Source organism: Lingula anatina, unplaced genomic scaffold (assembly GCF_051362555.1).
Source record: "Lingula anatina isolate TDL-2025a unplaced genomic scaffold, LinAna3.0 unanchor8, whole genome shotgun sequence".
NCBI lineage: Eukaryota > Metazoa > Brachiopoda > Lingulata > Lingulida > Lingulidae > Lingula > Lingula anatina.
Window position 1 is genome coordinate 81,712 of NW_028257600.1, and position 144,179 is coordinate 225,890.

The 144,179-nt window shown below is 41.9% G+C and overlaps 1 pseudogene; it reads left to right on the plus strand.

The window, feature by feature from the left end:
* The first annotated feature begins 19,880 nt into the window (after nt 1–19,880).
* On the plus strand, nt 19,881–21,693 carry LOC147759318 (uncharacterized; annotated as a pseudogene).
* The last annotated feature ends 122,486 nt before the right edge of the window (nt 21,694–144,179 follow it).

A 144,179-nucleotide genomic window follows, 5' to 3' on the forward strand; every position in this document is an offset into this window, starting at 1 on the left:
TCCAGATATTTAACAACTGAAGAAGTGGGCCTAACACCAACAGAGGCCATCTTACACAAAGTGGATTGCTTAAGTCCATTATTCCTCAAGTGAACTGCACTGTGAATCCTGCCTTCGAAGTTCCGTGAAAAGGTGACAACTTTATTATTAGTTTTCTGAAATGTCCGGTTTAAAGACTCCACTTTTTGTGTGTTGGTATTAAGTTTTGTTGATTCAATTGCCCTTGGGCCCAGTCTATAATTTAGGCACTGTCTTAAGATGTGCACATCTTCAGAGTTGCTAAAGTCTAGTTTGCCTTTCTCAGGGAAAATAGTTTCCGTGCCACCTTTGCATACATAAGAATACTTTAAGCAGTTTTCACAATCACCGTTGTAACAACTAATTATAGAGTCAGTGACATAACTCAGTGCTCTTTTAATCAATTCTATGTCCCCTTTATTTGCTTTATAGCAGGCATCGAATTCAGCATAACAGCGCATTGCTATGCACTGAGCAAAGCGTTTCTGCATCTTGTCTCTGGAGTACTTTGTTTTCCCTGGGAAAACTTGACCGGAAAATGGTGCTTTTTCAATTTGCTTTTTCAGAGCTTTACTGAAGTGGCGCGTGTCCCGAAGACTTTCGACATCATCACATGCAGAGTGGGCTCGGCTATCACCATCAGTGGTCAAGGCACCAACTGTGACCTCTCCAGAAATTTCCTCGAGGATCTGCTGCATGGCACGTTTCTCGTCTCCAATACTGTCGTCTTCCCGTAGATTCGCCGTGCAGATACCACTGTGCTCTGGACAGGATACATCTTCCCCTCTACTTTTAAGCAGGTGAGCTGTGTGGCATAACTTGTTTCCGGTGTAAACACCAATGATGTCTTTTTTGCTGGTTACATTTTCTGCAACGGTGTATACAGTCTGAGTGGCTGGCTGGTATGGTGTTTTGTTCCCTCCACTAAACAGACTATTATTATATCTGCCATCTCCTTCCACTGCTATGGGCTGTCCTTCACACCCTCTCAGATCTTGAATGCGGCGTAGATTCTCACGGCGCTGTTGCATGTCAGCTTTGTTAAGCTTGGTTATAGCAGCACCGACTTTATTTGCTTGCTTTTGCATGGATGATGCACTGGGCGGGGTCACATTGGTCGCCATTAGAATCTGCCTCATGGCCGTGTTGGAGATCATGTTTTGTGACAGGCCTACTTGCAAGCCTGCATTCACCGTTGCTGCTCTCCTGCCACGCTGCTTGCTCTCGACTTCATTGTACAATTTCTGTTTCCCTGTCCTGTACTGACACGTGTCACATTTTAGTCCCATTGACCAAGCCACTCCCCACTTGCTTTCTGCCTCTCTGTCCCAAACCATTGAGCCAGTGCACTCAGCTGTATGCTCTGACAAGACTTTGTTGACCAGATTGACAATTTTTTCTGGTGAAACCAACTTGTATTCATCATCTGGGGGTTGGGGCTGGCTGCTGGACAAACTCTCTGACTGGGCCCTCCTAGGTCTGAGGATGACGGGTGCATCAGGGTTGCTGCTGAGGGTTGCTGGCGGCCCGACAGGGGGTGGAGAGGAGGCTGCCTGGTACAACTCTTGGCTGGGTCTGATGTATCTTCTCACAATAGGCTCTGGAGGCTGGTCAGACTTCTGTCTTGCATGGTATAGCTTGTGTCCCTTCACAAATACACTTTTTCTTCGTTTTTTCCAGCTACCTTTACCGTACGGCATGGTGGATAGAAAGTGACTTCTGAGTCCAGAGGCAGAGACAGGGCATTTTATAGCATCAGCTGCCCATTGTCTCTCCCAGGTGTGCAGGAAAGCAGGATACATTACAACAAAAGGTATGAACAGTGATTGGTAGTGGGGTTTCCTGTAAACAGCAAACTGCATGGCCCCAGTGCAGGAGGGGGGTATACAGCTTAGCAGTGAGTATTGTTCTGCAGGGAGGGACAAGAAGCTCATTTCCTGTATCCTCACAACAAACACAAACAAACATAAACAACAGTTGTGACAATTAACCTTGCACTTGAGTTTAAGTAATTTTTAGATATTTTAAAATATTTTTATTAGTAATTTTCCACTTTTCACATTTTATTTCTCAACAAAGTGCACTTAAACTAGGCCCAACCAGTTAAGATGCTTATCTCAGATTTTCACACCTGTCCAGCATAAGGTGTCCAAATTTCAAAACAATTGAAACAAATTCAGGCACAGAAATGTACATTTAACTTTTTATCACTCATGAAATTATGCTTTCTCACCAGGTGCAATGTTGGCTAGAGTGGCCGATACAGCAACCACATTTTCAACTTGACAGGGCTCAGTCATCAAGAGACCGTTCTCAGTCATATTGGGCGGAGCAGTTGGCAGTGTATTAAGGTTTTAATTTTTGGTGTCAGAAGGTAAGAACAGGGGGGGTGGTTTGTGTGAAGGGCAGAAACCTCCAAATCAACCAATCAGCACCTGTTATAGACGAATATAGTTCAGTGAGAAAAAATGAGTGCTTTTTTCCATTTTTTTCCTGGCATTTCTTGTGTGTTGCTAGGGTTAATTTTGGTATCAACTAGCAGAGTAGGGTGTTAACTACTGCCAGTTTTTTTTTCAGGACCAGGCACAGGTGCAGTGCAGTCGTGAGACCTCTGGCGGAAGGGTCTACTGACTGTGAGTGGTGCAGTGGTTTGTTTACAAACAGAGGGGTGCACATGTTCAAGTGATGCCGGTAAGACAGCGGAGTTGATGACAGTATATTTTTTTGCCATTTGGAGTTATGTCAGTGTGTCTGCTGTCCATGGAGATGGGAAATGTTTCCCAGAGTTATTTTCTTTATGCAGTTTTGCAGGCATTTCTTAGTATGGTCGTCAATGGGAAATATTTTGGTGGTTTCTCCCCTGAACAGGAAAAGTGACAACTGTTCACTTTTGGCTTAGTTTCTAAATTTAGAGCAGCACAGGCCATAAAAGGGTGCTCTTGCATCATTTCACACAAAAAATGGCTAATGACCAGTTCTAGGATGTATATCTTGCGAAATTACATGCAAAATTGCATAACACACAGGAGGGATACTGTTGGCTGTGGACTGGGGGCACCAGTTGTTCCAGTGGGGCCCGTTATGGGTTATGGAGGGTTACATTTCCTGGGGCTAGACACTCTGTTACTGTTGGAGTGCACAGGGTGGCATTTATGCTTAGGAGAGGGTTTTACACATTCCACCCGTGTGGAGTCGGTCTGTGCTGTAACCCCGATCATCTCACAGCAGAGCCTCAATGAATCAACAATAACAGATTACATTGTCGTAATGTGGGCAGGTGCCTCAGACACAGACGGGGGCCAAATTGTGTACATGATAATTATTAATATTATTGTTATTATTATTAAATTTACATTTACTTAATTTATAGATTTCTCAATTATATTTATAAGTTTTAAGACTAGAAGAAAGACCAACAAACTTTTTTTCATATTTCACAACCAGTTTATTACAGAGTAGTATCTTAAAATCATACATTTTTATTTTAATTACATGCTCTCTTTGAATAGCTATGATCAGGAATTACAAGTTTTGGCATAGATATGCATCTTCTGTAGTCATTATTACTTTTCAATGCTTTAGATCTGTCATATCTTCTGTAACGGCTAAGGATTCTCTGTCTAGCTCTTAACTTAAATGCAACTGTCTTTTTGTGATTTACTCTCATTTTCATCTGTTTTTCATCTTTCTCCAGATATTTAACAACTGAAGAAGTGGGCCTAACACCAACAGAGGCCATCTTACACAAAGTGGATTGCTTAAGTCCATTATTCCTCAAGTGAACTGCACTGTGAATCCTGCCTTCGAAGTTCCGTGAAAAGGTGACAACTTTATTATTAGTTTTCTGAAATGTCCGGTTTAAAGACTCCACTTTTTGTGTGTTGGTATTAAGTTTTGTTGATTCAATTGCCCTTGGGCCCAGTCTATAATTTAGGCACTGTCTTAAGATGTGCACATCTTCAGAGTTGCTAAAGTCTAGTTTGCCTTTCTCAGGGAAAATAGTTTCCGTGCCACCTTTGCATACATAAGAATACTTTAAGCAGTTTTCACAATCACCGTTGTAACAACTAATTATAGAGTCAGTGACATAACTCAGTGCTCTTTTAATCAATTCTATGTCCCCTTTATTTGCTTTATAGCAGGCATCGAATTCAGCATAACAGCGCATTGCTATGCACTGAGCAAAGCGTTTCTGCATCTTGTCTCTGGAGTACTTTGTTTTCCCTGGGAAAACTTGACCGGAAAATGGTGCTTTTTCAATTTGCTTTTTCAGAGCTTTACTGAAGTGGCGCGTGTCCCGAAGACTTTCGACATCATCACATGCAGAGTGGGCTCGGCTATCACCATCAGTGGTCAAGGCACCAACTGTGACCTCTCCAGAAATTTCCTCGAGGATCTGCTGCATGGCACGTTTCTCGTCTCCAATACTGTCGTCTTCCCGTAGATTCGCCGTGCAGATACCACTGTGCTCTGGACAGGATACATCTTCCCCTCTACTTTTAAGCAGGTGAGCTGTGTGGCATAACTTGTTTCCGGTGTAAACACCAATGATGTCTTTTTTGCTGGTTACATTTTCTGCAACGGTGTATACAGTCTGAGTGGCTGGCTGGTATGGTGTTTTGTTCCCTCCACTAAACAGACTATTATTATATCTGCCATCTCCTTCCACTGCTATGGGCTGTCCTTCACACCCTCTCAGATCTTGAATGCGGCGTAGATTCTCACGGCGCTGTTGCATGTCAGCTTTGTTAAGCTTGGTTATAGCAGCACCGACTTTATTTGCTTGCTTTTGCATGGATGATGCACTGGGCGGGGTCACATTGGTCGCCATTAGAATCTGCCTCATGGCCGTGTTGGAGATCATGTTTTGTGACAGGCCTACTTGCAAGCCTGCATTCACCGTTGCTGCTCTCCTGCCACGCTGCTTGCTCTCGACTTCATTGTACAAATTTCTGTTTCCCTGTCCTGTACTGACACGTGTCACATTTTAGTCCCATTGACCAAGCCACTCCCCACTTGCTTTTCTGCCTCTCTGTCCCCAAACCATTGAGCCAGTGCACTCAGCTGTATGCTCTGACAAGACTTTGTTGACCAGATTGACAATTTTTTCTGGTGAAACCAACTTGTATTCATCATCTGGGGGTTGGGGCTGGCTGCTGGACAAACTCTCTGACTGGGCCCCTCCTAGGTCTGAGGATGACGGGTGCATCAGGGTTGCTGCTGAGGGTTGCTGGCGGCCCGACAGGGGGTGGAGAGGAGGCTGCCTGGTACAACTCTTGGCTGGGTCTGATGTTATCTTCTCACAATAGGCTCTGGAGGCTGGTCAGACTTCTGTCTTGCATGGTATAGCTTGTGTCCCTTCACAAATACACTTTTTCTTCGTTTTTTCCAGCTACCTTTACCGTACGGCATGGTGGATAGAAAGTGACTTCTGAGTCCAGAGGCAGAGACAGGGCATTTTTATAGCATCAGCTGCCCATTTGTCTCTCCCAGGTGTGCAGAAAGCAGGATACATTACAACAAAAGGTTATGAACAGTGATTGGTAGTGGGGTTTCCTGTAAACAGCAAACTGCATGGCCCCAGTGCAGGAGGGGGGTATACAGCTTAGCAGTGAGTATTGTTCTGCAGGGAGGGACAAGAAGCTCATTTCCTGTATCCTCACAACAAACACAAACAAACATAAACAACAGTTGTGACAATTAACCTTGCACTTGAGTTTAAGTAATTTTTAGATATTTTAAAATATTTTTATTAGTAATTTTCCACTTTTCACATTTTATTTCTCAACAAAGTGCACTTAAACTAGGCCCAACCAGTTAAGATGCTTATCTCAGATTTTCACACCTGTCCCAGCATAAGGTGTCCAAATTTCAAAACAATTGAAACAAATTCAGGCACAGAAATGTACATTTAACTTTTTATCACTCATGAAATTATGCTTTCTCACCAGGTGCAATGTTGGCTAGAGTGGCCGATACAGCAACCACATTTTCAACTTGACAGGGCTCAGTCATCAAGAGACCGTTCTCAGTCCATATTGGGCGGAGCAGTTGGCAGTGTATTAAGGTTTTAATTTTTGGTGTCAGAAGGTAAGAACAGGGGGGGGTGGTTTGTGTGAAGGGCAGAAACCTCCAAATCAACCAATCAGCACCTGTTATAGACGAATATAGTTCAGTGAGAAAAAATGAGTGCTTTTTTCCATTTTTTTTCCTGGCATTTCTTGTGTGTTTGCTAGGGTTAATTTTGGTATCAACTAGCAGAGTAGGGTGTTAACTACTGCCAGTTTTTTTTTCAGGACCAGGCACAGGTGCAGTGCAGTCGTGAGACCTCTGGCGGAAGGGTCTACTGACTGTGAGTGGTGCAGTGGTTTGTTTACAAAACAGAGGGGTGCACATGTTCAAGTGATGCCGGTAAGACAGCGGAGTTGATGACAGTATATTTTTTTGCCATTTGGAGTTATGTCAGTGTGTCTGCTGTCCATGGAGATGGGAAATGTTTCCCAGAGTTATTTTCTTTATGCAGTTTTGCAGCATTTCTTAGTATGGTCGTCAATAGTAAATCACAAAAAGACAGTTGCATTTAAGTTAAGAGCTAGACAGAGAATCCTTAGCCGTTACAGAAGATATGACAGATCTAAAGCATTGAAAAGTAATAATGACTACAGAAGATGCATATCTATGCCAAAACTTGTAATTCCTGATCATAGCTATTCAAAGAGAGCATGTAATTAAAATAAAAATGTATGATTTTAAGATACTACTCTGTAATAAACTGGTTGTGAAATATGAAAAAAAGTTTGTTGGTCTTTCTTCTAGTCTTAAAACTTATAAATATAATTGAGAAATCTATAAATTAAGTAAATGTAAATTTAATAATAATAACAATAATATTAATAATTATCATGTACACAATTTGGCCCCCGTCTGTGTCTGAGGCACCTGCCCACATTACGACAATGTAATCTGTTATTGTTGATTCATTGAGGCTCTGCTGTGAGATGATCGGGGTTACAGCACAGACCGACTCCACACGGGTGGAATGTGTAAAACCCTCTCCTAAGCATAAATGCCACCCTGTGCACTCCAACAGTAACAGAGTGTCTAGCCCCAGGAAATGTAACCCTCCATAACCCATAACGGGCCCCACTGGAACAACTGGTGCCCCCAGTCCACAGCCAACAGTATCCCTCCTGTGTGTTATGCAATTTTGCATGTAATTTCGCAAGATATACATCCTAGAACTGGTCATTAGCCATTTTTTGTGTGAAATGATGCAAGAGCACCCTTTTATGGCCTGTGCTGCTCTAAATTTAGAAACTAAGCCAAAAGTGAACAGTTGTCACTTTTCCTGTTCAGGGGAGAAACCACCAAAATATTTCCCATTGACGACCATACTAAGAAATGCCTGCAAAACTGCATAAAGAAAATAACTCTGGGAAACATTTCCCATCTCCATGGACAGCAGACACACTGACATAACTCCAAATGGCAAAAAAATATACTGTCATCAACTCCGCTGTCTTACCGGCATCACTTGAACATGTGCACCCCTCTGTTTGTAAACAAACCACTGCACCACTCACAGTCAGTAGACCCTTCCGCCAGAGGTCTCACGACTGCACTGCACCTGTGCCTGGTCCTGAAAAAAAAACTGGCAGTAGTTAACACCCTACTCTGCTAGTTGATACCAAAATTAACCCTAGCAACACACAAGAAATGCCAGGAAAAAAATGGAAAAAAGCACTCATTTTTTCTCACTGAACTATATTCGTCTATAACAGGTGCTGATTGGTTGATTTGGAGGTTTCTGCCCTGAGATTCACACAAACCACCCCCCCTGTTCTTACCTTCTGACACCAAAAATTAAAACCTTAATACACTGCCAACTGCTCCGCCCAATATGACTGAGAACGGTCTCTTGATGACTGAGCCCTGTCAAGTTGAAAATGTGGTTGCTGTATCGGCCACTCTAGCCAACATTGCACCTGGTGAGAAAGCATAATTTCATGAGTGATAAAAAGTTAAATGTACATTTCTGTGCCTGAATTTGTTTCAATTGTTTTGAAATTTGGACACCTTATGCTGGACAGGTGTGAAAATCTGAGATAAGCATCTTAACTGGTTGGGCCTAGTTTAAGTGCACTTTGTTGAGAAATAAAATGTGAAAAGTGGAAAATTACTAATAAAAATATTTTAAAATATCTAAAAATTACTTAAACTCAAGTGCAAGGTTAATTGTCACAACTGTTGTTTATGTTTGTTTGTGTTTGTTGTGAGGATACAGGAAATGAGCTTCTTGTCCCTCCCTGCAGAACAATACTCACTGCTAAGCTGTATACCCCCCTCCTGCACTGGGGCCATGCAGTTTGCTGTTTACAGGAAACCCCACTACCAATCACTGTTCATACCTTTTGTTGTAATGTATCCTGCTTTCCTGCACACCTGGGAGAGACAATGGGCAGCTGATGCTATAAAATGCCCTGTCTCTGCCTCTGGACTCAGAAGTCACTTTCTATCCACCATGCCGTACGGTAAAGGTAGCTGGAAAAAACGAAGAAAAAGTGTATTTGTGAAGGGACACAAGCTATACCATGCAAGACAGAAGTCTGACCAGCCTCCAGAGCCTATTGTGAGAAGATACATCAGACCCAGCCAAGAGTTGTACCAGGCAGCCTCCTCTCCACCCCCTGTCGGGCCGCCAGCAACCCTCAGCAGCAACCCTGATGCACCCGTCATCCTCAGACCTAGGAGGGCCCAGTCAGAGAGTTTGTCCAGCAGCCAGCCCCAACCCCCAGATGATGAATACAAGTTGGTTTCACCAGAAAAAATTGTCAATCTGGTCAACAAAGTCTTGTCAGAGCATACAGCTGAGTGCACTGGCTCAATGGTTTGGGACAGAGAGGCAAAGCAAGTGGGGAGTGGCTTGGTCAATGGGACTAAAATGTGACACGTGTCAGTACAGGACAGGGAAACAGAAATTGTACAATGAAGTCGAGAGCAAGCAGCGTGGCAGGAGAGCAGCAACGGTGAATGCAGGCTTGCAAGTAGGCCTGTCACAAAACATGATCTCCAACACGGCCATGAGGCAGATTCTAATGGCGACCAATGTGACCCCGCCCAGTGCATCATCCATGCAAAAGCAAGCAAATAAAGTCGGTGCTGCTATAACCAAGCTTAACAAAGCTGACATGCAACAGCGCCGTGAGAATCTACGCCGCATTCAAGATCTGAGAGGGTGTGAAGGACAGCCCATAGCAGTGGAAGGAGATGGCAGATATAATAATAGTCTGTTTAGTGGAGGGAACAAAACACCATACCAGCCAGCCACTCAGACTGTATACACCGTTGCAGAAAATGTAACCAGCAAAAAAGACATCATTGGTGTTTACACCGGAAACAAGTTATGCCACACAGCTCACCTGCTTAAAAGTAGAGGGGAAGATGTATCCTGTCCAGAGCACAGTGGTATCTGCACGGCGAATCTACGGGAAGACGACAGTATTGGAGACGAGAAACGTGCCATGCAGCAGATCCTCGAGGAAATTTCTGGAGAGGTCACAGTTGGTGCCTTGACCACTGATGGTGATAGCCGAGCCCACTCTGCATGTGATGATGTCGAAAGTCTTCGGGACACGCGCCACTTCAGTAAAGCTCTGAAAAAGCAAATTGAAAAAGCACCATTTTCCGGTCAAGTTTTCCCAGGGAAAACAAAGTACTCCAGAGACAAGATGCAGAAACGCTTTGCTCAGTGCATAGCAATGCGCTGTTATGCTGAATTCGATGCCTGCTATAAAGCAAATAAAGGGGACATAGAATTGATTAAAAGAGCACTGAGTTATGTCACTGACTCTATAATTAGTTGTTACAACGGTGATTGTGAAAACTGCTTAAAGTATTCTTATGTATGCAAAGGTGGCACGGAAACTATTTTCCCTGAGAAAGGCAAACTAGACTTTAGCAACTCTGAAGATGTGCACATCTTAAGACAGTGCCTAAATTATAGACTGGGCCCAAGGGCAATTGAATCAACAAAACTTAATACCAACACACAAAAAGTGGAGTCTTTAAACCGGACATTTCAGAAAACTAATAATAAAGTTGTCACCTTTTCACGGAACTTCGAAGGCAGGATTCACAGTGCAGTTCACTTGAGGAATAATGGACTTAAGCAATCCACTTTGTGTAAGATGGCCTCTGTTGGTGTTAGGCCCACTTCTTCAGTTGTTAAATATCTGGAGAAAGATGAAAAACAGATGAAAATGAGAGTAAATCACAAAAAGACAGTTGCATTTAAGTTAAGAGCTAGACAGAGAATCCTTAGCCGTTACAGAAGATATGACAGATCTAAAGCATTGAAAAGTAATAATGACTACAGAAGATGCATATCTATGCCAAAACTTGTAATTCCTGATCATAGCTATTCAAAGAGAGCATGTAATTAAAATAAAAATGTATGATTTTAAGATACTACTCTGTAATAAACTGGTTGTGAAATATGAAAAAAAGTTTGTTGGTCTTTCTTCTAGTCTTAAAACTTATAAATATAATTGAGAAATCTATAAATTAAGTAAATGTAAATTTAATAATAATAACAATAATATTAATAATTATCATGTACACAATTTGGCCCCCGTCTGTGTCTGAGGCACCTGCCCACATTACGACAATGTAATCTGTTATTGTTGATTCATTGAGGCTCTGCTGTGAGATGATCGGGGTTACAGCACAGACCGACTCCACACGGGTGGAATGTGTAAAACCCTCTCCTAAGCATAAATGCCACCCTGTGCACTCCAACAGTAACAGAGTGTCTAGCCCCAGGAAATGTAACCCTCCATAACCCATAACGGGCCCCACTGGAACAACTGGTGCCCCCAGTCCACAGCCAACAGTATCCCTCCTGTGTGTTATGCAATTTTGCATGTAATTTCGCAAGATATACATCCTAGAACTGGTCATTAGCCATTTTTTGTGTGAAATGATGCAAGAGCACCCTTTTATGGCCTGTGCTGCTCTAAATTTAGAAACTAAGCCAAAAGTGAACAGTTGTCACTTTTCCTGTTCAGGGGAGAAACCACCAAAATATTTCCCATTGACGACCATACTAAGAAATGCCTGCAAAACTGCATAAAGAAAATAACTCTGGGAAACATTTCCCATCTCCATGGACAGCAGACACACTGACATAACTCCAAATGGCAAAAAAATATACTGTCATCAACTCCGCTGTCTTACCGGCATCACTTGAACATGTGCACCCCTCTGTTTGTAAACAAACCACTGCACCACTCACAGTCAGTAGACCCTTCCGCCAGAGGTCTCACGACTGCACTGCACCTGTGCCTGGTCCTGAAAAAAAAACTGGCAGTAGTTAACACCCTACTCTGCTAGTTGATACCAAAATTAACCCTAGCAACACACAAGAAATGCCAGGAAAAAAATGGAAAAAAGCACTCATTTTTTCTCACTGAACTATATTCGTCTATAACAGGTGCTGATTGGTTGATTTGGAGGTTTCTGCCCTGAGATTCACACAAACCACCCCCCCTGTTCTTACCTTCTGACACCAAAAATTAAAACCTTAATACACTGCCAACTGCTCCGCCCAATATGACTGAGAACGGTCTCTTGATGACTGAGCCCTGTCAAGTTGAAAATGTGGTTGCTGTATCGGCCACTCTAGCCAACATTGCACCTGGTGAGAAAGCATAATTTCATGAGTGATAAAAAGTTAAATGTACATTTCTGTGCCTGAATTTGTTTCAATTGTTTTGAAATTTGGACACCTTATGCTGGACAGGTGTGAAAATCTGAGATAAGCATCTTAACTGGTTGGGCCTAGTTTAAGTGCACTTTGTTGAGAAATAAAATGTGAAAAGTGGAAAATTACTAATAAAAATATTTTAAAATATCTAAAAATTACTTAAACTCAAGTGCAAGGTTAATTGTCACAACTGTTGTTTATGTTTGTTTGTGTTTGTTGTGAGGATACAGGAAATGAGCTTCTTGTCCCTCCCTGCAGAACAATACTCACTGCTAAGCTGTATACCCCCCTCCTGCACTGGGGCCATGCAGTTTGCTGTTTACAGGAAACCCCACTACCAATCACTGTTCATACCTTTTGTTGTAATGTATCCTGCTTTCCTGCACACCTGGGAGAGACAATGGGCAGCTGATGCTATAAAATGCCCTGTCTCTGCCTCTGGACTCAGAAGTCACTTTCTATCCACCATGCCGTACGGTAAAGGTAGCTGGAAAAAACGAAGAAAAAGTGTATTTGTGAAGGGACACAAGCTATACCATGCAAGACAGAAGTCTGACCAGCCTCCAGAGCCTATTGTGAGAAGATACATCAGACCCAGCCAAGAGTTGTACCAGGCAGCCTCCTCTCCACCCCCTGTCGGGCCGCCAGCAACCCTCAGCAGCAACCCTGATGCACCCGTCATCCTCAGACCTAGGAGGGCCCAGTCAGAGAGTTTGTCCAGCAGCCAGCCCCAACCCCCAGATGATGAATACAAGTTGGTTTCACCAGAAAAAATTGTCAATCTGGTCAACAAAGTCTTGTCAGAGCATACAGCTGAGTGCACTGGCTCAATGGTTTGGGACAGAGAGGCAGAAAGCAAGTGGGGAGTGGCTTGGTCAATGGGACTAAAATGTGACACGTGTCAGTACAGGACAGGGAAACAGAAATTGTACAATGAAGTCGAGAGCAAGCAGCGTGGCAGGAGAGCAGCAACGGTGAATGCAGGCTTGCAAGTAGGCCTGTCACAAAACATGATCTCCAACACGGCCATGAGGCAGATTCTAATGGCGACCAATGTGACCCCGCCCAGTGCATCATCCATGCAAAAGCAAGCAAATAAAGTCGGTGCTGCTATAACCAAGCTTAACAAAGCTGACATGCAACAGCGCCGTGAGAATCTACGCCGCATTCAAGATCTGAGAGGGTGTGAAGGACAGCCCATAGCAGTGGAAGGAGATGGCAGATATAATAATAGTCTGTTTAGTGGAGGGAACAAAACACCATACCAGCCAGCCACTCAGACTGTATACACCGTTGCAGAAAATGTAACCAGCAAAAAAGACATCATTGGTGTTTACACCGGAAACAAGTTATGCCACACAGCTCACCTGCTTAAAAGTAGAGGGGAAGATGTATCCTGTCCAGAGCACAGTGGTATCTGCACGGCGAATCTACGGGAAGACGACAGTATTGGAGACGAGAAACGTGCCATGCAGCAGATCCTCGAGGAAATTTCTGGAGAGGTCACAGTTGGTGCCTTGACCACTGATGGTGATAGCCGAGCCCACTCTGCATGTGATGATGTCGAAAGTCTTCGGGACACGCGCCACTTCAGTAAAGCTCTGAAAAAGCAAATTGAAAAAGCACCATTTTCCGGTCAAGTTTTCCCAGGGAAAACAAAGTACTCCAGAGACAAGATGCAGAAACGCTTTGCTCAGTGCATAGCAATGCGCTGTTATGCTGAATTCGATGCCTGCTATAAAGCAAATAAAGGGGACATAGAATTGATTAAAAGAGCACTGAGTTATGTCACTGACTCTATAATTAGTTGTTACAACGGTGATTGTGAAAACTGCTTAAAGTATTCTTATGTATGCAAAGGTGGCACGGAAACTATTTTCCCTGAGAAAGGCAAACTAGACTTTAGCAACTCTGAAGATGTGCACATCTTAAGACAGTGCCTAAATTATAGACTGGGCCCAAGGGCAATTGAATCAACAAAACTTAATACCAACACACAAAAAGTGGAGTCTTTAAACCGGACATTTCAGAAAACTAATAATAAAGTTGTCACCTTTTCACGGAACTTCGAAGGCAGGATTCACAGTGCAGTTCACTTGAGGAATAATGGACTTAAGCAATCCACTTTGTGTAAGATGGCCTCTGTTGGTGTTAGGCCCACTTCTTCAGTTGTTAAATATCTGGAGAAAGATGAAAAACAGATGAAAATGAGAGTAAATCACAAAAAGACAGTTGCATTTAAGTTAAGAGCTAGACAGAGAATCCTTAGCCGTTACAGAAGATATGACAGATCTAAAGCATTGAAAAGTAATAATGACTACAGAAGATGCATATCTATGCCAAAACTTGTAATTCCTGATCATAGCTATTCAAAGAGAGCATGTAATTAAAATAAAAATGTATGATTTTAAGATACTACTCTGTAATAAACTGGTTGTGAAATATGAAAAAAAGTTTGTTGGTCTTTCTTCTAGTCTTAAAACTTATAAATATAATTGAGAAATCTATAAATTAAGTAAATGTAAATTTAATAATAATAACAATAATATTAATAATTATCATGTACACAATTTGGCCCCCGTCTGTGTCTGAGGCACCTGCCCACATTACGACAATGTAATCTGTTATTGTTGATTCATTGAGGCTCTGCTGTGAGATGATCGGGGTTACAGCACAGACCGACTCCACACGGGTGGAATGTGTAAAACCCTCTCCTAAGCATAAATGCCACCCTGTGCACTCCAACAGTAACAGAGTGTCTAGCCCCAGGAAATGTAACCCTCCATAACCCATAACGGGCCCCACTGGAACAACTGGTGCCCCCAGTCCACAGCCAACAGTATCCCTCCTGTGTGTTATGCAATTTTGCATGTAATTTCGCAAGATATACATCCTAGAACTGGTCATTAGCCATTTTTTGTGTGAAATGATGCAAGAGCACCCTTTTATGGCCTGTGCTGCTCTAAATTTAGAAACTAAGCCAAAAGTGAACAGTTGTCACTTTTCCTGTTCAGGGGAGAAACCACCAAAATATTTCCCATTGACGACCATACTAAGAAATGCCTGCAAAACTGCATAAAGAAAATAACTCTGGGAAACATTTCCCATCTCCATGGACAGCAGACACACTGACATAACTCCAAATGGCAAAAAAATATACTGTCATCAACTCCGCTGTCTTACCGGCATCACTTGAACATGTGCACCCCTCTGTTTGTAAACAAACCACTGCACCACTCACAGTCAGTAGACCCTTCCGCCAGAGGTCTCACGACTGCACTGCACCTGTGCCTGGTCCTGAAAAAAAAACTGGCAGTAGTTAACACCCTACTCTGCTAGTTGATACCAAAATTAACCCTAGCAACACACAAGAAATGCCAGGAAAAAAATGGAAAAAAGCACTCATTTTTTCTCACTGAACTATATTCGTCTATAACAGGTGCTGATTGGTTGATTTGGAGGTTTCTGCCCTGAGATTCACACAAACCACCCCCCCTGTTCTTACCTTCTGACACCAAAAATTAAAACCTTAATACACTGCCAACTGCTCCGCCCAATATGACTGAGAACGGTCTCTTGATGACTGAGCCCTGTCAAGTTGAAAATGTGGTTGCTGTATCGGCCACTCTAGCCAACATTGCACCTGGTGAGAAAGCATAATTTCATGAGTGATAAAAAGTTAAATGTACATTTCTGTGCCTGAATTTGTTTCAATTGTTTTGAAATTTGGACACCTTATGCTGGACAGGTGTGAAAATCTGAGATAAGCATCTTAACTGGTTGGGCCTAGTTTAAGTGCACTTTGTTGAGAAATAAAATGTGAAAAGTGGAAAATTACTAATAAAAATATTTTAAAATATCTAAAAATTACTTAAACTCAAGTGCAAGGTTAATTGTCACAACTGTTGTTTATGTTTGTTTGTGTTTGTTGTGAGGATACAGGAAATGAGCTTCTTGTCCCTCCCTGCAGAACAATACTCACTGCTAAGCTGTATACCCCCCTCCTGCACTGGGGCCATGCAGTTTGCTGTTTACAGGAAACCCCACTACCAATCACTGTTCATACCTTTTGTTGTAATGTATCCTGCTTTCCTGCACACCTGGGAGAGACAATGGGCAGCTGATGCTATAAAATGCCCTGTCTCTGCCTCTGGACTCAGAAGTCACTTTCTATCCACCATGCCGTACGGTAAAGGTAGCTGGAAAAAACGAAGAGAAAAAGTGTATTTGTGAAGGGACACAAGCTATACCATGCAAGACAGAAGTCTGACCAGCCTCCAGAGCCTATTGTGAGAAGATACATCAGACCCAGCCAAGAGTTGTACCAGGCAGCCTCCTCTCCACCCCCTGTCGGGCCGCCAGCAACCCTCAGCAGCAACCCTGATGCACCCGTCATCCTCAGACCTAGGAGGGCCCAGTCAGAGAGTTTGTCCAGCAGCCAGCCCCAACCCCCAGATGATGAATACAAGTTGGTTTCACCAGAAAAAATTGTCAATCTGGTCAACAAAGTCTTGTCAGAGCATACAGCTGAGTGCACTGGCTCAATGGTTTGGGACAGAGAGGCAGAAAGCAAGTGGGGAGTGGCTTGGTCAATGGGACTAAAATGTGACACGTGTCAGTACAGGACAGGGAAACAGAAATTGTACAATGAAGTCGAGAGCAAGCAGCGTGGCAGGAGAGCAGCAACGGTGAATGCAGGCTTGCAAGTAGGCCTGTCACAAAACATGATCTCCAACACGGCCATGAGGCAGATTCTAATGGCGACCAATGTGACCCCGCCCAGTGCATCATCCATGCAAAAGCAAGCAAATAAAGTCGGTGCTGCTATAACCAAGCTTAACAAAGCTGACATGCAACAGCGCCGTGAGAATCTACGCCGCATTCAAGATCTGAGAGGGTGTGAAGGACAGCCCATAGCAGTGGAAGGAGATGGCAGATATAATAATAGTCTGTTTAGTGGAGGGAACAAAACACCATACCAGCCAGCCACTCAGACTGTATACACCGTTGCAGAAAATGTAACCAGCAAAAAAGACATCATTGGTGTTTACACCGGAAACAAGTTATGCCACACAGCTCACCTGCTTAAAAGTAGAGGGGAAGATGTATCCTGTCCAGAGCACAGTGGTATCTGCACGGCGAATCTACGGGAAGACGACAGTATTGGAGACGAGAAACGTGCCATGCAGCAGATCCTCGAGGAAATTTCTGGAGAGGTCACAGTTGGTGCCTTGACCACTGATGGTGATAGCCGAGCCCACTCTGCATGTGATGATGTCGAAAGTCTTCGGGACACGCGCCACTTCAGTAAAGCTCTGAAAAAGCAAATTGAAAAAGCACCATTTTCCGGTCAAGTTTTCCCAGGGAAAACAAAGTACTCCAGAGACAAGATGCAGAAACGCTTTGCTCAGTGCATAGCAATGCGCTGTTATGCTGAATTCGATGCCTGCTATAAAGCAAATAAAGGGGACATAGAATTGATTAAAAGAGCACTGAGTTATGTCACTGACTCTATAATTAGTTGTTACAACGGTGATTGTGAAAACTGCTTAAAGTATTCTTATGTATGCAAAGGTGGCACGGAAACTATTTTCCCTGAGAAAGGCAAACTAGACTTTAGCAACTCTGAAGATGTGCACATCTTAAGACAGTGCCTAAATTATAGACTGGGCCCAAGGGCAATTGAATCAACAAAACTTAATACCAACACACAAAAAGTGGAGTCTTTAAACCGGACATTTCAGAAAACTAATAATAAAGTTGTCACCTTTTCACGGAACTTCGAAGGCAGGATTCACAGTGCAGTTCACTTGAGGAATAATGGACTTAAGCAATCCACTTTGTGTAAGATGGCCTCTGTTGGTGTTAGGCCCACTTCTTCAGTTGTTAAATATCTGGAGAAAGATGAAAAACAGATGAAAATGAGAGTAAATCACAAAAAGACAGTTGCATTTAAGTTAAGAGCTAGACAGAGAATCCTTAGCCGTTACAGAAGATATGACAGATCTAAAGCATTGAAAAGTAATAATGACTACAGAAGATGCATATCTATGCCAAAACTTGTAATTCCTGATCATAGCTATTCAAAGAGAGCATGTAATTAAAATAAAAATGTATGATTTTAAGATACTACTCTGTAATAAACTGGTTGTGAAATATGAAAAAAAGTTTGTTGGTCTTTCTTCTAGTCTTAAAACTTATAAATATAATTGAGAAATCTATAAATTAAGTAAATGTAAATTTAATAATAATAACAATAATATTAATAATTATCATGTACACAATTTGGCCCCCGTCTGTGTCTGAGGCACCTGCCCACATTACGACAATGTAATCTGTTATTGTTGATTCATTGAGGCTCTGCTGTGAGATGATCGGGGTTACAGCACAGACCGACTCCACACGGGTGGAATGTGTAAAACCCTCTCCTAAGCATAAATGCCACCCTGTGCACTCCAACAGTAACAGAGTGTCTAGCCCCAGGAAATGTAACCCTCCATAACCCATAACGGGCCCCACTGGAACAACTGGTGCCCCCAGTCCACAGCCAACAGTATCCCTCCTGTGTGTTATGCAATTTTGCATGTAATTTCGCAAGATATACATCCTAGAACTGGTCATTAGCCATTTTTTGTGTGAAATGATGCAAGAGCACCCTTTTATGGCCTGTGCTGCTCTAAATTTAGAAACTAAGCCAAAAGTGAACAGTTGTCACTTTTCCTGTTCAGGGGAGAAACCACCAAAATATTTCCCATTGACGACCATACTAAGAAATGCCTGCAAAACTGCATAAAGAAAATAACTCTGGGAAACATTTCCCATCTCCATGGACAGCAGACACACTGACATAACTCCAAATGGCAAAAAAATATACTGTCATCAACTCCGCTGTCTTACCGGCATCACTTGAACATGTGCACCCCTCTGTTTGTAAACAAACCACTGCACCACTCACAGTCAGTAGACCCTTCCGCCAGAGGTCTCACGACTGCACTGCACCTGTGCCTGGTCCTGAAAAAAAAAACTGGCAGTAGTTAACACCCTACTCTGCTAGTTGATACCAAAATTAACCCTAGCAACACACAAGAAATGCCAGGAAAAAAATGGAAAAAAGCACTCATTTTTTCTCACTGAACTATATTCGTCTATAACAGGTGCTGATTGGTTGATTTGGAGGTTTCTGCCCTGAGATTCACACAAACCACCCCCCCTGTTCTTACCTTCTGACACCAAAAATTAAAACCTTAATACACTGCCAACTGCTCCGCCCAATATGACTGAGAACGGTCTCTTGATGACTGAGCCCTGTCAAGTTGAAAATGTGGTTGCTGTATCGGCCACTCTAGCCAACATTGCACCTGGTGAGAAAGCATAATTTCATGAGTGATAAAAAGTTAAATGTACATTTCTGTGCCTGAATTTGTTTCAATTGTTTTGAAATTTGGACACCTTATGCTGGACAGGTGTGAAAATCTGAGATAAGCATCTTAACTGGTTGGGCCTAGTTTAAGTGCACTTTGTTGAGAAATAAAATGTGAAAAGTGGAAAATTACTAATAAAAATATTTTAAAATATCTAAAAATTACTTAAACTCAAGTGCAAGGTTAATTGTCACAACTGTTGTTTATGTTTGTTTGTGTTTGTTGTGAGGATACAGGAAATGAGCTTCTTGTCCCTCCCTGCAGAACAATACTCACTGCTAAGCTGTATACCCCCCTCCTGCACTGGGGCCATGCAGTTTGCTGTTTACAGGAAACCCCAGCTACCAATCACTGTTCATACCTTTTGTTGTAATGTATCCTGCTTTCCTGCACACCTGGGAGAGACAATGGGCAGCTGATGCTATAAAATGCCCTGTCTCTGCCTCTGGACTCAGAAGTCACTTTCTATCCACCATGCCGTACGGTAAAGGTAGCTGGAAAAAACGAAGAAAAAGTGTATTTGTGAAGGGACACAAGCTATACCATGCAAGACAGAAGTCTGACCAGCCTCCAGAGCCTATTGTGAGAAGATACATCAGACCCAGCCAAGAGTTGTACCAGGCAGCCTCCTCTCCACCCCCTGTCGGGGCCGCCAGCAACCCTCAGCAGCAACCCTGATGCACCCGTCATCCTCAGACCTAGGAGGGCCCAGTCAGAGAGTTTGTCCAGCAGCCAGCCCCAACCCCCCAGATGATGAATACAAGTTGGTTTCACCAGAAAAAATTGTCAATCTGGTCAACAAAGTCTTGTCAGAGCATACAGCTGAGTGCACTGGCTCAATGGTTTGGGACAGAGAGGCAGAAAGCAAGTGGGGAGTGGCTTGGTCAATGGGACTAAAATGTGACACGTGTCAGTACAGGACAGGGAAACAGAAATTGTACAATGAAGTCGAGAGCAAGCAGCGTGGCAGGAGAGCAGCAACGGTGAATGCAGGCTTGCAAGTAGGCCTGTCACAAAACATGATCTCCAACACGGCCATGAGGCAGATTCTAATGGCGACCAATGTGACCCCGCCCAGTGCATCATCCATGCAAAAGCAAGCAAATAAAGTCGGTGCTGCTATAACCAAGCTTAACAAAGCTGACATGCAACAGCGCCGTGAGAATCTACGCCGCATTCAAGATCTGAGAGGGTGTGAAGGACAGCCCATAGCAGTGGAAGGAGATGGCAGATATAATAATAGTCTGTTTAGTGGAGGGAACAAAACACCATACCAGCCAGCCACTCAGACTGTATACACCGTTGCAGAAAATGTAACCAGCAAAAAAGACATCATTGGTGTTTACACCGGAAACAAGTTATGCCACACAGCTCACCTGCTTAAAAGTAGAGGGGAAGATGTATCCTGTCCAGAGCACAGTGGTATCTGCACGGCGAATCTACGGGAAGACGACAGTATTGGAGACGAGAAACGTGCCATGCAGCAGATCCTCGAGGAAATTTCTGGAGAGGTCACAGTTGGTGCCTTGACCACTGATGGTGATAGCCGAGCCCACTCTGCATGTGATGATGTCGAAAGTCTTCGGGACACGCGCCACTTCAGTAAAGCTCTGAAAAAGCAAATTGAAAAAGCACCATTTTCCGGTCAAGTTTTCCCAGGGAAAACAAAGTACTCCAGAGACAAGATGCAGAAACGCTTTGCTCAGTGCATAGCAATGCGCTGTTATGCTGAATTCGATGCCTGCTATAAAGCAAATAAAGGGGACATAGAATTGATTAAAAGAGCACTGAGTTATGTCACTGACTCTATAATTAGTTGTTACAGACGGTGATTGTGAAAACTGCTTAAAGTATTCTTATGTATGCAAAGGTGGCACGGAAACTATTTTCCCTGAGAAAGGCAAACTAGACTTTAGCAACTCTGAAGATGTGCACATCTTAAGACAGTGCCTAAATTATAGACTGGGCCCAAGGGCAATTGAATCAACAAAACTTAATACCAACACACAAAAAGTGGAGTCTTTAAACCGGACATTTCAGAAAACTAATAATAAAGTTGTCACCTTTTCACGGAACTTCGAAGGCAGGATTCACAGTGCAGTTCACTTGAGGAATAATGGACTTAAGCAATCCACTTTGTGTAAGATGGCCTCTGTTGGTGTTAGGCCCACTTCTTCAGTTGTTAAATATCTGGAGAAAGATGAAAAACAGATGAAAATGAGAGTAAATCACAAAAAGACAGTTGCATTTAAGTTAAGAGCTAGACAGAGAATCCTTAGCCGTTACAGAAGATATGACAGATCTAAAGCATTGAAAAGTAATAATGACTACAGAAGATGCATATCTATGCCAAAACTTGTAATTCCTGATCATAGCTATTCAAAGAGAGCATGTAATTAAAATAAAAATGTATGATTTTAAGATACTACTCTGTAATAAACTGGTTGTGAAATATGAAAAAAAGTTTGTTGGTCTTTCTTCTAGTCTTAAAACTTATAAATATAATTGAGAAATCTATAAATTAAGTAAATGTAAATTTAATAATAATAACAATAATATTAATAATTATCATGTACACAATTTGGCCCCCGTCTGTGTCTGAGGCACCTGCCCACATTACGACAATGTAATCTGTTATTGTTGATTCATTGAGGCTCTGCTGTGAGATGATCGGGGTTACAGCACAGACCGACTCCACACGGGTGGAATGTGTAAAACCCTCTCCTAAGCATAAATGCCACCCTGTGCACTCCAACAGTAACAGAGTGTCTAGCCCCAGGAAATGTAACCCTCCATAACCCATAACGGGCCCCACTGGAACAACTGGTGCCCCCAGTCCACAGCCAACAGTATCCCTCCTGTGTGTTATGCAATTTTGCATGTAATTTCGCAAGATATACATCCTAGAACTGGTCATTAGCCATTTTTTGTGTGAAATGATGCAAGAGCACCCTTTTATGGCCTGTGCTGCTCTAAATTTAGAAACTAAGCCAAAAGTGAACAGTTGTCACTTTTCCTGTTCAGGGGAGAAACCACCAAAATATTTCCCATTGACGACCATACTAAGAAATGCCTGCAAAACTGCATAAAGAAAATAACTCTGGGAAACATTTCCCATCTCCATGGACAGCAGACACACTGACATAACTCCAAATGGCAAAAAAATATACTGTCATCAACTCCGCTGTCTTACCGGCATCACTTGAACATGTGCACCCCTCTGTTTGTAAACAAACCACTGCACCACTCACAGTCAGTAGACCCTTCCGCCAGAGGTCTCACGACTGCACTGCACCTGTGCCTGGTCCTGAAAAAAAAACTGGCAGTAGTTAACACCCTACTCTGCTAGTTGATACCAAAATTAACCCTAGCAACACACAAGAAATGCCAGGAAAAAAATGGAAAAAAGCACTCATTTTTTCTCACTGAACTATATTCGTCTATAACAGGTGCTGATTGGTTGATTTGGAGGTTTCTGCCCTTCACACAAACCACCCCCCCTGTTCTTACCTTCTGACACCAAAAATTAAAACCTTAATACACTGCCAACTGCTCCGCCCAATATGACTGAGAACGGTCTCTTGATGACTGAGCCCTGTCAAGTTGAAAATGTGGTTGCTGTATCGGCCACTCTAGCCAACATTGCACCTGGTGAGAAAGCATAATTTCATGAGTGATAAAAAGTTAAATGTACATTTCTGTGCCTGAATTTGTTTCAATTGTTTTGAAATTTGGACACCTTATGCTGGACAGGTGTGAAAATCTGAGATAAGCATCTTAACTGGTTGGGCCTAGTTTAAGTGCACTTTGTTGAGAAATAAAATGTGAAAAGTGGAAAATTACTAATAAAAATATTTTAAAATATCTAAAAATTACTTAAACTCAAGTGCAAGGTTAATTGTCACAACTGTTGTTTATGTTTGTTTGTGTTTGTTGTGAGGATACAGGAAATGAGCTTCTTGTCCCTCCCTGCAGAACAATACTCACTGCTAAGCTGTATACCCCCCTCCTGCACTGGGGCCATGCAGTTTGCTGTTTACAGGAAACCCCACTACCAATCACTGTTCATACCTTTTGTTGTAATGTATCCTGCTTTCCTGCACACCTGGGAGAGACAATGGCAGCTGATGCTATAAAATGCCCTGTCTCTGCCTCTGGACTCAGAAGTCACTTTCTATCCACCATGCCGTACGGTAAAGGTAGCTGGAAAAAACGAAGAAAAAGTGTATTTGTGAAGGGACACAAGCTATACCATGCAAGACAGAAGTCTGACCAGCCTCCAGAGCCTATTGTGAGAAGATACATCAGACCCAGCCAAGAGTTGTACCAGGCAGCCTCCTCTCCACCCCCTGTCGGGCCGCCAGCAACCCTCAGCAGCAACCCTGATGCACCCGTCATCCTCAGACCTAGGAGGGCCCAGTCAGAGAGTTTGTCCAGCAGCCAGCCCCAACCCCCAGATGATGAATACAAGTTGGTTTCACCAGAAAAAATTGTCAATCTGGTCAACAAAGTCTTGTCAGAGCATACAGCTGAGTGCACTGGCTCAATGGTTTGGGACAGAGAGGCAGAAAGCAAGTGGGGAGTGGCTTGGTCAATGGGACTAAAATGTGACACGTGTCAGTACAGGACAGGGAAACAGAAATTGTACAATGAAGTCGAGAGCAAGCAGCGTGGCAGGAGAGCAGCAACGGTGAATGCAGGCTTGCAAGTAGGCCTGTCACAAAACATGATCTCCAACACGGCCATGAGGCAGATTCTAATGGCGACCAATGTGACCCCGCCCAGTGCATCATCCATGCAAAAGCAAGCAAATAAAGTCGGTGCTGCTATAACCAAGCTTAACAAAGCTGACATGCAACAGCGCCGTGAGAATCTACGCCGCATTCAAGATCTGAGAGGGTGTGAAGGACAGCCCATAGCAGTGGAAGGAGATGGCAGATATAATAATAGTCTGTTTAGTGGAGGGAACAAAACACCATACCAGCCAGCCACTCAGACTGTATACACCGTTGCAGAAAATGTAACCAGCAAAAAAGACATCATTGGTGTTTACACCGGAAACAAGTTATGCCACACAGCTCACCTGCTTAAAAGTAGAGGGGAAGATGTATCCTGTCCAGAGCACAGTGGTATCTGCACGGCGAATCTACGGGAAGACGACAGTATTGGAGACGAGAAACGTGCCATGCAGCAGATCCTCGAGGAAATTTCTGGAGAGGTCACAGTTGGTGCCTTGACCACTGATGGTGATAGCCGAGCCCACTCTGCATGTGATGATGTCGAAAGTCTTCGGGACACGCGCCACTTCAGTAAAGCTCTGAAAAAGCAAATTGAAAAAGCACCATTTTCCGGTCAAGTTTTCCCAGGGAAAACAAAGTACTCCAGAGACAAGATGCAGAAACGCTTTGCTCAGTGCATAGCAATGCGCTGTTATGCTGAATTCGATGCCTGCTATAAAGCAAATAAAGGGGACATAGAATTGATTAAAAGAGCACTGAGTTATGTCACTGACTCTATAATTAGTTGTTACAACGGTGATTGTGAAAACTGCTTAAAGTATTCTTATGTATGCAAAGGTGGCACGGAAACTATTTTCCCTGAGAAAGGCAAACTAGACTTTAGCAACTCTGAAGATGTGCACATCTTAAGACAGTGCCTAAATTATAGACTGGGCCCAAGGGCAATTGAATCAACAAAACTTAATACCAACACACAAAAAGTGGAGTCTTTAAACCGGACATTTCAGAAAACTAATAATAAAGTTGTCACCTTTTCACGGAACTTCGAAGGCAGGATTCACAGTGCAGTTCACTTGAGGAATAATGGACTTAAGCAATCCACTTTGTGTAAGATGGCCTCTGTTGGTGTTAGGCCCACTTCTTCAGTTGTTAAATATCTGGAGAAAGATGAAAAACAGATGAAAATGAGAGTAAATCACAAAAAGACAGTTGCATTTAAGTTAAGAGCTAGACAGAGAATCCTTAGCCGTTACAGAAGATATGACAGATCTAAAGCATTGAAAAGTAATAATGACTACAGAAGATGCATATCTATGCCAAAACTTGTAATTCCTGATCATAGCTATTCAAAGAGAGCATGTAATTAAAATAAAAATGTATGATTTTAAGATACTACTCTGTAATAAACTGGTTGTGAAATATGAAAAAAAGTTTGTTGGTCTTTCTTCTAGTCTTAAAACTTATAAATATAATTGAGAAATCTATAAATTAAGTAAATGTAAATTTAATAATAATAACAATAATATTAATAATTATCATGTACACAATTTGGCCCCCGTCTGTGTCTGAGGCACCTGCCCACATTACGACAATGTAATCTGTTATTGTTGATTCATTGAGGCTCTGCTGTGAGATGATCGGGGTTACAGCACAGACCGACTCCACACGGGTGGAATGTGTAAAACCCTCTCCTAAGCATAAATGCCACCCTGTGCACTCCAACAGTAACAGAGTGTCTAGCCCCAGGAAATGTAACCCTCCATAACCCATAACGGGCCCCACTGGAACAACTGGTGCCCCCAGTCCACAGCCAACAGTATCCCTCCTGTGTGTTATGCAATTTTGCATGTAATTTCGCAAGATATACATCCTAGAACTGGTCATTAGCCATTTTTTGTGTGAAATGATGCAAGAGCACCCTTTTATGGCCTGTGCTGCTCTAAATTTAGAAACTAAGCCAAAAGTGAACAGTTGTCACTTTTCCTGTTCAGGGGAGAAACCACCAAAATATTTCCCATTGACGACCATACTAAGAAATGCCTGCAAAACTGCATAAAGAAAATAACTCTGGGAAACATTTCCCATCTCCATGGACAGCAGACACACTGACATAACTCCAAATGGCAAAAAAATATACTGTCATCAACTCCGCTGTCTTACCGGCATCACTTGAACATGTGCACCCCTCTGTTTGTAAACAAACCACTGCACCACTCACAGTCAGTAGACCCTTCCGCCAGAGGTCTCACGACTGCACTGCACCTGTGCCTGGTCCTGAAAAAAAAACTGGCAGTAGTTAACACCCTACTCTGCTAGTTGATACCAAAATTAACCCTAGCAACACACAAGAAATGCCAGGAAAAAAATGGAAAAAAGCACTCATTTTTTCTCACTGAACTATATTCGTCTATAACAGGTGCTGATTGGTTGATTTGGAGGTTTCTGCCCTGAGATTCACACAAACCACCCCCCCTGTTCTTACCTTCTGACACCAAAAATTAAAACCTTAATACACTGCCAACTGCTCCGCCCAATATGACTGAGAACGGTCTCTTGATGACTGAGCCCTGTCAAGTTGAAAATGTGGTTGCTGTATCGGCCACTCTAGCCAACATTGCACCTGGTGAGAAAGCATAATTTCATGAGTGATAAAAAGTTAAATGTACATTTCTGTGCCTGAATTTGTTTCAATTGTTTTGAAATTTGGACACCTTATGCTGGACAGGTGTGAAAATCTGAGATAAGCATCTTAACTGGTTGGGCCTAGTTTAAGTGCACTTTGTTGAGAAATAAAATGTGAAAAGTGGAAAATTACTAATAAAAATATTTTAAAATATCTAAAAATTACTTAAACTCAAGTGCAAGGTTAATTGTCACAACTGTTGTTTATGTTTGTTTGTGTTTGTTGTGAGGTCCAGAGGCAGAGACAGGGCATTTTATAGCATCAGCTGCCCATTGTCTCTCCCAGGTGTGCAGGAAAGCAGGATACATTACAACAAAAGGTATGAACAGTGATTGGTAGTGGGGTTTCCTGTAAACAGCAAACTGCATGGCCCCAGTGCAGGAGGGGGGTATACAGCTTAGCAGTGAGTATTGTTCTGCAGGGAGGGACAAGAAGCTCATTTCCTGTATCCTCACAACAAACACAAACAAACATAAACAACAGTTGTGACAATTAACCTTGCACTTGAGTTTAAGTAATTTTTAGATATTTTAAAATATTTTTATTAGTAATTTTCCACTTTTCACATTTTATTTCTCAACAAAGTGCACTTAAACTAGGCCCAACCAGTTAAGATGCTTATCTCAGATTTTCACACCTGTCCAGCATAAGGTGTCCAAATTTCAAAACAATTGAAACAAATTCAGGCACAGAAATGTACATTTAACTTTTTATCACTCATGAAATTATGCTTTCTCACCAGGTGCAATGTTGGCTAGAGTGGCCGATACAGCAACCACATTTTCAACTTGACAGGGCTCAGTCATCAAGAGACCGTTCTCAGTCATATTGGGCGGAGCAGTTGGCAGTGTATTAAGGTTTTAATTTTTGGTGTCAGAAGGTAAGAACAGGGGGGGTGGTTTGTGTGAAGGGCAGAAACCTCCAAATCAACCAATCAGCACCTGTTATAGACGAATATAGTTCAGTGAGAAAAAATGAGTGCTTTTTTCCATTTTTTTCCTGGCATTTCTTGTGTGTTGCTAGGGTTAATTTTGGTATCAACTAGCAGAGTAGGGTGTTAACTACTGCCAGTTTTTTTTTCAGGACCAGGCACAGGTGCAGTGCAGTCGTGAGACCTCTGGCGGAAGGGTCTACTGACTGTGAGTGGTGCAGTGGTTTGTTTACAAACAGAGGGGTGCACATGTTCAAGTGATGCCGGTAAGACAGCGGAGTTGATGACAGTATATTTTTTTGCCATTTGGAGTTATGTCAGTGTGTCTGCTGTCCATGGAGATGGGAAATGTTTCCCAGAGTTATTTTCTTTATGCAGTTTTGCAGGCATTTCTTAGTATGGTCGTCAATGGGAAATATTTTGGTGGTTTCTCCCCTGAACAGGAAAAGTGACAACTGTTCACTTTTGGCTTAGTTTCTAAATTTAGAGCAGCACAGGCCATAAAAGGGTGCTCTTGCATCATTTCACACAAAAAATGGCTAATGACCAGTTCTAGGATGTATATCTTGCGAAATTACATGCAAAATTGCATAACACACAGGAGGGATACTGTTGGCTGTGGACTGGGGGCACCAGTTGTTCCAGTGGGGCCCGTTATGGGTTATGGAGGGTTACATTTCCTGGGGCTAGACACTCTGTTACTGTTGGAGTGCACAGGGTGGCATTTATGCTTAGGAGAGGGTTTTACACATTCCACCCGTGTGGAGTCGGTCTGTGCTGTAACCCCGATCATCTCACAGCAGAGCCTCAATGAATCAACAATAACAGATTACATTGTCGTAATGTGGGCAGGTGCCTCAGACACAGACGGGGGCCAAATTGTGTACATGATAATTATTAATATTATTGTTATTATTATTAAATTTACATTTACTTAATTTATAGATTTCTCAATTATATTTATAAGTTTTAAGACTAGAAGAAAGACCAACAAACTTTTTTTCATATTTCACAACCAGTTTATTACAGAGTAGTATCTTAAAATCATACATTTTTATTTTAATTACATGCTCTCTTTGAATAGCTATGATCAGGAATTACAAGTTTTGGCATAGATATGCATCTTCTGTAGTCATTATTACTTTTCAATGCTTTAGATCTGTCATATCTTCTGTAACGGCTAAGGATTCTCTGTCTAGCTCTTAACTTAAATGCAACTGTCTTTTTGTGATTTACTCTCATTTTCATCTGTTTTTCATCTTTCTCCAGATATTTAACAACTGAAGAAGTGGGCCTAACACCAACAGAGGCCATCTTACACAAAGTGGATTGCTTAAGTCCATTATTCCTCAAGTGAACTGCACTGTGAATCCTGCCTTCGAAGTTCCGTGAAAAGGTGACAACTTTATTATTAGTTTTCTGAAATGTCCGGTTTAAAGACTCCACTTTTTGTGTGTTGGTATTAAGTTTTGTTGATTCAATTGCCCTTGGGCCCAGTCTATAATTTAGGCACTGTCTTAAGATGTGCACATCTTCAGAGTTGCTAAAGTCTAGTTTGCCTTTCTCAGGGAAAATAGTTTCCGTGCCACCTTTGCATACATAAGAATACTTTAAGCAGTTTTCACAATCACCGTTGTAACAACTAATTATAGAGTCAGTGACATAACTCAGTGCTCTTTTAATCAATTCTATGTCCCCTTTATTTGCTTTATAGCAGGCATCGAATTCAGCATAACAGCGCATTGCTATGCACTGAGCAAAGCGTTTCTGCATCTTGTCTCTGGAGTACTTTGTTTTCCCTGGGAAAACTTGACCGGAAAATGGTGCTTTTTCAATTTGCTTTTTCAGAGCTTTACTGAAGTGGCGCGTGTCCCGAAGACTTTCGACATCATCACATGCAGAGTGGGCTCGGCTATCACCATCAGTGGTCAAGGCACCAACTGTGACCTCTCCAGAAATTTCCTCGAGGATCTGCTGCATGGCACGTTTCTCGTCTCCAATACTGTCGTCTTCCCGTAGATTCGCCGTGCAGATACCACTGTGCTCTGGACAGGATACATCTTCCCCTCTACTTTTAAGCAGGTGAGCTGTGTGGCATAACTTGTTTCCGGTGTAAACACCAATGATGTCTTTTTTGCTGGTTACATTTTCTGCAACGGTGTATACAGTCTGAGTGGCTGGCTGGTATGGTGTTTTGTTCCCTCCACTAAACAGACTATTATTATATCTGCCATCTCCTTCCACTGCTATGGGCTGTACACCCTCTCAGATCTTGAATTGCGGCGTAGATGATCTTGAATGCGGCGTAGATTCTCACGGCGCTGTTGCATGTCAGCTTTGTTAAGCTTGGTTATAGCAGCACCGACTTTATTTGCTTGCTTTTGCATGGATGATGCACTGGGCGGGGTCACATTGGTCGCCATTAGAATCTGCCTCATGCCGTGTTGGAGATCATGTTTTGTGACAGGCCTACTTGCAAGCCTGCATTCACCGTTGCTGCTCTCCTGCCACGCTGCTTGCTCTCGACTTCATTGTACAATTTCTGTTTCCCTGTCCTGTACTGACACGTGTCACATTTTAGTCCCATTGACCAAGCCACTCCCACTTGCTTTCTGCCTCTCTGTCCCAAACCATTGAGCCAGTGCACTCAGCTGTATGCTCTGACAAGACTTTGTTGACCAGATTGACAATTTTTTCTGGTGAAACCAACTTGTATTCATCATCTGGGGGTTGGGCTGGCTGCTGGACAAACTCTCTGACTGGCCCTCCTAGGTCTGAGGATGACGGGTGCATCAGGGTTGCTGCTGAGGGTTGCTGGCGGCCCGACAGGGGTGGAGAGGAGGCTGCCTGGTACAACTCTTGGCTGGGTCTGATGTATCTTCTCACAATAGGCTCTGGAGGCTGGTCAGACTTCTGTCTTGCATGGTATAGCTTGTGTCCCTTCACAAATACACTTTTTCTTCGTTTTTTCCAGCTACCTTTACCGTACGGCATGGTGGATAGAAAGTGACTTCTGAGTCCAGAGGCAGAGACAGGGCATTTTATAGCATCAGCTGCCCATTGTCTCTCCCAGGTGTGCAGGAAGCAGGATACATTACAACAAAAGGTATGAACAGTGATTGGTAGTGGGGTTTCCTGTAAACAGCAAACTGCATGGCCCCAGTGCAGGAGGGGGGTATACAGCTTAGCAGTGAGTATTGTTCTGCAGGGAGGGACAAGAAGCTCATTTCCTGTATCCTCACAACAAACACAAACAAACATAAACAACAGTTGTGACAATTAACCTTGCACTTGAGTTTAAGTAATTTTAGATATTTTAAAATATTTTTATTAGTAATTTTCCACTTTTCACATTTTATTTCTCAACAAAGTGCACTTAAACTAGGCCCAACCAGTTAAGATGCTTATCTCAGATTTTCACACCTGTCCAGCATAAGGTGTCCAAATTTCAAAACAATTGAAACAAATTCAGGCACAGAAATGTACATTTAACTTTTATCACTCATGAAATTATGCTTTCTCACCAGGTGCAATGTTGGCTAGAGTGGCCGATACAGCAACCACATTTTCAACTTGACAGGGCTCAGTCATCAAGAGACCGTTCTCAGTCATATTGGGCGGAGCAGTTGGCAGTGTATTAAGGTTTTAATTTTTGTGTCAGAAGGTAAGAACAGGGGGGGTGGTTTGTGTGAATCTCAGGGCAGAAACCTCCAAATCAACCAATCAGCACCTGTTATAGACGAATATAGTTCAGTGAGAAAAAATGAGTGCTTTTTTCCATTTTTTCCTGCATTTCTTGTGTGTTGCTAGGGTTAATTTTGGTATCAACTAGCAGAGTAGGGTGTTAACTACTGCCAGTTTTTTTTTCAGGACCAGGCACAGGTGCAGTGCAGTCGTGAGACCTCTGGCGGAAGGGTCTACTGACTGTGAGTGGTGCAGTGGTTTGTTTACAAACAGAGGGGTGCACATGTTCAAGTGATGCCGGTAAGACAGCGGAGTGATGACAGTATATTTTTTTGCCATTTGGAGTTATGTCAGTGTGTCTGCTGTCCATGGAGATGGGAAAATGTTTCCCAGAGTTATTTTCTTTATGCAGTTTTGCAGGCATTTCTTAGTATGGTCGTCAATGGGAAATATTTTGGTGGTTTCTCCCCTGAACAGGAAAAGTGACAACTGTTCACTTTTGGCTTAGTTTCTAAATTTAGAGCAGCACAGGCCATAAAAGGGTGCTCTTGCATCATTTCACACAAAAAATGGCTAATGACCAGTTCTAGGATGTATATCTTGCGAAATTACATGCAAAATTGCATAACACACAGGAGGGATACTGTTGGCTGTGGACTGGGGCACCAGTTGTTCAGTGGGGCCCGTTATGGGTTATGGAGGGTTACATTTCCTGGGGCTAGACACTCTGTTACTGTTGGAGTGCACAGGGTGGCATTTATGCTTAGGAGAGGGTTTTACACATTCCACCCGTGTGGAGTCGGTCTGTGCTGTAACCCCGATCATCTCACAGCAGAGCCTCAATGAATCAACAATAACAGATTACATTGTCGTATGTGGGCAGGTGCCTCAGACACAGACGGGGGCCAAATTGTGTACATGATAATTATTAATATTATTGTTATTATTATTAAATTACATTTACTTAATTTATAGATTTCTCAATTATATTTATAAGTTTTAAGACTAGAAGAAAGACCAACAAACTTTTTTTCATATTTCACAACCAGTTTATTACAGAGTAGTATCTTAAAATCATACATTTTTATTTTAATTACATGCTCTCTTTGAATAGCTATGATCAGGAATTACAAGTTTTGGCATAGATATGCATCTTCTGTAGTCATTATTACTTTTCAATGCTTTAGATCTGTCATATCTTCTGTAACGGCTAAGGATTCTCTGTCTAGCTCTTAACTTAAATGCAACTGTCTTTTTGTGATTTACTCTCATTTTCATCTGTTTTTCATCTTTCTCCAGATATTTAACAACTGAAGAAGTGGCCTAACACCAACAGAGGCCATCTTACACAAAGTGGATTGCTTAAGTCCATTATTCCTCAAGTGAACTGCACTGTGAATCCTGCCTTCGAAGTTCCGTGAAAAGGTGACAACTTTATTATTAGTTTTCTGAAATGTCCGGTTTAAAGACTCCACTTTTTGTGTGTTGGTATTAAGTTTTGTTGATTCAATTGCCCTTGGGCCCAGTCTATAATTTAGGCACTGTCTTAAGATGTGCACATCTTCAGAGTTGCTAAAGTCTAGTTTGCCTTTCTCAGGGAAAATAGTTTCCGTGCCACCTTTGCATACATAAGAATACTTTAAGCAGTTTTCACAATCACCGTTGTAACAACTAATTATAGAGTCAGTGACATAACTCAGTGCTCTTTTAATCATTCTATGTCCCCTTTATTTGCTTTATAGCAGGCATCGAATTCAGCATAACAGCGCATTGCTATGCACTGAGCAAAGCGTTTCTGCATCTTGTCTCTGGAGTACTTTGTTTTCCCTGGGAAAACTTGACCGGAAAATGGTGCTTTTTCAATTTGCTTTTTCAGAGCTTTACTGAAGTGGCGCGTGTCCCGAAGACTTTCGACATCATCACATGCAGAGTGGGCTCGGCTATCACCATCAGTGGTCAAGGCACCAACTGTGACCTCTCCAGAAATTTCCTCGAGGATCTGCTGCATGGCACGTTCTCGTCTCCAATACTGTCGTCTTCCCGTAGATTCGCCGTGCAGATACCACTGTGCTCTGGACAGGATACATCTTCCCCTCTACTTTTAAGCAGGTGAGCTGTGTGGCATAACTTGTTTCCGGTGTAAACACCAATGATGTCTTTTTTGCTGGTTACATTTTCTGCAACGGTGTATACAGTCTGAGTGGCTGGCTGGTATGGTGTTTTGTTCCCTCCACTAAACAGACTATTATTATATCTGCCATCTCCTTCCACTGCTATGGGCTGTCCTTCACACCCTCTCAGATCTTGAATGCGGCGTAGATTCTCACGGCGCTGTTGCATGTCAGCTTTGTTAAGCTTGGTTATAGCAGCACCGACTTTATTTGCTTGCTTTTGCATGGATGATGCACTGGGCGGGGTCACATTGGTCGCCATTAGAATCTGCCTCATGGCCGTGTTGGAGATCATGTTTTGTGACAGGCCTACTTGCAAGCCTGCATTCACCGTTGCTGCTCTCCTGCCACGCTGCTTGCTCTCGACTTCATTGTACAATTTCTGTTTCCCTGTCCTGTACTGACACGTGTCACATTTTAGTCCCATTGACCAAGCCACTCCCCACTTGCTTTCTGCCTCTCTGTCCCAAACCATTGAGCCAGTGCACTCAGCTGTATGCTCTGACAAGACTTTGTTGACCAGATTGACAATTTTTTCTGGTGAAACCAACTTGTATTCATCATCTGGGGTTGGGCTGGCTGCTGGACAAACTCTCTGACTGGGCCCTCCTAGGTCTGAGGATGACGGGTGCATCAGGGTTGCTGCTGAGGGTTGCTGGCGGCCCGACAGGGGGTGGAGAGGAGGCTGCCTGGTACAACTCTTGGCTGGGTCTGATGTATCTTCTCACAATAGGCTCTGGAGGCTGGTCAGACTTCTGTCTTGCATGGTATAGCTTGTGTCCCTTCACAAATACACTTTTTCTTCGTTTTTTCCAGCTACCTTTACCGTACGGCATGGTGGATAGAAAGTGACTTCTGAGTCCAGAGGCAGAGACAGGGCATTTTATAGCATCAGCTGCCCATTGTCTCTCCCAGGTGTGCAGGAAAGCAGGATACATTACAACAAAAGGTATGAACAGTGATTGGTAGTGGGGTTCCTGTAAACAGCAAACTGCATGGCCCCAGTGCAGGAGGGGGGTATACAGCTTAGCAGTGAGTATTGTTCTGCAGGAGGGACAAGAAGCTCATTTCTGTATCCTCACAACAAACACAAACAAACATAAACAACAGTTGTGACAATTAACCTTGCACTTGAGTTTAAGTAATTTTTAGATATTTTAAAATATTTTTATTAGTAATTTTCCACTTTTCACATTTATTTCTCAACAAAGTGCACTTAAACTAGGCCCAACCAGTTAAGATGCTTATCTCAGATTTTCACACCTGTCCAGCATAAGGTGTCCAAATTTCAAAACAATTGAAACAAATTCAGGCACAGAAATGTACATTTAACTTTTTATCACTCATGAAATTATGCTTTCTCACCAGGTGCAATGTTGGCTAGAGTGGCCGATACAGCAACCACATTTTCAACTTGACAGGGCTCAGTCATCAAGAGACCGTTCTCAGTCATATTGGGCGGAGCAGTTGGCAGTGTATTAAGGTTTTAATTTTGGTGTCAGAAGGTAAGAACAGGGGGGGTGGTTTGTGTGAATCTCAGGGCAGAAACCTCCAAATCAACCAATCAGCACCTGTTATAGACGAATATAGTTCAGTGAGAAAAAATGAGTGCTTTTTTCCATTTTTTCCTGGCATTTCTTGTGTGTTGCTAGGGTTAATTTTGGTATCAACTAGCAGAGTAGGGTGTTAACTACTGCCAGTTTTTTTTTCAGGACCAGGCACAGGTGCAGTGCAGTCGTGAGACCTCTGGCGGAAGGGTCTACTGACTGTGAGTGGTGCAGTGGTTTGTTTACAAACAGAGGGGTGCACATGTTCAAGTGATGCCGGTAAGACAGCGGAGTTGATGACAGTATATTTTTTTGCCATTTGGAGTTATGTCAGTGTGTCTGCTGTCCATGGAGATGGGAAATGTTTCCCAGAGTTATTTTCTTTATGCAGTTTTGCAGGCATTTCTTAGTATGGTCGTCAATGGGAAATATTTTGGTGGTTTCTCCCCTGAACAGGAAAAGTGACAACTGTTCACTTTTGGCTTAGTTTCTAAATTAGAGCAGCACAGGCCATAAAAGGGTGCTCTTGCATCATTTCACACAAAAAAATGGCTAATGACCAGTTCTAGGATGTATATCTTGCGAAATTACATGCAAAATTGCATAACACACAGGAGGGATACTGTTGGCTGTGGACTGGGGGCACCAGTTGTTCCAGTGGGGCCCGTTATGGGTTATGGAGGGTTACATTTCCTGGGGCTAGACACTCTGTTACTGTTGAGTGCACAGGGTGGCATTTATGCTTAGGAGAGGGTTTTACACATTCCACCGTGTGGAGTCGGTCTGTGCTGTAACCCCGATCATCTCACAGCAGAGCCTCAATGAATCAACAATAACAGATTACATTGTCGTAATGTGGGCAGGTGCCTCAGACACAGACGGGGGCCAAATTGTGTACATGATAATTATTAATATTATTGTTATTATTATTAAATTTACATTTACTTAATTTATAGATTTCTCAATTATATTTATAAGTTTTAAGACTAGAAGAAAGACCAACAAACTTTTTTTCATATTTCACAACCAGTTTATTACAGAGTAGTATCTTAAAATCATACATTTTTATTTTAATTACATGCTCTCTTTGAATAGCTATGATCAGGAATTACAAGTTTTGGCATAGATATGCATCTTCTGTAGTCATTATTACTTTTCAATGCTTTAGATCTGTCATATCTTCTGTAACGGCTAAGGATTCTCTGTCTAGCTCTTAACTTAAATGCAACTGTCTTTTGTGATTTACTCTCATTTTCATCTGTTTTTCCAGATATTTAACAACTGAAGAAGTGGGCCTAACACCAACAGAGGCCATCTTACACAAAGTGGATTGCTTAAGTCCATTATTCCTCAAGTGAACTGCACTGTGAATCCTGCCTTCGAAGTTCCGTGAAAAGGTGACAACTTTATTATTAGTTTTCTGAAATGTCCGGTTTAAAGACTCCACTTTTTGTGTGTTGGTATTAAGTTTTGTTGATTCAATTGCCCTTGGGCCCAGTCTATAATTTAGGCACTGTCTTAAGATGTGCACATCTTCAGAGTTGCTAAAGTCTAGTTTGCCTTTCTCAGGGAAAATAGTTTCCGTGCCACCTTTGCATACATAAGAATACTTTAAGCAGTTTTCACAATCACCGTTGTAACAACTAATTATAGAGTCAGTGACATAACTCAGTGCTCTTTTAATCAATTCTATGTCCCCTTTATTTGCTTTATAGCAGGCATCGAATTCAGCATAACAGCGCATTGCTATGCACTGAGCAAAGCGTTTCTGCATCTTGTCTCTGGAGTACTTTGTTTTCCCTGGGAAAACTTGACCGGAAAATGGTGCTTTTTCAATTTGCTTTTTCAGAGCTTTACTGAAGTGGCGCGTGTCCCGAAGACTTTCGACATCATCACATGCAGAGTGGGCTCGGCTATCACCATCAGTGGTCAAGGCACCAACTGTGACCTCTCCAGAAATTTCCTCGAGGATCTGCTGCATGGCACGTTTCTCGTCTCCAATACTGTCGTCTTCCCGTAGATTCGCCGTGCAGATACCACTGTGCTCTGGACAGGATACATCTTCCCCTCTACTTTTAAGCAGGTGAGCTGTGTGGCATAACTTGTTTCCGGTGTAAACACCAATGATGTCTTTTTTGCTGGTTACATTTTCTGCAACGGTGTATACAGTCTGAGTGGCTGGCTGGTATGGTGTTTTGTTCCCTCCACTAAACAGACTATTATTATATCTGCCATCTCCTTCCACTGCTATGGGCTGTCCTTCACACCCTCTCAGATCTTGAATGCGGCGTAGATTCTCACGGCGCTGTTGCATGTCAGCTTTGTTAAGCTTGGTTATAGCAGCACCGACTTTATTTGCTTGCTTTTGCATGGATGATGCACTGGGCGGGGTCACATTGGTCGCCATTAGAATCTGCCTCATGGCCGTGTTGGAGATCATGTTTTGTGACAGGCCTACTTGCAAGCCTGCATTCACCGTTGCTGCTCTCCTGCCACGCTGCTTGCTCTCGACTTCATTGTACAATTTCTGTTTCCCTGTCCTGTACTGACACGTGTCACATTTTAGTCCCATTGACCAAGCCACTCCCCACTTGCTTTCTGCCTCTCTGTCCCAAACCATTGAGCCAGTGCACTCAGCTGTATGCTCTGACAAGACTTTGTTGACCAGATTGACAATTTTTTCTGGTGAAACCAACTTGTATTCATCATCTGGGGGTTGGGGCTGGCTGCTGGACAAACTCTCTGACTGGGCCCTCCTAGGTCTGAGGATGACGGGTGCATCAGGGTTGCTGCTGAGGGTTGCTGGCGGCCCGACAGGGGGTGGAGAGGAGGCTGCCTGGTACAACTCTTGGCTGGGTCTGATGTATCTTCTCACAATAGGCTCTGGAGGCTGGTCAGACTTCTGTCTTGCATGGTATAGCTTGTGTCCCTTCACAAATACACTTTTTCTTCGTTTTTTCCAGCTACCTTTACCGTACGGCATGGTGGATAGAAAGTGACTTCTGAGTCCAGAGGCAGAGACAGGGCATTTTATAGCATCAGCTGCCCATTGTCTCTCCCAGGTGTGCAGGAAAGCAGGATACATTACAACAAAAGGTATGAACAGTGATTGGTAGTGGGGTTTCCTGTAAACAGCAAACTGCATGGCCCCAGTGCAGGAGGGGGGTATACAGCTTAGCAGTGAGTATTGTTCTGCAGGGAGGGACAAGAAGCTCATTTCCTGTATCCTCACAACAAACACAAACAAACATAAACAACAGTTGTGACAATTAACCTTGCACTTGAGTTTAAGTAATTTTTAGATATTTTAAAATATTTTTATTAGTAATTTTCCACTTTTCACATTTTATTTCTCAACAAAGTGCACTTAAACTAGGCCCAACCAGTTAAGATGCTTATCTCAGATTTTCACACCTGTCCAGCATAAGGTGTCCAAATTTCAAAACAATTGAAACAAATTCAGGCACAGAAATGTACATTTAACTTTTTATCACTCATGAAATTATGCTTTCTCACCAGGTGCAATGTTGGCTAGAGTGGCCGATACAGCAACCACATTTTCAACTTGACAGGGCTCAGTCATCAAGAGACCGTTCTCAGTCATATTGGGCGGAGCAGTTGGCAGTGTATTAAGGTTTTAATTTTTGGTGTCAGAAGGTAAGAACAGGGGGGGTGGTTTGTGTGAATCTCAGGGCAGAAACCTCCAAATCAACCAATCAGCACCTGTTATAGACGAATATAGTTCAGTGAGAAAAAATGAGTGCTTTTTTCCATTTTTTTCCTGGCATTTCTTGTGTGTTGCTAGGGTTAATTTTGGTATCAACTAGCAGAGTAGGGTGTTAACTACTGCCAGTTTTTTTTTCAGGACCAGGCACAGGTGCAGTGCAGTCGTGAGACCTCTGGCGGAAGGGTCTACTGACTGTGAGTGGTGCAGTGGTTTGTTTACAAACAGAGGGGTGCACATGTTCAAGTGATGCCGGTAAGACAGCGGAGTTGATGACAGTATATTTTTTTGCCATTTGGAGTTATGTCAGTGTGTCTGCTGTCCATGGAGATGGGAAATGTTTCCCAGAGTTATTTTCTTTATGCAGTTTTGCAGGCATTTCTTAGTATGGTCGTCAATGGGAAATATTTTGGTGGTTTCTCCCCTGAACAGGAAAAGTGACAACTGTTCACTTTTGGCTTAGTTTCTAAATTTAGAGCAGCACAGGCCATAAAAGGGTGCTCTTGCATCATTTCACACAAAAAATGGCTAATGACCAGTTCTAGGATGTATATCTTGCGAAATTACATGCAAAATTGCATAACACACAGGAGGGATACTGTTGGCTGTGGACTGGGGGCACCAGTTGTTCCAGTGGGGCCCGTTATGGGTTATGGAGGGTTACATTTCCTGGGGCTAGACACTCTGTTACTGTTGGAGTGCACAGGGTGGCATTTATGCTTAGGAGAGGGTTTTACACATTCCACCCGTGTGGAGTCGGTCTGTGCTGTAACCCCGATCATCTCACAGCAGAGCCTCTGAATCAACAATAACAGATTACATTGTCGTAATGTGGGCAGGTGCCTCAGACACAGACGGGGGCCAAATTGTGTACATGATAATTATTAATATTATTGTTATTATTATTAAATTTACATTTACTTAATTTATAGATTTCTCAATTATATTTATAAGTTTTAAGACTAGAAGAAAGACCAACAAACTTTTTTTCATATTTCACAACCAGTTTATTACAGAGTAGTATCTTAAAATCATACATTTTTATTTTAATTACATGCTCTCTTTGAATAGCTATGATCAGGAATTACAAGTTTTGGCATAGATATGCATCTTCTGTAGTCATTATTACTTTTCAATGCTTTAGATCTGTCATATCTTCTGTAACGGCTAAGGATTCTCTGTCTAGCTCTTAACTTAAATGCAACTGTCTTTTTGTGATTTACTCTCATTTTCATCTGTTTTTCATCTTTCTCCAGATATTTAACAACTGAAGAAGTGGGCCTAACACCAACAGAGGCCATCTTACACAAAGTGGATTGCTTAAGTCCATTATTCCTCAAGTGAACTGCACTGTGAATCCTGCCTTCGAAGTTCCGTGAAAAGGTGACAACTTTATTATTAGTTTTCTGAAATGTCCGGTTTAAAGACTCCACTTTTTGTGTGTTGGTATTAAGTTTTGTTGATTCAATTGCCCTTGGGCCCAGTCTATAATTTAGGCACTGTCTTAAGATGTGCACATCTTCAGAGTTGCTAAAGTCTAGTTTGCCTTTCTCAGGGAAAATAGTTTCCGTGCCACCTTTGCATACATAAGAATACTTTAAGCAGTTTTCACAATCACCGTTGTAACAACTAATTATAGAGTCAGTGACATAACTCAGTGCTCTTTTAATCAATTCTATGTCCCCTTTATTTGCTTTATAGCAGGCATCGAATTCAGCATAACAGCGCATTGCTATGCACTGAGCAAAGCGTTTCTGCATCTTGTCTCTGGAGTACTTTGTTTTCCCTGGGAAAACTTGACCGGAAAATGGTGCTTTTTCAATTTGCTTTTTCAGAGCTTTACTGAAGTGGCGCGTGTCCCGAAGACTTTCGACATCATCACATGCAGAGTGGGCTCGGCTATCACCATCAGTGGTCAAGGCACCAACTGTGACCTCTCCAGAAATTTCCTCGAGGATCTGCTGCATGGCACGTTTCTCGTCTCCAATACTGTCGTCTTCCCGTAGATTCGCCGTGCAGATACCACTGTGCTCTGGACAGGATACATCTTCCCCTCTACTTTTAAGCAGGTGAGCTGTGTGGCATAACTTGTTTCCGGTGTAAACACCAATGATGTCTTTTTTGCTGGTTACATTTTCTGCAACGGTGTATACAGTCTGAGTGGCTGGCTGGTATGGTGTTTTGTTCCCTCCACTAAACAGACTATTATTATATCTGCCATCTCCTTCCACTGCTATGGGCTGTCCTTCACACCCTCTCAGATCTTGAATGCGGCGTAGATTCTCACGGCGCTGTTGCATGTCAGCTTTGTTAAGCTTGGTTATAGCAGCACCGACTTTATTTGCTTGCTTTTGCATGGATGATGCACTGGGCGGGGTCACATTGGTCGCCATTAGAATCTGCCTCATGGCCGTGTTGGAGATCATGTTTTGTGACAGGCCTACTTGCAAGCCTGCATTCACCGTTGCTGCTCTCCTGCCACGCTGCTTGCTCTCGACTTCATTGTACAATTTCTGTTTCCCTGTCCTGTACTGACACGTGTCACATTTTAGTCCCATTGACCAAGCCACTCCCCACTTGCTTTCTGCCTCTCTGTCCCAAACCATTGAGCCAGTGCACTCAGCTGTATGCTCTGACAAGACTTTGTTGACCAGATTGACAATTTTTTCTGGTGAAACCAACTTGTATTCATCATCTGGGGGTTGGGGCTGGCTGCTGGACAAACTCTCTGACTGGGCCCTCCTAGGTCTGAGGATGACGGGTGCATCAGGGTTGCTGCTGAGGGTTGCTGGCGGCCCGACAGGGGGTGGAGAGGAGGCTGCCTGGTACAACTCTTGGCTGGGTCTGATGTATCTTCTCACAATAGGCTCTGGAGGCTGGTCAGACTTCTGTCTTGCATGGTATAGCTTGTGTCCCTTCACAAATACACTTTTTCTTCGTTTTTTCCAGCTACCTTTACCGTACGGCATGGTGGATAGAAAGTGACTTCTGAGTCCAGAGGCAGAGACAGGGCATTTTATAGCATCAGCTGCCCATTGTCTCTCCCAGGTGTGCAGGAAAGCAGGATACATTACAACAAAAGGTATGAACAGTGATTGGTAGTGGGGTTTCCTGTAAACAGCAAACTGCATGGCCCCAGTGCAGGAGGGGGGTATACAGCTTAGCAGTGAGTATTGTTCTGCAGGGAGGGACAAGAAGCTCATTTCCTGTATCCTCACAACAAACACAAACAAACATAAACAACAGTTGTGACAATTAACCTTGCACTTGAGTTTAAGTAATTTTTAGATATTTTAAAATATTTTTATTAGTAATTTTCCACTTTTCACATTTTATTTCTCAACAAAGTGCACTTAAACTAGGCCCAACCAGTTAAGATGCTTATCTCAGATTTTCACACCTGTCCAGCATAAGGTGTCCAAATTTCAAAACAATTGAAACAAATTCAGGCACAGAAATGTACATTTAACTTTTTATCACTCATGAAATTATGCTTTCTCACCAGGTGCAATGTTGGCTAGAGTGGCCGATACAGCAACCACATTTTCAACTTGACAGGGCTCAGTCATCAAGAGACCGTTCTCAGTCATATTGGGCGGAGCAGTTGGCAGTGTATTAAGGTTTTAATTTTTGGTGTCAGAAGGTAAGAACAGGGGGGGTGGTTTGTGTGAATCTCAGGGCAGAAACCTCCAAATCAACCAATCAGCACCTGTTATAGACGAATATAGTTCAGTGAGAAAAAATGAGTGCTTTTTTCCATTTTTTTCCTGGCATTTCTTGTGTGTTGCTAGGGTTAATTTTGGTATCAACTAGCAGAGTAGGGTGTTAACTACTGCCAGTTTTTTTTTCAGGACCAGGCACAGGTGCAGTGCAGTCGTGAGACCTCTGGCGGAAGGGTCTACTGACTGTGAGTGGTGCAGTGGTTTGTTTACAAACAGAGGGGTGCACATGTTCAAGTGATGCCGGTAAGACAGCGGAGTTGATGACAGTATATTTTTTTGCCATTTGGAGTTATGTCAGTGTGTCTGCTGTCCATGGAGATGGGAAATGTTTCCCAGAGTTATTTTCTTTATGCAGTTTTGCAGGCATTTCTTAGTATGGTCGTCAATGGGAAATATTTTGGTGGTTTCTCCCCTGAACAGGAAAAGTGACAACTGTTCACTTTTGGCTTAGTTTCTAAATTTAGAGCAGCACAGGCCATAAAAGGGTGCTCTTGCATCATTTCACACAAAAAATGGCTAATGACCAGTTCTAGGATGTATATCTTGCGAAATTACATGCAAAATTGCATAACACACAGGAGGGATACTGTTGGCTGTGGACTGGGGGCACCAGTTGTTCCAGTGGGGCCCGTTATGGGTTATGGAGGGTTACATTTCCTGGGGCTAGACACTCTGTTACTGTTGGAGTGCACAGGGTGGCATTTATGCTTAGGAGAGGGTTTTACACATTCCACCCGTGTGGAGTCGGTCTGTGCTGTAACCCCGATCATCTCACAGCAGAGCCTCAATGAATCAACAATAACAGATTACATTGTCGTAATGTGGGCAGGTGCCTCAGACACAGACGGGGGCCAAATTGTGTACATGATAATTATTAATATTATTGTTATTATTATTAAATTTACATTTACTTAATTTATAGATTTCTCAATTATATTTATAAGTTTTAAGACTAGAAGAAAGACCAACAAACTTTTTTTCATATTTCACAACCAGTTTATTACAGAGTAGTATCTTAAAATCATACATTTTTATTTTAATTACATGCTCTCTTTGAATAGCTATGATCAGGAATTACAAGTTTTGGCATAGATATGCATCTTCTGTAGTCATTATTACTTTTCAATGCTTTAGATCTGTCATATCTTCTGTAACGGCTAAGGATTCTCTGTCTAGCTCTTAACTTAAATGCAACTGTCTTTTTGTGATTTACTCTCATTTTCATCTGTTTTTCATCTTTCTCCAGATATTTAACAACTGAAGAAGTGGGCCTAACACCAACAGAGGCCATCTTACACAAAGTGGATTGCTTAAGTCCATTATTCCTCAAGTGAACTGCACTGTGAATCCTGCCTTCGAAGTTCCGTGAAAAGGTGACAACTTTATTATTAGTTTTCTGAAATGTCCGGTTTAAAGACTCCACTTTTTGTGTGTTGGTATTAAGTTTTGTTGATTCAATTGCCCTTGGGCCCAGTCTATAATTTAGGCACTGTCTTAAGATGTGCACATCTTCAGAGTTGCTAAAGTCTAGTTTGCCTTTCTCAGGGAAAATAGTTTCCGTGCCACCTTTGCATACATAAGAATACTTTAAGCAGTTTTCACAATCACCGTTGTAACAACTAATTATAGAGTCAGTGACATAACTCAGTGCTCTTTTAATCAATTCTATGTCCCCTTTATTTGCTTTATAGCAGGCATCGAATTCAGCATAACAGCGCATTGCTATGCACTGAGCAAAGCGTTTCTGCATCTTGTCTCTGGAGTACTTTGTTTTCCCTGGGAAAACTTGACCGGAAAATGGTGCTTTTTCAATTTGCTTTTTCAGAGCTTTACTGAAGTGGCGCGTGTCCCGAAGACTTTCGACATCATCACATGCAGAGTGGGCTCGGCTATCACCATCAGTGGTCAAGGCACCAACTGTGACCTCTCCAGAAATTTCCTCGAGGATCTGCTGCATGGCACGTTTCTCGTCTCCAATACTGTCGTCTTCCCGTAGATTCGCCGTGCAGATACCACTGTGCTCTGGACAGGATACATCTTCCCCTCTACTTTTAAGCAGGTGAGCTGTGTGGCATAACTTGTTTCCGGTGTAAACACCAATGATGTCTTTTTTGCTGGTTACATTTTCTGCAACGGTGTATACAGTCTGAGTGGCTGGCTGGTATGGTGTTTTGTTCCCTCCACTAAACAGACTATTATTATATCTGCCATCTCCTTCCACTGCTATGGGCTGTCCTTCACACCCTCTCAGATCTTGAATGCGGCGTAGATTCTCACGGCGCTGTTGCATGTCAGCTTTGTTAAGCTTGGTTATAGCAGCACCGACTTTATTTGCTTGCTTTTGCATGGATGATGCACTGGGCGGGGTCACATTGGTCGCCATTAGAATCTGCCTCATGGCCGTGTTGGAGATCATGTTTTGTGACAGGCCTACTTGCAAGCCTGCATTCACCGTTGCTGCTCTCCTGCCACGCTGCTTGCTCTCGACTTCATTGTACAATTTCTGTTTCCCTGTCCTGTACTGACACGTGTCACATTTTAGTCCCATTGACCAAGCCACTCCCCACTTGCTTTCTGCCTCTCTGTCCCAAACCATTGAGCCAGTGCACTCAGCTGTATGCTCTGACAAGACTTTGTTGACCAGATTGACAATTTTTTCTGGTGAAACCAACTTGTATTCATCATCTCTGGGGGTTGGGGCTGGCTGCTGGACAAACTCTCTGACTGGGCCCTCCTAGGTCTGAGGATGACGGGTGCATCAGGGTTGCTGCTGAGGGTTGCTGGCGGCCCGACAGGGGGTGGAGAGGAGGCTGCCTGGTACAACTCTTGGCTGGGTCTGATGTATCTTCTCACAATAGGCTCTGGAGGCTGGTCAGACTTCTGTCTTGCATGGTATAGCTTGTGTCCCTTCACAAATACACTTTTTCTTCGTTTTTTCCAGCTACCTTTACCGTACGGCATGGTGGATAGAAAGTGACTTCTGAGTCCAGAGGCAGAGACAGGGCATTTTATAGCATCAGCTGCCCATTGTCTCTCCCAGGTGTGCAGGAAAGCAGGATACATTACAACAAAAGGTATGAACAGTGATTGGTAGTGGGGTTTCCTGTAAACAGCAAACTGCATGGCCCCAGTGCAGGAGGGGGGTATACAGCTTAGCAGTGAGTATTGTTCTGCAGGGAGGGACAAGAAGCTCATTTCCTGTATCCTCACAACAAACACAAACAAACATAAACAACAGTTGTGACAATTAACCTTGCACTTGAGTTTAAGTAATTTTTAGATATTTTAAAATATTTTTATTAGTAATTTTCCACTTTTCACATTTTATTTCTCAACAAAGTGCACTTAAACTAGGCCCAACCAGTTAAGATGCTTATCTCAGATTTTCACACCTGTCCAGCATAAGGTGTCCAAATTTCAAAACAATTGAAACAAATTCAGGCACAGAAATGTACATTTAACTTTTTATCACTCATGAAATTATGCTTTCTCACCAGGTGCAATGTTGGCTAGAGTGGCCGATACAGCAACCACATTTTCAACTTGACAGGGCTCAGTCATCAAGAGACCGTTCTCAGTCATATTGGGCGGAGCAGTTGGCAGTGTATTAAGGTTTTAATTTTTGGTGTCAGAAGGTAAGAACAGGGGGGGTGGTTTGTGTGAATCTCAGGGCAGAAACCTCCAAATCAACCAATCAGCACCTGTTATAGACGAATATAGTTCAGTGAGAAAAAATGAGTGCTTTTTTCCATTTTTTTCCTGGCATTTCTTGTGTGTTGCTAGGGTTAATTTTGGTATCAACTAGCAGAGTAGGGTGTTAACTACTGCCAGTTTTTTTTTCAGGACCAGGCACAGGTGCAGTGCAGTCGTGAGACCTCTGGCGGAAGGGTCTACTGACTGTGAAGTGGTGCAGTGGTTTGTTTACAAACAGAGGGGTGCACATGTTCAAGTGATGCCGGTAAGACAGCGGAGTTGATGACAGTATATTTTTTTGCCATTTGGAGTTATGTCAGTGTGTCTGCTGTCCATGGAGATGGGAAATGTTTCCCAGAGTTATTTTCTTTATGCAGTTTTGCAGGCATTTCTTAGTATGGTCGTCAATGGGAAATATTTTGGTGGTTTCTCCCCTGAACAGGAAAAGTGACAACTGTTCACTTTTGGCTTAGTTTCTAAATTTAGAGCAGCACAGGCCATAAAAGGGTGCTCTTGCATCATTTCACACAAAAAATGGCTAATGACCAGTTCTAGGATGTATATCTTGCGAAATTACATGCAAAATTGCATAACACACAGGAGGGATACTGTTGGCTGTGGGACTGGGGGCACCAGTTGTTCCAGTGGGGCCCGTTATGGGTTATGGAGGGTTACATTTCCTGGGGCTAGACACTCTGTTACTGTTGGAGTGCACAGGGTGGCATTTATGCTTAGGAGAGGGTTTTACACATTCCACCCGTGTGGAGTCGGTCTGTGCTGTAACCCCGATCATCTCACAGCAGAGCCTCAATGAATCAACAATAACAGATTACATTGTCGTAATGTGGGCAGGTGCCTCAGACACAGACGGGGGCCAAATTGTGTACATGATAATTATTAATATTATTGTTATTATTATTAAATTTACATTTACTTAATTTATAGATTTCTCAATTATATTTATAAGTTTTAAGACTAGAAGAAAGACCAACAAACTTTTTTTCATATTTCACAACCAGTTTATTACAGAGTAGTATCTTAAAATCATACATTTTTTATTTTAATTACATGCTCTCTTTGAATAGCTATGATCAGGAATTACAAGTTTTGGCATAGATATGCATCTTCTGTAGTCATTATTACTTTTCAATGCTTTAGATCTGTCATATCTTTCTGTAACGGCTAAGGATTCTCTGTCTAGCTCTTAACTTAAATGCAACTGTCCTTTTTGTGATTTACTCTCATTTTCATCTGTTTTTCATCTTTCTCCAGATATTTAACAACTGAAGAAGTGGCCTAACACCAACAGAGGCCATCTTACACAAAGTGGATTGCTTAAGTCCATTATTCCTCAAGTGAACTGCACTGTGAATCCTGCCTTCGAAGTTCCGTGAAAAGGTGACAACTTTATTATTAGTTTTCTGAAATGTCCGGTTTAAAGACTCCACTTTTTGTGTGTTGGTATTAAGTTTTGTTGATTCAATTGCCCTTGGGCCCAGTCTATAATTTAGGCACTGTCTTAAGATGTGCACATCTTCAGAGTTGCTAAAGTCTAGTTTGCCTTTCTCAGGGAAAATAGTTTCCGTGCCACCTTTGCATACATAAGAATACTTTAAGCAGTTTTCACAATCACCGTTGTAACAACTAATTATAGAGTCAGTGACATAACTCAGTGCTCTTTTAATCAATTCTATGTCCCCTTTATTTGCTTTATAGCAGGCATCGAATTCAGCATAACAGCGCATTGCTATGCACTGAGCAAAGCGTTTCTGCATCTTGTCTCTGGAGTACTTTGTTTTCCCTGGGAAAACTTGACCGGAAAATGGTGCTTTTTCAATTTGCTTTTTCAGAGCTTTACTGAAGTGGCGCGTGTCCCGAAGACTTTTCGACATCATCACATGCAGAGTGGGCTCGGCTATCACCATCAGTGGTCAAGGCACCAACTGTGACCTCTCCAGAAATTTCCTCGAGGAATCTGCTGCATGGCACGTTTCTCGTCTCCAATACTGTCGTCTTCCCGTAGATTCGCCGTGCAGATACCACTGTGCTCTGGACAGGATACATCTTCCCCTCTACTTTTAAGCAGGTGAGCTGTGTGGCATAACTTGTTTCCGGTGTAAACACCAATGATGTCTTTTTTGCTGGTTACATTTTCTGCAACGGTGTATACAGTCTGAGTGGCTGGCTGGTATGGTGTTTTGTTCCCTCCACTAAACAGACTATTATTATATCTGCCATCTCCTTCCACTGCTATTGGGCTGTCCTTCACACCCTCTCAAGATCTTGAATGCGGCGTAGATTCTCACGGCGCTGTTGCATGTCAGCTTTGTTAAGCTTGGTTATAGCAGCACCGACTTTATTTGCTTGCTTTTGCATGGATGATGCACTGGGCGGGGTCACATTGGTCGCCATTAGAATCTGCCTCATGGCCGTGTTGGAGATCATGTTTTGTGACAGGCCCTACTTGCAAGCCTGCATTCACCGTTGCTGCTCTCCTGCCACGCTGCTTGCTCTCGACTTCATTGTACAATTTCTGTTTCCCTGTCCTGTACTGACACGTGTCACATTTTAGTCCCATTGACCAAGCCACTCCCCACTTGCTTTCTGCCTCTCTGTCCCAAACCATTGAGCCAGTGCACTCAGCTGTATGCTCTGACAAGACTTTGTTGACCAGATTGACAATTTTTTCTGGTGAAACAACTTGTATTCATCATCTGGGGGTTGGGGCTGGCTGCTGGACAAACTCTCTGACTGGGCCCTCCTAGGTCTGAGGATGACGGGTGCATCAGGGTTGCTGCTGAGGGTTGCTGGCGGCCCGACAGGGGGTGGAGAGGAGGCTGCCTGGTACAACTCTTGGCTGGGTCTGATGTATCTTCTCACAATAGGCTCTGGAGGCTGGTCAGACTTCTGTCTTGCATGTATAGCTTGTGTCCCCTTCACAAATACACTTTTTCTTCGTTTTTTCCAGCTACCTTTACCGTACGGCATGGTGGATAGAAAGTGACTTCTGAGACTACTCTGTAATAAACTGGTTGTGAAATATGAAAAAAAGTTTGTTGGTCTTTCTTCTAGTCTTAAAACTTATAAATATAATTGAGAAATCTATAAATTAAGTAAATGTAAATTTAATAATAATAACAATAATATTAATAATTATCATGTACACAATTTGGCCCCCGTCTGTGTCTGAGGCACCTGCCCACATTACGACAATGTAATCTGTTATTGTTGATTCATTGAGGCTCTGCTGTGGAGATGATCGGGTTTACAGCACAGACCGACTCCACACGGGTGGAATGTGTAAAACCCTCTCCTAAGCATAAATGCCACCCTGTGCACTCCAACAGTAACAGAGTGTCTAGCCCCAGGAAATGTAACCCTCCATAACCCATAACGGGCCCCACTGGAACAACTGGTGCCCCCAGTCCACAGCCAACAGTATCCCTCCTGTGTGTTATGCAATTTTGCATGTAATTTCGCAAGATATACATCCTAGAACTGGTCATTAGCCATTTTTTGTGTGAAATGATGCAAGAGCACCCTTTTATGGCCTGTGCTGCTCTAAATTTAGAAAACTAAGCCAAAAGTGAACAGTTGTCACTTTTCCTGTTCACACAAACCACCCCCCCTGTTCTTACCTTCTGACACCAAAAATTAAAACCTTAATACACTGCCAACTGCTCCGCCCAATATGACTGAGAACGGTCTCTTGATGACTGAGCCCTGTCAAGTTGAAAATGTGGTTGCTGTATCGGCCACTCTAGCCAACATTGCACCTGGTGAGAAAGCATAATTTCATGAGTGATAAAAAGTTAAATGTACATTTCTGTGCCTGAATTTGTTTCAATTGTTTTGAAATTTGGACACCTTATGCTGGACAGGTGTGAAAATCTGAGATAAGCATCTTAACTGGTTGGGCCTAGTTTAAGTGCACTTTGTTGAGAAATAAAATGTGAAAAGTGGAAAAATTACTAATAAAAATATTTTAAAATATCTAAAAATTACTTAAACTCAAGTGCAAGGTTAATTGTCACAACTGTTGTTTATGTTTGTTTGTGTTTGTTGTGAGGATACAGGAAATGAGCTTCTTGTCCCTCCCTGCAGAACAATACTCACTGCTAAGCTGTATACCGCCCCTCCTGCACTGGGGGCACATGCAGTTTGCTGTTTACAGAAACCCCACTACCAATCACTGTTCATACCTTTTGTTGTAATGTATCCTGCTTTCCTGCACACCTGGGAGAGACAATGGGCAGCTGATGCTATAAAATGCCCTGTCTCTGCCTCTGGACTCAGAAGTCACTTTCTATCCACCATGCCGTACGGTAAAGGTAGCTGGAAAAAACGAAGAAAAAGTGTATTTGTGAAGGGACACAAGCTATACCATGCAAGACAGAAGTCTGACCAGCCTCCAGAGCCTATTGTGAGAAGATACATCAGACCCAGCCAAGAGTTGTACCAGGCAGCCTCCTCTCCACCCCCTGTCGGGCCGCCAGCAACCCTCAGCAGCAACCCTGATGCACCCGTCATCCTCAGACCTAGGAGGGCCCAGTCAGAGAGTTTGTCCAGCAGCCAGCCCCAACCCCCAGATGATGAATACAAGTTGGTTTCACCAGAAAAAATTGTCAATCTGGTCAACAAAGTCTTGTCAGAGCATACAGCTGAGTGCACTGGCTCAATGGTTTGGGACAGAGAGGCAGAAAGCAAGTGGGGAGTGGCTTGGTCAATGGGACTAAAATGTGACACGTGTCAGTACAGGACAGGGAAACAGAAATTGTACAATGAAGTCGAGAGCAAGCAGCGTGGCAGGAGAGCAGCAACGGTGAATGCAGGCTTGCAAGTAGGCCTGTCACAAAACATGATCTCCAACACGGCCATGAGGCAGATTCTAATGGCGACCAATGTGACCCCCGCCCAGTGCATCATCCATGCAAAAGCAAGCAAATAAAGTCGGTGCTGCTATAACCAAGCTTAACAAAGCTGACATGCAACAGCGCCGTGAGAATCTACGCCGCATTCAAGATCTGAGAGGGGTGTGAAGGACAGCCCATAGCAGTGGAAGGAGATGGCAGATATAATAATAGTCTGTTTAGTGGAGGGAACAAAACACCATACCAGCCAGCCACTCAGACTGTATACACCGTTGCAGAAATGTAACCAGCAAAAAAGACATCATTGGTGTTTACACCGGAAACAAGTTATGCCACACAGCTCACCTGCTTAAAAGTAGAGGGGAAGATGTATCCTGTCCAGAGCACAGTGGTATCTGCACGGCGAATCTACGGGAAGACGACAGTATTGGAGACGAGAAACGTGCCATGCAGCAGATCCTCGAGGAAATTTCTGGAGAGGTCACAGTTGGTGCCTTGACCACTGATGGTGATAGCCGAGCCCACTCTGCATGTGATGATGTCGAAAGTCTTCGGGACACGCGCCACTTCAGTAAAGCTCTGAAAAAGCAAATTGAAAAAGCACCATTTTCCGGTCAAGTTTTCCCAGGGAAAACAAAGTACTCCAGAGACAAGATGCAGAAACGCTTTGCTCAGTGCATAGCAATGCGCTGTTATGCTGAATTCGATGCCTGCTATAAAGCAAATAAAGGGGACATAGAATTGATTAAAAGAGCACTGAGTTATGTCACTGACTCTATAATTAGTTGTTACAACGGTGATTGTGAAAACTGCTTAAAGTATTCTTATGTATGCAAAGGTGGCACGGAAACTATTTTCCCTGAGAAAGGCAAACTAGACTTTAGCAACTCTGAAGATGTGAGCACATCTTAAGACAGTGCCTAAATTATAGACTGGGCCCAAGGGCAATTGAATCAACAAAACTTAATACCAACACACAAAAAAGTGGAGTCTTTAAACCGGACATTTCAGAAAACTAATAATAAAGTTGTCACCTTTTCACGGAACTTCGAAGGCAGGATTCACAGTGCAGTTCACTTGAGGAATAATGGACTTAAGCAATCCACTTTGTGTAAGATGGCCTCTGTTGGTGTTAGGCCCACTTCTTCAGTTGTTAAATATCTGGAGAAAGATGAAAAACAGATGAAAATGAGAGTAAATCACAAAAAGACAGTTGCATTTAAGTTAAGAGCTAGACAGAGAATCCTTAGCCGTTACAGAAGATATGACAGATCTAAAGCATTGAAAAGTAATAATGACTACAGAAGATGCATATCTATGCCAAAACTTGTAATTCCTGATCATAGCTATTCAAAGAGAGCATGTAATTAAAATAAAAAATGTATGATTTTAAGATACTACTCTGTAATAAACTGGTTGTGAAATATGAAAAAAAGTTTGTTGGTCTTTCTTCTAGTCTTAAAACTTATAAATATAATTGAGAAATCTATAAATTAAGTAAAATGTAAATTTAATAATAATAACAATAATATTAATAATTATCATGTACACAATTTGGCCCCCGTCTGTGTCTGAGGCACCTGCCCACATTACGACAATGTAATCTGTTATTGTTGATTCATTGAGGCTCTGCTGTGAGATGATCGGGGTTACAGCACAGACCGACTCCACACGGGTGGAATGTGTAAAACCTCTCCTAAGCATAAATGCCACCCTGTGCACCCCTCTGTTTGTAAACAAACCACTGCACCACTCACAGTCAGTAGACCCTTCCGCCAGAGGTCTCACGACTGCACTGCACCTGTGCCTGGTCCTGAAAAAAAAACTGGCAGTAGTTAACACCCTACTCTGCTAGTTGATACCAAAATTAACCCTAGCAACACACAAGAAATGCCAGGAAAAAAATGGAAAAAAGCACTCATTTTTTCTCACTGAACTATATTCGTCTATAACAGGTGCTGATTGGTTGATTTGGAGGTTTCTGCCCTGAGATTCACACAAACCACCCCCCCTGTTCTTACCTTCTGACACCAAAAATTAAAACCTTAATACACTGCCAACTGCTCCGCCCAATATGACTGAGAACGGTCTCTTGATGACTGAGCCCTGTCAAGTTGAAAATGTGGTTGCTGTATCGGCCACTCTAGCCAACATTGCACCTGGTGAGAAAGCATAATTTCATGAGTGATAAAAAGTTAAATGTACATTTCTGTGCCTGAATTTGTTTCAATTGTTTTGAAATTTGGACACCTTATGCTGGACAGGTGTGAAAATCTGAGATAAGCATCTTAACTGGTTGGGCCTAGTTTAAGTGCACTTTGTTGAGAAATAAAATGTGAAAAGTGGAAAATTACTAATAAAAATATTTTAAAATATCTAAAAATTACTTAAACTCAAGTGCAAGGTTAATTGTCACAACTGTTGTTTATGTTTGTTTGTGTTTGTTGTGAGGATACAGGAAATGAGCTTCTTGTCCCTCCCTGCAGAACAATACTCACTGCTAAGCTGTATACCCCCCTCCTGCACTGGGGCCATGCAGTTTGCTGTTTACAGGAAACCCCACTACCAATCACTGTTCATACCTTTTGTTGTAATGTATCCTGCTTTCCTGCACACCTGGGAGAGACAATGGGCAGCTGATGCTATAAAATGCCCTGTCTCTGCCTCTGGACTCAGAAGTCACTTTCTATCCACCATGCCGTACGGTAAAGGTAGCTGGAAAAAACGAAGAAAAAGTGTATTTGTGAAGGGACACAAGCTATACCATGCAAGACAGAAGTCTGACCAGCCTCCAGAGCCTATTGTGAGAAGATACATCAGACCCAGCCAAGAGTTGTACCAGGCAGCCTCCTCTCCACCCCCTGTCGGGCCGCCAGCAACCCTCAGCAGCAACCCTGATGCACCCGTCATCCTCAGACCTAGGAGGGCCCAGTCAGAGAGTTTGTCCAGCAGCCAGCCCCAACCCCCAGATGATGAATACAAGTTGGTTTCACCAGAAAAAATTGTCAATCTGGTCAACAAAGTCTTGTCAGAGCATACAGCTGAGTGCACTGGCTCAATGGTTTGGGACAGAGAGGCAGAAAGCAAGTGGGGAGTGGCTTGGTCAATGGGACTAAAATGTGACACGTGTCAGTACAGGACAGGGAAACAGAAATTGTACAATGAAGTCGAGAGCAAGCAGCGTGGCAGGAGAGCAGCAACGGTGAATGCAGGCTTGCAAGTAGGCCTGTCACAAAACATGATCTCCAACACGGCCATGAGGCAGATTCTAATGGCGACCAATGTGACCCCGCCCAGTGCATCATCCATGCAAAAGCAAGCAAATAAAGTCGGTGCTGCTATAACCAAGCTTAACAAAGCTGACATGCAACAGCGCCGTGAGAATCTACGCCGCATTCAAGATCTGAGAGGGTGTGAAGGACAGCCCATAGCAGTGGAAGGAGATGGCAGATATAATAATAGTCTGTTTAGTGGAGGGAACAAAACACCATACCAGCCAGCCACTCAGACTGTATACACCGTTGCAGAAAATGTAACCAGCAAAAAAGACATCATTGGTGTTTACACCGGAAACAAGTTATGCCACACAGCTCACCTGCTTAAAAGTAGAGGGGAAGATGTATCCTGTCCAGAGCACAGTGGTATCTGCACGGCGAATCTACGGGAAGACGACAGTATTGGAGACGAGAAACGTGCCATGCAGCAGATCCTCGAGGAAATTTCTGGAGAGGTCACAGTTGGTGCCTTGACCACTGATGGTGATAGCCGAGCCCACTCTGCATGTGATGATGTCGAAAGTCTTCGGGACACGCGCCACTTCAGTAAAGCTCTGAAAAAGCAAATTGAAAAAGCACCATTTTCCGGTCAAGTTTTCCCAGGGAAAACAAAGTACTCCAGAGACAAGATGCAGAAACGCTTTGCTCAGTGCATAGCAATGCGCTGTTATGCTGAATTCGATGCCTGCTATAAAGCAAATAAAGGGGACATAGAATTGATTAAAAGAGCACTGAGTTATGTCACTGACTCTATAATTAGTTGTTACAACGGTGATTGTGAAAACTGCTTAAAGTATTCTTATGTATGCAAAGGTGGCACGGAAACTATTTTCCCTGAGAAAGGCAAACTAGACTTTAGCAACTCTGAAGATGTGCACATCTTAAGACAGTGCCTAAATTATAGACTGGGCCCAAGGGCAATTGAATCAACAAAACTTAATACCAACACACAAAAAGTGGAGTCTTTAAACCGGACATTTCAGAAAACTAATAATAAAGTTGTCACCTTTTCACGGAACTTCGAAGGCAGGATTCACAGTGCAGTTCACTTGAGGAATAATGGACTTAAGCAATCCACTTTGTGTAAGATGGCCTCTGTTGGTGTTAGGCCCACTTCTTCAGTTGTTAAATATCTGGAGAAAGATGAAAAACAGATGAAAATGAGAGTAAATCACAAAAAGACAGTTGCATTTAAGTTAAGAGCTAGACAGAGAATCCTTAGCCGTTACAGAAGATATGACAGATCTAAAGCATTGAAAAGTAATAATGACTACAGAAGATGCATATCTATGCCAAAACTTGTAATTCCTGATCATAGCTATTCAAAGAGAGCATGTAATTAAAATAAAAATGTATGATTTTAAGATACTACTCTGTAATAAACTGGTTGTGAAATATGAAAAAAAGTTTGTTGGTCTTTCTTCTAGTCTTAAAACTTATAAATATAATTGAGAAATCTATAAATTAAGTAAATGTAAATTTAATAATAATAACAATAATATTAATAATTATCATGTACACAATTTGGCCCCCGTCTGTGTCTGAGGCACCTGCCCACATTACGACAATGTAATCTGTTATTGTTGATTCATTGAGGCTCTGCTGTGAGATGATCGGGGTTACAGCACAGACCGACTCCACACGGGTGGAATGTGTAAAACCCTCTCCTAAGCATAAATGCCACCCTGTGCACTCCAACAGTAACAGAGTGTCTAGCCCCAGGAAATGTAACCCTCCATAACCCATAACGGGCCCCACTGGAACAACTGGTGCCCCCAGTCCACAGCCAACAGTATCCCTCCTGTGTGTTATGCAATTTTGCATGTAATTTCGCAAGATATACATCCTAGAACTGGTCATTAGCCATTTTTTGTGTGAAATGATGCAAGAGCACCCTTTTATGGCCTGTGCTGCTCTAAATTTAGAAACTAAGCCAAAAGTGAACAGTTGTCACTTTTCCTGTTCAGGGGAGAAACCACCAAAATATTTCCCATTGACGACCATACTAAGAAATGCCTGCAAAACTGCATAAAGAAAATAACTCTGGGAAACATTTCCCATCTCCATGGACAGCAGACACACTGACATAACTCCAAATGGCAAAAAAATATACTGTCATCAACTCCGCTGTCTTACCGGCATCACTTGAACATGTGCACCCCTCTGTTTGTAAACAAACCACTGCACCACTCACAGTCAGTAGACCCTTCCGCCAGAGGTCTCACGACTGCACTGCACCTGTGCCTGGTCCTGAAAAAAAAACTGGCAGTAGTTAACACCCTACTCTGCTAGTTGATACCAAAATTAACCCTAGCAACACACAAGAAATGCCAGGAAAAAAATGGAAAAAAGCACTCATTTTTTCTCACTGAACTATATTCGTCTATAACAGGTGCTGATTGGTTGATTTGGAGGTTTCTGCCCTGAGATTCACACAAACCACCCCCCCTGTTCTTACCTTCTGACACCAAAAATTAAAACCTTAATACACTGCCAACTGCTCCGCCCAATATGACTGAGAACGGTCTCTTGATGACTGAGCCCTGTCAAGTTGAAAATGTGGTTGCTGTATCGGCCACTCTAGCCAACATTGCACCTGGTGAGAAAGCATAATTTCATGAGTGATAAAAAGTTAAATGTACATTTCTGTGCCTGAATTTGTTTCAATTGTTTTGAAATTTGGACACCTTATGCTGGACAGGTGTGAAAATCTGAGATAAGCATCTTAACTGGTTGGGCCTAGTTTAAGTGCACTTTGTTGAGAAATAAAATGTGAAAAGTGGAAAATTACTAATAAAAATATTTTAAAATATCTAAAAATTACTTAAACTCAAGTGCAAGGTTAATTGTCACAACTGTTGTTTATGTTTGTTTGTGTTGTTTGTTGTGAGGATACAGGAAATGAGCTTCTTGTCCCTCCCTGCAGAACAATACTCACTGCTAAGCTGTATACCCCCCTCCTGCACTGGGGCCATGCAGTTTGCTGTTTACAGGAAACCCCACTACCAATCACTGTTCATACCTTTTGTTGTAATGTATCCTGCTTTCCTGCACACCTGGGAGAGACAATGGGCAGCTGATGCTATAAAATGCCCTGTCTCTGCCTCTGGACTCAGAAGTCACTTTCTATCCACCATGCCGTACGGTAAAGGTAGCTGGAAAAAACGAAGAAAAAGTGTATTTGTGAAGGGACACAAGCTATACCATGCAAGACAGAAGTCTGACCAGCCTCCAGAGCCTATTGTGAGAAGATACATCAGACCCAGCCAAGAGTTGTACCAGGCAGCCTCCTCTCCACCCCCTGTCGGGCCGCCAGCAACCCTCAGCAGCAACCCTGATGCACCCGTCATCCTCAGACCTAGGAGGGCCCAGTCAGAGAGTTTGTCCAGCAGCCAGCCCCAACCCCCAGATGATGAATACAAGTTGGTTTCACCAGAAAAAATTGTCAATCTGGTCAACAAAGTCTTGTCAGAGCATACAGCTGAGTGCACTGGCTCAATGGTTTGGGACAGAGAGGCAGAAAGCAAGTGGGGAGTGGCTTGGTCAATGGGACTAAAATGTGACACGTGTCAGTACAGGACAGGGAAACAGAAATTGTACAATGAAGTCGAGAGCAAGCAGCGTGGCAGGAGAGCAGCAACGGTGAATGCAGGCTTGCAAGTAGGCCTGTCACAAAACATGATCTCCAACACGGCCATGAGGCAGATTCTAATGGCGACCAATGTGACCCCGCCCAGTGCATCATCCATGCAAAAGCAAGCAAATAAAGTCGGTGCTGCTATAACCAAGCTTAACAAAGCTGACATGCAACAGCGCCGTGAGAATCTACGCCGCATTCAAGATCTGAGAGGGTGTGAAGGACAGCCCATAGCAGTGGAAGGAGATGGCAGATATAATAATAGTCTGTTTAGTGGAGGGAACAAAACACCATACCAGCCAGCCACTCAGACTGTATACACCGTTGCAGAAAATGTAACCAGCAAAAAAGACATCATTGGTGTTTACACCGGAAACAAGTTATGCCACACAGCTCACCTGCTTAAAAGTAGAGGGGAAGATGTATCCTGTCCAGAGCACAGTGGTATCTGCACGGCGAATCTACGGGAAGACGACAGTATTGGAGACGAGAAACGTGCCATGCAGCAGATCCTCGAGGAAATTTCTGGAGAGGTCACAGTTGGTGCCTTGACCACTGATGGTGATAGCCGAGCCCACTCTGCATGTGATGATGTCGAAAGTCTTCGGGACACGCGCCACTTCAGTAAAGCTCTGAAAAAGCAAATTGAAAAAGCACCATTTTCCGGTCAAGTTTTCCCAGGGAAAACAAAGTACTCCAGAGACAAGATGCAGAAACGCTTTGCTCAGTGCATAGCAATGCGCTGTTATGCTGAATTCGATGCCTGCTATAAAGCAAATAAAGGGGACATAGAATTGATTAAAAGAGCACTGAGTTATGTCACTGACTCTATAATTAGTTGTTACAACGGTGATTGTGAAAACTGCTTAAAGTATTCTTATGTATGCAAAGGTGGCACGGAAACTATTTTCCCTGAGAAAGGCAAACTAGACTTTAGCAACTCTGAAGATGTGCACATCTTAAGACAGTGCCTAAATTATAGACTGGGCCCAAGGGCAATTGAATCAACAAAACTTAATACCAACACACAAAAAGTGGAGTCTTTAAACCGGACATTTCAGAAAACTAATAATAAAGTTGTCACCTTTTCACGGAACTTCGAAGGCAGGATTCACAGTGCAGTTCACTTGAGGAATAATGGACTTAAGCAATCCACTTTGTGTAAGATGGCCTCTGTTGGTGTTAGGCCCACTTCTTCAGTTGTTAAATATCTGGAGAAAGATGAAAAACAGATGAAAATGAGAGTAAATCACAAAAAGACAGTTGCATTTAAGTTAAGAGCTAGACAGAGAATCCTTAGCCGTTACAGAAGATATGACAGATCTAAAGCATTGAAAAGTAATAATGACTACAGAAGATGCATATCTATGCCAAAACTTGTAATTCCTGATCATAGCTATTCAAAGAGAGCATGTAATTAAAATAAAAATGTATGATTTTAAGATACTACTCTGTAATAAACTGGTTGTGAAATATGAAAAAAAGTTTGTTGGTCTTTCTTCTAGTCTTAAAACTTATAAATATAATTGAGAAATCTATAAATTAAGTAAATGTAAATTTAATAATAATAACAATAATATTAATAATTATCATGTACACAATTTGGCCCCCGTCTGTGTCTGAGGCACCTGCCCACATTACGACAATGTAATCTGTTATTGTTGATTCATTGAGGCTCTGCTGTGAGATGATCGGGGTTACAGCACAGACCGACTCCACACGGGTGGAATGTGTAAAACCCTCTCCTAAGCATAAATGCCACCCTGTGCACTCCAACAGTAACAGAGTGTCTAGCCCCAGGAAATGTAACCCTCCATAACCCATAACGGGCCCCACTGGAACAACTGGTGCCCCCAGTCCACAGCCAACAGTATCCCTCCTGTGTGTTATGCAATTTTGCATGTAATTTCGCAAGATATACATCCTAGAACTGGTCATTAGCCATTTTTTGTGTGAAATGATGCAAGAGCACCCTTTTATGGCCTGTGCTGCTCTAAATTTAGAAACTAAGCCAAAAGTGAACAGTTGTCACTTTTCCTGTTCAGGGGAGAAACCACCAAAATATTTCCCATTGACGACCATACTAAGAAATGCCTGCAAAACTGCATAAAGAAAATAACTCTGGGAAACATTTCCCATCTCCATGGACAGCAGACACACTGACATAACTCCAAATGGCAAAAAAATATACTGTCATCAACTCCGCTGTCTTACCGGCATCACTTGAACATGTGCACCCCTCTGTTTGTAAACAAACCACTGCACCACTCACAGTCAGTAGACCCTTCCGCCAGAGGTCTCACGACTGCACTGCACCTGTGCCTGGTCCTGAAAAAAAAACTGGCAGTAGTTAACACCCTACTCTGCTAGTTGATACCAAAATTAACCCTAGCAACACACAAGAAATGCCAGGAAAAAAATGGAAAAAAGCACTCATTTTTTCTCACTGAACTATATTCGTCTATAACAGGTGCTGATTGGTTGATTTGGAGGTTTCTGCCCTGAGATTCACACAAACCACCCCCCCTGTTCTTACCTTCTGACACCAAAAATTAAAACCTTAATACACTGCCAACTGCTCCGCCCAATATGACTGAGAACGGTCTCTTGATGACTGAGCCCTGTCAAGTTGAAAATGTGGTTGCTGTATCGGCCACTCTAGCCAACATTGCACCTGGTGAGAAAGCATAATTTCATGAGTGATAAAAAGTTAAATGTACATTTCTGTGCCTGAATTTGTTTCAATTGTTTTGAAATTTGGACACCTTATGCTGGACAGGTGTGAAAATCTGAGATAAGCATCTTAACTGGTTGGGCCTAGTTTAAGTGCACTTTGTTGAGAAATAAAATGTGAAAAGTGGAAAATTACTAATAAAAATATTTTAAAATATCTAAAAATTACTTAAACTCAAGTGCAAGGTTAATTGTCACAACTGTTGTTTATGTTTGTTTGTGTTTGTTGTGAGGATACAGGAAATGAGCTTCTTGTCCCTCCCTGCAGAACAATACTCACTGCTAAGCTGTATACCCCCCTCCTGCACTGGGGCCATGCAGTTTGCTGTTTACAGGAAACCCCACTACCAATCACTGTTCATACCTTTTGTTGTAATGTATCCTGCTTTCCTGCACACCTGGGAGAGACAATGGGCAGCTGATGCTATAAAATGCCCTGTCTCTGCCTCTGGACTCAGAAGTCACTTTCTATCCACCATGCCGTACGGTAAAGGTAGCTGGAAAAAACGAAGAAAAAGTGTATTTGTGAAGGGACACAAGCTATACCATGCAAGACAGAAGTCTGACCAGCCTCCAGAGCCTATTGTGAGAAGATACATCAGACCCAGCCAAGAGTTGTACCAGGCAGCCTCCTCTCCACCCCCTGTCGGGCCGCCAGCAACCCTCAGCAGCAACCCTGATGCACCCGTCATCCTCAGACCTAGGAGGGCCCAGTCAGAGAGTTTGTCCAGCAGCCAGCCCCAACCCCCAGATGATGAATACAAGTTGGTTTCACCAGAAAAAATTGTCAATCTGGTCAACAAAGTCTTGTCAGAGCATACAGCTGAGTGCACTGGCTCAATGGTTTGGGACAGAGAGGCAGAAAGCAAGTGGGGAGTGGCTTGGTCAATGGGACTAAAATGTGACACGTGTCAGTACAGGACAGGGAAACAGAAATTGTACAATGAAGTCGAGAGCAAGCAGCGTGGCAGGAGAGCAGCAACGGTGAATGCAGGCTTGCAAGTAGGCCTGTCACAAAACATGATCTCCAACACGGCCATGAGGCAGATTCTAATGGCGACCAATGTGACCCCGCCCAGTGCATCATCCATGCAAAAGCAAGCAAATAAAGTCGGTGCTGCTATAACCAAGCTTAACAAAGCTGACATGCAACAGCGCCGTGAGAATCTACGCCGCATTCAAGATCTGAGAGGGTGTGAAGGACAGCCCATAGCAGTGGAAGGAGATGGCAGATATAATAATAGTCTGTTTAGTGGAGGGAACAAAACACCATACCAGCCAGCCACTCAGACTGTATACACCGTTGCAGAAAATGTAACCAGCAAAAAAGACATCATTGGTGTTTACACCGGAAACAAGTTATGCCACACAGCTCACCTGCTTAAAAGTAGAGGGGAAGATGTATCCTGTCCAGAGCACAGTGGTATCTGCACGGCGAATCTACGGGAAGACGACAGTATTGGAGACGAGAAACGTGCCATGCAGCAGATCCTCGAGGAAATTTCTGGAGAGGTCACAGTTGGTGCCTTGACCACTGATGGTGATAGCCGAGCCCACTCTGCATGTGATGATGTCGAAAGTCTTCGGGACACGCGCCACTTCAGTAAAGCTCTGAAAAAGCAAATTGAAAAAGCACCATTTTCCGGTCAAGTTTTCCCAGGGAAAACAAAGTACTCCAGAGACAAGATGCAGAAACGCTTTGCTCAGTGCATAGCAATGCGCTGTTATGCTGAATTCGATGCCTGCTATAAAGCAAATAAAGGGGACATAGAATTGATTAAAAGAGCACTGAGTTATGTCACTGACTCTATAATTAGTTGTTACAACGGTGATTGTGAAAACTGCTTAAAGTATTCTTATGTATGCAAAGGTGGCACGGAAACTATTTTCCCTGAGAAAGGCAAACTAGACTTTAGCAACTCTGAAGATGTGCACATCTTAAGACAGTGCCTAAATTATAGACTGGGCCCAAGGGCAATTGAATCAACAAAACTTAATACCAACACACAAAAAGTGGAGTCTTTAAACCGGACATTTCAGAAAACTAATAATAAAGTTGTCACCTTTTCACGGAACTTCGAAGGCAGGATTCACAGTGCAGTTCACTTGAGGAATAATGGACTTAAGCAATCCACTTTGTGTAAGATGGCCTCTGTTGGTGTTAGGCCCACTTCTTCAGTTGTTAAATATCTGGAGAAAGATGAAAAACAGATGAAAATGAGAGTAAATCACAAAAAGACAGTTGCATTTAAGTTAAGAGCTAGACAGAGAATCCTTAGCCGTTACAGAAGATATGACAGATCTAAAGCATTGAAAAGTAATAATGACTACAGAAGATGCATATCTATGCCAAAACTTGTAATTCCTGATCATAGCTATTCAAAGAGAGCATGTAATTAAAATAAAAATGTATGATTTTAAGATACTACTCTGTAATAAACTGGTTGTGAAATATGAAAAAAAGTTTGTTGGTCTTTCTTCTAGTCTTAAAACTTATAAATATAATTGAGAAATCTATAAATTAAGTAAATGTAAATTTAATAATAATAACAATAATATTAATAATTATCATGTACACAATTTGGCCCCCGTCTGTGTCTGAGGCACCTGCCCACATTACGACAATGTAATCTGTTATTGTTGATTCATTGAGGCTCTGCTGTGAGATGATCGGGGTTACAGCACAGACCGACTCCACACGGGTGGAATGTGTAAAACCCTCTCCTAAGCATAAATGCCACCCTGTGCACTCCAACAGTAACAGAGTGTCTAGCCCCAGGAAATGTAACCCTCCATAACCCATAACGGGCCCCACTGGAACAACTGGTGCCCCCAGTCCACAGCCAACAGTATCCCTCCTGTGTGTTATGCAATTTTGCATGTAATTTCGCAAGATATACATCCTAGAACTGGTCATTAGCCATTTTTTGTGTGAAATGATGCAAGAGCACCCTTTTATGGCCTGTGCTGCTCTAAATTTAGAAACTAAGCCAAAAGTGAACAGTTGTCACTTTTCCTGTTCAGGGGAGAAACCACCAAAATATTTCCCATTGACGACCATACTAAGAAATGCCTGCAAAACTGCATAAAGAAAATAACTCTGGGAAACATTTCCCATCTCCATGGACAGCAGACACACTGACATAACTCCAAATGGCAAAAAAATATACTGTCATCAACTCCGCTGTCTTACCGGCATCACTTGAACATGTGCACCCCTCTGTTTGTAAACAAACCACTGCACCACTCACAGTCAGTAGACCCTTCCGCCAGAGGTCTCACGACTGCACTGCACCTGTGCCTGGTCCTGAAAAAAAAACTGGCAGTAGTTAACACCCTACTCTGCTAGTTGATACCAAAATTAACCCTAGCAACACACAAGAAATGCCAGGAAAAAAATGGAAAAAAGCACTCATTTTTTCTCACTGAACTATATTCGTCTATAACAGGTGCTGATTGGTTGATTTGGAGGTTTCTGCCCTGAGATTCACACAAACCACCCCCCCTGTTCTTACCTTCTGACACCAAAAATTAAAACCTTAATACACTGCCAACTGCTCCGCCCAATATGACTGAGAACGGTCTCTTGATGACTGAGCCCTGTCAAGTTGAAAATGTGGTTGCTGTATCGGCCACTCTAGCCAACATTGCACCTGGTGAGAAAGCATAATTTCATGAGTGATAAAAAGTTAAATGTACATTTCTGTGCCTGAATTTGTTTCAATTGTTTTGAAATTTGGACACCTTATGCTGGACAGGTGTGAAAATCTGAGATAAGCATCTTAACTGGTTGGGCCTAGTTTAAGTGCACTTTGTTGAGAAATAAAATGTGAAAAGTGGAAAATTACTAATAAAAATATTTTAAAATATCTAAAAATTACTTAAACTCAAGTGCAAGGTTAATTGTCACAACTGTTGTTTATGTTTGTTTGTGTTTGTTGTGAGGATACAGGAAATGAGCTTCTTGTCCCTCCCTGCAGAACAATACTCACTGCTAAGCTGTATACCCCCCTCCTGCACTGGGGCCATGCAGTTTGCTGTTTACAGGAAACCCCACTACCAATCACTGTTCATACCTTTTGTTGTAATGTATCCTGCTTTCCTGCACACCTGGGAGAGACAATGGGCAGCTGATGCTATAAAATGCCCTGTCTCTGCCTCTGGACTCAGAAGTCACTTTCTATCCACCATGCCGTACGGTAAAGGTAGCTGGAAAAAACGAAGAAAAAGTGTATTTGTGAAGGGACACAAGCTATACCATGCAAGACAGAAGTCTGACCAGCCTCCAGAGCCTATTGTGAGAAGATACATCAGACCCAGCCAAGAGTTGTACCAGGCAGCCTCCTCTCCACCCCCTGTCGGGCCGCCAGCAACCCTCAGCAGCAACCCTGATGCACCCGTCATCCTCAGACCTAGGAGGGCCCAGTCAGAGAGTTTGTCCAGCAGCCAGCCCCAACCCCCAGATGATGAATACAAGTTGGTTTCACCAGAAAAAATTGTCAATCTGGTCAACAAAGTCTTGTCAGAGCATACAGCTGAGTGCACTGGCTCAATGGTTTGGGACAGAGAGGCAGAAAGCAAGTGGGGAGTGGCTTGGTCAATGGGACTAAAATGTGACACGTGTCAGTACAGGACAGGGAAACAGAAATTGTACAATGAAGTCGAGAGCAAGCAGCGTGGCAGGAGAGCAGCAACGGTGAATGCAGGCTTGCAAGTAGGCCTGTCACAAAACATGATCTCCAACACGGCCATGAGGCAGATTCTAATGGCGACCAATGTGACCCCGCCCAGTGCATCATCCATGCAAAAGCAAGCAAATAAAGTCGGTGCTGCTATAACCAAGCTTAACAAAGCTGACATGCAACAGCGCCGTGAGAATCTACGCCGCATTCAAGATCTGAGAGGGTGTGAAGGACAGCCCATAGCAGTGGAAGGAGATGGCAGATATAATAATAGTCTGTTTAGTGGAGGGAACAAAACACCATACCAGCCAGCCACTCAGACTGTATACACCGTTGCAGAAAATGTAACCAGCAAAAAAGACATCATTGGTGTTTACACCGGAAACAAGTTATGCCACACAGCTCACCTGCTTAAAAGTAGAGGGGAAGATGTATCCTGTCCAGAGCACAGTGGTATCTGCACGGCGAATCTACGGGAAGACGACAGTATTGGAGACGAGAAACGTGCCATGCAGCAGATCCTCGAGGAAATTTCTGGAGAGGTCACAGTTGGTGCCTTGACCACTGATGGTGATAGCCGAGCCCACTCTGCATGTGATGATGTCGAAAGTCTTCGGGACACGCGCCACTTCAGTAAAGCTCTGAAAAAGCAAATTGAAAAAGCACCATTTTCCGGTCAAGTTTTCCCAGGGAAAACAAAGTACTCCAGAGACAAGATGCAGAAACGCTTTGCTCAGTGCATAGCAATGCGCTGTTATGCTGAATTCGATGCCTGCTATAAAGCAAATAAAGGGGACATAGAATTGATTAAAAGAGCACTGAGTTATGTCACTGACTCTATAATTAGTTGTTACAACGGTGATTGTGAAAACTGCTTAAAGTATTCTTATGTATGCAAAGGTGGCACGGAAACTATTTTCCCTGAGAAAGGCAAACTAGACTTTAGCAACTCTGAAGATGTGCACATCTTAAGACAGTGCCTAAATTATAGACTGGGCCCAAGGGCAATTGAATCAACAAAACTTAATACCAACACACAAAAAGTGGAGTCTTTAAACCGGACATTTCAGAAAACTAATAATAAAGTTGTCACCTTTTCACGGAACTTCGAAGGCAGGATTCACAGTGCAGTTCACTTGAGGAATAATGGACTTAAGCAATCCACTTTGTGTAAGATGGCCTCTGTTGGTGTTAGGCCCACTTCTTCAGTTGTTAAATATCTGGAGAAAGATGAAAAACAGATGAAAATGAGAGTAAATCACAAAAAGACAGTTGCATTTAAGTTAAGAGCTAGACAGAGAATCCTTAGCCGTTACAGAAGATATGACAGATCTAAAGCATTGAAAAGTAATAATGACTACAGAAGATGCATATCTATGCCAAAACTTGTAATTCCTGATCATAGCTATTCAAAGAGAGCATGTAATTAAAATAAAAATGTATGATTTTAAGATACTACTCTGTAATAAACTGGTTGTGAAATATGAAAAAAAGTTTGTTGGTCTTTCTTCTAGTCTTAAAACTTATAAATATAATTGAGAAATCTATAAATTAAGTAAATGTAAATTTAATAATAATAACAATAATATTAATAATTATCATGTACACAATTTGGCCCCCGTCTGTGTCTGAGGCACCTGCCCACATTACGACAATGTAATCTGTTATTGTTGATTCATTGAGGCTCTGCTGTGAGATGATCGGGGTTACAGCACAGACCGACTCCACACGGGTGGAATGTGTAAAACCCTCTCCTAAGCATAAATGCCACCCTGTGCACTCCAACAGTAACAGAGTGTCTAGCCCCAGGAAATGTAACCCTCCATAACCCATAACGGGCCCCACTGGAACAACTGGTGCCCCCAGTCCACAGCCAACAGTATCCCTCCTGTGTGTTATGCAATTTTGCATGTAATTTCGCAAGATATACATCCTAGAACTGGTCATTAGCCATTTTTTGTGTGAAATGATGCAAGAGCACCCTTTTATGGCCTGTGCTGCTCTAAATTTAGAAACTAAGCCAAAAGTGAACAGTTGTCACTTTTCCTGTTCAGGGGAGAAACCACCAAAATATTTCCCATTGACGACCATACTAAGAAATGCCTGCAAAACTGCATAAAGAAAATAACTCTGGGAAACATTTCCCATCTCCATGGACAGCAGACACACTGACATAACTCCAAATGGCAAAAAAATATACTGTCATCAACTCCGCTGTCTTACCGGCATCACTTGAACATGTGCACCCCTCTGTTTGTAAACAAACCACTGCACCACTCACAGTCAGTAGACCCTTCCGCCAGAGGTCTCACGACTGCACTGCACCTGTGCCTGGTCCTGAAAAAAAAACTGGCAGTAGTTAACACCCTACTCTGCTAGTTGATACCAAAATTAACCCTAGCAACACACAAGAAATGCCAGGAAAAAAATGGAAAAAAGCACTCATTTTTTCTCACTGAACTATATTCGTCTATAACAGGTGCTGATTGGTTGATTTGGAGGTTTCTGCCCTGAGATTCACACAAACCACCCCCCCTGTTCTTACCTTCTGACACCAAAAATTAAAACCTTAATACACTGCCAACTGCTCCGCCCAATATGACTGAGAACGGTCTCTTGATGACTGAGCCCTGTCAAGTTGAAAATGTGGTTGCTGTATCGGCCACTCTAGCCAACATTGCACCTGGTGAGAAAGCATAATTTCATGAGTGATAAAAAGTTAAATGTACATTTCTGTGCCTGAATTTGTTTCAATTGTTTTGAAATTTGGACACCTTATGCTGGACAGGTGTGAAAATCTGAGATAAGCATCTTAACTGGTTGGGCCTAGTTTAAGTGCACTTTGTTGAGAAATAAAATGTGAAAAGTGGAAAATTACTAATAAAAATATTTTAAAATATCTAAAAATTACTTAAACTCAAGTGCAAGGTTAATTGTCACAACTGTTGTTTATGTTTGTTTGTGTTTGTTGTGAGGATACAGGAAATGAGCTTCTTGTCCCTCCCTGCAGAACAATACTCACTGCTAAGCTGTATACCCCCCTCCTGCACTGGGGCCATGCAGTTTGCTGTTTACAGGAAACCCCACTACCAATCACTGTTCATACCTTTTGTTGTAATGTATCCTGCTTTCCTGCACACCTGGGAGAGACAATGGGCAGCTGATGCTATAAAATGCCCTGTCTCTGCCTCTGGACTCAGAAGTCACTTTCTATCCACCATGCCGTACGGTAAAGGTAGCTGGAAAAAACGAAGAAAAAGTGTATTTGTGAAGGGACACAAGCTATACCATGCAAGACAGAAGTCTGACCAGCCTCCAGAGCCTATTGTGAGAAGATACATCAGACCCAGCCAAGAGTTGTACCAGGCAGCCTCCTCTCCACCCCCTGTCGGGCCGCCAGCAACCCTCAGCAGCAACCCTGATGCACCCGTCATCCTCAGACCTAGGAGGGCCCAGTCAGAGAGTTTGTCCAGCAGCCAGCCCCAACCCCCAGATGATGAATACAAGTTGGTTTCACCAGAAAAAATTGTCAATCTGGTCAACAAAGTCTTGTCAGAGCATACAGCTGAGTGCACTGGCTCAATGGTTTGGGACAGAGAGGCAGAAAGCAAGTGGGGAGTGGCTTGGTCAATGGGACTAAAATGTGACACGTGTCAGTACAGGACAGGGAAACAGAAATTGTACAATGAAGTCGAGAGCAAGCAGCGTGGCAGGAGAGCAGCAACGGTGAATGCAGGCTTGCAAGTAGGCCTGTCACAAAACATGATCTCCAACACGGCCATGAGGCAGATTCTAATGGCGACCAATGTGACCCCGCCCAGTGCATCATCCATGCAAAAGCAAGCAAATAAAGTCGGTGCTGCTATAACCAAGCTTAACAAAGCTGACATGCAACAGCGCCGTGAGAATCTACGCCGCATTCAAGATCTGAGAGGGTGTGAAGGACAGCCCATAGCAGTGGAAGGAGATGGCAGATATAATAATAGTCTGTTTAGTGGAGGGAACAAAACACCATACCAGCCAGCCACTCAGACTGTATACACCGTTGCAGAAAATGTAACCAGCAAAAAAGACATCATTGGTGTTTACACCGGAAACAAGTTATGCCACACAGCTCACCTGCTTAAAAGTAGAGGGGAAGATGTATCCTGTCCAGAGCACAGTGGTATCTGCACGGCGAATCTACGGGAAGACGACAGTATTGGAGACGAGAAACGTGCCATGCAGCAGATCCTCGAGGAAATTTCTGGAGAGGTCACAGTTGGTGCCTTGACCACTGATGGTGATAGCCGAGCCCACTCTGCATGTGATGATGTCGAAAGTCTTCGGGACACGCGCCACTTCAGTAAAGCTCTGAAAAAGCAAATTGAAAAAGCACCATTTTCCGGTCAAGTTTTCCCAGGGAAAACAAAGTACTCCAGAGACAAGATGCAGAAACGCTTTGCTCAGTGCATAGCAATGCGCTGTTATGCTGAATTCGATGCCTGCTATAAAGCAAATAAAGGGGACATAGAATTGATTAAAAGAGCACTGAGTTATGTCACTGACTCTATAATTAGTTGTTACAACGGTGATTGTGAAAACTGCTTAAAGTATTCTTATGTATGCAAAGGTGGCACGGAAACTATTTTCCCTGAGAAAGGCAAACTAGACTTTAGCAACTCTGAAGATGTGCACATCTTAAGACAGTGCCTAAATTATAGACTGGGCCAAGGGCAATTGAATCAACAAAACTTAATACCAACACACAAAAAGTGGAGTCTTTAAACCGGACATTTCAGAAAACTAATAATAAAGTTGTCACCTTTTCACGGAACTTCGAAGGCAGGATTCACAGTGCAGTTCACTTGAGGAATAATGGACTTAAGCAATCCACTTTGTGTAAGATGGCCTCTGTTGGTGTTAGGCCCACTTCTTCAGTGTTAAATATCTGGAGAAAGATGAAAAACAGATGAAAATGAGAGTAAATTCACTAAAAGACAGTTGCATTTAAGTTAAGAGCTAACAGAGAATCCTTAGCCGTTACAGAAGATATGACAGATCTAAAGCATTGAAAAGTAATAATGACTACAGAAGATGCATATCTATGCCAAAACTTGTATTCCTGATCATAGCTATTCAAAGAGAGCATGTAATTAAAATAAAAATGTATGATTTTAAGATACTACTCTGTAATAAACTGGTTGTGAAATATGAAAAAAAGTTTGTTGGTCTTTCTTCTAGTCTTAAAACTTATAAATATAATTGAGAAATCTATAAATTAAGTAAATGTAAATTTTAATAATAATAACAATAATATTAATAATTATCATGTACACAATTTGGGCCCCCGTCTGTGTCTGAGGCACCTGCCCACATTACGACAATGTAATCTGTTATTGTTGATTCATTGAGGCTCTGCTGTGAGATGATCGGGGTTACAGCACAGACCGACTCCACACGGGTGGAATGTGTAAAACCCTCTCCTAAGCATAAATGCCACCCTGTGCACTCCAACAGTAACAGAGTGTCTAGCCCCAGGAAATGTAACCCTCCATAACCCATAACGGGCCCCACTGGAACAAACTGGTGCCCCCAGTCCACAGCCAACAGTATCCCTCCTGTGTGTTATGCAATTTTGCATGTAATTTCGCAAGATATACATCCTAGAACTGGTCATTAGCCATTTTTTGTTGTGAAATGATGCAAGAGCACCCTTTTATGGCCTGTGCTGCTCTAAATTTAGAAACTAAGCCAAAAGTGAACAGTTGTCACTTTTCCTGTTCAGGGAGAAACACCAAAATATTTCCCATTGACGACCATACTAAGAAATGCCTGCAAAACTGCATAAAGAAAATAACTCTGGGAAACATTTCCATCTCCATGGACAGCAGACACACTGACATAACTCAAATGGCAAAAAAATATACTGTCATCAACTCCGCTGTCTTACCGGCATCACTTGAACATGTGCACCCCTCTGTTTGTAAACAACCACTGCACCACTCACAGTCAGTAGACCCTTCCGCCAGAGGTCTCACGACTGCACTGCACCTGTGCCTGGTCCTGAAAAAAAAAACTGGCAGTAGTTAACACCCTACTCTGCTAGTTGATACCAAAATTAACCCTAGCAACACACAAGAAATGCCAGGAAAAAAATGGAAAAAAGCACTCATTTTTTCTCACTGAACTATATTCGTCTATAACAGGTGCTGATTGGTTGATTTGGAGGTTTCTGCCCTTCACACAAACCACCCCCCCTGTTCTTACCTTCTGACACCAAAAATTAAAACCTTAATACACTGCCAACTGCTCCGCCCATATATGACTGAGAACGGTCTCTTGATGACTGAGCCCTGTCAAGTTGAAAATGTGGTTGCTGTATCGGCCACTCTAGCCAACATTGCACCTGGTGAGAAAGCATAATTTCATGAGTGATAAAAAGTTTAAATGTACATTTCTGTGCCTGAATTTGTTTCAATTGTTTTGAAATTTGGACACCTTATGCTGGACAGGTGTGAAAATCTGAGATAAGCATCTTAACTGGTTGGGCCTAGTTTAAGTGCACTTTGTTGAGAAATAAAATGTGAAATAGTGGAAAATTACTAATAAAAATATTTTAAAATATCTAAAAATTACTTAAACTCAAGTGCAAGGTTAATTGTCACAACTGTTGTTTATGTTTGTTTGTGTTTGTTGTGAGGATACAGGAAATGAGCTTCTTGTCCCTCCCTGCAGAACAATACTCACTGCTAAGCTGTATACCCCCCTCCTGCACTGGGGCCATGCAGTTTGCTGTTTACAGGAAACCCCACTACCAATCACTGTTCATACCTTTTGTTGTAATGTATCCTGCTTTCCTGCACACCTGGGAGAGACAATGGGCAGCTGATGCTATAAAATGCCCTGTCTCTGCCTCTGGACTCAGAAGTCACTTTCTATCCACCATGCCGTACGGTAAAGGTAGCTGGAAAAAACGAAGAAAAAGTGTATTTGTGAAGGGACACAAGCTATACCATGCAAGACAGAAGTCTGACCAGCCTCCAGAGCCTATTGTGAGAAGATACATCAGACCCAGCCAAGAGTTGTACCAGGCAGCCTCCTCTCCACCCCCTGTCGGGCCGCCAGCAACCCTCAGCAGCAACCCTGATGCACCCGTCATCCTCAGACCTAGGAGGGCCCAGTCAGAGAGTTTGTCCAGCAGCCAGCCCCAACCCCCCAGATGATGAATACAAGTTGGTTTCACCAGAAAAAAATTGTCAATCTGGTCAACAAAGTCTTGTCAGAGCATACAGCTGAGTGCACTGGCTCTATGGTTTGGGACAGAGAGGCGAAAGCAAGTGGGGAGTGGCTTGGTCAATGGGACTAAAATGTGACACGTGTCAGTACAGGACAGGGAAACAGAAATTGTACAATGAAGTCGAGAGCAAGCAGCGTGCAGGAGAGCAGCAACGGTGAATGCAGGCTTGCAAGTAGGCCTGTCACAAAACATGATCTCCAACACGGCCATGAGGCAGATTCTAATGGCGACCAATGTGACCCCGCCCAGTGCATCATCCATGCAAAAGCAAGCAAATAAAGTCGGTGCTGCTATAACCAAGCTTAACAAAGCTGACATGCAACAGCGCCGTGAGAATCTACGCCGCATTCAAGATCTGAGAGGGTGTGAATGGACAGCCCATAGCAGTGGAAGGAGATGGCAGATATAATAATAGTCTGTTTAGTGGAGGGAACAAAACACCATACCAGCCAGCCACTCAGACTGTATACACCGTTGCAGAAAATGTAACCAGCAAAAAAGACATCATTGGTGTTTACACCGGAAACAAGTTATGCCACACAGCTCACCTGCTTAAAAGTAGAGGGGAAGATGTATCCTGTCCAGAGCACAGTGGTATCTGCACGGCGAATCTACGGGAAGACGACAGTATTGGAGACGAGAAACGTGCCATGCAGCAGATCCTCGAGGAAATTTCTGGAGAGGTCACAGTTGGTGCCTTGACCACTGATGGTGATAGCCGAGCCCACTCTGCATGTGATGATGTCGAAAGTCTTCGGGACACGCGCCACTTCAGTAAAGCTCTGAAAAAGCAAATTGAAAAAGCACCATTTTCCGGTCAAGTTTTCCCAGGGAAAACAAAGTACTCCAGAGACAAGATGCAGAAACGCTTTGCTCAGTGCATAGCAATGCGCTGTTATGCTGAATTCGATGCCTGCTATAAAGCAAATAAAGGGGACATAGAATTGATTAAAAGAGCACTGAGTTATGTCACTGACTCTATAATTAGTTGTTACAACGGTGATTGTGAAAACTGCTTAAAGTATTCTTATGTATGCAAAGGTGGCACGGAAACTATTTTCCCTGAGAAAGGCAAAACTAGACTTTAGCAACTCTGAAGATGTGCACATCTTAAGACAGTGCCTAAATTATAGACTGGGGCCCAAGGGCAATTGAATCAACAAACTTAATACCAACACACAAAAAGTGGAGTCTTTAAACCGGACATTTCAGATAACTAATAATAAAGTTGTCACCTTTTCACGGAACTTCGAAGGCAGGATTCACAGTGCAGTTCACTTGAGGAATAATGGACTTAAGCAATCCACTTTGTGTAAGATGGCCTCTGTTGGTGTTAGGCCCACTTCTTCAGTTGTTAAATATCTGGAGAAAGATGAAAAACAGATGAAAATGAGAGTAAATCACAAAAAGACAGTTGCATTTAAGTTAAGAGCTAGACAGAGAATCCTTAGCCGTTACAGAAGATATGACAGATCTAAAGCATTGAAAAGTAATAATGACTACAGAAGATGCATATCTATGCAAAACTTGTAATTCCTGATCATAGCTATTCAAAGAGAGCATGTAATTAAAATAAAAATGTATGATTTTAAGATACTACTCTGTAATAAACTGGTTGTGAAATATGAAAAAAAGTTTGTTGGTCTTTCTTCTAGTCTTAAAACTTATAAATATAATTGAGAAATCTATAAATTAAGTAAATGTAATTTAATAATAATAACAATAATATTAATAATTATCATGTACACAATTTGGCCCCCGTCTGTGTCTGAGGCACCTGCCCACATTACGACAATGTAATCTGTTATTGTTGATTCATTGAGGCTCTGCTGTGAGATGATCGGGGTTACAGCACAGACCGACTCCACACGGGTGGAATGTGTAAAACCCTCTCCTAAGCAATAAATGCCACCCTGTGCACTCCAACAGTAACAGAGTGTCTAGCCCCAGGAAATGTAACCCTCCCATAACCCATAACGGGCCCCACTGGAACAACTGGTGCCCCAGTCCCACAGCCAACAGTATCCCTCCTGTGTGTTATGCAATTTTGCATGTAATTTCGCAAGATATACATCCTAGAACTGGTCATTAGCCATTTTTTGTGTGAAATGATGCAAGAGCACCCTTTTATGGCCTGTGCTGCTCTAAATTTAGAAACTAAGCCAAAAGTGAACAGATTCACACAAACCACCCCCCCTGTTCTTACCTTCTGACACCAAAAATTAAAACCTTAATACACTGCCAACTGCTCCGCCCAATATGACTGAGAACGGTCTCTTGATGACTGAGCCCTGTCAAGTTGAAAAATGTGGTTGCTGTATCGGCCACTCTAGCCAAAGCATTGCACCTGGTTGTAGGGGTTGAGAAAGCATAATTTCATGAGTGATAAAAAGTTAAATGTACATTTCTGTGCCTGAATTTGTTTCAATTGTTTTGAATTTGGACACCTTATGCTGGACAGGTTGTGAAAATCTGAGATAAGCATCTTAACTGGTATGGGGCCTAGTTTAAGTGCACTATGTTGAGAACTAAAATGTGAAAAGTGGAAAATTACTAATAAAAATTATTTTAAAATATCTAAAATTACGTTAACTCAAGTGCAAGGTTAATTGTCACAACTGTTGTTTATGTTTGTTTGTGTTTGTTGTGAGGATACAGGAAAAGGAGCTTCTTGTCCCTCCCCTGCAGAACAATACTCACTGCTAAGCTGTATACCCCCCTCCTGCACTGGGGCCATGCAGTTTGCTGTTTACAGGAAACCCCACTACCAATCACTGTTCATACCTTTTGTTGTAATGTATCCTGCTTTCCTGCACACCTGGGAGAGACAATGGGCAGCTGATGCTATAAAATGCCCTGTCTCTGCCTCTGGACTCAGAAGACACTTTCTATCCACCATGCGTACGGTTAAAGGTAGCTGGAAAAAAACGAAGAAAAAGTGTATTTGTGAAGGGACACAAGCTATACCATGCAAGACAGAAGTCTGACCAGCCTCCAGAGCCTATTGTGAGAAGATACATCAGACCCAGCCAAGAGTTGTACCAGGCAGCCTCCTCTCCACCCCCTGTCGGGCCGCCAGCAACCCTCAGCAGCAACCCTGATGCACCCGTCATCCTCAGACCTAGGAGGGCCCAGTCAGAGAGTTTGTCCAGCAGCCAGCCCCAACCCCCAGATGATGAATACAAGTTGGTTTCACCAGAAAAAATTGTCAATCTGGTCAACAAAGTCTTGTCAGAGCATACAGCTGAGTGCACTGGCTCAATGGTTTGGGACAGAGAGGCAGAAAGCAAGTGGGGAGTGGCTTGGTCAATGGGACTAAAATGTGGACACGTGTCAGTACAGGACAGGGAAACAGAAATTGTACAATGAAGTCGAGAGCAAGCAGCGTGGCAGGAGAGCAGCAACGGTGAATGCAGGCTTGCAAGTAGGCCTGTCACAAAACATGATCTCCAACACGGCCATGAGGCAGATTCTAATGGCGACCAATGTGACCCCGCCCAGTGCATCATCCATGCAAAAGCAAGCAAATAAAGTCGGTGCTGCTATAACCAAGCTTAACAAAGCTGACATGCAACAGCGCCGTGAGAATCTACGCCGCATTCAAGATCTGAGAGGGTGTGAAGGACAGCCCATAGCAGTGGAAGGAGATGGCAGATATAATAATAGTCTGTTTAGTGGAGGGAACAAAACACCATACCAGCCAGCCACTCAGACTGTATACACCGTTGCAGAAAATGTAACCAGCAAAAAAGACATCATTGGTGTTTACACCGGAAACAAGTTATGCCACACAGCTCACCTGCTTAAAAGTAGAGGGGAAGATGTATCCTGTCCAGAGCACAGTGGTATCTGCACGGCGAATCTACGGGAAGACGACAGTATTGGAGACGAGAAACGTGCCAATGCAGCAGATCCTCGAGGAAATTTCTGGAGAGGTCACAGTTGGTGCCTTGACCACTGATGGTGATAGCCGAGCCCACTCTGCATGTGATGATGTCGAAAGTCTTCGGGACACGCGCCACTTCAGTAAAGCTCTGAAAAAGCAAATTGAAAAAGCACCATTTTCCGGTCCAAGTTTTCCCAGGGAAAACAAAGTACTCCAGAGACAAGATGCAGAAACGCTTTGCTCAGTGCATAGCAATGCGCTGTTATGCTGAATTCGATGCCTGCTATAAAGCAAATAAGGGGACATAGAATTGATTAAAAGAGCACTGAGTTATGTCACTGACTCTATAATTAGTTGTTACAACGGTGATTGTGAAAACTGCTTAAAGTATTCTTATGTATGCAAAGGTGGCACGGAAACTATTTTCCCTGAGAAAGGCAAACTAGACTTTAGCAACTCTGAAGATGTGCACATCTTAAGACAGTGCCTAAATTATAGACTGGGCCCCAAGGGCAATTGAATCAACAAAACTTAATACCAACACACAAAAAGTGGAGTCTTTAAACCGGACATTTCAGAAAACTAATAATAAAGTTGTCACCTTTTCACGGAACTTCGAAGGCAGGATTCACAGTGCAGTTCACTTGAGGAATAATGGACTTAAGCAATCCACTTTGTGTAAGATGGCCTCTGTTGGTGTTAGGCCCACTTCTTCAGTTGTTAAATATCTGGAGAAAGATGAAAAACAGATGAAAATGAGAGTAAATCACAAAAAGACAGTTGCATTTAAGTTTAAGAGCTAGACAGAGAATCCTTAGCCGTTACAGAAGATATGACAGATCTAAAGCATTGAAAAGTAATAATGACTACAGAAGATGCATATCTATGCCAAAACTTGTAATTCCTGATCATAGCTATTCAAAGAGAGCATGTAATTAAAATAAAAATGTATGATTTTAAGATACTACTCTGTAATAAACTGGTTGTGAATATGAAAAAAAGTTTGTTGGTCTTTCTTCTAGTCTTAAAACTTATAAATATAATTGAGAAATCTATAAATTAAGTAAATGTAAATTTAATAATAATAACAATAATATTAATAATTATCATGTACACAATTTGGCCCCCGTCTGTGTCTGAGGCACCTGCCCACATTACGACAATGTAATCTGTTATTGTTGATTCATTGAGGCTCTGCTGTGAGATGATCGGGGTTACAGCACAGACCGACTCCACACGGGTGGAATGTGTAAAACCCTCTCCTAAGCATAAATGCCACCCTGTGCACTCCAACAGTAACAGAGTGTCTAGCCCCAGGAAATGTAACCCTCCATAACCCATAACGGGCCCCACTGGAACAACTGGTGCCCCCAGTCCACAGCCAACAGTATCCCTCTGTGTGTTATGCAATTTTGCATGTAATTTCGCAAGATATACATCCTAGAACTGGTCATTAGCCATTTTTTGTGTGAAATGATGCAAGAGCACCCTTTTATGGCCTGTGCTGCTCTAAATTTAGAAACTAAGCCAAAAGTGAACAGTTGTCACTTTTCCTGTTCAGGGGAGAAACCACCAAAATATTTCCCATTGACGACCATACTAAGAAATGCCTGCAAAACTGCATAAAGAAAATAACTCTGGGAAACATTTCCCATCTCCATGGACAGCAGACACACTGACATAACTCCAAATGGCAAAAAAATATACTGTCATCAACTCCGCTGTCTTACCGGCATCACTTGAACATGTGCACCCCTCTGTTTGTAAACAAACCACTGCACCACTCACAGTCAGTAGACCCTTCCGCCAGAGGTCTCACGACTGCACTGCACCTGTGCCTGGTCCTGAAAAAAAAAACTGGCAGTAGTTAACACCCTACTCTGCTAGTTGATACCAAAATTAACCCTAGCAACACACAAGAAATGCCAGGAAAAAAATGGAAAAAAGCACTCATTTTTTCTCACTGAACTATATTCGTCTATAACAGGTGCTGATTGGTTGATTTGGAGGTTTCTGCCCTGAGATTCACACAAACCACCCCCCCTGTTCTTACCTTCTGACACCAAAAATTAAAACCTTAATACACTGCCAACTGCTCCGCCCAATATGACTGAGAACGGTCTCTTGATGACTGAGCCCTGTCAAGTTGAAAATGTGGTTGCTGTATCGGCCACTCTAGCCAACATTGCACCTGGTGAGAAAGCATAATTTCATGAGTGATAAAAAGTTAAATGTACATTTCTGTGCCTGAATTTGTTTCAATTGTTTTGAAATTTGGACACCTTATGCTGGACAGGTGTGAAAATCTGAGATAAGCATCTTAACTGGTTGGGCCTAGTTTAAGTGCACTTTGTTGAGAAATAAAATGTGAAAAGTGGAAAATTACTAATAAAAATATTTTAAAATATCTAAAAATTACTTAAACTCAAGTGCAAGGTTAATTGTCACAACTGTTGTTTATGTTTGTTTGTGTTTGTTGTGAGGATACAGGAAATGAGCTTCTTGTCCCTCCCTGCAGAACAATACTCACTGCTAAGCTGTATACCCCCCTCCTGCACTGGGGCCATGCAGTTTGCTGTTTACAGGAAACCCCACTACCAATCACTGTTCATACCTTTTGTTGTAATGTATCCTGCTTTCCTGCACACCTGGGAGAGACAATGGGCAGCTGATGCTATAAAATGCCCTGTCTCTGCCTCTGGACTCAGAAGTCACTTTCTATCCACCATGCCGTACGGTAAAGGTAGCTGGAAAAAACGAAGAAAAAGTGTATTTGTGAAGGGACACAAGCTATACCATGCAAGACAGAAGTCTGACCAGCCTCCAGAGCCTATTGTGAGAAGATACATCAGACCCAGCCAAGAGTTGTACCAGGCAGCCTCCTCTCCACCCCTGTCGGGCCGCCAGCAACCCTCAGCAGCAACCCTGATGCACCCGTCATCCTCAGACCTAGGAGGGCCCAGTCAGAGAGTTTGTCCAGCAGCCAGCCCCAACCCCCAGATGATGAATACAAGTTGGTTTCACCAGAAAAAATTGTCAATCTGGTCAACAAAGTCTTGTCAGAGCATACAGCTGAGTGCACTGGCTCAATGGTTTGGGACAGAGAGGCAGAAAGCAAGTGGGGAGTGGCTTGGTCAATGGGACTAAAATGTGACACGTGTCAGTACAGGACAGGGAAACAGAAATTGTACAATGAAGTCGAGAGCAAGCAGCGTGGCAGGAGAGCAGCAACGGTGAATGCAGGCTTGCAAGTAGGCCTGTCACAAAACATGATCTCCAACACGGCCATGAGGCAGATTCTAATGGCGACCAATGTGACCCCGCCCAGTGCATCATCCATGCAAAAGCAAGCAAATAAAGTCGGTGCTGCTATAACCAAGCTTAACAAAGCTGACATGCAACAGCGCCGTGAGAATCTACGCCGCATTCAAGATCTGAGAGGGTGTGAAGGACAGCCCATAGCAGTGGAAGGAGATGGCAGATATAATAATAGTCTGTTTAGTGGAGGGAACAAAACACCATACCAGCCAGCCACTCAGACTGTATACACCGTTGCAGAAAATGTAACCAGCAAAAAAGACATCATTGGTGTTTACACCGGAAACAAGTTATGCCACACAGCTCACCTGCTTAAAAGTAGAGGGGAAGATGTATCCTGTCCAGAGCACAGTGGTATCTGCACGGCGAATCTACGGGAAGACGACAGTATTGGAGACGAGAAACGTGCCATGCAGCAGATCCTCGAGGAAATTTCTGGAGAGGTCACAGTTGGTGCCTTGACCACTGATGGTGATAGCCGAGCCCACTCTGCATGTGATGATGTCGAAAGTCTTCGGGACACGCGCCACTTCAGTAAAGCTCTGAAAAAGCAAATTGAAAAAGCACCATTTTCCGGTCAAGTTTTCCCAGGGAAAACAAAGTACTCCAGAGACAAGATGCAGAAACGCTTTGCTCAGTGCATAGCAATGCGCTGTTATGCTGAATTCGATGCCTGCTATAAAGCAAATAAAGGGGACATAGAATTGATTAAAAGAGCACTGAGTTATGTCACTGACTCTATAATTAGTTGTTACAACGGTGATTGTGAAAACTGCTTAAAGTATTCTTATGTATGCAAAGGTGGCACGGAAACTATTTTCCCTGAGAAAGGCAAACTAGACTTTAGCAACTCTGAAGATGTGCACATCTTAAGACAGTGCCTAAATTATAGACTGGGCCCAAGGGCAATTGAATCAACAAAACTTAATACCAACACACAAAAAGTGGAGTCTTTAAACCGGACATTTCAGAAAACTAATAATAAAGTTGTCACCTTTTCACGGAACTTCGAAGGCAGGATTCACAGTGCAGTTCACTTGAGGAATAATGGACTTAAGCAATCCACTTTGTGTAAGATGGCCTCTGTTGGTGTTAGGCCCACTTCTTCAGTTGTTAAATATCTGGAGAAAGATGAAAAACAGATGAAAATGAGAGTAAATCACAAAAGACAGTTGCATTTAAGTTAAGAGCTAGACAGAGAATCCTTAGCCGTTACAGAAGATATGACAGATCTAAAGCATTGAAAAGTAATAATGACTACAGAAGATGCATATCTATGCCAAAACTTGTAATTCCTGATCATAGCTATTCAAAGAGAGCATGTAATTAAAATAAAAATGTATGATTTTAAGATACTACTCTGTAATAAACTGGTTGTGAAATATGAAAAAAAGTTTGTTGGTCTTTCTTCTAGTCTTAAAACTTATAAATATAATTGAGAAATCTATAAATTAAGTAAATGTAAATTTAATAATAATAACAATAATATTAATAATTATCATGTACACAATTTGGCCCCCGTCTGTGTCTGAGGCACCTGCCCACATTACGACAATGTAATCTGTTATTGTTGATTCATTGAGGCTCTGCTGTGAGATGATCGGGGTTACAGCACAGACCGACTCCACACGGGTGGAATGTGTAAAACCCTCTCCTAAGCATAAATGCCACCCTGTGCACTCCAACAGTAACAGAGTGTCTAGCCCCAGGAAATGTAACCCTCCATAACCCATAACGGGCCCCACTGGAACAACTGGTGCCCCCAGTCCACAGCCAACAGTATCCCTCCTGTGTGTTATGCAATTTTGCATGTAATTTCGCAAGATATACATCCTAGAACTGGTCATTAGCCATTTTTTGTGTGAAATGATGCAAGAGCACCCTTTTATGGCCTGTGCTGCTCTAAATTTAGAAACTAAGCCAAAAGTGAACAGTTGTCACTTTTCCTGTTCAGGGGAGAAACCACCAAAATATTTCCATTGACGACCATACTAAGAAATGCCTGCAAAACTGCATAAAGAAAATAACTCTGGGAAACATTTCCCATCTCCATGGACAGCAGGACACACTGACATAACTCCAAATGGCAAAAAAATATACTGTCATCAACTCCGCTGTCTTACCGGCATCACTTGAACATGTGCACCCCTCTGTTTGTAAACAAACCACTGCACCACTCACAGTCAGTAGACCCTTCCGCCAGAGGTCTCACGACTGCACTGCACCTGTGCCTGGTCCTGAAAAAAAAACTGGCAGTAGTTAACACCCTACTCTGCTAGTTGATACCAAAATAACCCTAGCAACACACAAGAAATGCCAGGAAAAAAATGGAAAAAAGCACTCATTTTTTCTCACTGAACTATATTCGTCTATAACAGGTGCTGATTGGTTGATTTGGAGGTTTCTGCCCTGAGATTCACACAAACCACCCCCCCTGTTCTTACCTTCTGACACCAAAAATTAAAACCTTAATACACTGCCAACTGCTCCGCCCAATATGACTGAGAACGGTCTCTTGATGACTGAGCCCTGTCAAGTTGAAAATGTGGTTGCTGTATCGGCCACTCTAGCCAACATTGCACCTGGTGAGAAAGCATAATTTCATGAGTGATAAAAAGTTAAATGTACATTTCTGTGCCTGAATTTGTTTCAATTGTTTTGAAATTTGGACACCTTATGCTGGACAGGTGTGAAAATCTGAGATAAGCATCTTAACTGGTTGGGCCTAGTTTAAGTGCACTTTGTTGAGAAATAAAATGTGAAAAGTGGAAAATTACTAATAAAAATATTTTAAAATATCTAAAAATTACTTAAACTCAAGTGCAAGGTTAATTGTCACAACTGTTGTTTATGTTTGTTTGTGTTTGTTGTGAGGATACAGGAAATGAGCTTCTTGTCCCTCCCTGCAGAACAATACTCACTGCTAAGCTGTATACCCCCCTCCTGCACTGGGGCCATGCAGTTTGCTGTTTACAGGAAACCCCACTACCAATCACTGTTCATACCTTTTGTTGTAATGTATCCTGCTTTCCTGCACACCTGGGAGAGACAATGGGCAGCTGATGCTATAAAATGCCCTGTCTCTGCCTCTGGACTCAGAAGTCACTTTCTATCCACCATGCCGTACGGTAAAGGTAGCTGGAAAAAACGAAGAAAAAGTGTATTTGTGAAGGGACACAAGCTATACCATGCAAGACAGAAGTCTGACCAGCCTCCAGAGCCTATTGTGAGAAGATACATCAGACCCAGCCAAGAGTTGTACCAGGCAGCCTCCTCTCCACCCCCTGTCGGGCCGCCAGCAACCCTCAGCAGCAACCCTGATGCACCCGTCATCCTCAGACCTAGGAGGGCCCAGTCAGAGAGTTTGTCCAGCAGCCAGCCCCAACCCCCAGATGATGAATACAAGTTGGTTTCACCAGAAAAAATTGTCAATCTGGTCAACAAAGTCTTGTCAGAGCATACAGCTGAGTGCACTGGCTCAATGGTTTGGGACAGAGAGGCAGAAAGCAAGTGGGGAGTGGCTTGGTCAATGGGACTAAAATGTGACACGTGTCAGTACAGGACAGGGAAACAGAAATTGTACAATGAAGTCGAGAGCAAGCAGCGTGGCAGGAGAGCAGCAACGGTGAATGCAGGCTTGCAAGTAGGCCTGTCACAAAACATGATCTCCAACACGGCCATGAGGCAGATTCTAATGGCGACCAATGTGACCCCGCCCAGTGCATCATCCATGCAAAAGCAAGCAAATAAAGTCGGTGCTGCTATAACCAAGCTTAACAAAGCTGACATGCAACAGCGCCGTGAGAATCTACGCCGCATTCAAGATCTGAGAGGGTGTGAAGGACAGCCCATAGCAGTGGAAGGAGATGGCAGATATAATAATAGTCTGTTTAGTGGAGGGAACAAAACACCATACCAGCCAGCCACTCAGACTGTATACACCGTTGCAGAAAATGTAACCAGCAAAAAAGACATCATTGGTGTTTACACCGGAAACAAGTTATGCCACACAGCTCACCTGCTTAAAAGTAGAGGGGAAGATGTATCCTGTCCAGAGCACAGTGGTATCTGCACGGCGAATCTACGGGAAGACGACAGTATTGGAGACGAGAAACGTGCCATGCAGCAGATCCTCGAGGAAATTTCTGGAGAGGTCACAGTTGGTGCCTTGACCACTGATGGTGATAGCCGAGCCCACTCTGCATGTGATGATGTCGAAAGTCTTCGGGACACGCGCCACTTCAGTAAAGCTCTGAAAAAGCAAATTGAAAAAGCACCATTTTCCGGTCAAGTTTTCCCAGGGAAAACAAAGTACTCCAGAGACAAGATGCAGAAACGCTTTGCTCAGTGCATAGCAATGCGCTGTTATGCTGAATTCGATGCCTGCTATAAAGCAAATAAAGGGGACATAGAATTGATTAAAAGAGCACTGAGTTATGTCACTGACTCTATAATTAGTTGTTACAACGGTGATTGTGAAAACTGCTTAAAGTATTCTTATGTATGCAAAGGTGGCACGGAAACTATTTTCCCCTGAGAAAGGCAAACTAGACTTTAGCAACTCTGAAGATGTGCACATCTTAAGACAGTGCCTAAATTATAGACTGGGCCCAAGGGCAATTGAATCAACAAAACTTAATACCAACACACAAAAAGTGGAGTCTTTAAAACCGGACATTTCAGAAAACTAATAATAAAGTTGTCACCTTTTCACGGAACTTCGAAGGCAGGATTCACAGTGCAGTTCACTTGAGGAATAATGGACTTAAGCAATCCACTTTGTGTAAGATGGCCTCTGTTGGTGTTAGGCCCACTTCTTCAGTTGTTAAATATCTGGAGAAAGATGAAAAACAGATGAAAATGAGAGTAAATCACAAAAAGACAGTTGCATTTAAGTTAAGAGCTAGACAGAGAATCCTTAGCCGTTACAGAAGATATGACAGATCTAAAGCATTGAAAAGTAATAATGACTACAGAAGATGCATATCTATGCCAAAACTTGTAATTCCTGATCATAGCTATTCAAAGAGAGCATGTAATTAAAATAAAAATGTATGATTTTAAGATACTACTCTGTAATAAACTGGTTGTGAAATATGAAAAAAAGTTTGTTGGTCTTTCTTCTAGTCTTAAAACTTATAAATATAATTGAGAAATCTATAAATTAAGTAAATGTAAATTTAATAATAATAACAATAATATTAATAATTATCATGTACACAATTTGGCCCCCGTCTGTGTCTGAGGCACCTGCCCACATTACGACAATGTAATCTGTTATTGTTGATTCATTGAGGCTCTGCTGTGAGATGATCGGGGTTACAGCACAGACCGACTCCACACGGGTGGAATGTGTAAAACCCTCTCCTAAGCATAAATGCCACCCTGTGCACTCCAACAGTAACAGAGTGTCTAGCCCCAGGAAATGTAACCCTCCATAACCCATAACGGGCCCCACTGGAACAACTGGTGCCCCCAGTCCACAGCCAACAGTATCCCTCCTGTGTGTTATGCAATTTTGCATGTAATTTCGCAAGATATACATCCTAGAACTGGTCATTAGCCATTTTTTGTGTGAAATGATGCAAGAGCACCCTTTTATGGCCTGTGCTGCTCTAAATTTAGAAACTAAGCCAAAAGTGAACAGTTGTCACTTTTCCTGTTCAGGGGAGAAACCACCAAAATATTTCCCATTGACGACCATACTAAGAAATGCCTGCAAAACTGCATAAAGAAAATAACTCTGGGAAACATTTCCCATCTCCATGGACAGCAGACACACTGACATAACTCCAAATGGCAAAAAAATATACTGTCATCAACTCCGCTGTCTTACCGGCATCACTTGAACATGTGCACCCCTCTGTTTGTAAACAAACCACTGCACCACTCACAGTCAGTAGACCCTTCCGCCAGAGGTCTCACGACTGCACTGCACCTGTGCCTGGTCCTGAAAAAAAAAACTGGCAGTAGTTAACACCCTACTCTGCTAGTTGATACCAAAATTAACCCTAGCAACACACAAGAAATGCCAGGAAAAAAATGGAAAAAAGCACTCATTTTTTCTCACTGAACTATATTCGTCTATAACAGGTGCTGATTGGTTGATTTGGAGGTTTCTGCCCTGAGATTCACACAAACCACCCCCCTGTTCTTACCTTCTGACACCAAAAATTAAAACCTTAATACACTGCCAACTGCTCCGCCCAATATGACTGAGAACGGTCTCTTGATGACTGAGCCCTGTCAAGTTGAAAATGTGGTTGCTGTATCGGCCACTCTAGCCAACATTGCACCTGGTGAGAAAGCATAATTTCATGAGTGATAAAAAGTTAAATGTACATTTCTGTGCCTGAATTTGTTTCAATTGTTTTGAAATTTGGACACCTTATGCTGGACAGGTGTGAAAATCTGAGATAAGCATCTTAACTGGTTGGGCCTAGTTTAAGTGCACTTTGTTGAGAAATAAAATGTGAAAAGTGGAAAATTACTAATAAAAATATTTTAAAATATCTAAAAATTACTTAAACTCAAGTGCAAGGTTAATTGTCACAACTGTTGTTTATGTTTGTTTGTGTTTGTTGTGAGGATACAGGAAATGAGCTTCTTGTCCCTCCCTGCAGAACAATACTCACTGCTAAGCTGTATACCCCCCTCCTGCACTGGGGCCATGCAGTTTGCTGTTTACAGGAAACCCCACTACCAATCACTGTTCATACCTTTTGTTGTAATGTATCCTGCTTTCCTGCACACCTGGGAGAGACAATGGGCAGCTGATGCTATAAAATGCCCTGTCTCTGCCTCTGGACTCAGAAGTCACTTTCTATCCACCATGCCGTACGGTAAAGGTAGCTGGAAAAAACGAAGAAAAAGTGTATTTGTGAAGGGACACAAGCTATACCATGCAAGACAGAAGTCTGACCAGCCTCCAGAGCCTATTGTGAGAAGATACATCAGACCCAGCCAAGAGTTGTACCAGGCAGCCTCCTCTCCACCCCCTGTCGGGCCGCCAGCAACCCTCAGCAGCAACCCTGATGCACCCGTCATCCTCAGACCTAGGAGGGCCCAGTCAGAGAGTTTGTCCAGCAGCCAGCCCCAACCCCCAGATGATGAATACAAGTTGGTTTCACCAGAAAAAATTGTCAATCTGGTCAACAAAGTCTTGTCAGAGCATACAGCTGAGTGCACTGGCTCAATGGTTTGGGACAGAGAGGCAGAAAGCAAGTGGGGAGTGGCTTGGTCAATGGGACTAAAATGTGACACGTGTCAGTACAGGACAGGGAAACAGAAATTGTACAATGAAGTCGAGAGCAAGCAGCGTGGCAGGAGAGCAGCAACGGTGAATGCAGGCTTGCAAGTAGGCCTGTCACAAAACATGATCTCCAACACGGCCATGAGGCAGATTCTAATGGCGACCAATGTGACCCCGCCCAGTGCATCATCCATGCAAAAGCAAGCAAATAAAGTCGGTGCTGCTATAACCAAGCTTAACAAAGCTGACATGCAACAGCGCCGTGAGAATCTACGCCGCATTCAAGATCTGAGAGGGTGTGAAGGACAGCCCATAGCAGTGGAAGGAGATGGCAGATATAATAATAGTCTGTTTAGTGGAGGGAACAAAACACCATACCAGCCAGCCACTCAGACTGTATACACCGTTGCAGAAAATGTAACCAGCAAAAAAGACATCATTGGTGTTTACACCGGAAACAAGTTATGCCACACAGCTCACCTGCTTAAAAGTAGAGGGGAAGATGTATCCTGTCCAGAGCACAGTGGTATCTGCACGGCGAATCTACGGGAAGACGACAGTATTGGAGACGAGAAACGTGCCATGCAGCAGATCCTCGAGGAAATTTCTGGAGAGGTCACAGTTGGTGCCTTGACCACTGATGGTGATAGCCGAGCCCACTCTGCATGTGATGATGTCGAAAGTCTTCGGGACACGCGCCACTTCAGTAAAGCTCTGAAAAAGCAAATTGAAAAAGCACCATTTTCCGGTCAAGTTTTCCCAGGAAAACAAAGTACTCCAGAGACAAGATGCAGAAACGCTTTGCTCAGTGCATAGCAATGCGCTGTTATGCTGAATTCGATGCCTGCTATAAAGCAAATAAAGGGGACATAGAATTGATTAAAAGAGCACTGAGTTATGTCACTGACTCTATAATTAGTTGTTACAACGGTGATTGTGAAAACTGCTTAAAGTATTCTTATGTATGCAAAGGTGGCACGGAAACTATTTTCCCTGAGAAAGGCAAACTAGACTTTAGCAACTCTGAAGATGTGCACATCTTAAGACAGTGCCTAAATTATAGACTGGGCCCAAGGGCAATTGAATCAACAAAACTTAATACCAACACACAAAAAGTGGAGTCTTTAAACCGGACATTTCAGAAAACTAATAATAAAGTTGTCACCTTTTCACGGAACTTCGAAGGCAGGATTCACAGTGCAGTTCACTTGAGGAATAATGGACTTAAGCAATCCACTTTGTGTAAGATGGCCTCTGTTGGTGTTAGGCCCACTTCTTCAGTTGTTAAATATCTGGAGAAAGATGAAAAACAGATGAAAATGAGAGTAAATCACAAAAAGACAGTTGCATTTAAGTTAAGAGCTAGACAGAGAATCCTTAGCCGTTACAGAAGATATGACAGATCTAAAGCATTGAAAAGTAATAATGACTACAGAAGATGCATATCTATGCCAAAACTTGTAATTCCTGATCATAGCTATTCAAAGAGAGCATGTAATTAAAATAAAAATGTATGATTTTAAGATACTACTCTGTAATAAACTGGTTGTGAAATATGAAAAAAAGTTTGTTGGTCTTTCTTCTAGTCTTAAAACTTATAAATATAATTGAGAAATCTATAAATTAAGTAAATGTAAATTTAATAATAATAACAATAATATTAATAATTATCATGTACACAATTTGGCCCCCGTCTGTGTCTGAGGCACCTGCCCACATTACGACAATGTAATCTGTTATTGTTGATTCATTGAGGCTCTGCTGTGAGATGATCGGGTTACAGCACAGACCGACTCCACACGGGTGGAATGTGTAAAACCCTCTCCTAAGCATAAATGCCACCCTGTGCACTCCAACAGTAACAGAGTGTCTAGCCCCAGGAAATGTAACCCTCCATAACCCATAACGGGCCCACTGGAACAACTGGTGCCCCCAGTCCACAGCCAACAGTATCCCTCCTGTGTGTTATGCAATTTTGCATGTAATTTCGCAAGATATACATCCTAGAACTGGTCATTAGCCATTTTTTGTGTGAAATGATGCAAGAGCACCCTTTTATGGCCTGTGCTGCTCTAAATTTAGAAACTAAGCCAAAAGTGAACAGTTGTCACTTTTCCTGTTCAGGGGAGAAACCACCAAAATATTTCCCATTGACGACCATACTAAGAAATGCCTGCAAAACTGCATAAAGAAAATAACTCTGGGAAACATTTCCCATCTCCATGGACAGCAGACACACTGACATAACTCCAAATGGCAAAAAAATATACTGTCATCAACTCCGCTGTCTTACCGGCATCACTTGAACATGTGCACCCCTCTGTTTGTAAACAAACCACTGCACCACTCACAGTCAGTAGACCCTTCCGCCAGAGGTCTCACGACTGCACTGCACCTGTGCCTGGTCCTGAAAAAAAAACTGGCAGTAGTTAACACCCTACTCTGCTAGTTGATACCAAAATTAACCCTAGCAACACACAAGAAATGCCAGGAAAAAAATGGAAAAAAGCACTCATTTTTTCTCACTGAACTATATTCGTCTATAACAGGTGCTGATTGGTTGATTTGGAGGTTTCTGCCCTGAGATTCACACAAACCACCCCCCCTGTTCTTACCTTCTGACACCAAAAATTAAAACCTTAATACACTGCCAACTGCTCCGCCCAATATGACTGAGAACGGTCCTCTTGATGACTGAGCCCTGTCAAGTTGAAAATGTGGTTGCTGTATCGGCCACTCTAGCCAACATTGCACCTGGTGAGAAAGCATAATTTCATGAGTGATAAAAAGTTAAATGTACATTTCTGTGCCTGAATTTGTTTCAATTGTTTTGAAATTTGGACACCTTATGCTGGACAGGTGTGAAAATCTGAGATAAGCATCTTAACTGGTTGGGCCTAGTTTAAGTGCACTTTGTTGAGAAATAAAATGTGAAAAGTGGAAAATTACTAATAAAAATATTTTAAAATATCTAAAAATTACTTAAACTCAAGTGCAAGGTTAATTGTCACAACTGTTGTTTATGTTTGTTTGTGTTTGTTGTGAGGATACAGGAAATGAGCTTCTTGTCCCATGTAGCAGAACTCCGAGGAACAAAACAAATGTTATTTTTTAGCTAATGTATAATCTTCATGCCAGCAATTTCAAAGTGCATGGTGGGCAGATGGGGGGGTACTTGTGCTGAAAAAGTGGACCTTTTAAATACCCCCTTAGTTGATAAACTTGATAAATTGTTTGGATCAAACCATTATTTGGATCAGATTTTTTCAGACCTAATGGCGATTATTTAAACCCCCTCAACCTCCAGACCTACAGAATATATATTCTCTAAATATCTTTTAGTTTTATCGAAATCATTTGTATCATGTCTGACAGTAACCTGCTGTTATTAAGTTGATTTAAACAAACTTTACCTTAGAGATTTTTCTCAATGCGCCCTGGGGAGTGAGTTTGAAGTGAGAAAATTTCCAGTAATATATATTTCCAGAAATATTTTCAATTAAAGAAGGGAAAATGATCAACTGCTACTCAGAATGCCCTGAGAAAACAATTTATATTTTGGTCAATCTATTGCTAGCTTCATAGTATTTATAGAAACTGTGTCTTATTTTTCTTGAAGTAATTATTTTCTAGGCTGGTAGCCAGATGTAGAACAGTGAAGAAGCAAATTTAGCTGTTCCTACAAATCTGTTCCACAGGGCCCAGTTCACTGCTGTATATATAATTGATTATCAAAAAGAAAAATGTACAGGGGGGCTTTGGAGAAAGACATGCTGGATGTTATGCAGAGTTTGTGAATCAGCCATCAGATGTTAGAAGAAAATGATCACTATGATTCTGACACATTTTTGAACATCTATACTAGTAACAGTATACTGGGGGAGAAAATGAAATGAAGAAATAAAAACTATCAGGGTTAAGGTTGAGCACATATGCCGTAGACCTGTAGAAAACATGTATACCAAATGGCATGGGATTCCACAGAATAATGTTATCAACTAAAAGGTAACAGATCGATATAATACACAGGTGATAATAATTGAAGTGGTTGTGAAGAAAATTATCACGTTGATGATTCTGACTTATCTCAACACATTGATCATAACAGTTTTTTATATTTTAAATTTTTCTTTTATAATTTTGAATTATGACTATATAGCTTGGGGTTCCCTACAGCTGACACAATGTGTAGTTGTGTCTAACTCTTGACATGATAGGATGCTACCTCTTCTCCTTACAAACCAAAGTGAGAAAAAAACATAGAAAAAAAAATCTGATATGGGTCATAAAAGAAGATCAAAGACTCTGGAGAGATGCCTTTTCTTGTCTGTTTCAAACTGATTGTGCATTCACATCTTTTCTTACAAGATCCTAATGAACTTCAAAGTAAACCACACCGAAGCCATTTAGGAAAGAGACTGAGTACAATAAGTGCTCTTCTCAATATCCTAGAATCAAGCACTTCCCCAGGAAGGTTTCCCAGGAATTGATGACGGAGAATTTCCTGGAGAAAGCTGCAGGATGCGGCGGAAGTTCTATGGGATATCCCACAGTGAGGAGAACTGATAACCTTGTGTAAGAATCTTAATGTGGAATCGATTTCATATTTTCTAAATGAGGTATTAATTGGATGAAAAAGGAATTTGTCTGGAGCCAGTGGGTGACGTTGCTCATTTTCTTCAGTTTTTTTATGAGGCAACAAATGAAAGTTGTTTGTGGAATCTCACAGTCTTATATGTGTCTCTTTCTTTATTCATCCTTCCAAATATCATGTCTTCATTATTCTTCTGTCTCTTTTTTTTCTCTGCACTCCCACCCTCAATCGAGCTCCCCCTCCCATCTCTAAGTATAATTCTTAAATGTTTGTCTGTCAGTGATTGGTAAGCTTTAGATTAAATCTTTGGCTTGTGAAATCTCCCCCCCCCCCCTCTCTCTCTCTCTTGTCTCAATTTTAATCATTTAGTCACATTTTCTCAATTGTATGGCCAGCAGAGCCTTCACCTACAGGTAAATCCTGTCTAACAGTAATTGCTACAGAACTGCTTTCACGTTGGTAAATGATTCCCCTATGTCATCTCTGCTCCTTGAAGCTGATGAAATGCCGAATATCCCAGATTAGACAAGAAGATGAAAGCTCTAATATACACTGAAAATGAAATCAGCTATCCATTTTGTCCGCTGGGTAAACCTGACAGAATAATTCTTTTTGAAGCACTGCTTGCCTCATTTCCCTCAGTGGGTATTGACTTTCTATAGCCTGCACAAACATACTGCTTTACTTCTAGATAACCCTTCACAATCCACTTTTCTCTTCAGATTTCTTTTTCATACAAGTGGCTGCAATGTTTAGCCAATTTAAATCCTATCAACGATTTCCCAGAAATGCTGTAAAAGTCATAGAATTTTTCTGTCAGGGGTGCCTCAAAATTTGTGATTTGACACTCTGAGAAATACAGGAATATTCATGTATTTTGTGTCTCAATTCATACAGCACTTTCACAGTTGTATCCTGCATATTTAAAGACAATATTACATTTTTTGTTTTGAGAAGTGAAGTTAGGTATAAGAGCCATACATTTTATAGTCTATGAACACAGTATTTCTATCATTTTTCATGGAATCAGTGCATGGTTTTCGTGGCTGATATTAAGATAAATTTTCTGCAAAAGAGGGAACTTGCTGAAAGTTTTTGTAGACAAATTAGTTTATGTTGATTAACCTTACATTAACTGTACTAGATCTAATAAAATCAAATTATTTATAACAAGTTAATTGTCATTTAGCACGTCTTTTTTAGTTTATTTCAATATGCTTCCATTCCTTTTTTTTTTTCAAGGAAACTCCTCATGTGTTCACGCTTGTATAATTTGTACAATTTCTTCTGAAATTTTACACTGAAACCATAATATACTGTAATAAAAAATGTACAATGACAAAAATTTCAAAATATTATTCCATACCTGAACTTTTACTCTTTGGCTTCACTTCTGTAATAATCTTCTCTTCTTTTTCATAGATCTGAAAGAAAAGATCAGTGACTGAAGTATATATAATGTTGCCCAGTTTACCAATGGGAGTTGTACTAGTATGTGATAATTAATATGTGTAACATATGGTAAGTGCGTCTTGCATGATGACAATTCCATGAAACTTCTATAACAGCTTGTAGTTAGTACAGATTGAAACCTGTGAATTGTTCTGTTTAATAAATATGTCTTGAATTTGAACATACAAGTCCAGCATGTCGTGTATGTGCACAAACGTTAGATAGTAGTATAAGTCCTCTTGGCTCGCGGTGTACAGTGCATGTCACTGTAATTTTCACCAAGTGCACAAAGTGATTTACTTTGAATAAAGATTTCAAAATGATTTTGTGGGGGTTAATTTATCAATGATTTGATGAAAAATTAGCCATAACTTCAGCGACAGCAGACTCTATCTGGGGATTACAGGCCTGTTATGAATGTATCTATATTTTCTAATGACTCGACTGAGAAAAATGATTATTTTCCAAGCACAGCAATGGATTCACACAAGCTGCCCCTGAGGGATGAGTTCTCTGGGCAGGTGAAAAAATCCTATTCTGCACTTGAGGGGAAAAATTAAAATTCCCTTGTTGTTTGATTACTAAAAAACATCATTAAAAATATAGAAAAGAAGTAACTTTAATTGGTTTTTATACATGTAATGGCATAAAAGATCTCCGCAATTGTTTCCCTGCATTTTAATTCCAAGAGTAACAGTTGGACCTTTTTTAATAAAATAATAAAAAAAAAGAAAATACATGTACAGTACCATATTGTATAACAGAAAAGTTGGATATTCAGTATACAGTTGTACTATAAAACAATACTTGATATGTCAAAGAAAAACTGTATATGTCAGTGCATATAAAATACCCCTTCCACAACATAAAGTTTAGGATAATTTCCATTTGAAGGACTGAGGAACTGAAAGCCCTTAGAAATCTGTCAGTAACAAATTTGATTCGGGTGGCACTTAATATGCAGATGTTTGTAATCTCAGGGAAGGTTCAAGTTCAATGTGGTAGTTGTGACAAGCTAGGTTGAGATTGTGCTGGATATCTCTAAGGTAGTGTTTAAAACTCTAGCTGATTGTGTTAGGTGTGACAGTGCCATTGTGTTAGGTGGGATTATCTTCATTGCTTTCGATCTTCTCCATGCATGGTTACCATAACATTAGAGATATTTTTCTGTCTGTTGCCAGCAACCAGCACACCCACTGCTCAGGAATAAAAAAGGGGACTTCAGGAATACGTGTGATGTGGTTAGCTCAGTCAGACATGTCTTGCAGAGAAGGGTTGTAACGAGCAGCCCGGGTGACCTACTGTAGTTGCCATGACATAGCATTATACACTGGGTCAGGTTCACTAAGTTTACATGTGTCACAGCTTGTTGTCCATGTTGTGTCGTCGGCACACCTGGTGCGTTCACACATTTGTTCTTAACACGTGGTGCACGCACAAAATGCAACATTTTACACCAAGAGTACTCGATCATACCAGATGTGAAGTCCTTATGAGGTAAATTGAACAGATATTTTCACGCATACACTCACTTACACAGAGTCATTTATGCAAATGCATGAAGCCATATGTTCACTGAAGGACCCTGGTGGCCGTACGCCATGTTTTGTCCTTCTAAGGTAAACATGGCAGACTGGTGTATACTAAGTACTGTAATTATCACACAAATGAATACATGTATTCTTACCAATGCACTGCTCCACTCAATACATGAGAAAATCATATTTTATGACTTTGATTAAAGCTTATTTGCCAATTTTGATTAAAACAAATTTAAAAATCACTCTGTTGGAAGACAGATGGCTAACATTGCAAACTAAACCACACTACAGCAGAGTAACATAGTCCGCAGATCAAATATGGCGGCATAACTTGAATGGCCATCCCACTTGTTGTTTATACCCCCCCCTTTGGGGAATCTATTCAGTGTCTATTGGGGGATTAGATGGTAAACTTTTAGGTGGATAGCCATATTCTGAATGCGGCCTAAGAATTCAAATTGGAATTCATGGCTGTCAGTTTATATTGGCGAGAGGCCCTGTTTATATTATAATTGATGCTTTTGACTTTAGTTTTGTCTAAATTGCAAGAAAAGTTACTTCAAATTCAGAAAAAGTTATTTCTGTTACCTAATACATCCGGTCAGATTAGTTTGATTAGATACTAAAACAACTTTTATAATTATTTCACATGTTGAAAAGCTTCGTTATTCGCAGTAATTGCTGAACATATTACCTTGATCGTTACTAACCAGACATAATCACAAAACAAATCGTGATTAAAACTACGATTATGAAATATGGTAGGAAGTGACTTTTTAATGATCATGCGGAAGAGATGATGGTATGGGTAAAAAAGGGTTGAACTTTGATGGAGTATAGTTTTCTTCACTTATTCATTTCTGTCAAAACTGAATTGATTTTAGTTACTCACAGTTTTTTTTTTTTTTTTTTTTTTTTCCTTGACATAAATACGGAGCTTTGTTAGTATCATATTAACTTTTTTCTATTTTCATTTAAGTTTTATTTTATGGAATTTTCACTGCGGTGAAAATAATTTACACCGCGGTAGAAAATAATTTACACCGCAGTGGAAAATAATTTTCACCGCAGTGGTAATTCCTGGCCATCTCGGCCCGGGTGATGAATAGGTAATGAGAACCTTACATTTGCCAGATGCCGTCACGGTTCATGCTATTGTTACATACACACAAGGCTGGTGTATCTGTTCGTGGGGCCACTGCCATTAACTTAGGTTTCCCGTCTATATTTACCACCTATATAATTAAAGTCCCGCTTGCAGTTTTATGCAGAGGGAATCCCATTGTTATTACTAAATACTTAACGTTATTTTTGGACAATGTATTTTTAAATATTTGTGTGATGTGTTTGCCCATAGATCTTATCTTAATAGATGTAATCTCGGTTTCTTCAGAGAGGTTTCTTTCTACCAATATTCCTAATAATACGCAAGTTATTATAATGGGAAAAGCGACGTACAACATTGCAGCATTTCGGTGACTTTTAAACTATTCGAATACTGCCCGCTTCCTCCACATTCCTGGGACGATTGGCACATAGACTGGTTAAACCGCGTGCATGTGCATGTGAGTGTCTTTATCAACTTACTTCCCAGACATCTGGTAAATTTTGGATTCGTTCAACCTACATGTGTGCATCACCCGGGTCGAGATGGCCAGGAATTACCACCGCGGTGAAAATTATTTTCCACCGCGGTGAAAATTAATTCCCACCGCGGTGGAAATTATTTTCTACCGCGGTGTAAATTATTTTCACCGCGGTGAAAATTCCATAAAATAAAACTTAAATGAAAATAAAAAAAGTTAATATGATACTAACAAAGCTAACAAGCAAAACATAAATGAAAATCCTTATTTTGGGTGAAATTGCAAATGAAGCCTTTTCCCTCTTTGAACCTTAAATTTGATTTGAGCCTCTGCAGGAGGTCACATGATATGTCACATAATATGTGAGCAGACGACAGGTGCCTAATGTTTTAAACAAAAGTGTTCACTGGGAGCATGTCTGGTTGTTTTAGTTTGTTTGCTCATGGAAAGGATATTTATTTTTAGAGTTATTGGATTAAAACTAAACAACCTGTTACTTAGCTTGCCATCTTTCAACAACTAGATCAGATGAATTATTGGATGTAATTTGTATATAAATTCTTTTTTATATACTGATTTGAAAAATCTGTAAATATATTCTACAAAAATATGAATGGTGTTTCAACAATTAAGAGTGAATATAAACTTCATAACTGATCTCCAGAATCTGGCTAACAAGACCCCCCCCCCCCTTCTCTCTCTCTCTCCCTCTTTCTCTCTCTCTCTCTGTAATGTATGTATAGAGAAAGACCTGCTTAATAAGACTGACTAAGTGAAACGTTATAAAGAAACAAAATGGTTTGATATTGGACAATTTTATGGTTTTTATTTTTATATGTTTTTATGTTTATATTTTCCCAGTAGCTATCTGGCCCTAATATCTTATCCGCCTGACCTCTTTATTATGTACAGACACAGATGTGTCTGTACATATTGCCATCACCTGCGTCTGTCGTCGCCGATGGCGATGCCGTCGCCGTGCACTTTCCTTGTAAACACGATAAGTGGAAGGCAGTTTTACTTTTTGGCTTTATATTTACAGAGCTGATGAATATTCATAAAACGCAGGTCAAGTTCGAAAATCAGCATGATCGGGCCATTATTGTAGAAGTTATGCTGTTTTTTCACTTTTCAGCATATATGCAACCTTGTAAACACATTTAAAGGAAAACCGTTAGGCCTGTTGTCATGAAACTCACAGGAGTAATCAATCTTACTAAAACACAGGTCAAGTTCGAAAATCAGCATGATCGGGCCACTATTTTAGTAGTTATGCGCTTTTTTCATTGTTCAGCATATATGCAACACTGTAAACACAATATAAGAAAAACAGAAAGCCCAATTGTCATTAAACTCACAGGAGTGGTCAGTCTTACTAAAACGCAGGTTGAGTTCGAAAATCAGCATAATCGGGGCATTATTTTAGAAGTTATGCTGTTTTTTTCACATTTCTTCAGATTTCCTCAGATTTAATTCTTAGGCATGTTAATAGCCTTATTATTTAAGTAATAAGATACGTAAAAGTGTTTGTTTGACATTTCCTGCATCTTTACAACATTGTTAGTTGATTATGTAAAAATGATGGTAAACTTGTTATCGTGTATTGTGTAATGAAGTGTCAAAAATGGAAATAAACTCATATCATTGCAGTTTGTCAGATTCAATCATTCACTATGTTCAGAATCTCAGAATGGAAGAAATTGGACATTTAACACTGTTCTATTGATATATTTCACATCTCATCAATTTTCTTTGTTGATCTTTTAAAAATGGCAGTAACCTATTAATTTTGTTTTATGTTAAAAAAGTGTTAAAAATGGAAATAAACCCATTTCAGAACAGTGCAGTCTTGTTTACATTTTGGCATCTTTAAGGCGTGACTTTGAAGTTCCATCGGCCTAAAAACCTTTGTTAGTCACGTTTACTATTTGTCCATGATACTAATATTTTATTATTAAAAATTGATGATCATTATGCTGTTAAGCATTATGTAATATTGCATCAAAATTTGAAAAAAACCTATTTTGAGCACTGCTCCCATGATGACCATTTAAGAAAAACCATGTCACTTACTGTTCTCAAACAGTACAGTTAATATGTACAGATGTGTCTGTACATATTGCCATCACCTGCGTCTGTCGTTGCCGTCGTTGCTGTCACTGTCGCTGTCGCCGGCGCCATGCACTTTCATTGTAAACACGATAAGTGGAAGGCAGTTTTACTTTTTGGCTGTATATTTACAGAGCTGATGAATATTCATAAAATGCAGGTCAAGTTCGAAAATCAGCATGATCGGGCCATTAATGTAGAAGTTATGCTGTTTTTTCACTTTTCAGCATATATGCAACACTGTAAACACATTTCAAGGAAAACCGATGAGCTTTTTGTCATGAAACTCACAGGAGTAATTGATCTTACTATAACGCAGGTCAAGTTCGAAAATCGGCATGATCAGGCCACTATTTTAGTAGTTATGCTTTTTTTTTCACTTTTCAGCATATATGCAACACTGTAAACACAATATAAGAAAAACAGATAGGCCAATTGTCATTAAACTCACAGGATTGGACATTCCTGCTAAAACGCAGGTTGAGTTCAAAAATCAGCATAATCGGGCCACTATTTTAAAGAAATGCAGTTTTTTTCACATTTCCTCAGATTTAATTCTTAGGCATGTAAACAGTTTCATTATTGAACTAATAAGATACGTAAAAGTGTTTGTTTGGCATTTCCTGCAATTTTACAACATTATTAGTTGATTATGTAAAAATGATGGTAAACTTGTTATCGTGTATTGTGTAATAAAGTTTCAAAAATGGAAATAAACTCATATCATTGCAGTTTGTCAGATTCAATCATTCACTATGTTCAGAATCTCAGAATGGAAGAGATTGGACATTTAACACTGCTCTGTTGATATTTTTCCCATCTCATCAATTTTCTTAGTTGATCATATAAAAACGGCAGAAAACTGTTAATTTTGTTTTATGTTAAAAATTGTTAAAAATGAAAAAAAAAAAACATTTCAGCACAGTGCTGTCTCGTTAACATTTTGGCATTTTCAAGTTGTGACTTTGAAGTTCCATGGGCCTGAAGACCTTTGCTAGTCACATTTTCTGAATATCCATAATACTAATATTTTATTATTAAAGTTGATGGTCATTATGCTGTTAAACATAATGTAATATTGCATCAAAATTTGAAAAAAAAAAACTATTTTGGGCACTGCTCCCATGATGACCATTTAAGAAAAACCATGTCATTTACTGTTCTCAAACTTACAGGAAAGAAACATGGGACTAAAATACAGCTTCAGTAGGAAATACAGTCTGTTTGGTAATTCTTACTGCCAGTTAAATAGTTCTTTTGTGAAAATTTAATTTTTCACATATTGGCATTTTCAAGGTGTGACTTTGAAGTTCCACGGGCTTGAAGACCCATGCTAGTCACATTTTCTGAAAATCCATGATACGTATATTTTATTATTAAAAATTGACGATCATTATGCTGTTAACCATTATGTAATATTGCATCAGAATAGAAGAAAACACAATTTTGGGTGCTGCTGCCATGATGACCATTATGGGAAAACCATGTTACTTATGATTGCCAAACTTTCAAAAAAGAAATACAGGACTAAAATGCAGTCTGAGTTGGAAAAGCAGTCTAAGTGACTTCTTTTTCTGGAAGTTATACATTTTCAAAGTGTAAACTTGTCACATATTTTAATTACATTGATATTACCTGTTGAGGATAATTTAAATTTGATGTTGAATTTGCAGTTTAACATAATGTATTTTTGCATCAGAATTGACAGTAGCCTATTTTGTGCATAGTTATTTCCTGTTTTTTGTCTGTACATTTGACAGCTTTGCTGCCTTGTTTTTCTTTTTACATCTTGCTGTACAGTACAGTTATTATCTTGATAACAAATGTACATTTTGGACAAAAAAAAAAGAATTTCCTAGATGAAACAACAATTTTCCCATGCTAACCAATGGTTAATGAATCTGTTCCAACATTCAAAGTTAGTCCTTGGATATTTCTTTTTTTTTTTCAGAGTAGGAGATATGTTGATTGTTTTCAACATAATTTTCATTAATGAAAAGATTTTTCCTTTTCAATCTCATTAACATCCAAGAACATTTGCAATCTGTGACACAAGTAGTTGTAAACAAAGCCCTACATGTTCGTATAGCACTCGTTAACTTGTACTTTTATCTTGTCACAACTGTGTAAGTACCCAGAATGAAGTGTTTACTACTTGTAGGAAAGCCACCAGTACAAGAGTTGCCATAATAGATAGTTTCTCAGGAAAACAGCTTGATTTTGATCCTTACCACTACACGCAGGCTGAGGAATGTGGAAACTGGGCAGAAACAAGACGTGGTTCTAAGAAGTTCCAGTGCATACTTACGGTGTGTGTTGGAATGAAGGATACACTGGAGAGATGATTGGGTCTGGGTTGATATTTAAGCCAAAAATGAGCCGATATTTGTAACCTGAAGTCAAGTGGAGGGCAGACATTGTAGATCAAGTAAAAAAGGTGTTCATTCTTAGAATTACACATGGGGTAAATTTGAGCAACTGTCTAAAGTAGTCTTTTTTAGACCACTTGAAATGTTCTCATAAGGTTTTGGCAAACTGTGAATGAAGTTTTTCGGTTTCTTGCAAAAAGCGTTTCTGTTTGTGAAGGATTTTTGTCAGTTTGAAATGAATGGTGTCTGAAATATTGGACAATTTTTTTTCTTGGTGAGAGAGATTTTTGCCAAATCTAGTTCAGTTATAAAAATGATGTGATTTTTTTCTTCAGTCAACACAGCTGATGAAATTCTCTGTCTAGTTCAGTTTTATTTGCAAGAGATATGAACACAGTATATTACCTATACACACATATTACGTGTACACTTAACCTCTACATAAGTTTGTGTCCCTAATCATTGTTTTAAGTAAAATATTCAACAAAAGGTCGCTGCAATATGTTAATATACCAGCACAGTTGCTTGGAAAACATACTGTGGACCCACCAGATTAATTGGAGACAGACTAATTATAGATTGGAAAGAAGCAAAATGATTTGATAAGAAGTTGCAGGCCCGTAGCCAGCAATTTCAAAAGGGGGGTTCTTTTTCTGAAAAAGTGGACCTTTTTCCATAAAAACTTTATGTACCTAGATCAAATTTTACCCAGAGTGGACCTTTTCCCAGCAAAAGGGGCAGTTCTTTCGAACCCCTCGAACCCCCCTGGCTACGAGCCTGAGTTTAGTGCAGTAAATGTGAAGATAGATTTCTTTAATTCCATCAATTTATTTTTGTCAGTCTGCTCAACACCAAATTGTAATCATTTCAGTTTTGTGCCCCGCAGTAAGTAAACCTGCAACAGTGGTCTTTTTCTTGTGCATTATTACCAAGTAGCATATTCTGTATATAACTCAATGCTTATACTGAAGCAGACGGGAACAAAACCTTAACATAAATCAAAAGAATTAATGTTTTTTAACTCCATTTAGAGGCAGTTATGGCATAACCAGATGAAATTTATCAATTTTTGAAAAAATTTATGTGTTATTTTTATAGCTAGCTAGGGGGTCTAGTAAGATTTTACTGTGAAAATAATGCAATCAGGGAATATTCCTGATGTCCTCAATTTTTAATTGTATTTACCAACTACGACTTTTTGAGTCCCAAACTCAAAAATACCCATTAAATAAAGGTTTCAAAAAGTCCGAATAAGATTGAAAGTTAAGTTTATAAGTATCTTTGGCTTCATTCAGTTGACTAAATACTCTACAGGTGAAATATGGCAACCCACTAAAAAAGCTTGCCGTCTAACCCGCTAATTACAGGGGCGGATTTAGGCCTTAGTCTTCTGGGTCTTCTGGAAGACGGTCAGATTTTCAAGTTTACATTGAAGGGTATCTATTTTTTTCTGTTGGAAGACGGTCAAAAATTGAGGATGGGTCAATAAAGATAACTTGGAAGACTGTCAGAAAATATCTCTGGATCCACCCCTGAATTATACACACTGAAAGAATTCCCCGTGGGGAAGTATTCCCTGTGGGTCGGCCATATTTGACCCTCAGACTAGTTAGTCCACTGTTCTGAATACGGCCTTTAACAGTGTACTTTAACCAAACAGTGCAGCTGTAAAACAAGAAGCAGATCACACTGTTGACAGAACTCTACAAGGCACAGTTTGCACCTGCTGAGACAGAATGTAACTTCGCAGCAGAACCATGTTGGCATAGTTTGTTTTGATTGGAGGACAGATCTGGGTGGTGATACACTGTGAAGTAATGGTCCCTCTGTCTAGAACCATGCTGTTCTTGTCAATTTCTTAGAATTTCTTTTCTCTTTATTTTGCTGTGTACCCTGGAGTCTTATTATTGGCAGTATATCATCAAATGGCAGGGTATTATTTTGAAAAAGAGAACCTCTTCACCGTGTTCACATAGAACCAAGTTGAAATTAAGATTTCTAAACTCCTTGCAGTTTGTAGTTTTTTTAGTTCACTAGCTGTTTTATCACCAATTGAGGGCATGGAGAGAGCGTATGGCATTACAAATTGGCTTTTCCAGACATCATTGTTTTAACTTCATTGGCTAGTAATGTCAGTCAGTTTAACAGTGTTACATCTGTGAAAACTGGAGGACAGTGGACACCTTGCTCAGAAATTTTGGGGGACAAACTTCTCACTAGTCCCCCCCCCCCCCCCCCAAAAAAAAAAAAAAAAAAAAAAGAATTAAGCTCTCAATGACACTTCCTAATTTTTAATAGTGGGTAATAACATGCTTAAAATCAAATTTGATGGGACATGCGAGGATTTAAATTTTTTTAAAAATCTGTTGGTTTTTAGTCAAATGTTTTTACTAAATACACCAAATTGACAAAAAAAAGTCATTTATTTGGAAACTTATCATAAAACTTATTTTAAAACTTTTAATATTGACTTTTTCCGTCAAGTTTATTCAATAAAATAATAAAATGTTATTCATATGCATCTGACATTTTGCCATGACTTGATGTAAAAAAATTAACTTTAAACAAAGTTTCGATGGACATTTTGTTTTTAGTTTTGTGCCATTAGCAGCAGGATGCCTCAGAATGAGAGACACATTGTTTTCAATGCAGGAATGTTGCAATGGCGCAGGCCAGATGTAACACTGGTTTGGAAGAGCTGTATTACATGTAAATGACAGTGTATATTTTACAATAGGAAAATGAGAATCAGGTACGGGCAGTTAACTTAATGCTGGCACTGATATGACAAAAGGCGCTCATAAAAAAGAACTGCATCACACTTTGTTTGACCAAATGTCAACAAAATTTTGAAATAAATGTAGTCAACAATGCATCTAAGTGCTGCAAATTGTGTCATTTGTTGCTGTGATGAATTCAGACTATATTAACACACAATTCCCATGCTAATGCCTACAACCATTCAGCTTTAATTGGTTAACAAATGCTGTTGGTAAAATCTGTCTGGCAGGAGGCAATGGTGTCTGGCTGCCTTAGACCCCATTTCCAGAGATTAGATCGCTCTACTTTAGATCGACCTAACTTCCTGGGGGTTCACGCTAAATAGCTGTCAGCTGGGCGGACACGAAAGTTAATTACCCCCTTACAGCTTGTAGTAGGCGGGATGGACATTTAAGCCGAATTATCTGACAGTAATCTAGTGAGACTCCCCGCGGGGATAGATCGATCTAAAATCTCTGGGAATACAGCCATAGTCTTAGATATGTCTTTAAGCATTGTCTCCAGCTTGGTGGAACTTCATCTTGCAGGTTTATATCAGTATATCTATTAGAAAATTATCCCTGGGTGTGTTCTAAGTAGAACAGCCCTGAGCCGAGCAAAATGTCACTTTCCATGAGTAATCTTAGCAATAATGACGTACACGTACCAGGCACTGATACAACAGTATTGAAACCAATCAATTCTCAGCTTTTATTTGAGCATTGTTAGATCTGATAATGAGCAGTAATTCATTCTATGATTTAGAAGTCTTCAAAAGCAATCTTAAAGTTCAAATCAGAATTTTTTATGTATTGCAGTTTCAGAACAATTAATAAATGTTGTGTTTAAAATTAATATTTGTGTGACATTCAAGTAATTAAAAGAAATTTAATATGAGATACGGACATGATTTTTTTTTTTTTTTTTTTTTTTGTGTGTGTGTGTGTGTGTGTGTGTTTACCAAGCGCTACTGGTATATGCCTGGTTTTAAGGCCACAGCCAATTTTCCTTCTTTTTTTCACACAATCCAACCTAAAGTGAGTGTAAACTTGCCAAGGTAGTGACTAGAACTGCAGAATTTGTGTATATCTGTGTATAGAGAACAGAACATGAAGGTTGGAGGGTCGGCCATTAGAAATCAATTCATGCTGTCTTCAGATTAGATACTCCCATTTCCTGCAGTTATTGAAATCTATTTATAATTGTACAGTCTTCACTTGCAGCCTGGGTCAGGTCTGATGATTTTTCAACAAGTTTTCTTTTTTTTTGTGTGCAAGTTGGCACAAAAGTATCAAATTTTGCAGCCTGTATTGCTTTGATTAGTTAATGTAACTGTCTATTTCTGGACGGGTAATTAAAACAATCATAATTGTATTTACATCTGAAATATGCCAGAAAAATTAAACAGTTTGTTGAACTGTAAGTATTTAAAATTTTTTGGTGGCAGGAAGAAGAGTTGTCTTGGGCCTCAGTCTTGAATAGATCCTACTGGAATTTAGAATCATTTAGAAAAAAAATTGTAATCAACCACTTATGGTGTACTCTGGATGATTTAAATGCATACAAAAAAAAAAAAAAAAAAAAAAAAAAACAGACATGCAAATGTACCTACCGATACAAAGTCACGATGTTGCTGACACTTCAAAAATCTTCTATCAGAAATATTTTTTAACTTCTATAATCAATTTCCTCTTCTAATTGAAGAAGTCCTAATACTTCACATTCTTTTGCAGTTTTCCAAACCTCGTCTCTGCCAGACTGTGTGTAAAGTTTATATTCTCAGTGTTTATCTGCAACAGATATTTAGCCATCATTCTGCATGTTTAACTCCACCTAGCTCTATGTTAATACAGATCGGGTCTGTTTTCTGGTATTTATACTGCATATTCTAACCAATCACCAAGCATTGCTATCAAGCTCATTGGACAACTTACTCTTAACTTTTAGGTCTTATTAACTACAGTTAGGTCTGACTGTGTTAATTGTGAAATGTGACAGTTGCATGACACAAATTTATTTCAGAGAAAATGTTTGTCAGAATTCAAGTTTGTGTGTGCATGTAGATCTTTCTACTTGGACAATTTCTTGGTTATTATCATTTTTGTCAAATTTTTGTCAAATTTTTCCTATCAGCATTTTGTTTTTTGGCAGTTGTATTTAAAGCTTCATGTAGATATAGAACAAAGAAGGATTTTTTTAAAACAAAAAGGGGGAAACTTGCAGAAGTTTAAATGATTTAAGTGTGCAGATTCCATATATAGAATTAACAGATTTATAAATTTACCAACTCACCATGGTAAGACATACTTCCTATGGTCTGATTCCAGGGTTAAGAGCAAGGACAGGAGCCATTGGCAAAGACGTTACCATGGCAGTGACAGTACCATGACGGAGATGGTACCATGATAAGGACGGTACCATGACAGAGACGTTACCATGGCAGTGACGGTACCATGACGGAGATGGTACCATGATAAGGACCATACCATGACGGAGATGGTACCATGACAAGGACGGTACCATGACGGAGATGGTACCTGGGAGAGACAATGGGCAGCTGATGCTATAAAATGCCCTGTCTCTGCCTCTGGACTCAGAAGTCACTTTCTATCCACCATGCCGTTACGGTAAAGGTAGCTGGAAAAAACGAAGAAAAAGTGTATTTGTGAAGGGACACAAGCTATACCATGCAAGACAGAAGTCTGACCAGCCTCCAGAGCCTATTGTGAGAAGATACATCAGACCCAGCCAAGAGTTGTACCAGGCAGCCTCCTCTCCACCCCCTGTCGGGCCGCCAGCAACCCTCAGCAGCAACCCTGATGCACCCGTCATCCTCAGACCTAGGAGGGCCCAGTCAGAGAGTTTGTCCAGCAGCCAGCCCCAACCCCCAGATGATGAATACAAGTTGGTTTCACCAGAAAAAATTGTCAATCTGGTCAACAAAGTCTTGTCAGAGCATACAGCTGAGTGCACTGGCTCAATGGTTTGGGACAGAGAGGCAGAAAGCAAGTGGGGAGTGGCTTGGTCAATGGGACTAAAATGTGACACGTGTCAGTACAGGACAGGGAAACAGAAATTGTACAATGAAGTCGAGAGCAAGCAGCGTGGCAGGAGAGCAGCAACGGTGAATGCAGGCTTGCAAGTAGGCCTGTCACAAAACATGATCTCCAACACGGCCATGAGGCAGATTCTAATGGCGACCAATGTGACCCCGCCCAGTGCATCATCCATGCAAAAGCAAGCAAATAAAGTCGGTGCTGCTATAACCAAGCTTAACAAAGCTGACATGCAACAGCGCCGTGAGAATCTACGCCGCATTCAAGATCTGAGAGGGTGTGAAGGACAGCCCATAGCAGTGGAAGGAGATGGCAGATATAATAATAGTCTGTTTAGTGGAGGGAACAAAACACCATACCAGCCAGCCACTCAGACTGTATACACCGTTGCAGAAAATGTAACCAGCAAAAAAGACATCATTGGTGTTTACACCGGAAACAAGTTATGCCACACAGCTCACCTGCTTAAAAGTAGAGGGGAAGATGTATCCTGTCCAGAGCACAGTGGTATCTGCACGGCGAATCTACGGGAAGACGACAGTATTGGAGACGAGAAACGTGCCATGCAGCAGATCCTCGAGGAAATTTCTGGAGAGGTCACAGTTGGTGCCTTGACCACTGATGGTGATAGCCGAGCCCACTCTGCATGTGATGATGTCGAAAGTCTTCGGGACACGCGCCACTTCAGTAAAGCTCTGAAAAAGCAAATTGAAAAAGCACCATTTTCCGGTCAAGTTTTCCCAGGGAAAACAAAGTACTCCAGAGACAAGATGCAGAAACGCTTTGCTCAGTGCATAGCAATGCGCTGTTATGCTGAATTCGATGCCTGCTATAAAGCAAATAAAGGGGACATAGAATTGATTAAAAGAGCACTGAGTTATGTCACTGACTCTATAATTAGTTGTTACAACGGTGATTGTGAAAACTGCTTAAAGTATTCTTATGTATGCAAAGGTGGCACGGAAACTATTTTCCCTGAGAAAGGCAAACTAGACTTTAGCAACTCTGAAGATGTGCACATCTTAAGACAGTGCCTAAATTATAGACTGGGCCCAAGGGCAATTGAATCAACAAAACTTAATACCAACACACAAAAAGTGGAGTCTTTAAACCGGACATTTCAGAAAACTAATAATAAAGTTGTCACCTTTTCACGGAACTTCGAAGGCAGGATTCACAGTGCAGTTCACTTGAGGAATAATGGACTTAAGCAATCCACTTTGTGTAAGATGGCCTCTGTTGGTGTTAGGCCCACTTCTTCAGTTGTTAAATATCTGGAGAAAGATGAAAAACAGATGAAAATGAGAGTAAATCACAAAAAGACAGTTGCATTTAAGTTAAGAGCTAGACAGAGAATCCTTAGCCGTTACAGAAGATATGACAGATCTAAAGCATTGAAAAGTAATAATGACTACAGAAGATGCATATCTATGCCAAAACTTGTAATTCCTGATCATAGCTATTCAAAGAGAGCATGTAATTAAAATAAAAATGTATGATTTTAAGATACTACTCTGTAATAAACTGGTTGTGAAATATGAAAAAAAGTTTGTTGGTCTTTCTTCTAGTCTTAAAACTTATAAATATAATTGAGAAATCTATAAATTAAGTAAATGTAAATTTAATAATAATAACAATAATATTAATAATTATCATGTACACAATTTGGCCCCCGTCTGTGTCTGAGGCACCTGCCCACATTACGACAATGTAATCTGTTATTGTTGATTCATTGAGGCTCTGCTGTGAGATGATCGGGGTTACAGCACAGACCGACTCCACACGGGTGGAATGTGTAAAACCCTCTCCTAAGCATAAATGCCACCCTGTGCACTCCAACAGTAACAGAGTGTCTAGCCCCAGGAAATGTAACCCTCCATAACCCATAACGGGCCCCACTGGAACAACTGGTGCCCCCAGTCCACAGCCAACAGTATCCCTCCTGTGTGTTATGCAATTTTGCATGTAATTTCGCAAGATATACATCCTAGAACTGGTCATTAGCCATTTTTTGTGTGAAATGATGCAAGAGCACCCTTTTATGGCCTGTGCTGCTCTAAATTTAGAAACTAAGCCAAAAGTGAACAGTTGTCACTTTTCCTGTTCAGGGGAGAAACCACCAAAATATTTCCCATTGACGACCATACTAAGAAATGCCTGCAAAACTGCATAAAGAAAATAACTCTGGGAAACATTTCCCATCTCCATGGACAGCAGACACACTGACATAACTCCAAATGGCAAAAAAATATACTGTCATCAACTCCGCTGTCTTACCGGCATCACTTGAACATGTGCACCCCTCTGTTTGTAAACAAACCACTGCACCACTCACAGTCAGTAGACCCTTCCGCCAGAGGTCTCACGACTGCACTGCACCTGTGCCTGGTCCTGAAAAAAAAACTGGCAGTAGTTAACACCCTACTCTGCTAGTTGATACCAAAATTAACCCTAGCAACACACAAGAAATGCCAGGAAAAAAATGGAAAAAAGCACTCATTTTTTCTCACTGAACTATATTCGTCTATAACAGGTGCTGATTGGTTGATTTGGAGGTTTCTGCCCTGAGATTCACACAAACCACCCCCCCTGTTCTTACCTTCTGACACCAAAAATTAAAACCTTAATACACTGCCAACTGCTCCGCCCAATATGACTGAGAACGGTCTCTTGATGACTGAGCCCTGTCAAGTTGAAAATGTGGTTGCTGTATCGGCCACTCTAGCCAACATTGCACCTGGTGAGAAAGCATAATTTCATGAGTGATAAAAAGTTAAATGTACATTTCTGTGCCTGAATTTGTTTCAATTGTTTTGAAATTTGGACACCTTATGCTGGACAGGTGTGAAAATCTGAGATAAGCATCTTAACTGGTTGGGCCTAGTTTAAGTGCACTTTGTTGAGAAATAAAATGTGAAAAGTGGAAAATTACTAATAAAAATATTTTAAAATATCTAAAAATTACTTAAACTCAAGTGCAAGGTTAATTGTCACAACTGTTGTTTATGTTTGTTTGTGTTTGTTGTGAGGATACAGGAAATGAGCTTCTTGTCCCTCCCTGCAGAACAATACTCACTGCTAAGCTGTATACCCCCCTCCTGCACTGGGGCCATGCAGTTTGCTGTTTACAGGAAACCCCACTACCAATCACTGTTCATACCTTTTGTTGTAATGTATCCTGCTTTCCTGCACACCTGGGAGAGACAATGGGCAGCTGATGCTATAAAATGCCCTGTCTCTGCCTCTGGACTCAGAAGTCACTTTCTATCCACCATGCCGTACGGTAAAGGTAGCTGGAAAAAACGAAGAAAAAGTGTATTTGTGAAGGGACACAAGCTATACCATGCAAGACAGAAGTCTGACCAGCCTCCAGAGCCTATTGTGAGAAGATACATCAGACCCAGCCAAGAGTTGTACCAGGCAGCCTCCTCTCCACCCCCTGTCGGGCCGCCAGCAACCCTCAGCAGCAACCCTGATGCACCCGTCATCCTCAGACCTAGGAGGGCCCAGTCAGAGAGTTTGTCCAGCAGCCAGCCCCAACCCCCAGATGATGAATACAAGTTGGTTTCACCAGAAAAAATTGTCAATCTGGTCAACAAAGTCTTGTCAGAGCATACAGCTGAGTGCACTGGCTCAATGGTTTGGGACAGAGAGGCAGAAAGCAAGTGGGGAGTGGCTTGGTCAATGGGACTAAAATGTGACACGTGTCAGTACAGGACAGGGAAACAGAAATTGTACAATGAAGTCGAGAGCAAGCAGCGTGGCAGGAGAGCAGCAACGGTGAATGCAGGCTTGCAAGTAGGCCTGTCACAAAACATGATCTCCAACACGGCCATGAGGCAGATTCTAATGGCGACCAATGTGACCCCGCCCAGTGCATCATCCATGCAAAAGCAAGCAAATAAAGTCGGTGCTGCTATAACCAAGCTTAACAAAGCTGACATGCAACAGCGCCGTGAGAATCTACGCCGCATTCAAGATCTGAGAGGGTGTGAAGGACAGCCCATAGCAGTGGAAGGAGATGGCAGATATAATAATAGTCTGTTTAGTGGAGGGAACAAAACACCATACCAGCCAGCCACTCAGACTGTATACACCGTTGCAGAAAATGTAACCAGCAAAAAAGACATCATTGGTGTTTACACCGGAAACAAGTTATGCCACACAGCTCACCTGCTTAAAAGTAGAGGGGAAGATGTATCCTGTCCAGAGCACAGTGGTATCTGCACGGCGAATCTACGGGAAGACGACAGTATTGGAGACGAGAAACGTGCCATGCAGCAGATCCTCGAGGAAATTTCTGGAGAGGTCACAGTTGGTGCCTTGACCACTGATGGTGATAGCCGAGCCCACTCTGCATGTGATGATGTCGAAAGTCTTCGGGACACGCGCCACTTCAGTAAAGCTCTGAAAAAGCAAATTGAAAAAGCACCATTTTCCGGTCAAGTTTTCCCAGGGAAAACAAAGTACTCCAGAGACAAGATGCAGAAACGCTTTGCTCAGTGCATAGCAATGCGCTGTTATGCTGAATTCGATGCCTGCTATAAAGCAAATAAAGGGGACATAGAATTGATTAAAAGAGCACTGAGTTATGTCACTGACTCTATAATTAGTTGTTACAACGGTGATTGTGAAAACTGCTTAAAGTATTCTTATGTATGCAAAGGTGGCACGGAAACTATTTTCCCTGAGAAAGGCAAACTAGACTTTAGCAACTCTGAAGATGTGCACATCTTAAGACAGTGCCTAAATTATAGACTGGGCCCAAGGGCAATTGAATCAACAAAACTTAATACCAACACACAAAAAGTGGAGTCTTTAAACCGGACATTTCAGAAAACTAATAATAAAGTTGTCACCTTTTCACGGAACTTCGAAGGCAGGATTCACAGTGCAGTTCACTTGAGGAATAATGGACTTAAGCAATCCACTTTGTGTAAGATGGCCTCTGTTGGTGTTAGGCCCACTTCTTCAGTTGTTAAATATCTGGAGAAAGATGAAAAACAGATGAAAATGAGAGTAAATCACAAAAAGACAGTTGCATTTAAGTTAAGAGCTAGACAGAGAATCCTTAGCCGTTACAGAAGATATGACAGATCTAAAGCATTGAAAAGTAATAATGACTACAGAAGATGCATATCTATGCCAAAACTTGTAATTCCTGATCATAGCTATTCAAAGAGAGCATGTAATTAAAATAAAAATGTATGATTTTAAGATACTACTCTGTAATAAACTGGTTGTGAAATATGAAAAAAAGTTTGTTGGTCTTTCTTCTAGTCTTAAAACTTATAAATATAATTGAGAAATCTATAAATTAAGTAAATGTAAATTTAATAATAATAACAATAATATTAATAATTATCATGTACACAATTTGGCCCCCGTCTGTGTCTGAGGCACCTGCCCACATTACGACAATGTAATCTGTTATTGTTGATTCATTGAGGCTCTGCTGTGAGATGATCGGGGTTACAGCACAGACCGACTCCACACGGGTGGAATGTGTAAAACCCTCTCCTAAGCATAAATGCCACCCTGTGCACTCCAACAGTAACAGAGTGTCTAGCCCCAGGAAATGTAACCCTCCATAACCCATAACGGGCCCCACTGGAACAACTGGTGCCCCCAGTCCACAGCCAACAGTATCCCTCCTGTGTGTTATGCAATTTTGCATGTAATTTCGCAAGATATACATCCTAGAACTGGTCATTAGCCATTTTTTGTGTGAAATGATGCAAGAGCACCCTTTTATGGCCTGTGCTGCTCTAAATTTAGAAACTAAGCCAAAAGTGAACAGTTGTCACTTTTCCTGTTCAGGGGAGAAACCACCAAAATATTTCCCATTGACGACCATACTAAGAAATGCCTGCAAAACTGCATAAAGAAAATAACTCTGGGAAACATTTCCCATCTCCATGGACAGCAGACACACTGACATAACTCCAAATGGCAAAAAAATATACTGTCATCAACTCCGCTGTCTTACCGGCATCACTTGAACATGTGCACCCCTCTGTTTGTAAACAAACCACTGCACCACTCACAGTCAGTAGACCCTTCCGCCAGAGGTCTCACGACTGCACTGCACCTGTGCCTGGTCCTGAAAAAAAAACTGGCAGTAGTTAACACCCTACTCTGCTAGTTGATACCAAAATTAACCCTAGCAACACACAAGAAATGCCAGGAAAAAAATGGAAAAAAGCACTCATTTTTTCTCACTGAACTATATTCGTCTATAACAGGTGCTGATTGGTTGATTTGGAGGTTTCTGCCCTGAGATTCACACAAACCACCCCCCCTGTTCTTACCTTCTGACACCAAAAATTAAAACCTTAATACACTGCCAACTGCTCCGCCCAATATGACTGAGAACGGTCTCTTGATGACTGAGCCCTGTCAAGTTGAAAATGTGGTTGCTGTATCGGCCACTCTAGCCAACATTGCACCTGGTGAGAAAGCATAATTTCATGAGTGATAAAAAGTTAAATGTACATTTCTGTGCCTGAATTTGTTTCAATTGTTTTGAAATTTGGACACCTTATGCTGGACAGGTGTGAAAATCTGAGATAAGCATCTTAACTGGTTGGGCCTAGTTTAAGTGCACTTTGTTGAGAAATAAAATGTGAAAAGTGGAAAATTACTAATAAAAATATTTTAAAATATCTAAAAATTACTTAAACTCAAGTGCAAGGTTAATTGTCACAACTGTTGTTTATGTTTGTTTGTGTTTGTTGTGAGGATACAGGAAATGAGCTTCTTGTCCCTCCCTGCAGAACAATACTCACTGCTAAGCTGTATACCCCCCTCCTGCACTGGGGCCATGCAGTTTGCTGTTTACAGGAAACCCCACTACCAATCACTGTTCATACCTTTTGTTGTAATGTATCCTGCTTTCCTGCACACCTGGGAGAGACAATGGGCAGCTGATGCTATAAAATGCCCTGTCTCTGCCTCTGGACTCAGAAGTCACTTTCTATCCACCATGCCGTACGGTAAAGGTAGCTGGAAAAAACGAAGAAAAAGTGTATTTGTGAAGGGACACAAGCTATACCATGCAAGACAGAAGTCTGACCAGCCTCCAGAGCCTATTGTGAGAAGATACATCAGACCCAGCCAAGAGTTGTACCAGGCAGCCTCCTCTCCACCCCCTGTCGGGCCGCCAGCAACCCTCAGCAGCAACCCTGATGCACCCGTCATCCTCAGACCTAGGAGGGCCCAGTCAGAGAGTTTGTCCAGCAGCCAGCCCCAACCCCCAGATGATGAATACAAGTTGGTTTCACCAGAAAAAATTGTCAATCTGGTCAACAAAGTCTTGTCAGAGCATACAGCTGAGTGCACTGGCTCAATGGTTTGGGACAGAGAGGCAGAAAGCAAGTGGGGAGTGGCTTGGTCAATGGGACTAAAATGTGACACGTGTCAGTACAGGACAGGGAAACAGAAATTGTACAATGAAGTCGAGAGCAAGCAGCGTGGCAGGAGAGCAGCAACGGTGAATGCAGGCTTGCAAGTAGGCCTGTCACAAAACATGATCTCCAACACGGCCATGAGGCAGATTCTAATGGCGACCAATGTGACCCCGCCCAGTGCATCATCCATGCAAAAGCAAGCAAATAAAGTCGGTGCTGCTATAACCAAGCTTAACAAAGCTGACATGCAACAGCGCCGTGAGAATCTACGCCGCATTCAAGATCTGAGAGGGTGTGAAGGACAGCCCATAGCAGTGGAAGGAGATGGCAGATATAATAATAGTCTGTTTAGTGGAGGGAACAAAACACCATACCAGCCAGCCACTCAGACTGTATACACCGTTGCAGAAAATGTAACCAGCAAAAAAGACATCATTGGTGTTTACACCGGAAACAAGTTATGCCACACAGCTCACCTGCTTAAAAGTAGAGGGGAAGATGTATCCTGTCCAGAGCACAGTGGTATCTGCACGGCGAATCTACGGGAAGACGACAGTATTGGAGACGAGAAACGTGCCATGCAGCAGATCCTCGAGGAAATTTCTGGAGAGGTCACAGTTGGTGCCTTGACCACTGATGGTGATAGCCGAGCCCACTCTGCATGTGATGATGTCGAAAGTCTTCGGGACACGCGCCACTTCAGTAAAGCTCTGAAAAAGCAAATTGAAAAAGCACCATTTTCCGGTCAAGTTTTCCCAGGGAAAACAAAGTACTCCAGAGACAAGATGCAGAAACGCTTTGCTCAGTGCATAGCAATGCGCTGTTATGCTGAATTCGATGCCTGCTATAAAGCAAATAAAGGGGACATAGAATTGATTAAAAGAGCACTGAGTTATGTCACTGACTCTATAATTAGTTGTTACAACGGTGATTGTGAAAACTGCTTAAAGTATTCTTATGTATGCAAAGGTGGCACGGAAACTATTTTCCCTGAGAAAGGCAAACTAGACTTTAGCAACTCTGAAGATGTGCACATCTTAAGACAGTGCCTAAATTATAGACTGGGCCCAAGGGCAATTGAATCAACAAAACTTAATACCAACACACAAAAAGTGGAGTCTTTAAACCGGACATTTCAGAAAACTAATAATAAAGTTGTCACCTTTTCACGGAACTTCGAAGGCAGGATTCACAGTGCAGTTCACTTGAGGAATAATGGACTTAAGCAATCCACTTTGTGTAAGATGGCCTCTGTTGGTGTTAGGCCCACTTCTTCAGTTGTTAAATATCTGGAGAAAGATGAAAAACAGATGAAAATGAGAGTAAATCACAAAAAGACAGTTGCATTTAAGTTAAGAGCTAGACAGAGAATCCTTAGCCGTTACAGAAGATATGACAGATCTAAAGCATTGAAAAGTAATAATGACTACAGAAGATGCATATCTATGCCAAAACTTGTAATTCCTGATCATAGCTATTCAAAGAGAGCATGTAATTAAAATAAAAATGTATGATTTTAAGATACTACTCTGTAATAAACTGGTTGTGAAATATGAAAAAAAGTTTGTTGGTCTTTCTTCTAGTCTTAAAACTTATAAATATAATTGAGAAATCTATAAATTAAGTAAATGTAAATTTAATAATAATAACAATAATATTAATAATTATCATGTACACAATTTGGCCCCCGTCTGTGTCTGAGGCACCTGCCCACATTACGACAATGTAATCTGTTATTGTTGATTCATTGAGGCTCTGCTGTGAGATGATCGGGGTTACAGCACAGACCGACTCCACACGGGTGGAATGTGTAAAACCCTCTCCTAAGCATAAATGCCACCCTGTGCACTCCAACAGTAACAGAGTGTCTAGCCCCAGGAAATGTAACCCTCCATAACCCATAACGGGCCCCACTGGAACAACTGGTGCCCCCAGTCCACAGCCAACAGTATCCCTCCTGTGTGTTATGCAATTTTGCATGTAATTTCGCAAGATATACATCCTAGAACTGGTCATTAGCCATTTTTTGTGTGAAATGATGCAAGAGCACCCTTTTATGGCCTGTGCTGCTCTAAATTTAGAAACTAAGCCAAAAGTGAACAGTTGTCACTTTTCCTGTTCACACAAACCACCCCCCCTGTTCTTACCTTCTGACACCAAAAATTAAAACCTTAATACACTGCCAACTGCTCCGCCCAATATGACTGAGAACGGTCTCTTGATGACTGAGCCCTGTCAAGTTGAAAATGTGGTTGCTGTATCGGCCACTCTAGCCAACATTGCACCTGGTGAGAAAGCATAATTTCATGAGTGATAAAAAGTTAAATGTACATTTCTGTGCCTGAATTTGTTTCAATTGTTTTGAAATTTGGACACCTTATGCTGGACAGGTGTGAAAATCTGAGATAAGCATCTTAACTGGTTGGGCCTAGTTTAAGTGCACTTTGTTGAGAAATAAAATGTGAAAAGTGGAAAATTACTAATAAAAATATTTTAAAATATCTAAAAATTACTTAAACTCAAGTGCAAGGTTAATTGTCACAACTGTTGTTTATGTTTGTTTGTGTTTGTTGTGAGGATACAGGAAATGAGCTTCTTGTCCCTCCCTGCAGAACAATACTCACTGCTAAGCTGTATACCCCCCTCCTGCACTGGGGCCATGCAGTTTGCTGTTTACAGGAAACCCCACTACCAATCACTGTTCATACCTTTTGTTGTAATGTATCCTGCTTTCCTGCACACCTGGGAGAGACAATGGGCAGCTGATGCTATAAAATGCCCTGTCTCTGCCTCTGGACTCAGAAGTCACTTTCTATCCACCATGCCGTACGGTAAAGGTAGCTGGAAAAAACGAAGAAAAAGTGTATTTGTGAAGGGACACAAGCTATACCATGCAAGACAGAAGTCTGACCAGCCTCCAGAGCCTATTGTGAGAAGATACATCAGACCCAGCCAAGAGTTGTACCAGGCAGCCTCCTCTCCACCCCCTGTCGGGCCGCCAGCAACCCTCAGCAGCAACCCTGATGCACCCGTCATCCTCAGACCTAGGAGGGCCCAGTCAGAGAGTTTGTCCAGCAGCCAGCCCCAACCCCCAGATGATGAATACAAGTTGGTTTCACCAGAAAAAATTGTCAATCTGGTCAACAAAGTCTTGTCAGAGCATACAGCTGAGTGCACTGGCTCAATGGTTTGGGACAGAGAGGCAGAAAGCAAGTGGGGAGTGGCTTGGTCAATGGGACTAAAATGTGACACGTGTCAGTACAGGACAGGGAAACAGAAATTGTACAATGAAGTCGAGAGCAAGCAGCGTGGCAGGAGAGCAGCAACGGTGAATGCAGGCTTGCAAGTAGGCCTGTCACAAAACATGATCTCCAACACGGCCATGAGGCAGATTCTAATGGCGACCAATGTGACCCCGCCCAGTGCATCATCCATGCAAAAGCAAGCAAATAAAGTCGGTGCTGCTATAACCAAGCTTAACAAAGCTGACATGCAACAGCGCCGTGAGAATCTACGCCGCATTCAAGATCTGAGAGGGTGTGAAGGACAGCCCATAGCAGTGGAAGGAGATGGCAGATATAATAATAGTCTGTTTAGTGGAGGGAACAAAACACCATACCAGCCAGCCACTCAGACTGTATACACCGTTGCAGAAAATGTAACCAGCAAAAAAGACATCATTGGTGTTTACACCGGAAACAAGTTATGCCACACAGCTCACCTGCTTAAAAGTAGAGGGGAAGATGTATCCTGTCCAGAGCACAGTGGTATCTGCACGGCGAATCTACGGGAAGACGACAGTATTGGAGACGAGAAACGTGCCATGCAGCAGATCCTCGAGGAAATTTCTGGAGAGGTCACAGTTGGTGCCTTGACCACTGATGGTGATAGCCGAGCCCACTCTGCATGTGATGATGTCGAAAGTCTTCGGGACACGCGCCACTTCAGTAAAGCTCTGAAAAAGCAAATTGAAAAAGCACCATTTTCCGGTCAAGTTTTCCCAGGGAAAACAAAGTACTCCAGAGACAAGATGCAGAAACGCTTTGCTCAGTGCATAGCAATGCGCTGTTATGCTGAATTCGATGCCTGCTATAAAGCAAATAAAGGGGACATAGAATTGATTAAAAGAGCACTGAGTTATGTCACTGACTCTATAATTAGTTGTTACAACGGTGATTGTGAAAACTGCTTAAAGTATTCTTATGTATGCAAAGGTGGCACGGAAACTATTTTCCCTGAGAAAGGCAAACTAGACTTTAGCAACTCTGAAGATGTGCACATCTTAAGACAGTGCCTAAATTATAGACTGGGCCCAAGGGCAATTGAATCAACAAAACTTAATACCAACACACAAAAAGTGGAGTCTTTAAACCGGACATTTCAGAAAACTAATAATAAAGTTGTCACCTTTTCACGGAACTTCGAAGGCAGGATTCACAGTGCAGTTCACTTGAGGAATAATGGACTTAAGCAATCCACTTTGTGTAAGATGGCCTCTGTTGGTGTTAGGCCCACTTCTTCAGTTGTTAAATATCTGGAGAAAGATGAAAAACAGATGAAAATGAGAGTAAATCACAAAAAGACAGTTGCATTTAAGTTAAGAGCTAGACAGAGAATCCTTAGCCGTTACAGAAGATATGACAGATCTAAAGCATTGAAAAGTAATAATGACTACAGAAGATGCATATCTATGCCAAAACTTGTAATTCCTGATCATAGCTATTCAAAGAGAGCATGTAATTAAAATAAAAATGTATGATTTTAAGATACTACTCTGTAATAAACTGGTTGTGAAATATGAAAAAAAGTTTGTTGGTCTTTCTTCTAGTCTTAAAACTTATAAATATAATTGAGAAATCTATAAATTAAGTAAATGTAAATTTAATAATAATAACAATAATATTAATAATTATCATGTACACAATTTGGCCCCCGTCTGTGTCTGAGGCACCTGCCCACATTACGACAATGTAATCTGTTATTGTTGATTCATTGAGGCTCTGCTGTGAGATGATCGGGGTTACAGCACAGACCGACTCCACACGGGTGGAATGTGTAAAACCCTCTCCTAAGCATAAATGCCACCCTGTGCACTCCAACAGTAACAGAGTGTCTAGCCCCAGGAAATGTAACCCTCCATAACCCATAACGGGCCCCACTGGAACAACTGGTGCCCCCAGTCCACAGCCAACAGTATCCCTCCTGTGTGTTATGCAATTTTGCATGTAATTTCGCAAGATATACATCCTAGAACTGGTCATTAGCCATTTTTTGTGTGAAATGATGCAAGAGCACCCTTTTATGGCCTGTGCTGCTCTAAATTTAGAAACTAAGCCAAAAGTGAACAGTTGTCACTTTTCCTGTTCAGGGGAGAAACCACCAAAATATTTCCCATTGACGACCATACTAAGAAATGCCTGCAAAACTGCATAAAGAAAATAACTCTGGGAAACATTTCCCATCTCCATGGACAGCAGACACACTGACATAACTCCAAATGGCAAAAAAATATACTGTCATCAACTCCGCTGTCTTACCGGCATCACTTGAACATGTGCACCCCTCTGTTTGTAAACAAACCACTGCACCACTCACAGTCAGTAGACCCTTCCGCCAGAGGTCTCACGACTGCACTGCACCTGTGCCTGGTCCTGAAAAAAAAACTGGCAGTAGTTAACACCCTACTCTGCTAGTTGATACCAAAATTAACCCTAGCAACACACAAGAAATGCCAGGAAAAAAATGGAAAAAAGCACTCATTTTTTCTCACTGAACTATATTCGTCTATAACAGGTGCTGATTGGTTGATTTGGAGGTTTCTGCCCTGAGATTCACACAAACCACCCCCCCTGTTCTTACCTTCTGACACCAAAAATTAAAACCTTAATACACTGCCAACTGCTCCGCCCAATATGACTGAGAACGGTCTCTTGATGACTGAGCCCTGTCAAGTTGAAAATGTGGTTGCTGTATCGGCCACTCTAGCCAACATTGCACCTGGTGAGAAAGCATAATTTCATGAGTGATAAAAAGTTAAATGTACATTTCTGTGCCTGAATTTGTTTCAATTGTTTTGAAATTTGGACACCTTATGCTGGACAGGTGTGAAAATCTGAGATAAGCATCTTAACTGGTTGGGCCTAGTTTAAGTGCACTTTGTTGAGAAATAAAATGTGAAAAGTGGAAAATTACTAATAAAAATATTTTAAAATATCTAAAAATTACTTAAACTCAAGTGCAAGGTTAATTGTCACAACTGTTGTTTATGTTTGTTTGTGTTTGTTGTGAGGATACAGGAAATGAGCTTCTTGTCCCTCCCTGCAGAACAATACTCACTGCTAAGCTGTATACCCCCCTCCTGCACTGGGGCCATGCAGTTTGCTGTTTACAGGAAACCCCACTACCAATCACTGTTCATACCTTTTGTTGTAATGTATCCTGCTTTCCTGCACACCTGGGAGAGACAATGGGCAGCTGATGCTATAAAATGCCCTGTCTCTGCCTCTGGACTCAGAAGTCACTTTCTATCCACCATGCCGTACGGTAAAGGTAGCTGGAAAAAACGAAGAAAAAGTGTATTTGTGAAGGGACACAAGCTATACCATGCAAGACAGAAGTCTGACCAGCCTCCAGAGCCTATTGTGAGAAGATACATCAGACCCAGCCAAGAGTTGTACCAGGCAGCCTCCTCTCCACCCCCTGTCGGGCCGCCAGCAACCCTCAGCAGCAACCCTGATGCACCCGTCATCCTCAGACCTAGGAGGGCCCAGTCAGAGAGTTTGTCCAGCAGCCAGCCCCAACCCCCAGATGATGAATACAAGTTGGTTTCACCAGAAAAAATTGTCAATCTGGTCAACAAAGTCTTGTCAGAGCATACAGCTGAGTGCACTGGCTCAATGGTTTGGGACAGAGAGGCAGAAAGCAAGTGGGGAGTGGCTTGGTCAATGGGACTAAAATGTGACACGTGTCAGTACAGGACAGGGAAACAGAAATTGTACAATGAAGTCGAGAGCAAGCAGCGTGGCAGGAGAGCAGCAACGGTGAATGCAGGCTTGCAAGTAGGCCTGTCACAAAACATGATCTCCAACACGGCCATGAGGCAGATTCTAATGGCGACCAATGTGACCCCGCCCAGTGCATCATCCATGCAAAAGCAAGCAAATAAAGTCGGTGCTGCTATAACCAAGCTTAACAAAGCTGACATGCAACAGCGCCGTGAGAATCTACGCCGCATTCAAGATCTGAGAGGGTGTGAAGGACAGCCCATAGCAGTGGAAGGAGATGGCAGATATAATAATAGTCTGTTTAGTGGAGGGAACAAAACACCATACCAGCCAGCCACTCAGACTGTATACACCGTTGCAGAAAATGTAACCAGCAAAAAAGACATCATTGGTGTTTACACCGGAAACAAGTTATGCCACACAGCTCACCTGCTTAAAAGTAGAGGGGAAGATGTATCCTGTCCAGAGCACAGTGGTATCTGCACGGCGAATCTACGGGAAGACGACAGTATTGGAGACGAGAAACATGCCATGCAGCAGATCCTCGAGGAAATTTCTGGAGAGGTCACAGTTGGTGCCTTGACCACTGATGGTGATAGCCGAGCCCACTCTGCATGTGATGATGTCGAAAGTCTTCGGGACACGCGCCACTTCAGTAAAGCTCTGAAAAAGCAAATTGAAAAAGCACCATTTTCCGGTCAAGTTTTCCCAGGGAAAACAAAGTACTCCAGAGACAAGATGCAGAAACGCTTTGCTCAGTGCATAGCAATGCGCTGTTATGCTGAATTCGATGCCTGCTATAAAGCAAATAAAGGGGACATAGAATTGATTAAAAGAGCACTGAGTTATGTCACTGACTCTATAATTAGTTGTTACAACGGTGATTGTGAAAACTGCTTAAAGTATTCTTATGTATGCAAAGGTGGCACGGAAACTATTTTCCCTGAGAAAGGCAAACTAGACTTTAGCAACTCTGAAGATGTGCACATCTTAAGACAGTGCCTAAATTATAGACTGGGCCCAAGGGCAATTGAATCAACAAAACTTAATACCAACACACAAAAAGTGGAGTCTTTAAACCGGACATTTCAGAAAACTAATAATAAAGTTGTCACCTTTTCACGGAACTTCGAAGGCAGGATTCACAGTGCAGTTCACTTGAGGAATAATGGACTTAAGCAATCCACTTTGTGTAAGATGGCCTCTGTTGGTGTTAGGCCCACTTCTTCAGTTGTTAAATATCTGGAGAAAGATGAAAAACAGATGAAAATGAGAGTAAATCACAAAAAGACAGTTGCATTTAAGTTAAGAGCTAGACAGAGAATCCTTAGCCGTTACAGAAGATATGACAGATCTAAAGCATTGAAAAGTAATAATGACTACAGAAGATGCATATCTATGCCAAAACTTGTAATTCCTGATCATAGCTATTCAAAGAGAGCATGTAATTAAAATAAAAATGTATGATTTTAAGATACTACTCTGTAATAAACTGGTTGTGAAATATGAAAAAAAGTTTGTTGGTCTTTCTTCTAGTCTTAAAACTTATAAATATAATTGAGAAATCTATAAATTAAGTAAATGTAAATTTAATAATAATAACAATAATATTAATAATTATCATGTACACAATTTGGCCCCCGTCTGTGTCTGAGGCACCTGCCCACATTACGACAATGTAATCTGTTATTGTTGATTCATTGAGGCTCTGCTGTGAGATGATCGGGGTTACAGCACAGACCGACTCCACACGGGTGGAATGTGTAAAACCCTCTCCTAAGCATAAATGCCACCCTGTGCACTCCAACAGTAACAGAGTGTCTAGCCCCAGGAAATGTAACCCTCCATAACCCATAACGGGCCCCACTGGAACAACTGGTGCCCCCAGTCCACAGCCAACAGTATCCCTCCTGTGTGTTATGCAATTTTGCATGTAATTTCGCAAGATATACATCCTAGAACTGGTCATTAGCCATTTTTTGTGTGAAATGATGCAAGAGCACCCTTTTATGGCCTGTGCTGCTCTAAATTTAGAAACTAAGCCAAAAGTGAACAGTTGTCACTTTTCCTGTTCACACAAACCACCCCCCCTGTTCTTACCTTCTGACACCAAAAATTAAAACCTTAATACACTGCCAACTGCTCCGCCCAATATGACTGAGAACGGTCTCTTGATGACTGAGCCCTGTCAAGTTGAAAATGTGGTTGCTGTATCGGCCACTCTAGCCAACATTGCACCTGGTGAGAAAGCATAATTTCATGAGTGATAAAAAGTTAAATGTACATTTCTGTGCCTGAATTTGTTTCAATTGTTTTGAAATTTGGACACCTTATGCTGGACAGGTGTGAAAATCTGAGATAAGCATCTTAACTGGTTGGGCCTAGTTTAAGTGCACTTTGTTGAGAAATAAAATGTGAAAAGTGGAAAATTACTAATAAAAATATTTTAAAATATCTAAAAATTACTTAAACTCAAGTGCAAGGTTAATTGTCACAACTGTTGTTTATGTTTGTTTGTGTTTGTTGTGAGGATACAGGAAATGAGCTTCTTGTCCCTCCCTGCAGAACAATACTCACTGCTAAGCTGTATACCCCCCTCCTGCACTGGGGCCATGCAGTTTGCTGTTTACAGGAAACCCCACTACCAATCACTGTTCATACCTTTTGTTGTAATGTATCCTGCTTTCCTGCACACCTGGGAGAGACAATGGGCAGCTGATGCTATAAAATGCCCTGTCTCTGCCTCTGGACTCAGAAGTCACTTTCTATCCACCATGCCGTACGGTAAAGGTAGCTGGAAAAAACGAAGAAAAAGTGTATTTGTGAAGGGACACAAGCTATACCATGCAAGACAGAAGTCTGACCAGCCTCCAGAGCCTATTGTGAGAAGATACATCAGACCCAGCCAAGAGTTGTACCAGGCAGCCTCCTCTCCACCCCCTGTCGGGCCGCCAGCAACCCTCAGCAGCAACCCTGATGCACCCGTCATCCTCAGACCTAGGAGGGCCCAGTCAGAGAGTTTGTCCAGCAGCCAGCCCCAACCCCCAGATGATGAATACAAGTTGGTTTCACCAGAAAAAATTGTCAATCTGGTCAACAAAGTCTTGTCAGAGCATACAGCTGAGTGCACTGGCTCAATGGTTTGGGACAGAGAGGCAGAAAGCAAGTGGGGAGTGGCTTGGTCAATGGGACTAAAATGTGACACGTGTCAGTACAGGACAGGGAAACAGAAATTGTACAATGAAGTCGAGAGCAAGCAGCGTGGCAGGAGAGCAGCAACGGTGAATGCAGGCTTGCAAGTAGGCCTGTCACAAAACATGATCTCCAACACGGCCATGAGGCAGATTCTAATGGCGACCAATGTGACCCCGCCCAGTGCATCATCCATGCAAAAGCAAGCAAATAAAGTCGGTGCTGCTATAACCAAGCTTAACAAAGCTGACATGCAACAGCGCCGTGAGAATCTACGCCGCATTCAAGATCTGAGAGGGTGTGAAGGACAGCCCATAGCAGTGGAAGGAGATGGCAGATATAATAATAGTCTGTTTAGTGGAGGGAACAAAACACCATACCAGCCAGCCACTCAGACTGTATACACCGTTGCAGAAAATGTAACCAGCAAAAAAGACATCATTGGTGTTTACACCGGAAACAAGTTATGCCACACAGCTCACCTGCTTAAAAGTAGAGGGGAAGATGTATCCTGTCCAGAGCACAGTGGTATCTGCACGGCGAATCTACGGGAAGACGACAGTATTGGAGACGAGAAACGTGCCATGCAGCAGATCCTCGAGGAAATTTCTGGAGAGGTCACAGTTGGTGCCTTGACCACTGATGGTGATAGCCGAGCCCACTCTGCATGTGATGATGTCGAAAGTCTTCGGGACACGCGCCACTTCAGTAAAGCTCTGAAAAAGCAAATTGAAAAAGCACCATTTTCCGGTCAAGTTTTCCCAGGGAAAACAAAGTACTCCAGAGACAAGATGCAGAAACGCTTTGCTCAGTGCATAGCAATGCGCTGTTATGCTGAATTCGATGCCTGCTATAAAGCAAATAAAGGGGACATAGAATTGATTAAAAGAGCACTGAGTTATGTCACTGACTCTATAATTAGTTGTTACAACGGTGATTGTGAAAACTGCTTAAAGTATTCTTATGTATGCAAAGGTGGCACGGAAACTATTTTCCCTGAGAAAGGCAAACTAGACTTTAGCAACTCTGAAGATGTGCACATCTTAAGACAGTGCCTAAATTATAGACTGGGCCCAAGGGCAATTGAATCAACAAAACTTAATACCAACACACAAAAAGTGGAGTCTTTAAACCGGACATTTCAGAAAACTAATAATAAAGTTGTCACCTTTTCACGGAACTTCGAAGGCAGGATTCACAGTGCAGTTCACTTGAGGAATAATGGACTTAAGCAATCCACTTTGTGTAAGATGGCCTCTGTTGGTGTTAGGCCCACTTCTTCAGTTGTTAAATATCTGGAGAAAGATGAAAAACAGATGAAAATGAGAGTAAATCACAAAAAGACAGTTGCATTTAAGTTAAGAGCTAGACAGAGAATCCTTAGCCGTTACAGAAGATATGACAGATCTAAAGCATTGAAAAGTAATAATGACTACAGAAGATGCATATCTATGCCAAAACTTGTAATTCCTGATCATAGCTATTCAAAGAGAGCATGTAATTAAAATAAAAATGTATGATTTTAAGATACTACTCTGTAATAAACTGGTTGTGAAATATGAAAAAAAGTTTGTTGGTCTTTCTTCTAGTCTTAAAACTTATAAATATAATTGAGAAATCTATAAATTAAGTAAATGTAAATTTAATAATAATAACAATAATATTAATAATTATCATGTACACAATTTGGCCCCCGTCTGTGTCTGAGGCACCTGCCCACATTACGACAATGTAATCTGTTATTGTTGATTCATTGAGGCTCTGCTGTGAGATGATCGGGGTTACAGCACAGACCGACTCCACACGGGTGGAATGTGTAAAACCCTCTCCTAAGCATAAATGCCACCCTGTGCACTCCAACAGTAACAGAGTGTCTAGCCCCAGGAAATGTAACCCTCCATAACCCATAACGGGCCCCACTGGAACAACTGGTGCCCCCAGTCCACAGCCAACAGTATCCCTCCTGTGTGTTATGCAATTTTGCATGTAATTTCGCAAGATATACATCCTAGAACTGGTCATTAGCCATTTTTTGTGTGAAATGATGCAAGAGCACCCTTTTATGGCCTGTGCTGCTCTAAATTTAGAAACTAAGCCAAAAGTGAACAGTTGTCACTTTTCCTGTTCACACAAACCACCCCCCCTGTTCTTACCTTCTGACACCAAAAATTAAAACCTTAATACACTGCCAACTGCTCCGCCCAATATGACTGAGAACGGTCTCTTGATGACTGAGCCCTGTCAAGTTGAAAATGTGGTTGCTGTATCGGCCACTCTAGCCAACATTGCACCTGGTGAGAAAGCATAATTTCATGAGTGATAAAAAGTTAAATGTACATTTCTGTGCCTGAATTTGTTTCAATTGTTTTGAAATTTGGACACCTTATGCTGGACAGGTGTGAAAATCTGAGATAAGCATCTTAACTGGTTGGGCCTAGTTTAAGTGCACTTTGTTGAGAAATAAAATGTGAAAAGTGGAAAATTACTAATAAAAATATTTTAAAATATCTAAAAATTACTTAAACTCAAGTGCAAGGTTAATTGTCACAACTGTTGTTTATGTTTGTTTGTGTTTGTTGTGAGGATACAGGAAATGAGCTTCTTGTCCCTCCCTGCAGAACAATACTCACTGCTAAGCTGTATACCCCCCTCCTGCACTGGGGCCATGCAGTTTGCTGTTTACAGGAAACCCCACTACCAATCACTGTTCATACCTTTTGTTGTAATGTATCCTGCTTTCCTGCACACCTGGGAGAGACAATGGGCAGCTGATGCTATAAAATGCCCTGTCTCTGCCTCTGGACTCAGAAGTCACTTTCTATCCACCATGCCGTACGGTAAAGGTAGCTGGAAAAAACGAAGAAAAAGTGTATTTGTGAAGGGACACAAGCTATACCATGCAAGACAGAAGTCTGACCAGCCTCCAGAGCCTATTGTGAGAAGATACATCAGACCCAGCCAAGAGTTGTACCAGGCAGCCTCCTCTCCACCCCCTGTCGGGCCGCCAGCAACCCTCAGCAGCAACCCTGATGCACCCGTCATCCTCAGACCTAGGAGGGCCCAGTCAGAGAGTTTGTCCAGCAGCCAGCCCCAACCCCCAGATGATGAATACAAGTTGGTTTCACCAGAAAAAATTGTCAATCTGGTCAACAAAGTCTTGTCAGAGCATACAGCTGAGTGCACTGGCTCAATGGTTTGGGACAGAGAGGCAGAAAGCAAGTGGGGAGTGGCTTGGTCAATGGGACTAAAATGTGACACGTGTCAGTACAGGACAGGGAAACAGAAATTGTACAATGAAGTCGAGAGCAAGCAGCGTGGCAGGAGAGCAGCAACGGTGAATGCAGGCTTGCAAGTAGGCCTGTCACAAAACATGATCTCCAACACGGCCATGAGGCAGATTCTAATGGCGACCAATGTGACCCCGCCCAGTGCATCATCCATGCAAAAGCAAGCAAATAAAGTCGGTGCTGCTATAACCAAGCTTAACAAAGCTGACATGCAACAGCGCCGTGAGAATCTACGCCGCATTCAAGATCTGAGAGGGTGTGAAGGACAGCCCATAGCAGTGGAAGGAGATGGCAGATATAATAATAGTCTGTTTAGTGGAGGGAACAAAACACCATACCAGCCAGCCACTCAGACTGTATACACCGTTGCAGAAAATGTAACCAGCAAAAAAGACATCATTGGTGTTTACACCGGAAACAAGTTATGCCACACAGCTCACCTGCTTAAAAGTAGAGGGGAAGATGTATCCTGTCCAGAGCACAGTGGTATCTGCACGGCGAATCTACGGGAAGACGACAGTATTGGAGACGAGAAACGTGCCATGCAGCAGATCCTCGAGGAAATTTCTGGAGAGGTCACAGTTGGTGCCTTGACCACTGATGGTGATAGCCGAGCCCACTCTGCATGTGATGATGTCGAAAGTCTTCGGGACACGCGCCACTTCAGTAAAGCTCTGAAAAAGCAAATTGAAAAAGCACCATTTTCCGGTCAAGTTTTCCCAGGGAAAACAAAGTACTCCAGAGACAAGATGCAGAAACGCTTTGCTCAGTGCATAGCAATGCGCTGTTATGCTGAATTCGATGCCTGCTATAAAGCAAATAAAGGGGACATAGAATTGATTAAAAGAGCACTGAGTTATGTCACTGACTCTATAATTAGTTGTTACAACGGTGATTGTGAAAACTGCTTAAAGTATTCTTATGTATGCAAAGGTGGCACGGAAACTATTTTCCCTGAGAAAGGCAAACTAGACTTTAGCAACTCTGAAGATGTGCACATCTTAAGACAGTGCCTAAATTATAGACTGGGCCCAAGGGCAATTGAATCAACAAAACTTAATACCAACACACAAAAAGTGGAGTCTTTAAACCGGACATTTCAGAAAACTAATAATAAAGTTGTCACCTTTTCACGGAACTTCGAAGGCAGGATTCACAGTGCAGTTCACTTGAGGAATAATGGACTTAAGCAATCCACTTTGTGTAAGATGGCCTCTGTTGGTGTTAGGCCCACTTCTTCAGTTGTTAAATATCTGGAGAAAGATGAAAAACAGATGAAAATGAGAGTAAATCACAAAAAGACAGTTGCATTTAAGTTAAGAGCTAGACAGAGAATCCTTAGCCGTTACAGAAGATATGACAGATCTAAAGCATTGAAAAGTAATAATGACTACAGAAGATGCATATCTATGCCAAAACTTGTAATTCCTGATCATAGCTATTCAAAGAGAGCATGTAATTAAAATAAAAATGTATGATTTTAAGATACTACTCTGTAATAAACTGGTTGTGAAATATGAAAAAAAGTTTGTTGGTCTTTCTTCTAGTCTTAAAACTTATAAATATAATTGAGAAATCTATAAATTAAGTAAATGTAAATTTAATAATAATAACAATAATATTAATAATTATCATGTACACAATTTGGCCCCCGTCTGTGTCTGAGGCACCTGCCCACATTACGACAATGTAATCTGTTATTGTTGATTCATTGAGGCTCTGCTGTGAGATGATCGGGGTTACAGCACAGACCGACTCCACACGGGTGGAATGTGTAAAACCCTCTCCTAAGCATAAATGCCACCCTGTGCACTCCAACAGTAACAGAGTGTCTAGCCCCAGGAAATGTAACCCTCCATAACCCATAACGGGCCCCACTGGAACAACTGGTGCCCCCAGTCCACAGCCAACAGTATCCCTCCTGTGTGTTATGCAATTTTGCATGTAATTTCGCAAGATATACATCCTAGAACTGGTCATTAGCCATTTTTTGTGTGAAATGATGCAAGAGCACCCTTTTATGGCCTGTGCTGCTCTAAATTTAGAAACTAAGCCAAAAGTGAACAGTTGTCACTTTTCCTGTTCAGGGGAGAAACCACCAAAATATTTCCCATTGACGACCATACTAAGAAATGCCTGCAAAACTGCATAAAGAAAATAACTCTGGGAAACATTTCCCATCTCCATGGACAGCAGACACACTGACATAACTCCAAATGGCAAAAAAATATACTGTCATCAACTCCGCTGTCTTACCGGCATCACTTGAACATGTGCACCCCTCTGTTTGTAAACAAACCACTGCACCACTCACAGTCAGTAGACCCTTCCGCCAGAGGTCTCACGACTGCACTGCACCTGTGCCTGGTCCTGAAAAAAAAACTGGCAGTAGTTAACACCCTACTCTGCTAGTTGATACCAAAATTAACCCTAGCAACACACAAGAAATGCCAGGAAAAAAATGGAAAAAAGCACTCATTTTTTCTCACTGAACTATATTCGTCTATAACAGGTGCTGATTGGTTGATTTGGAGGTTTCTGCCCTTCACACAAACCACCCCCCCTGTTCTTACCTTCTGACACCAAAAATTAAAACCTTAATACACTGCCAACTGCTCCGCCCAATATGACTGAGAACGGTCTCTTGATGACTGAGCCCTGTCAAGTTGAAAATGTGGTTGCTGTATCGGCCACTCTAGCCAACATTGCACCTGGTGAGAAAGCATAATTTCATGAGTGATAAAAAGTTAAATGTACATTTCTGTGCCTGAATTTGTTTCAATTGTTTTGAAATTTGGACACCTTATGCTGGACAGGTGTGAAAATCTGAGATAAGCATCTTAACTGGTTGGGCCTAGTTTAAGTGCACTTTGTTGAGAAATAAAATGTGAAAAGTGGAAAATTACTAATAAAAATATTTTAAAATATCTAAAAATTACTTAAACTCAAGTGCAAGGTTAATTGTCACAACTGTTGTTTATGTTTGTTTGTGTTTGTTGTGAGGATACAGGAAATGAGCTTCTTGTCCCTCCCTGCAGAACAATACTCACTGCTAAGCTGTATACCCCCCTCCTGCACTGGGGCCATGCAGTTTGCTGTTTACAGGAAACCCCACTACCAATCACTGTTCATACCTTTTGTTGTAATGTATCCTGCTTTCCTGCACACCTGGGAGAGACAATGGGCAGCTGATGCTATAAAATGCCCTGTCTCTGCCTCTGGACTCAGAAGTCACTTTCTATCCACCATGCCGTACGGTAAAGGTAGCTGGAAAAAACGAAGAAAAAGTGTATTTGTGAAGGGACACAAGCTATACCATGCAAGACAGAAGTCTGACCAGCCTCCAGAGCCTATTGTGAGAAGATACATCAGACCCAGCCAAGAGTTGTACCAGGCAGCCTCCTCTCCACCCCCTGTCGGGCCGCCAGCAACCCTCAGCAGCAACCCTGATGCACCCGTCATCCTCAGACCTAGGAGGGCCCAGTCAGAGAGTTTGTCCAGCAGCCAGCCCCAACCCCCAGATGATGAATACAAGTTGGTTTCACCAGAAAAAATTGTCAATCTGGTCAACAAAGTCTTGTCAGAGCATACAGCTGAGTGCACTGGCTCAATGGTTTGGGACAGAGAGGCAGAAAGCAAGTGGGGAGTGGCTTGGTCAATGGGACTAAAATGTGACACGTGTCAGTACAGGACAGGGAAACAGAAATTGTACAATGAAGTCGAGAGCAAGCAGCGTGGCAGGAGAGCAGCAACGGTGAATGCAGGCTTGCAAGTAGGCCTGTCACAAAACATGATCTCCAACACGGCCATGAGGCAGATTCTAATGGCGACCAATGTGACCCCGCCCAGTGCATCATCCATGCAAAAGCAAGCAAATAAAGTCGGTGCTGCTATAACCAAGCTTAACAAAGCTGACATGCAACAGCGCCGTGAGAATCTACGCCGCATTCAAGATCTGAGAGGGTGTGAAGGACAGCCCATAGCAGTGGAAGGAGATGGCAGATATAATAATAGTCTGTTTAGTGGAGGGAACAAAACACCATACCAGCCAGCCACTCAGACTGTATACACCGTTGCAGAAAATGTAACCAGCAAAAAAGACATCATTGGTGTTTACACCGGAAACAAGTTATGCCACACAGCTCACCTGCTTAAAAGTAGAGGGGAAGATGTATCCTGTCCAGAGCACAGTGGTATCTGCACGGCGAATCTACGGGAAGACGACAGTATTGGAGACGAGAAACGTGCCATGCAGCAGATCCTCGAGGAAATTTCTGGAGAGGTCACAGTTGGTGCCTTGACCACTGATGGTGATAGCCGAGCCCACTCTGCATGTGATGATGTCGAAAGTCTTCGGGACACGCGCCACTTCAGTAAAGCTCTGAAAAAGCAAATTGAAAAAGCACCATTTTCCGGTCAAGTTTTCCCAGGGAAAACAAAGTACTCCAGAGACAAGATGCAGAAACGCTTTGCTCAGTGCATAGCAATGCGCTGTTATGCTGAATTCGATGCCTGCTATAAAGCAAATAAAGGGGACATAGAATTGATTAAAAGAGCACTGAGTTATGTCACTGACTCTATAATTAGTTGTTACAACGGTGATTGTGAAAACTGCTTAAAGTATTCTTATGTATGCAAAGGTGGCACGGAAACTATTTTCCCTGAGAAAGGCAAACTAGACTTTAGCAACTCTGAAGATGTGCACATCTTAAGACAGTGCCTAAATTATAGACTGGGCCCAAGGGCAATTGAATCAACAAAACTTAATACCAACACACAAAAAGTGGAGTCTTTAAACCGGACATTTCAGAAAACTAATAATAAAGTTGTCACCTTTTCACGGAACTTCGAAGGCAGGATTCACAGTGCAGTTCACTTGAGGAATAATGGACTTAAGCAATCCACTTTGTGTAAGATGGCCTCTGTTGGTGTTAGGCCCACTTCTTCAGTTGTTAAATATCTGGAGAAAGATGAAAAACAGATGAAAATGAGAGTAAATCACAAAAAGACAGTTGCATTTAAGTTAAGAGCTAGACAGAGAATCCTTAGCCGTTACAGAAGATATGACAGATCTAAAGCATTGAAAAGTAATAATGACTACAGAAGATGCATATCTATGCCAAAACTTGTAATTCCTGATCATAGCTATTCAAAGAGAGCATGTAATTAAAATAAAAATGTATGATTTTAAGATACTACTCTGTAATAAACTGGTTGTGAAATATGAAAAAAAGTTTGTTGGTCTTTCTTCTAGTCTTAAAACTTATAAATATAATTGAGAAATCTATAAATTAAGTAAATGTAAATTTAATAATAATAACAATAATATTAATAATTATCATGTACACAATTTGGCCCCCGTCTGTGTCTGAGGCACCTGCCCACATTACGACAATGTAATCTGTTATTGTTGATTCATTGAGGCTCTGCTGTGAGATGATCGGGGTTACAGCACAGACCGACTCCACACGGGTGGAATGTGTAAAACCCTCTCCTAAGCATAAATGCCACCCTGTGCACTCCAACAGTAACAGAGTGTCTAGCCCCAGGAAATGTAACCCTCCATAACCCATAACGGGCCCCACTGGAACAACTGGTGCCCCCAGTCCACAGCCAACAGTATCCCTCCTGTGTGTTATGCAATTTTGCATGTAATTTCGCAAGATATACATCCTAGAACTGGTCATTAGCCATTTTTTGTGTGAAATGATGCAAGAGCACCCTTTTATGGCCTGTGCTGCTCTAAATTTAGAAACTAAGCCAAAAGTGAACAGTTGTCACTTTTCCTGTTCAGGGGAGAAACCACCAAAATATTTCCCATTGACGACCATACTAAGAAATGCCTGCAAAACTGCATAAAGAAAATAACTCTGGGAAACATTTCCCATCTCCATGGACAGCAGACACACTGACATAACTCCAAATGGCAAAAAAATATACTGTCATCAACTCCGCTGTCTTACCGGCATCACTTGAACATGTGCACCCCTCTGTTTGTAAACAAACCACTGCACCACTCACAGTCAGTAGACCCTTCCGCCAGAGGTCTCACGACTGCACTGCACCTGTGCCTGGTCCTGAAAAAAAAACTGGCAGTAGTTAACACCCTACTCTGCTAGTTGATACCAAAATTAACCCTAGCAACACACAAGAAATGCCAGGAAAAAAATGGAAAAAAGCACTCATTTTTTCTCACTGAACTATATTCGTCTATAACAGGTGCTGATTGGTTGATTTGGAGGTTTCTGCCCTTCACACAAACCACCCCCCCTGTTCTTACCTTCTGACACCAAAAATTAAAACCTTAATACACTGCCAACTGCTCCGCCCAATATGACTGAGAACGGTCTCTTGATGACTGAGCCCTGTCAAGTTGAAAATGTGGTTGCTGTATCGGCCACTCTAGCCAACATTGCACCTGGTGAGAAAGCATAATTTCATGAGTGATAAAAAGTTAAATGTACATTTCTGTGCCTGAATTTGTTTCAATTGTTTTGAAATTTGGACACCTTATGCTGGACAGGTGTGAAAATCTGAGATAAGCATCTTAACTGGTTGGGCCTAGTTTAAGTGCACTTTGTTGAGAAATAAAATGTGAAAAGTGGAAAATTACTAATAAAAATATTTTAAAATATCTAAAAATTACTTAAACTCAAGTGCAAGGTTAATTGTCACAACTGTTGTTTATGTTTGTTTGTGTTTGTTGTGAGGATACAGGAAATGAGCTTCTTGTCCCTCCCTGCAGAACAATACTCACTGCTAAGCTGTATACCCCCCTCCTGCACTGGGGCCATGCAGTTTGCTGTTTACAGGAAACCCCACTACCAATCACTGTTCATACCTTTTGTTGTAATGTATCCTGCTTTCCTGCACACCTGGGAGAGACAATGGGCAGCTGATGCTATAAAATGCCCTGTCTCTGCCTCTGGACTCAGAAGTCACTTTCTATCCACCATGCCGTACGGTAAAGGTAGCTGGAAAAAACGAAGAAAAAGTGTATTTGTGAAGGGACACAAGCTATACCATGCAAGACAGAAGTCTGACCAGCCTCCAGAGCCTATTGTGAGAAGATACATCAGACCCAGCCAAGAGTTGTACCAGGCAGCCTCCTCTCCACCCCCTGTCGGGCCGCCAGCAACCCTCAGCAGCAACCCTGATGCACCCGTCATCCTCAGACCTAGGAGGGCCCAGTCAGAGAGTTTGTCCAGCAGCCAGCCCCAACCCCCAGATGATGAATACAAGTTGGTTTCACCAGAAAAAATTGTCAATCTGGTCAACAAAGTCTTGTCAGAGCATACAGCTGAGTGCACTGGCTCAATGGTTTGGGACAGAGAGGCAGAAAGCAAGTGGGGAGTGGCTTGGTCAATGGGACTAAAATGTGACACGTGTCAGTACAGGACAGGGAAACAGAAATTGTACAATGAAGTCGAGAGCAAGCAGCGTGGCAGGAGAGCAGCAACGGTGAATGCAGGCTTGCAAGTAGGCCTGTCACAAAACATGATCTCCAACACGGCCATGAGGCAGATTCTAATGGCGACCAATGTGACCCCGCCCAGTGCATCATCCATGCAAAAGCAAGCAAATAAAGTCGGTGCTGCTATAACCAAGCTTAACAAAGCTGACATGCAACAGCGCCGTGAGAATCTACGCCGCATTCAAGATCTGAGAGGGTGTGAAGGACAGCCCATAGCAGTGGAAGGAGATGGCAGATATAATAATAGTCTGTTTAGTGGAGGGAACAAAACACCATACCAGCCAGCCACTCAGACTGTATACACCGTTGCAGAAAATGTAACCAGCAAAAAAGACATCATTGGTGTTTACACCGGAAACAAGTTATGCCACACAGCTCACCTGCTTAAAAGTAGAGGGGAAGATGTATCCTGTCCAGAGCACAGTGGTATCTGCACGGCGAATCTACGGGAAGACGACAGTATTGGAGACGAGAAACGTGCCATGCAGCAGATCCTCGAGGAAATTTCTGGAGAGGTCACAGTTGGTGCCTTGACCACTGATGGTGATAGCCGAGCCCACTCTGCATGTGATGATGTCGAAAGTCTTCGGGACACGCGCCACTTCAGTAAAGCTCTGAAAAAGCAAATTGAAAAAGCACCATTTTCCGGTCAAGTTTTCCCAGGGAAAACAAAGTACTCCAGAGACAAGATGCAGAAACGCTTTGCTCAGTGCATAGCAATGCGCTGTTATGCTGAATTCGATGCCTGCTATAAAGCAAATAAAGGGGACATAGAATTGATTAAAAGAGCACTGAGTTATGTCACTGACTCTATAATTAGTTGTTACAACGGTGATTGTGAAAACTGCTTAAAGTATTCTTATGTATGCAAAGGTGGCACGGAAACTATTTTCCCTGAGAAAGGCAAACTAGACTTTAGCAACTCTGAAGATGTGCACATCTTAAGACAGTGCCTAAATTATAGACTGGGCCCAAGGGCAATTGAATCAACAAAACTTAATACCAACACACAAAAAGTGGAGTCTTTAAACCGGACATTTCAGAAAACTAATAATAAAGTTGTCACCTTTTCACGGAACTTCGAAGGCAGGATTCACAGTGCAGTTCACTTGAGGAATAATGGACTTAAGCAATCCACTTTGTGTAAGATGGCCTCTGTTGGTGTTAGGCCCACTTCTTCAGTTGTTAAATATCTGGAGAAAGATGAAAAACAGATGAAAATGAGAGTAAATCACAAAAAGACAGTTGCATTTAAGTTAAGAGCTAGACAGAGAATCCTTAGCCGTTACAGAAGATATGACAGATCTAAAGCATTGAAAAGTAATAATGACTACAGAAGATGCATATCTATGCCAAAACTTGTAATTCCTGATCATAGCTATTCAAAGAGAGCATGTAATTAAAATAAAAATGTATGATTTTAAGATACTACTCTGTAATAAACTGGTTGTGAAATATGAAAAAAAGTTTGTTGGTCTTTCTTCTAGTCTTAAAACTTATAAATATAATTGAGAAATCTATAAATTAAGTAAATGTAAATTTAATAATAATAACAATAATATTAATAATTATCATGTACACAATTTGGCCCCCGTCTGTGTCTGAGGCACCTGCCCACATTACGACAATGTAATCTGTTATTGTTGATTCATTGAGGCTCTGCTGTGAGATGATCGGGGTTACAGCACAGACCGACTCCACACGGGTGGAATGTGTAAAACCCTCTCCTAAGCATAAATGCCACCCTGTGCACTCCAACAGTAACAGAGTGTCTAGCCCCAGGAAATGTAACCCTCCATAACCCATAACGGGCCCCACTGGAACAACTGGTGCCCCCAGTCCACAGCCAACAGTATCCCTCCTGTGTGTTATGCAATTTTGCATGTAATTTCGCAAGATATACATCCTAGAACTGGTCATTAGCCATTTTTTGTGTGAAATGATGCAAGAGCACCCTTTTATGGCCTGTGCTGCTCTAAATTTAGAAACTAAGCCAAAAGTGAACAGTTGTCACTTTTCCTGTTCAGGGGAGAAACCACCAAAATATTTCCCATTGACGACCATACTAAGAAATGCCTGCAAAACTGCATAAAGAAAATAACTCTGGGAAACATTTCCCATCTCCATGGACAGCAGACACACTGACATAACTCCAAATGGCAAAAAAATATACTGTCATCAACTCCGCTGTCTTACCGGCATCACTTGAACATGTGCACCCCTCTGTTTGTAAACAAACCACTGCACCACTCACAGTCAGTAGACCCTTCCGCCAGAGGTCTCACGACTGCACTGCACCTGTGCCTGGTCCTGAAAAAAAAACTGGCAGTAGTTAACACCCTACTCTGCTAGTTGATACCAAAATTAACCCTAGCAACACACAAGAAATGCCAGGAAAAAAATGGAAAAAAGCACTCATTTTTTCTCACTGAACTATATTCGTCTATAACAGGTGCTGATTGGTTGATTTGGAGGTTTCTGCCCTTCACACAAACCACCCCCCCCTGTTCTTACCTTCTGACACCAAAAATTAAAACCTTAATACACTGCCAACTGCTCCGCCCAATATGACTGAGAACGGTCTCTTGATGACTGAGCCCTGTCAAGTTGAAAATGTGGTTGCTGTATCGGCCACTCTAGCCAACATTGCACCTGGTGAGAAAGCATAATTTCATGAGTGATAAAAAGTTAAATGTACATTTCTGTGCCTGAATTTGTTTCAATTGTTTTGAAATTTGGACACCTTATGCTGGACAGGTGTGAAAATCTGAGATAAGCATCTTAACTGGTTGGGCCTAGTTTAAGTGCACTTTGTTGAGAAATAAAATGTGAAAAGTGGAAAATTACTAATAAAAATATTTTAAAATATCTAAAAATTACTTAAACTCAAGTGCAAGGTTAATTGTCACAACTGTTGTTTATGTTTGTTTGTGTTTGTTGTGAGGATACAGGAAATGAGCTTCTTGTCCCTCCCTGCAGAACAATACTCACTGCTAAGCTGTATACCCCCCTCCTGCACTGGGGCCATGCAGTTTGCTGTTTACAGGAAACCCCACTACCAATCACTGTTCATACCTTTTGTTGTAATGTATCCTGCTTTCCTGCACACCTGGGAGAGACAATGGGCAGCTGATGCTATAAAATGCCCTGTCTCTGCCTCTGGACTCAGAAGTCACTTTCTATCCACCATGCCGTACGGTAAAGGTAGCTGGAAAAAACGAAGAAAAAGTGTATTTGTGAAGGGACACAAGCTATACCATGCAAGACAGAAGTCTGACCAGCCTCCAGAGCCTATTGTGAGAAGATACATCAGACCCAGCCAAGAGTTGTACCAGGCAGCCTCCTCTCCACCCCCTGTCGGGCCGCCAGCAACCCTCAGCAGCAACCCTGATGCACCCGTCATCCTCAGACCTAGGAGGGCCCAGTCAGAGAGTTTGTCCAGCAGCCAGCCCCAACCCCCAGATGATGAATACAAGTTGGTTTCACCAGAAAAAATTGTCAATCTGGTCAACAAAGTCTTGTCAGAGCATACAGCTGAGTGCACTGGCTCAATGGTTTGGGACAGAGAGGCAGAAAGCAAGTGGGGAGTGGCTTGGTCAATGGGACTAAAATGTGACACGTGTCAGTACAGGACAGGGAAACAGAAATTGTACAATGAAGTCGAGAGCAAGCAGCGTGGCAGGAGAGCAGCAACGGTGAATGCAGGCTTGCAAGTAGGCCTGTCACAAAACATGATCTCCAACACGGCCATGAGGCAGATTCTAATGGCGACCAATGTGACCCCCGCCCAGTGCATCATCCATGCAAAAGCAAGCAAATAAAGTCGGTGCTGCTATAACCAAGCTTAACAAAGCTGACATGCAACAGCGCCGTGAGAATCTACGCCGCATTCAAGATCTGAGAGGGTGTGAAGGACAGCCCATAGCAGTGGAAGGAGATGGCAGATATAATAATAGTCTGTTTAGTGGAGGGAACAAAACACCATACCAGCCAGCCACTCAGACTGTATACACCGTTGCAGAAAATGTAACCAGCAAAAAAGACATCATTGGTGTTTACACCGGAAACAAGTTATGCCACACAGCTCACCTGCTTAAAAGTAGAGGGGAAGATGTATCCTGTCCAGAGCACAGTGGTATCTGCACGGCGAATCTACGGGAAGACGACAGTATTGGAGACGAGAAACGTGCCATGCAGCAGATCCTCGAGGAAATTTCTGGAGAGGTCACAGTTGGTGCCTTGACCACTGATGGTGATAGCCGAGCCCACTCTGCATGTGATGATGTCGAAAGTCTTCGGGACACGCGCCACTTCAGTAAAGCTCTGAAAAAGCAAATTGAAAAAGCACCATTTTCCGGTCAAGTTTTCCCAGGGAAAACAAAGTACTCCAGAGACAAGATGCAGAAACGCTTTGCTCAGTGCATAGCAATGCGCTGTTATGCTGAATTCGATGCCTGCTATAAAGCAAATAAAGGGGACATAGAATTGATTAAAAGAGCACTGAGTTATGTCACTGACTCTATAATTAGTTGTTACAACGGTGATTGTGAAAACTGCTTAAAGTATTCTTATGTATGCAAAGGTGGCACGGAAACTATTTTCCCTGAGAAAGGCAAACTAGACTTTAGCAACTCTGAAGATGTGCACATCTTAAGACAGTGCCTAAATTATAGACTGGGCCCAAGGGCAATTGAATCAACAAAACTTAATACCAACACACAAAAAGTGGAGTCTTTAAACCGGACATTTCAGAAAACTAATAATAAAGTTGTCACCTTTTCACGGAACTTCGAAGGCAGGATTCACAGTGCAGTTCACTTGAGGAATAATGGACTTAAGCAATCCACTTTGTGTAAGATGGCCTCTGTTGGTGTTAGGCCCACTTCTTCAGTTGTTAAATATCTGGAGAAAGATGAAAAACAGATGAAAATGAGAGTAAATCACAAAAAGACAGTTGCATTTAAGTTAAGAGCTAGACAGAGAATCCTTAGCCGTTACAGAAGATATGACAGATCTAAAGCATTGAAAAGTAATAATGACTACAGAAGATGCATATCTATGCCAAAACTTGTAATTCCTGATCATAGCTATTCAAAGAGAGCATGTAATTAAAATAAAAATGTATGATTTTAAGATACTACTCTGTAATAAACTGGTTGTGAAATATGAAAAAAAGTTTGTTGGTCTTTCTTCTAGTCTTAAAACTTATAAATATAATTGAGAAATCTATAAATTAAGTAAATGTAAATTTAATAATAATAACAATAATATTAATAATTATCATGTACACAATTTGGCCCCCGTCTGTGTCTGAGGCACCTGCCCACATTACGACAATGTAATCTGTTATTGTTGATTCATTGAGGCTCTGCTGTGAGATGATCGGGGTTACAGCACAGACCGACTCCACACGGGTGGAATGTGTAAAACCCTCTCCTAAGCATAAATGCCACCCTGTGCACTCCAACAGTAACAGAGTGTCTAGCCCCAGGAAATGTAACCCTCCATAACCCATAACGGGCCCCACTGGAACAACTGGTGCCCCCAGTCCACAGCCAACAGTATCCCTCCTGTGTGTTATGCAATTTTGCATGTAATTTCGCAAGATATACATCCTAGAACTGGTCATTAGCCATTTTTTGTGTGAAATGATGCAAGAGCACCCTTTTATGGCCTGTGCTGCTCTAAATTTAGAAACTAAGCCAAAAGTGAACAGTTGTCACTTTTCCTGTTCAGGGGAGAAACCACCAAAATATTTCCCATTGACGACCATACTAAGAAATGCCTGCAAAACTGCATAAAGAAAATAACTCTGGGAAACATTTCCCATCTCCATGGACAGCAGACACACTGACATAACTCCAAATGGCAAAAAAATATACTGTCATCAACTCCGCTGTCTTACCGGCATCACTTGAACATGTGCACCCCTCTGTTTGTAAACAAACCACTGCACCACTCACAGTCAGTAGACCCTTCCGCCAGAGGTCTCACGACTGCACTGCACCTGTGCCTGGTCCTGAAAAAAAAACTGGCAGTAGTTAACACCCTACTCTGCTAGTTGATACCAAAATTAACCCTAGCAACACACAAGAAATGCCAGGAAAAAAATGGAAAAAAGCACTCATTTTTTCTCACTGAACTATATTCGTCTATAACAGGTGCTGATTGGTTGATTTGGAGGTTTCTGCCCTGAGATTCACACAAACCACCCCCCCTGTTCTTACCTTCTGACACCAAAAATTAAAACCTTAATACACTGCCAACTGCTCCGCCCAATATGACTGAGAACGGTCTCTTGATGACTGAGCCCTGTCAAGTTGAAAATGTGGTTGCTGTATCGGCCACTCTAGCCAACATTGCACCTGGTGAGAAAGCATAATTTCATGAGTGATAAAAAGTTAAATGTACATTTCTGTGCCTGAATTTGTTTCAATTGTTTTGAAATTTGGACACCTTATGCTGGACAGGTGTGAAAATCTGAGATAAGCATCTTAACTGGTTGGGCCTAGTTTAAGTGCACTTTGTTGAGAAATAAAATGTGAAAAGTGGAAAATTACTAATAAAAATATTTTAAAAATATCTAAAAATTACTTAAACTCAAGTGCAAGGTTAATTGTCACAACTGTTGTTTATGTTTGTTTGTGTTTGTTGTGAGGATACAGGAAATGAGCTTCTTGTCCCTCCCTGCAGAACAATACTCACTGCTAAGCTGTATACCCCCCCTCCTGCACTGGGGCCATGCAGTTTGCTGTTTACAGGAAACCCCACTACCAATCACTGTTCATACCTTTTGTTGTAATGTATCCTGCTTTCCTGCACACCTGGGAGAGACAATGGGCAGCTGATGCTATAAAATGCCCTGTCTCTGCCTCTGGACTCAGAAGTCACTTTCTATCCACCATGCCGTACGGTAAAGGTAGCTGGAAAAAACGAAGAAAAAGTGTATTTGTGAAGGGACACAAGCTATACCATGCAAGACAGAAGTCTGACCAGCCTCCAGAGCCTATTGTGAGAAGATACATCAGACCCAGCCAAGAGTTGTACCAGGCAGCCTCCTCTCCACCCCCTGTCGGGCCGCCAGCAACCCTCAGCAGCAACCCTGATGCACCCGTCATCCTCAGACCTAGGAGGGCCCAGTCAGAGAGTTTGTCCAGCAGCCAGCCCCAACCCCCAGATGATGAATACAAGTTGGTTTGTGCTGGAAGAGTGATTGTGTCATTATTAGGAAGAAATAGAGCAAAAAAACTCTCTCCACCCCCCCTCTCTCCAAATCCTGTTCTCAGGTGTGCTTTCTGGCAATCTTTAAAGCTGAACTTGGGGGCTTTAATGAAGTGACCCGGGCGCGTTTCCACATTTTTTATGAATGTCAGGTGTGGTAAATAATTTTCATCACTTTTTGGAAAAATTGGTGACGGGTCATTTTTGGGTGATTTGAGAGATTTTCGTAAGGTCCGGATATGGCAGTTTTCTTCAATTTTGGCAGGTAGGATGAAAAATTTTTTTCTTCAATATTGTGTCAGGTAGGTGTGTTTGGTCATTTGTAGTGAGGGTAAAGTGCTGGAAGAGTGATTGTTGTCATTATTTAGGAAGAAATAGAGCAAAAACTCTCTCCACCCCCCCTCTCTCCAAATCCTGGTTCTCAGGTGTGCTTTCTGGCAATCTTTTCAAGCTGAAATTGGGGGCTTTAATGAAGGTGACCCGGGCGCGTTTCCACATTTTTTATGAATGTCAGGTGTGGTAAATTAATTTTCATCACTTTTTGGAAAAATTGGTGACGGGTCATTTTTGGGTGATTTGAGAGATTTTCGTAAGGTCCGGATATGGCAGTTTTCTTCAATTTTGCCAGGTAGGGATGAAAAATTTTTTTCTTCAATATTGTGTCAGGTAGGTGTGTTTGGTCATTTGTAGTAGGGTAAAGTGCTGGAAGAGTGATTGTGTCATTATTTAGGAAGAAATAGAGCAAAAACTCTCTCCACCCCCCCTCTCTCCAAATCCTGTTCTCAGGTGTGCTTTCTGGCAATCTTTAAAGCTGAAATTGGGGGCTTTAATGAAGTGACCCCGGGCGCGTTTCCACATTTTTTATGAATGTCAGGTGTGGTAAATTAATTTTCATCACTTTTTGGAAAAATTGGTGACGGGTCATTTTTGGGTGATTTTGAGAGATTTTCGTAAGGTCCGGATATGGCAGTTTTCTTCAATTTTGGCCAGGTAGGGATGAAAAATTTTTTTCTTCAATATTGTGTCAGGTAGGTGTGTTTGGTCATTTGTAGTGAGGTAAAGTGCTGGAAGAGTGATTGTGTCATTATTTAGGAAGAAATAGAGCAAAAACTCTCTCCACCCCCCCTCTCTCCAAATCCTGTTCTCAGGTGTGCTTTCTGGCAATCTTTAAAGCTGAAATTGGGGGCTTTAATGAAGTGACCGGGCGCGTTTCCACATTTTTTATGAATGTCAGGTGTGGTAATTAATTTTCATCACTTTTTGGAAAAATTGGTGACGGGTCATTTTTGGGTGATTTTTGAGAGATTTTCGTAAGGTCCGGATATGGCAGTTTCTTCAATTTTGCAGGTAGGGATGAAAAATTTTTTTTCTTCAATATTGTGTCAGGTAGGTGTGTTTGTCATTTGTAGTGAGGGTAAAGTGCTGGAAGAGTGATTGTGTCATTATTTAGGAAGAAATAGAGCAAAAACTCTCTCCACCCCCCCTCTCTCCAAATCCTGTTCTCAGGTGTGCTTTCTGGCAATCTTTAAAGCTGAAATTGGGGGCTTTAATGAAGTGACCCGGGCGCGTTTCCACATTTTTTATGAATGTCAGGTGTGTAAATTAAAATTTTCATCACTTTTTGGAAAAATTGGTGACGGGTCATTTTTGGGTGATTTTGAGAGATTTTCGTAAGGTCCGGATATGGCAGTTTTCTTCAATTTTGGCCAGGTAGGGATGAAAAATTTTTTTCTTCAATATTGTGTCAGGTAGGTGTGTTTGGTCATTTGTAGTGAGGGTAAAGTGCTGGAAGAGTGATTGTGTCATTATTTAGGAAGAAATAGAGCAAAAACTCTCTCCACCCCCCCTCTCTCCAAATCCTGTTCTCAGGTGTGCTTTCTGGCAATCTTTAAAGCTGAAATTGGGGGCTTTAATGAAGTGACCCGGGCGCGTTTCCACATTTTTTATGAATGTCAGGTGTGGTAAATTAATTTTCATCACTTTTTGGAAAAATTGGTGACGGGTCATTTTTGGGTGATTTTGAGAGATTTTCGTAAGGTCCGGATATGGCAGTTTTCTTCAATTTTGGCCAGGTAGGGATGAAAAATTTTTTTCT